General features: G+C 38.8%; 2 protein-coding genes across 7 annotated transcripts; both read left to right on the top strand.

The window, feature by feature from the left end:
* The first annotated feature begins 4,295 nt into the window (after nt 1–4,295).
* On the top strand, nt 4,296–72,080 carry LOC133562304 (myelin basic protein-like). Of its 2 annotated transcripts, none has more exons than XM_061916348.1 (4): nt 4,296–4,539; nt 27,882–27,940; nt 42,035–42,134; nt 71,782–72,080. In XM_061916348.1, the coding sequence occupies exons 2-4, from the start codon at nt 27,896–27,898 to the stop codon at nt 72,078–72,080; spliced, it is 444 nt and encodes a 147-aa protein (XP_061772332.1). In that variant the 5' UTR covers nt 4,296–4,539; nt 27,882–27,895. The 2 variants fall into 2 exon arrangements, with proteins under 2 accessions (XP_061772332.1, XP_061772331.1); XM_061916347.1 differs by having other exon boundaries at nt 4,297–4,539; nt 71,779–72,080.
* LOC133562305 (myelin basic protein-like) lies at nt 72,068–120,847 on the top strand. Of its 5 annotated transcripts, XM_061916350.1 has the most exons (7): nt 72,068–72,330; nt 91,545–91,649; nt 91,791–91,817; nt 96,453–96,482; nt 108,299–108,382; nt 109,607–109,625; nt 119,772–120,847. In XM_061916350.1, exons 1-6 carry the CDS (start codon nt 72,211–72,213, stop codon nt 109,607–109,609), a joined length of 369 nt encoding a protein of 122 aa, XP_061772334.1. In that variant the 5' UTR covers nt 72,068–72,210; the 3' UTR covers nt 109,610–109,625; nt 119,772–120,847. The 5 variants fall into 5 exon arrangements, with proteins under 5 accessions (XP_061772334.1, XP_061772333.1, XP_061772337.1 ...); XM_061916349.1 differs by lacking the exon at nt 109,607–109,625; XM_061916353.1 differs by lacking the exon at nt 96,453–96,482 and having other exon boundaries at nt 72,190–72,330.
* Nucleotides 120,848–122,457: the final 1,610 nt, after the last annotated feature.

The raw sequence follows: 122,457 nt of genomic DNA, 5'->3' as shown, positions 1-122,457 counted from the left end.
TCAAAGAAGAAAGCTGTAGGTGGGAAGCGGTTTATCGTGGTTGCCTTTAGCAACACAAACACAGCCGGTGTTTCATTGTTTTGCATTCCCGAAAGATGACGGTGAAGCTTTACTATGGAACACAGCGGTCAAGCAAACACGGTTGGATTGGATTGGATTATGCAAAGATCATTTCGAAAGATCGTGTTTCGAAGAGGATCCCTTGCGAAGGGCAAAGATGGGCATCGGCACCACCCGTCGACAGGTGCTGAAGAAAGGTGCGGGGCCGACCTTCAGGTTGTACAGGTAAGACCATATAATCTCATTAAAACACTAGCAACACAATAAACAGATAAGGGATTTTACAGAATTATCCTAGTAACTTTGTCTAATAACATCTGAATCGCTCCCACTGTACAGTCTTTTTTTTTCTCTAGTCCTTCACTCTCACTTTCCTCATCCACAAATCTTTCATCCTCGCTCAAATTAATGGGGAAATCGTCACTTTTCTCGGTCTGAATCGCTCTCGGCCATGATTGTAAACAATGTGTGGATGTGAGGAGCTCCACAACCCGTGACGTCACGCGCACATCGTCTGCTACTTCCAGTACAGGCAAGGCTTTTTATCAGCAACAAAAGTTGCGAACTTTATCTCCGATGTTCTCTACTAAATCCTTTCAGCAAAAATATGGCAATATCGCGAAATTATCAAGTATGACACATAGAATGGACCTGCTATCCCCGTTTAAATCAGACAATCTCAATTCAGTAGGCTTTTAATGCAGTATGAAGAAGAATGTTTTAATGTAGACCAGGGGTCACCAACCTTTTTGAAACCAAGAGCTACTTCTTGGGTACTGATTAATGCGAAGGGCTACCAGTTTGATACACACTTAAATTTGCTATCCCCGTTTAAATAAGAAAATCTCATTTTAGTAGGCCTTTAATGTGCATTTTCCTATGTACTATAACTACATCAGTAAAAAAGGTTATTGGTGTATTTTGTGGGACAGGCAAAAGTTAAGTTTGAGAAAATTCCGTAGTTTATAAATTCATTGTTGTTTCTGTGCAGCCCGGTAGAAAATTTCGTCACCGACCGGTACCAGGCCTGGGACCGGTGGTTGGGGGACCATGGTGTAACCAGAGTCTTATCCAACACATCCATCCGTCCATCTTCTACCGCTTGTCACGTTTGGGATCGCGGGGGATGTTAGAGCCTATTTTAGCTGCATTCGGGCGGAAGGCGGTGTACAACCTGGACAAGTCGCCACCTTATCTTATGACCAACACAGATAGATGGACAACTTGCCCTGAGGTCGGTAGCTTGGGAGTTCAAACCTCGGCCGAGTCATACCAAAGACTATAAAAAAAATGATACCCATTTCCTCCCTGCTTGGCACTCAGCATCAAGGGTTGGAATTGGGGGTCATATTACCATAAATAATTCCCGGGCGCGGCACCGCTGCTGTCCACTGCTCCCCTCACTTCCCAGGGGGTGATCAAGGGGATGGGTCAAATGCAGAGGACACAATTCACCGCACCTTGTGTGTGTGTGTGTGACAATCATTGGTACTTTAACTTAATTTAACTTAACTTTCAATTAAATAATCCCATGCAAGAAAGGGCGCGGCCAAATTGGGGCGTGGCTCCCAGAGAGTACAGGAAGTCCATCAAATCCATCTTCTTCCGCTTATCCGAGGTCGGGTCGCAGGGGCAGCAGCCTAAGCAGGGAAGCCCAGACTTCCCTCTCCCCAGCCACTTCGTCTAGCTCTTCCCGGGGGATCCCGAGGCGTTCCCAAGCCAGCCGGGAGACATAGTCTTCCCGTGTCCTGGGTCTTCCCGGTGGCCTCCTACAGGTTGGACGTGCCCTACACACCTCCCTAGGGAGGCGTTCGGGTGGCATCCTGACCAGATGCCCGAACCACTTCATCTGGCTCCTTTTGATGTGGAGGAGCAGCGGCTTTACTTTGAGCTCCTCTCGGTTGGCAGAGCTTCTCACCCTATCTCTAAGGGAGAGCCCCGCCACTCGGTGGAGGAAACTAATTTCGGCCGCTTGTACCCGTGATCTTATCCTTTCGGTCATGACCCAAAGCTCTTGACCATAGGTGAGGATGGGAACGTAGATCGACCGGTAAATTGAGAGCTTTGCCTTCCGTCTCAGCTCCTTCACCACAACAGATCGATACAGCGTCCACATTACTAAAGACGCCGCACCGATCCACCTGTCGATCTCACGATCAACTCTTCCCCCACTCGTGAACAAAACTCCTAGGTACTTGAACTCCTCCACTTGGAGCAGGGTCTCCTCCCCAACCCGAAGATGGCACTCCACCCTTTTCCGGGCGAGAACCATGGACTCGGACTTGGAGGTGCTGATTCTCATTCCGGTCGCTTCACACTCGGCTGCGAACCGAACCAGTGTGAGCCATCAGGACCACATCATCTGCAAAAAGCAGAGACCTAATCCTGCGGCAACCAAACCGGAACCCCTCAACGCCTTGACTGCGCCTAGAAATTCTGTCCGTAAAAGTTATGAACAGAATCTGTGACAAAGGACAGCCTTGGTGGAGTCCAACCCTCACTGGAAACGTGTCCGACTTACTGCCGGCAATGCGGACCAAGCTCTGGCACTGATCATACAGGGATTGGACTGCCACAATAAGACAGTCCGATACCCCATACTCTCTGAGCACTCCCCACAGGACTTCCCGAGGGACACGGTCGAATGCCTTCTCTAAGTCCACAAAGCACATGTATACTGGTCTGGCAAACTCCCATGCACCCTCAAGAAACCTGCAGAGAGTATAGAGCTAGTCCACAGTTCCACCACCAGGACGAAAACCACTGTTCCTCCAGTACAGGAAGTGAAGCAGAAAACATGTCAGTTTCACTTCAATCCTTTTCTGACTGTCAGTGTTGTTTTGCGAGTAATGGACAAACCGCAATCTTATTAATTAAAGTAATTTTAAGGAAGTATTTATGAGGAATGAAAACAATTACTTGTAGGTATAATACAATTTAAAGTGTGCTGCAAAAGTAATTTTGTGCCTGCTTAAAGGCCTACTTAAATGAGATTTTCTTATTTAAACGGGGATAGCAGGTCCATTCTATGTGTCATACTTGATTATTTAGCGATATTGCCATATTTTTGCTGAAAGGATTTAGTAGAGAACATCCACGATAAAGATCGCAACTTTCGGTGCTAAGAGAAATGCTCTGCCTCTACCGGAAGTCGCAGACGATGACGTCACATGTTTGGGGGCTCCTCACATATTCACATACGCATAGATTTTAATGGGAGCCTCCAACAAAAAGTGCTTTTCGGACCGAAAAAACGACAATTTCCCCATTAATTTGAGCGAGGATGAAAGATTCATGTTTGAGGACATTGATAGTGACGGACTATAAAAAATATAATAAAAAAAAAAACGCGATTGCATTGGGACAGATTCCGATGTTTTAAGAGACATTTACTATGATAATTCTGGGAAATCCCGTATCTTTCTATTGTGTTGCTAGTGTTTTAGCGAGTTTAATAGTACCTGATAGTCGGAGATGTACGTCCACGGGTGTCTTGACGGCAGTGTCTCAGGGGAGTCGACGGCAGCTTTATGGACGGCACAAGCTCAGTTTTTCTCCGGAAAGAAGCGACTTTTTACCACAATTTTCTCACCGAAACCTGCTGGTTGACTTTCCGTCGTGATTCATGTTTGCTTGACCGCGCTCTGATCCATAGTAAAGTTTCACCTCCGGGAATTTTAAACAAGGAATCACCGTGTGTTTGTGTGGCTAAAGGCTAAAGCTTCCCAACTCCATCTTTTTACTGTGACTTCTCCAATATTAATTGAAAAAATTGCAAAAGATTCAGCAACACAGATGTCCAAAATTCTGTGTAATTATGTCGTTAAAGCAGACGACTTTTAGCTGTGTGTGTGCGCAGCGCTCATACTTCCTAAAAACCTGTGACGTCTTGTGTACACTACGTTTTCAAGACGAAACTCCCGGGAAATTTAAAATTGTAATTTAGTAAACTAAAAAGGCCGTATTGGCATGTGTTGCAATGTTAATATTTCATCATTGATATATAAACTATCAGACTGCGTGGTGGGTAGTAGTGGGTTTCAGTAGGCCTTTAAGTAAGTATTTTTGAGGAATGAAAACAATTACTTGTAGATATAATACAATTTAAAGTGTGCTGCAAAAGTAATTTTGTGCCTGGTTAAGCGATTATTTAATTCCCTCCCCGCGACTTACAAGGATCCATTCAAAAAAAAAGAACATGCACAAACGTGTTCTTAGCCTTCATTTTCCCCTGCTCGCTGCATTCCGCCCCACCCCTCGCAAACATCATCATTACACCAGCGTACCTAAAATCAGGAAGCGCCGACCCACGCCGTTGTTTTTTCTTTTCCTCATTTTGTTTCCCGACACCTTTTTTTTTTTTAAACAACAGCGTCGAGACAAAAGGGAGAAAGGTGGACGTATTTCATGCTGACGACCACCGACTAAAAATTGACAGCGAGACGCAGCTGTGGATGCAGTTGATGGTGTAACAGAAGGGTACGTGCTCACATTCACTCATTCACCAACTATGATGACCAAAACGCTTGGTAAAGACACACAAATATGATGTCAGGGTGTCATGTCCATATGCTTCGATTGCGACATGACTGCAAGTTGGTGTTGGACGGCATTAAACACGTCATCCACCGTCGCCTTGTTTACCACGCCAGCCATACGTCGCCTTTTTGCAACAACACCAACAACAACAAAAAGACGTATTTGGACGGTTTAATCATGTTGTAGTTTATACAAATTACTTTACTTCTTAATAATGTGTCCTCCTACTATTACTACAACTAGGTGGGCGATACTATAATTTCTGGTATCAAACTGATACCAAGGAAATACAAACCCCGTTTCCATATGAGTTGGGAAATTGTGTTAGATGTAAATATAAACGGCATACAATGATTTGCAAATCCTTTTCAACCCATATTCAATTGAATGCACTACAAAGACAAGATATTTGATGTTCAAACTCATAAACTTTATATTTTTTTTGCGAATAATATTTAACTTAGAATTTCACGACTGCAACACGTGCCAAAGTAGTTGGGAAAGGGCATGTTCACCACTGTGTTACATCACCTTTTCTTTTAACAACACTCAATAAACGTTTGGGAACTGAGGAAACTAATTGTTGAAGCTTTGAAAGTGGAATTCTTTACCATTCTTACTTGATATACAGCTTTAGCGGTTCAACAGTCCGGGGGCTTATTGTCGTATTTTAAGCTTCATAATGCGCCACACGTGTTCGATGGGAGACAGGTCTGGACTGCAGGCCGGCCAGGAAAGTACAAACCCTTTTTCCATATGAGTTGGGAAATTGTGTTAGATGTAAATATAAACGGAATACAATGATTTACAAATCATTTTCAACCCGTATTCAATTGAATGCACTACAAAGACAAGATATTTGATTTTGAAACTCATAAACTTCATATATATATTTTTTGCAAATACTAATTAACTTAGAATTTCATGGCTGCAACATGTGCCAAAGTAGTTGGGAAAGGGCATGTTCACCACTGTGTTACATCACCTTTTCTTTTAACAACACTCAATAAACGTTTGGGAACTGAGGAAACTAATTGTTGAAGCTTTGAAAGTGGAATTCTTTACCATTCTTACTTGATATACAGCTTTAGCTGTTCAACAGTCCGGGGGCTTGTTGTCGTATTTTAAGCTTCATAATGCGCCACACGTTTTCGATGGGAGACAGGTCTGGACTGCAGGCCGGCAAGGAAAGTACAAACCCTTTTTCCATATGAGTTGGGAAATTGTGTTAGATGTAAATATAAACGGAATACAATGATTTACAAATCATTTTCAACCCGTATTCAATTGAATGCACTACAAAGACAAGATATTTGATTTTGAAACTCATAAACTTCATATATATATTTTTTGCAAATACTAATTAACTTAGAATTTCATGGCTGCAACATGTGCCAAAGTAGTTGGGAAAGGGCATGTTCACCACTGTGTTACATCACCTTTTCTTTTAACAACACTCAATAAACGTTTGGGAACTGATGAAACTAATTGTTGAAGCTTTGAAAGTGGAATTCTTTACCATTCTTACTTGATGTATAGCTTAAGTTGTTCAACAGTCCGGGGTCTTGTTGTCGTATTTTACGCTTCATAATGCGCCACACATTTTCGATGGGAGACATGTCTGGACTGCAGGCAGGCCAGGAAAGTACCCGCACTCTTTTACTATGAAGCCACACTGTTGTAACACGTGGCTTGGCATTGTTTTGCTGAAATAAGCAGGGGCGTCCATGATAACGTTGCTTGGATGACAACATATGTTGCTCCAAAACCTGTATGGACCATTCAGCATTAATGGTGCCTTCACAGATGTGTAAGTTACCCATGCCTTGGGCACTAATACACCCCCATACCATCACAGATGCTGGCTTTTCAACTTTGAGCCTATAACAATCCGGATGGTTATTTTCCTCTTTGTTCTGGAGGACACCACGTCCACAGTTTCCAAATATAATTTGAAATGTGGACTCGTCAGACCACAGAACACTTTTCCACTTTACATCAGTCCATCATAGATGAGCTCGGGCCCAGCGAAGCCGGCGGCGTTCCTGTGTGTTGTTGATAAATGGCTTCGGCTTTGCATAGTATAGTTTTAACTTGCACTTACAGATGTAGCGACCAACTGTAGTTACTGACGATGGTTTTACGAAGTGTTCCTGAGCCCATGTGGTGATATCCCTTACACACTGATGTCGGTTTTTGATGCAGTACCGCCTGAGGGATCAAAGGTCCATAATATCATCGCTTACGTGCAGTGATTTCTCCAGATTCTCTGAACCTTTTAAAGATGGTATGGACCGTAGATGGTAAAATCCCTAAATTCCTTGCAATAGCTTGTTGAGAAATGTTGTTCTAAAACTGTTCGACAAGTTTAAAAACGTTTATCAGTTTTAACATCAAATATATTGTCTTTGTAGCATATTCAACTGAATATGGATTGAAAAGGATTTGCAAATCATTGTATTCCGTTTAATATTTACATCTAACACAATTTCCCAACTCATATGGAAACGGCGTTTGTACTATGTACAGTATCGCCGATGCCGATAACAATATCCGTCCATCCATTTTTTACCGCTTATTCCCTTTGGGGTCGCGGGGGGCGTTGGTGCCTATCTCAGCTACAATCGGGTGGAAGGCGGAGTACACCCTGGACAAGTCGCCACCCCATCGCAGGGCCAACACAGATAGACAGACAACATTCACACACTAGGGCCAATTTAGTGTTGCCAATCAACTAATCCCCAGGTGCATGTCTTTGGAAGTCGGAGGAAGTCGGAGTACCCGGAGGGAACCCACGTATTCACGGGGAAGACATGCAAGCTCCCGAGCCCGGGATTGAACCCAGGACTACTCAGGACCTTTGTATTGTGAGGCAGACACACTAACCCCTGTCGCACCGTTCTGCCCTGTAACAGAACAGTAAACACATAATACATAAAAAAAATACCATAGTAAGGATACAAATATTAAATACATAATCTTTGTCTTTTAAAAAAAAAGGGTTGAAGATTTTCATCATAATTCTTGTTTTGTGTATTTTGTGAACACTTTTAGTTTGAACTGTCCCTGAAACTGAATCATATTGGTGCTTTGTTAGATTTCTTTGGGTAATCCGTTCCATAATTGAATTCCACATACTGATATACTAAAGGTTTTAAGTGTTGTATGAGCATACAAATGTTTAAATAAATTGTTCCTCTAAGGCAGGCCTTGGCAATTATTTTGACAAATGGATGGACATACATTTTGCTTGAGTGAAAAATCAAAAGATCAAAATATGTCAACAACAGTAAAAACTAATACTGGGCCTAAGAAAACATTCTCTGAATTTGTTAATGTAGCAATACAGTTGTCATCGACTTACCGGCTTAACTGTAACTTAACTCCGTGACACAGCTTTTGACTGAACACGCTTCTATCTCAAATCCACCAACCATCAAAATTAATTCATTCAATTCATTCCATGCTTGGCCCCTAAAACATCACATTTTTAACATGCCTTTTTAAAAAACAACAATAACTTTTTAGATTAAAAAAATAAGGTATGGAACACAATCCAAAAAAGTGTTCTGCTAACAACTAAGGTAGTTTTAATAATAATAATGTATATAATTTACTTTTGAAAGTGGACTATTAGAGTATCTCTTTTGAGCTGCTTCTTTGCCAAACACACCATCAGCAGCCCTTCCATATTTTCATGGATACATGCTTGTTTATTTCTTGGCTGTCGTTAGACTCATTGTGCTTCAGTATGTTGTGGAGTAACAGGGATACCGCTCAAACTATTTTGCCAAGTCAACTAAACCTGTGATTCCCAGATTCTTGGCTCAATCTAACGGTACGTCAAAGAATAATTAAATTAAATATTGTGATGCCGTGACTCGAGCCGTTGTCAAAGGTTTATCGGCCTTCAGTGGACTACTGCAGGCCGCGGTCGACGCCAACAACACAAACAGTACCGTCTTACTTTGTTATTTAAATCCCTCCCAGCCAATCAACACGTAGAACGCATGTAAACAAAGACAAACATTATCCTCATCCTCATATTCAAACAGTTATACTGTTCAAACTGTGTGTAACACTACAGCGGGCATAACTATTAAATATACTTAAGGATTGCTTATTATTTTTATTGGATAGTAGTTTATTTCAATTGTTAGTTTTTCCTTTATTATATCTCTTGTGTTATTTATTTCACCCCATATTTGTTCCCACTACCGCACCTTAAGTTGGAGTCTTTAATCTTGTTATATGCAAATATAATGACAATAAAGTCCATTCTATTCTATTGTTAAGTGATGTCTATTTGCGTTGGCCCTGCGATAAGGTGGCGACTTGTCCAGGATGTACCCCGCCTTCCGCCCGAATGCAGCTGAGATAGACTCCAGCACCCCCCTTGACCCTGAAAGGGACAAGCGGTAGAAAATGGATGGATGGAAGTAAAACCTCTGCCATGTTTTAATGAATGCTTAGGCCTACTACTTTAATGTTGGTCGTTATGGTGGTACTATTAGAGCCAAGTTTTTTCTGAAATTAATTTTTGGTGAAAAAGTTGGAGAACTACTGGACTACACGGTCTGTCATGTTTTTGCTGATTTCTTTCTTTAATTTAATGAATATCATCCGCTTCTTCTTAGCACTGTGCTTCACACTGACTTCCTTCCTTCCTGTGCTTAGAAAACAAGAGTCATGTCAATCTCTATCTATAAGGTAATGCTATCGAGTAAGACGCAATGTTTTGGGTAGATCTAGTGGGGTTCACTGTGACATTTGATATGCCAATTAATGGCGGGAATGATTGCAACTCAAATGTTTACTTGCGTCTTACAGCAACACAATTAGCAAAGTGACAGCTCCTATCTTGAAACACTTTTAATTTGGGACACTCTTAAATTGAAAATAAAATGAAATGAAAATAAAAATTGAAGAGAACTTCACACTAGTGTTGAGACTGATGTGGTGTTGATAATACCGACATTTGTATTGATCTGCCCACCTCTACAACAGTATTAGTACAGCACTATAAAAAACTACTCATGGTGAAAAATGTATGCATTAATTGGGCACATACGAATACCACAAATAAAAACTAATGTTATTGTCGACAGTTATTTTTTATTGTATTGAACGTTATTAAATTACAGTACCAGTGTATTTGAAATGTATCAATGTTTTGCTGATTATCTTGATATCCTGTATCATGGTACACACTTGATAATTGAGTGATCTTAAAACTTTCTCAATTGTTTCTAATCTTTAGTTTAACTTTTCTGTTAATTGGAGCCGTTATTTAGTCATTGTAAAATGCATTTCCATCCATCCATTTTCTACCGCTTATTCCCTTTTGGGGTCGCTGGTGCCTATCTCAGCTACAATCGGGCGGAAGGCGGCTTACACCCTGGACAAGTCGCCACCTCATCGCAGGGCCAACACAGATAGACAGACATCATTCACACTCACATTCACACACTAGGGCCAATTTTAGTGTTGCCAATCAACCTATCCCCAGGTGCATGCACATTTATTTTTTAAATTGAAATGGATATAAAAAAAAAAAACTAAGCTGGTGTTGCATCACAAGTACATGTGAAAGTATCTCTCTATGGTGTGATATCTCACACTCCACTGAAAATATGATTATACACTTTTGGTTTGGCCAGTGTATTGACACAGTAATAATCTACCCTCTGTTTATGATATAGCAATGTGTATTTGGTACAGAATGTGAAACCAAAAACCAAAGAACATTCATGAGTTGTAAAAATAAATTTTTGGAAGTTTTACTACTTTTTCTCAAAAACAGAGTTTTTGATAGGTTTATTCTAACAGAGAGAGAGAGAATGTCAACCAAAACTACGGACAAAAATAATGTAATGTAGGTTTCTGAAAAAAATTGCATTAGATTTAGTGAAACATGTCACAAGCCAAGTGTACTTGGTAAAGTACCTTGTTAGTATAGCTCAGATATTTCTTCTAGTTGGTCACCAGGGGCCATATTCCTAAAGATTTTTTAGTGCAAAGAGTTGCACCTCATGGCCAAATTTTAAGAAAATTCATGATGTTTCGGCCCTGTGATGAGGTGGCCACTTGTCCGGGGTGTACCCCGCCTTCCGCCCGAATTCAGCACCCCCCACAACCCCAAAAGGGACAAGTGGTAGAAAATGGATGGATGGATGATGTTTTCTTAGAATTTCCCCTAAAAGTGAAGAGTAGATCCTTCTAAAGATAGAAGCTATGACTAAAGAATTATGTCTCTTAAGTAAATTTCCAGGGTGAGATCTGTGAAGAGGACTCTTAAGTGGCTTCGGAGTTCCCTAAACAGACAATATGGCGGATGAAACAGGCAGGAGAGATATTCTCCAAACACTGGATGACAGTGAATTAATGAAACGCTATAGATTGGATGGTGCAGGAATCATGTTTGTGGTTGATCTCATTAGAGATGCCTTTACTGTATTTTTCATACTTATCCTTACCAAATACAATTGTTTTGAGGTCAGTATTCACAACCAGAGTTGAGGCGCATTAAAGGGGTCAAATGATTTTTTTTTTCTACATTTAAAACACTTCGTTGTGGTCTACCGTCTACATATGTGATTGTGGTTATCTGTTTGCATAGATTATGTTTATAGACCGTCTTCAAGACGCTTTCAGACTGTTTCTTTAGGATGTGTCGTTTAGTGGGCGGTCTTATTTACGTGGCTCCATCTGGATAGCGTCTTCTCCCTGTCATCTTTCTTGTATTTGTAGTTTTTAGTGTCTCCATAGTGAGTCTACTGACAGACAAGTTGGAACTGTACGCTATTTTACATAAAAAAATGGCAACAGTGGTGGCTGAATACCCCACAACAAGAGGATAAAAAAGAAGGAGCTTATTGACTACAGTGTCGGGGTGGGCTACAGTGGCGGACTCGCGCAAATTTTCGTGATTAAGCACATCCCAAAAAAGGCATCAGCAGGAACCAACAAGTAAGAAAAGTTGGTGTGCATGATATACTGTATAAGCTATGGTGCGGTTTTGTAGCTTACCAAAGTCGTACTAAAACATTTAAACAGATTTTTTTGAGCGCCTTGTGTAATGTTCAATATTCTCAATGAAACATCAAAGTTTTGGGCTTGCTTTGTCAGTGTCATTTTTTGAACAGGCGTCAAAACTTAGGTTAACTCTTCTGTGTGATTGGTCACACTTATGATTACACCATGTACCAAATACAATTATTTTGAGGTCAGTATTCACAACCAGAGTTAATCCGTACTTTAAGTACAATGGGTTATAAGGCACACTGTTGGTTTTTGAGACAATGAAAGGCTTTAAAGTGCGCATTTAGTTAGAAAAATACGGTATTTTTCCAACACAACTCCACATTGGAATGCCACCCGAAATGAAAACCAAACAATGCCACATACACATGGACAACATGTATTTAATCTGATCATCATTCTGATTAAAAAAAAAAAACTGATTATGACGTGCACTTTCATGCATCACAGTACTTTAACTTTTAGTTCGTTTGCAAATTACTTTCCCCCAAAAGTAATTGCGTTAGTCACTCAGTTACCTCATTGTATGAGTAAATAGTTACTCAGCAACATAACTGTGATGTTATTTTTCATTTTCTTATTTTATACACTACTGCGTTCAATATCGTCAAATATGTTTGTATCAACTGTTTAAAGGCATAGAAATAAAAATTAATAAAAAAAACAAAAATCTTCTGTAAAGTAACAAAGTTAAAGGGGACTCTGCACTTCGCTAGACAAATGCCACCGAGCATCGACTAAGTTTTTGGTCAAAAGTTTGCGTTTTTGATAGGTGAATGAATGTTTAATTGTAGTCAGAAAAGTTGCATGTTTTCCAGCAACTAGATTTTCTCTGTCATTATATTGTACAGGTGAAAATCATAAAATTAGAATGTGGTGTAGAAGTCTATTTAGGTCATTAACTTCAAATGTGAAACTCATCTGTGTTATTAACTCATTACATGCAAAGTGAAATGTCAAGTGTCAAGGCTTTGTTTGTTACACTTTTGAACATCATGTTCTGAAATTTTCCAAATTTTCACAAACTATAAGCCATAATCATCAAAACTATAACCAATAAAGGCTCAACTTATCTCACTTTACATGTAATAAGTTAATATATGCTACTAAACGTTACATTATTGTGTGATTTGCACATGATTAAATTCTTCTGAAAAATACACATTTCTTATATATATGAACAAAAAAATTTGTTTTTTCTATTTGCCTCTTGAGACCTCACTGTAGGCTGTCTGTCATGTTACCACTAAACTAAACTAAATTGATCACCATTTCTAATCTGTTTTTTCCTTTTTTTCCAAAATAAGAATTGATAAGAGAACCTTTTAAGGAACCAAATATTTAAGCAAAATCTAAAATGGGATCGGAAACTAAGACATCTTATTCATTTCCATTCCGAATGATCAGTTCAATTTCAAAAATGTGATGAATCTGACTTAAAAAATGGTTGCATTTGCCTTTGGTTTGCAACAGCAACAAGTGTTATGTTGATGTGAGGTGCAATTTGAGTTGAGTGAGGCAACGCGGTTTTCCTGGACATAGCGTGCATAGTACATAAACATTCTTGCCTTTAATTACAATGAGCAAGTAGTTTGCAGTTTGAGAACGCTCACTTTAAATTGACATAGCTACAGCTCATCACAATTATCATGGTCTTGTTGTGTCTGTCAGAGCATGCAGTGAGACAGCATAAGCAGGGCATGACCCGCCCATCCATTCAATCATTTTTAACCTTTAAAAGACCCTTGCCTTTTTCAGAACTATACACCACAATTTGAGCTCTTCCAATCACCTCCATTGTGAGTGGATTGACTTTTATCCTGTATTTGTTCCTCTTTCAAACTGCCAGAAGTGGTTTCTTTTTCACCAAACTTTTTGCTAAAGTGACTTTGTGTGCTTTATGGCCACATAACTTGTCTTTCTATTCATCCATTTTCTACCGTTTGTCCCTTTTGGGGTCGCAGGGGGATGCTGGGGCCTATCTCAGCTGCATTTGGGCGGAAGGCAGGTTACACTCTGGACAAGTCTCCATCTCATCACAGGGCCAACACAGACTGACAGACAACATTTACACTCACATTCACACACTATGGCCAATTTATTGTTGCCAATCACCCTATTTTTTTTGCAACATAATTATTGACTAGAAGAATACTTCACTCATTCAAAACCAAACTAATTAAAAATCTTGTATTTAATGTTTTTTTCTTTGAAATTGTTGTTTTTATTATTGCTATTAAAATAAACAATAATCCCAGAGATGTAAACTATTGACTAATCAGTAGGTAAATAATGCTTTCCCTCACTGTATAATTTTTTCCAGATTGTGTTATGGGTAGGAATGTGCCAATATATCGGCCACCAATCACTAACGGACAATTAATTCTCTATGTGATTGCCATTGCCGATTATTTTGCCATCACCTTTAACTCCTTTATGACTAAAGTACTGTATTTTTAAATTGTATTTTACTATGCAAGTGCAAGGTTCCATCCATCCATCCATTTCCTACCGCTTATTCCCTTATGGGATCGCGGGGGGCGCTAGCGCCTATCTCAGCTTCAATCGGGCGGAAGGCGGGGTACACCCTGGACAAGTCGCCACCTCATCGCAGGGCCAACACAGATAGACAGACAACATTCACACTCACATTCAAACACTAGGGCCAATTTAGTGTTCATGATGATTAATATTCTGATTGGGGTATAAGCACCCCAAAAGTTCACATTTTATATTTTTCCCAAAGTGGACCCATTTTGGAATTTCATATTACTTACTCTACAGACAACTGCAATTCAGTCCAAACCAATATTTTCAATAGTCCAAATTCACGTCTTTTATTTTCCAGATAAAGTCTGAAGTTTGAATGAAAATGAAAACAAATTTAGGGTAAAAGATCCAAGGGTAATGTGGTAGCTTGCCATCGAAAACCCAAATTAGCATACAAATACGCAAATACTCGCAGTTAATATTTTGCTACTGTCATTATAATAAATAAATCAATTCATATACATCAACCAATCAAAGCCACATTTCCTACAGCACTATAAATACATTATCATTTTTAATAATCATTCAATAGATTACTCATAACCTCATGGTAAGGTTACTTTAAATATACATGAATCTAATTCCATTAGCGTTGAGGTTTTTTTTTTATTGAATGTTAACGACTGGGAAATAAATATGACCAGTTTTCCATCAGAGGAGCAGTGGTCACCAGCAAGTTGCAATGATGTGTAGCATACTCTGCTGGCTGACAGAATTGAAGAGAAGTGGTGTGCTTAGAGGGAAGTATTTTTTGCATGTAGTGATTGTTGTTTCTATGCATGGTCTAAAAATAAGTATTTTACATGCACTTGGCTGCTGATATGGCTCCAGCCCAGAATGTCCTTTTGCCAGGCAACGCTCAGCAAATGCTTGGCTTTGATACAACCTACTGGACTTGTAATCCTCACCTTTTTAGTAAATGAGGGATTTTCATTTTTGAAGACATTAAATGCTGTGCTGCATGGCGCATGATAAACACACGGTCATTCACAACTTTTAATATCCTGTGTTTGATTTAAAAACAAATTGTCTCCCACAGAGAGATTTTGTGGAATTATATTGGATTACTGACAAACAAGGACGGCTGCCAGAAGTTGCAGCTTAACCTTCACGTAGTTTTAGGCCAAGGCTCTGTTTTGCAGTGACGACTTAGCTGTAAAACTGCAGGAATGCATTCCTTTGAAATTCACAGGATTTGTCTCAACACACTCTGGGCGATTACATGCTTTGGCATTCCGTTCGCTTTATGAACTTGCAGATTTATACTAATTGATAGACTTCATATTATTTCTCAAAGTTACCAAAATTACGTTTGAATGTGAGCATGCCGCATAGGTTATACATTGCGCATGAGTCAACTTTCATCATTTCTTCCTCCCCCACGTGTGCCGCTTCTTGGTCAACAGGTTGAGTCACATTACCTGCAGTATGAACAGCCCCAGTGCAACTACGCTATTGTTGTTTTTTTGACTGGTGCTGCCAAGCACACTACATCCTGTTTAGCACACCTTGAAATGTGGCAGATACCCTAAGCAGATGGCAACAATTCAGTGTTTTCCCTCCAGATCCATTTGAAGAGGTTGTAACTTGACTTATTAGACACCAAACCCCATGTGAAATGCTTTTGCATCTCTATTGGAGAGTGTTATGCTTGTTCCTCGCACATGAACCACAAGGGCACCCTTGGGAGAATTGTGAGGTGCTCATGCATGAAAAAAAACAAAACAAATAAATGCTTGAATTAACAGCACATATGTGCCACTGGAAGTGGAGTTCTTAAGATGTATAGAGTCATGTTTGCTTATACAGTGGGGGAAACAATCATTTGTTCTCATGTTGAGTTTGCACATGTACCCTCGTACAAAGATAAGAACAATTTGACACAAGTTTCATTTTATTTTTTGTTTTATTTTATTTATTTATTTTTTTGTTGAGATTTTAACAAATGTAAAGTGTGTTACAAATTAATTATTATTATTATTATTATTAAGTGTAATAAAGGAGGGAAACAGTACATTTTTTTTACCAATTGATGATGCATATTGCTGTTTTCTGCGAGTAAATGTTGCGTTTTGTCATTTCTAATTTAGAATACAACATTTACATGTAAATAAGTATGTTAAAAGAGAGCAGGAAGAGGAGCAACTCTGAACATTTTTGAGCATTTGTGGAGGACAACCTGTGCTGGGCGGTACAGCTCGGTTGGTAGAGCGGCTGTGCCAGCAACTTGAGGGTTCCAGGTTCAATCCCCGCTTCTGCCATCCTAATCACTGCTGGTGTGTCCCTGGGCAAGACACTTTACCCACCTGCTCCCAGTGCCACTAACACTGGTTTAAATGTAACTTAGATATTGGGTTTCACTATGAAAAGCGCTTTGAGTCACTAGAGAAATGCGCTACATAAATATAATTAACTTCACTTCATTTAACTTCTCACCAGACTATCACTGAGATGACAACATCTGCTTGTTGGCTTCCGCTCAAATTGTATTCACCAAACCCACACTGCAAATGTGTTTAATCAAATGCTAATAATGTTCACATGGCTTCAATGACGGAAAACAAGTTTTTAAAATTTGATTTGTTGAGTTGAAACAGTGTCTGCAGGACTGTTTGTCATAGACAGTGTCTTTGGACAACAACTCTGTCAGGCTTGTTTGGTGTGATTTTATTTTCATCACTTCTTGGTTTTGAAGTAACATCAGTATATTGTCGCGTTTTAACACAGTTTTTGTACTGTTTGTGCCGTGTCTTCGAGTGAAAGAAAAGAATAGACGTGTTCACATTTCTAGCAACAATTCGTTGGCAGCACGTTTTGCAAATTACCGTTGTGCGGTGTTACTTTTCTACCAAAACGCTGCTTGTTTGTGCATGACTTCTTGTCCCGCACAAACTCAAAATAAATGTACTTTAAAAATAAAACACTCAGTGTTCAAGACAGATCATATTTTTACAGTTTGAAATGTCCTAATGGGCGGGGCACTTGCCATGTTTTTCAGATAGAATTTCTAGATCTGACACTAGGGTGAGAGAAGCAGTAGAGTGGTCAGCGAGAGTTGACTGAGAAGTGTGTGTGGTCGCACACCAGGGATCTTGTTACAGCTATGTGTTTACTTGCTACAAATACAAAAATATAGTAATTGTTTAGCAAAGCAAAAAAAGTACTCTCACAGACTTGGAGATGTTCCGCAGCATTGCCGTTCAGCAGCCGTTATGTATTTTGTGGAAATCTAGAGTCGCAAATTCTACGACGGAGCTTCTGCGACGCCAAGTGTTGTGATATTCGACTGTTTTACAATATTTTTGTATGAAAATAAAATCTTACATTATAGGAAAATGAAACAGTTGTATGAAAATGAACTAGTGGTTGTTTAATTTTTGATAAACAATAGAGAATTAAATTATACGATAGACATTCTTATGTCATTCCCAATATATTTCGTTATATCTCACTTCACTATAACAAACTTGCTCAACATGTCTGTTAGTAAGGCAAATGTGACACATTCTGGAGTCACACATTTTTGTGTATTAGCATTTTACTGTATGATAAAGATGGGATGCAATTCACTGAAGTGCGGAAACATTAAACGTGGTGTCAATAAAAATGGAAACAAAGATCGAGGGCTAGCATACTTTTTTGACAGACTGCGATGTTGTGAGTGGCAGTTTCTACCATTAGCAACATGGCTTTTGACAAAACTGTCACAGTGGTTAGAATATGTATCTCACGGTCATAAGATCCAAGTTAAAATACTTATTTTGACTGAAATTTTAATTGTGAGAAATAGTCTATTATTTAAACTTGTATCTTATGAATTAATTTTCCGTTCGTTGTATTAAAAAAATTAAAATAATCTGTCTAGGGTACACTTATTATTAACAAAAAAAGTAAATCTTTCTGCGATTATAATGATTACTTTTTGAGTTAACTACAAACTTAAGCGATTAGTCGTGATTAAATATTGTAATCGTTTGACAGCCCTAAAGATAAATACTATGTTTTCCTCACTAATTCTCTAACTCTACATGCCCCTAAAGCTGACCAACACGCCGGATTGTAGTCAGCTGGAGGCGTGTCTTAATGAAATTAAACAATGGATGTCCGCTAACTTTTTGCAACTCAACGCCAAAAAAACGGAAATGATGACTATCGGTCCTGCTAGACACAGACCTCTATTTAATAATACAACTCTAACATTTGACAACCAAACAATTAAACAAGGCGACTCGGTAAAGAATCTGGGTGTTATCTTTGACCCAACTCTCTCCTTTGAGTCACACATTAAAAGCGTTACTAAAACGGCCTTCTTTCATCTCCGTAATATCTCTAAAATTCGCTCCATTCTTTCCACTAAAGACGCTGAGATCATTATCCATGCGTTTGTTACGTCTCGCCTCGACTACTGTAACGTATTATTTTCGGGTCTCCCCATGTCTAGCATTAAAAGATTACAGTTGGTACAAAATGCGGCTGCTAGACTTTTGACAAGAACAAGAAAGTTAGATCACATTACGCCTGTACTGGCTCACCTGCACTGGCTTCCTGTGCACTTAAGATGTGACTTTAAGGTTTTACTACTTACGTATAAAATACTACACGGTCTAGCTCCATCCTATCTTGCCGATTGTATTGTACCATATGTCCCGGCAAGAAATCTGCGTTCAAAGGACTCTGGCTTATTAGTGATTCCCAAAGCCCAAAAAAAGTCTGCGGGCTATAGAGCGTTTTCATTTCGGGCTCCAGTACTCTGGAATGCCCTCCCGGGAACAGTTCGAGATGCCACCACAGTAGAAGCATTTAAGTCTCACCTTAAAACTCATTTGTATACTCTAGCCTTTAAATAGACTCCCTTTTTAGACCAGTTGATCTGCCGTTTCTTTTCTTTTTCTCCCATGTCCCACTCTCCCTTGTGGAGGGGGTCCGGTCCGATCCGGTGGCCATGTACTGCTCGCCTGTGTATCGGCTGGGGACATCTCTGCGCTGCTGATCCGCCTCCGCTTGGGATGGTTTCCTGCTGGCTCCGCTGTGAACGGGACTCTCGCTGCTGTGTTGGATCCGCTTTGGACTGGACTCTTGCGACTGTGTTGGATCCATTATGGATTGAACTTTCACAGTATCATGTTAGACCCGCTCGACATCCATTGCTTTCCTCCTCTCCAAGGTTCTCATAGTCATCATTGTCACCGACGTCCCACTGGGTGTGAGTTTTCCTTGCCCTTATGTGGGCCTACCAAGGATGTCGTAGTAGTTTGTGTTGTGGTTTGTGCAGCCCTTTGAGACACTAGTGATTTAGGGCTATGTAAGTAAACATTGATTGATTGATATCTAGTACACATGCGTCATTTGCATATGTGTGTTTTAAGGGGGTGACAAGTCGACTTGGGGTCTATTACCAAGGGAAATTTGTGTAGAAAAAAACAAACTACCTACTAGTGTAGTTTGCTTTATTGTGGGGAGAGAAAGGCAAGCCCTAATAAGAAACCACACATTCCTAATCGACAGAAGCACACTGTGGGAAATTTGGTGTTTACCTGCTTTGTTGCATCAAGTAAGAGGTAGTGTCCTGGGATATCACACTATGATTGCTGAATACAGATACAGACAAACAACAAAGATTACATTATTTAGAACTAAGTAAAACACCAACCCTAATCCTAGAAATGTGGCCATTATGTCCTTGGGCTTGTAAGGGCTTTTGACACCACTGACCTCAAGCTCTTTGACACATGTTTGTGCTTTTGGAAACATTGAAGACAAGCTATTCTGTGAGAACATTTTGTTGTCCAAATGTTCTATGGGGGAAAAAGTAGTACATTGTTTACTTTGCACCTCACATCTATCTGTGGGAGTGAACAAAATAAAATACAATAAAAACGGCAATTTGATGGAGTTTCATGTGTTTTTGTGGAAAAATACATCAAACAAGTTCTTGTTTCTTTAAAATAAAACCTTAAGGCTGCAGTGTGATAAAGCGAACTTTGTTGTTCACAGTGATTGATGTTTTAATTTCTAGGTGTCCTTTGTAGTGCTGTCTGGCAATCCATACATCCATTTTTACCGCTTGTCCCTCATCGCAGGGCCAACACAGATAGACGGACAACATTCACACTCACATTCACACACTAGGGCCAATGTAGTCCTTTTTTCCTTTTGTCAACATTATTAAACCTCATCTACTTGTGAAGAGGACATTTATGTTGTTCATCACTTGTTCTGCTTTGATAGGCAGATGGATTTGCTCAAGTCGTTTTGTACTTAAAACTGATTCGCTCGTGGTAATTGAAGTGGAACAATCAGATTCCTTAAGTTAGGTGTAGTTGTCCATCTCTGCGATATTCTGATACCAGAACATTTAACAAATTAACGGTTTTTCATGTTTTGTATCCGTGTTATGTCTGTCACTTATAATATTACAACAAAGGTGGTGATAGTTTATGAAATAATTTAAACTCCTGGTCTCTTATAACCGTATATGTGCAGTTAATCTAAACAGAAAGAGGAGATAACACTGACACTGTGGTAGCAGCATCTATTTTTGATGACCTAAGTTGCATCGATCAAGTAGATAGTGATGAAATGTGAGAGCTTGCAGAAAAGGAAACCAAAACAGGCGATGGACATGTAATGTAGATTTGATGATTTACAATCAAATGGGTATTTATAACCAACATTTCATCATGTCAAAATTAAAAGTGTTTCTAAAACTGGATTTTAATCACAGATTGTACAATGTATAACAGTAAAGGGTAAACAAGATCAAATACGTCTCTTGAGCTACATTTTAACACTTCCTCTTTAGCTTTGTAAATTACAGGACGCTGTGTGTGGGAGAGGAACAGGGGACACTTTGTTCGCGCATGTGTTTGCTCATTTGGGAAGTAATGTTGCAAAATTGTAATGGTTGGCTTTTATGACACATGCCTGCTGATCTACACCTCTTTCTGCTTTTCTCACTTCATTATGCAACTGTCTTTTCTTGCAAGTCTTTGCAGGATTGAAGCTCTTATTGTGTAACATCCGGGATTGAAACTGGAATGTAAGGAATAATGTTTATTCACACAGAGTCCCTGTATTGTCTATCAATGCCCAACACACCATTTTTGGTCTGCAATACATTTCAGTACGCCACTAAACTGAACACCTCCAAGCCTCGGGCAATTAGAGTTTTCACCCCTTGTATAATCAGCAGGAAGTCTCAAGTTTTAATTTGGGGGCGGCTTGCTGGTACTTTCTCCGAGTGTTTCTGTTCTATCACCAGCCCACTCATACATTTTTTCAAGTGCATAACAACTGCTTGATACATTTTTTTTGTTGTAAAGGGTTGTGCTTTTTGAACAGCCATAATGCTGCAGAAGTTACTCTTATCTAATGTTTTGTACTAGTATTTAACTGATATCAGTGATTTATCAGACAATCTTTGATGTCTTCATCCTTGATAGAATTGTTTATTTTATACCCAAGTCTTCAGCACTTTAGTAGTTCACACATTTGGATATTTAATGCTAACTGAGGGTAGGATAACTATTTCTCTTACGCATATTTGTTTAATCTCTAATAAAGGTCACAGAGTTGACAATTTTCAGTTTCGCCACCTTAGATTTTTTTTTACAGTTGTTTGAAGCAAATCAATACAATTCCCTCAATGCCACATGTAGGAAAAGGGAGATTTCCTGCTTCCTCTGGTTTCTCGAAATGTCCGTCTTCTCCATCTCTACAAAGTCTGACAAACTGTTCAATTTACAGTAATACTTAATGATATATTATTGTAAAAATGTTGTAGTTAGCATGCAGAAATATAATGGGAAGATTGATATACTCAATTCATGAGGTGTATGTGTGTGCTGGCAAGTTAGCTCAAAAATATACAAACATTTCATAACCCCATATTGGCACAAAAGTCATGATCCTGAAAAATCTTGATGCATTTACTCTTTTTGTGTATGAATAAAAGCTCCAGCATTTGCTCATTTTATGGGACGGTGTGGCGCGGTGCAGTTGAGAGAGTGGCCGTGCCAGCAACCTGAAGGTTCCTGGTTCAATCCCCACTTTCTACCAACCTTGTCATGTCCGTTGTGTCCTTCAGCAAGACACTTCACCCTTGCTCCTGATGGGTCGTGATTAGGGCCTTGTATGGCAGCTCCCGCCATCAGTGTGTGAATGGGTGAATGTGGAAATAGCGTAAAAGCGCTTTGAGTACCTTGAAGGTAGAAAAGCGCTATACAAGTATAACCCATTTACCATTTTACCTTCATCATGGTTGAAGGTGTCATAATGGGATTTTTTTTAATATCAATCTATCAATATCCTTTATTTAACCAGGTAAAAACTCATTGAGATTAAAATTTATTTTCCAAGAGTGACCTGGCCAAGAGAGCAGCAGGACAAAGTTACAGAAATACATATACAGACTACAAAAACAGCAGCAGTCACACCACAAGCCATGTTGTAGTTTTCAGCGCTACCATATGGAGTCTAATGACTGATATGTTAGAACTATACGCTACTTGTTTGTTATAAATGGCAACAGCGGAACATTTTAGTATTTATGTACATTAACGAGCCAGTCTGCCTCACAGTAGGGGAATAGAGAAAGTCAAGGAACTTCTTTGACTTTGGAGTACAACTGAATAAAAATGCTGGACTCGCAAAGCTCTTTGGGTAAACTTCTACCATGTATGGTGATATCTACTAACATAACTAATCAGGGTTTCCGCAAGGCATTAAAAGTCATTAAATTGATTTTGCGAAAATTAAGTTACACATCTGTCTGACCTTTAATTTGAACCCAAGTTTCAGAGTTGTGATTAACTTACTAAAAGCTATTGGGTTTTGTTTATGCAGAAGTCTATATCACGCTTGCAGACTGTCTGCTTGCAGTTATGAGCAGTCATTCTTGTACTTTGAATTTTACTATAAACATGTTAACAATTACAAAAAAGGATCTTCATAGTCATAAAAAATACAAATGTTCACACAATTTATTTCACCGCACATTCTTCTTTATTTAACCATGAATGTTTACCTGAAAAGTGGTGCTGGTTGTTATAAGGTCAGTGATTAGGTCAAGGCAAATTTTGCTTCAGGATACACCCTGACTTGACTTTAGATAAAACTTTACATTGTTTTAAGCAAGCAAATGATGTGCGTTTAAGTAAAGCATTTAAAATATGTAGCACAGTACCTTTGTGTGAGCCATTGGTATCATGCGTGTGAGTGTGTAAGTTTAGAGGAAGTTGATTTATTTATTCTCCTGAAGAAGTAGAGTGTCAGTGGAAACTGAATATTTCAGTTGATCTTCTGCATTGATGAGCAACTTCCATTTTAGCAAACCTTGTATGACTTTTTTTTTGTTTGCTGCCACTAAGCCCATTTTTTTTTAAACTACAGCATTGCGCTGAAATGTTGCAAATGGAAGTTCAATTAAGACACAAGCAAAATTATAGTAAGGTTTGTAAGGAACATATTGATAAATATCCCAACTGAAACGTTGCAATATCAGGAGACTTGCATTAGCTTTCAAATGAACGACAATCCATCAATCTACTCAAATCTCAGATCGATGGGAAGAAGAAAGGGCTCACAGATCATTGGAAGTATATCAAAAGAAAATAGGCTTGCAGGGACCATTTTGTCAGTATCCAACAGGTGAAATAGAAAAAATAAATGTAATTGTATAAAATTGAAGCACGGTGGAACAGGGGTGAGTGGGTGTGCTTCACAATACGAAGGTCTTTGGTTCGATCCTGGGCTCGGGATCTATTACTCCGGTTTCCTCCCACTTCCAAAGACATGCACCTGGAGATAGGTTGATTAGCCCTAGTGTGTGAATGTGAATGTGTCCGTCTATCTGTGTTGGCCCTTCAATGAGGTGGCGACTTGTCCAGGGTGTACCCCGCCTACCGCCCGAATGCAGCTGAGGTAGACTCCAGCACCACCCGCCACCCCGAAAGGGACAACCAGTAGAAAATGTATGGATGGATGGAAAATTGCAGTAATTGCATTGACCAGCAGGGAGGGTAAATATTATCAGTTCCTTCTTTAAGTTTTAGAAATACTGTATGTCTTAGCTTACTAATATGTTCGACTTTTGTGGAAGCACTTAAATAAACCATGCATACATTGTCCATACTGCTTGTTGTAATGGTGAACTAGATCTTTGTAGACGTCGACAAGAGAGAGTAACAATGGAAACTCGACTGTTAGTCAGTAGAGATCGAAAGCTTGATAAAAAAAAATCTGAACTGTCGTTTGGTTGAGCTGACATATTGTTGAGTCGTGGTGTTCATCATGTGATTTATTTTTTGTTTGTGTTAGCAATCAGTTTGTTTTTTTATTAAACACAAATGTTTGGATGTGACTTGATGTTGATCCGACAACTTGTGGATGCGTTTTGTATTTTTCAGCCCAACAAACAAACTTAACACAAACATTCCTAGGCTTAAGAGTGTGCAATTTAAAAAAAAATCTAATTTCACCCAAAAGTGCCGAACAGTTCCCAGATGACATCAACGTTTGTGGATATGTTTTTATTTCTTTTTATTTATTTATTTTTTTTGACAAATTTTCTGACTACTACAAAGCCGATTGAAAAGCACATCACACTGTGTTTTTGCTTATGTTAGCCAGCTGTTGTTTTCGTTGGTGCAACTACTGATGGCAGTGATTGTTGCATCTTATTCATCTTATTTGCCACACGAACGTTTTGCAGCTCAATCCGTCAAAGACCAAGGAGCTGGTCATTGACTTTGGGAGGTCGAGTCCACGGTCACAACCTATTGTGATCGAGGGAGTTGAGGTACAGACCGTGGACTCATTCAAGTACCTCGGGGTTTGGGTGGACAATAAGCTGGACTGGACTGTTAACACGGACCACCAGTACAAGAAAGGACAGAGCAGGCTGTACTTCCTCAGGAGACTGCACTCATTCAACATTTGTAGAAAACTCCTGTGGATGTACTACCAGTCTGTGGTTGACAGTGTTCTGTTCTACATGGTAGTGTGCTGGGGGGGGGGGCAGTTCATCCAAGAAGGACAGCTCCAGACTTGAGAAACTGATCAGGCGGGCCGGTTCTACAATCGGAATGAAACTGGACTCACTGGTGACGGTGGCAGAGAAGAGGACTGTGGACAAACTAGTGAGCATCCTGGATGATGCCAGTCACCCTCTGCATAGCCTTATCAGTAGCCGGAGGAGCCTGTTCAGTTTAAGACTGCTTCATCCCAAGTGCAGGACTAATAGACTCAAGAACTCCTTTGTCCCACACGCCATTAGACTGTACAACTCCTCTCTGGGACGGGGGGCGGGGGGTATTAGGATGACAGGGGATGCAAAACATTAACAGTGCAATACGTTTTCATAACATGGTCATTACTGCCTACTTTGTCTTGTTATATTCTTATTTTACTGTTATATTGTTATTCCCATTGTTTTTATTATTTTTGCAATATTTCTCTATTTTGTTTCCTTTTAAACTCCCATTATTTACCTTTTTTTTTTATTTTTATTTTATTTATTTTATTTATTTTTTTTTTTTTTTTTTTAAATTGATCTCAACTCTGTACACTGCTGCTGGAATTTTAATTTTCCTGAAGGAACTCTCCTGAAGGAATCATTAAAGTACTATCTATCTATCTATCTATCTATTTATCTTCATTTCTGAGTTAATGATAACTTAAAACCAAGTATTAGAAGTTATCAGGGCATTATTTTTTTTATTTCAAAACATCCTTGAGTCTTCTCCACATTCTAAAACATAGCAATCGTCAAACATCCGAAAGAACAGCAACATATAGTACTTCCAGCCTTCACAATAACAATGCTGTGCCAACAAACTGACTGCGCTAACAAAATAAAGATTTCAACATAGAAAACTATACACAAGCACTTTGTACTTAAGCACTCATCGGTACTTTGATGTTACAAAATTATTATGCTTTGACCTAAATAATGGGTAAAAAATTGTCCAATCATATATTACTCCAATAAATGTAAGGATCTTTGTATTTAATTAACAGACATGTATTAAATATGATTTACTATACAATAAGCACACACTATATAGTGTTAAAACAAGTAAAAAACAAAATTCTAAAAAATTACAACGGAAAAAAACAATTTAGGGAAAAGAGTAAACAGATTTCATAGGGCCCTAAGCATGTTACCTTAAAGCAATCACTTTTCCATTATTATATTACAACATTTTAGGGGTGTAACGACAAAAAAAGTATTATTTTTATAACCGCGGTAAAACTCCCAACAGTATGTCCACATTTAACAAAATCTTTTGAAAAACCGTGATTGATAAGTGCACTTTGATAAACTCACAGACTGACTGGCGCCAACTCGCCAGCTTAAATGCCAAGATGAAAACAAAAGACAATAACGTCTTTCCCAATTAAGAAACAACATACCCCAACCTAAACGTACATAAAAACATTGATGTATGAACAACTAAGATATTTAATTGTTCCCTTTGAGCCTACAAGCTTTGCTCTCTTAAAACAGAGGTGTTTTTACGATGCGTTCAAGTACCGCTGAACAGAATTGGATGCCACAAGGCCAGCCAGAAATACCAAATAATAATAAAATATTTTATTCTCGTGCACTTTTCATTATTATCAGTTTATCATTATATTATCATTATTATAGTTCTACAGTACATGCTAATATTTAAAACCGTGTGTCTATTTTATTTATATAAAAATAATACTTTGTCAAACGATTTTAGTGTGTATTGTGTATAAGTACTTTTTTAAACACTTTCAACAATACCGCGATAATAATAACCGTGAATTTTGGTCACAATAACCGTGATATTACATTTTCATATTGTTACACATCCCTACAACATTATTTGACATTGATTTGAAATACTGTATCAGTAAATGTAAGGATTTTTGCATTTAATTCAAGGGCCAGAGCCTTTAGGAACCATTTTTAAGTTTTATTTTATGAGATATTTTTGTAAGAACCACAACTGACAAATTGTAATAGTGGATTTACTGGGATATTTGTATTCTTGTGTGTTAAAAAGAACAATAATGTGCACAGAACAGAACTGATAACTGTGTCACAAAACCATCATAAGATCCGAACAGTGAATTTTGTGAACCGTTTCACCCCTAGTCGCCTGTCAATCACAGGGCACGTTCACACATTAAAAGTAGAGTCCAAAATTATTCATATACGTTTGTTTTAGAAATGTGGGAGGAAGCCAGAGTGCTTGGAGAAAACCCATGCACACTTTGTGAGAAGATGCAGACTTCGCAGAGACAGAGCAACAATTTCATTTAGACATAACCAGTAATTTTAGTGAAACTGCAATTTTAAGACAATGTAATCAAGCATCATCTACTACAGCAAGCCTAATCAGAATCAAAGAGATGGATTCTGGGGAAAAAAGTGATTATTCCTTTGCATTCAGTATTTTACAGTGCATCATTACAGAATAATAAGAATATGTGCAATCACCAAAAAAAGGGTTTTTCAATTACATTTGCATGTTTTTGTCCTTGATGGTAAATTATGCAATGTTATGGGAATATACACTTGTCCTCAAGGCTAACCTGGAGAACCTATTGAACACATTGACGCTTGTGATTTAGGGCTACATTGATTGATTGATTGACATAAAATACCGTTTTTGAATTCCTGGTTTTAACTTGTCATTCATTTTATCTCCCTGCAGCCTCTGTGAGCAGCATGGGCCAGCCTCTAGTAAAGAGAGAGTCACCGATGGAACACAAGGTACAAGTCTCTCCAGGTGCTTTAATGCCTTTGTGTGTTTGAGAGGGTTTTTTATGGGTGTGAACATTACCTTTTATTATTTGGAGTTTGGACTGACTGTAGACAAGCAGTCAGGTTTTTTTCACTCCTACTCATTTACTACTGTAGTGAACTTATCAAGTGTCTCGAATAAAAACACGCCCAGTTATATAAACAGAACAGGGTGTAAAAAACAGGCTCCACGTTAAACTTTTTATTTTTGCTCATAACTGATAATTATCTCAAATGATTATTAAAGTATGTACAGTGTCTAATGTATCTCACTAAAATGTTACCATTTTATTACAATTCTGTATATACTTATTTGAAATGAAATTAAGTTCATTATAATAATATAGCGCTTTTTCTCTCATGACTCAAACCGCTTTAGATTGAGAAACTTATTATCGATCCACAACTGGTGGTGGTAAGCTACATTTACTCAAGTGTGGGTAGCACTCGAAGCAAGGTGGGTCAAGTGTCTTGCCCAAAGACACATCGGCAGTGACTCAGAGGGCGAAAAATGGATTTGACCCAGGAACCCTCAAGTTTCAGGATGGCTGCTCAACCATCTGAGCCATGCTGCCCCATTAAATGAACCTTGGATAGACTTTAGAGTAGTTTTTGTGTAGCTTGTTGTAAGCATATGTTAATAACTATGCTATCAGAGGTCTTGCTCATGATTGGTTAAAAAGTTATCTTGGTGGCAGAGAACAGTATGTGCATATGAACAATGTAGGTTTAGATAAAAAGATTATAACACTTGGAGTACCCCAAGGTTCCGTACAGGGACCAAAATAGTTTTTATTGTATATTAATGATATCTGTAAAATCTTTAAAAAACACCCAACTGTATTCTCTTTGCTGATGACTCAAGTCTGTACTGTTCTGGACAAGACCTGGGCCAACTCCTAGAGACTGTCGTGAGTGAACTCCACATACTAAAGCAATGGTTTGATGCCAATAAACTATCAATCAACCTAAATAAAACAAAATACCGTATTTCTTGAATTGCCACCGGGCATATAGTATGTGCCTGCCTTGAATTACTGCCGGGTCAAACTCGCTTCCCAAAATAATTAGCGCATGCTTAGTATTACCGCCTGGTCAAACTCGTCACGTCACGAGTGACACTTCCCCTGTCATAATTTTCAAAATGGAAGCGGCTGATTTCAATACCTGTTATTTGAAATTGCATAAAAGGAAGAAGATTAAGAGCTATTCAGTAGGATTTAAGGTCCAAGCTTACATCACACTCAAATTTTTACTGCATACCTTTGCTAAGTGCTGGAGTGAGAAGAGGTTTTAAAATAATTAGCGCATGCTTACTTTTACCGCATGCCTTTGGTAAGCGCAGGAGTAAGAAGAGGTTTTAAATTAATTAGCGCCCCTGCGGCAATTCAAGGAAATACGGTATATCATTTTTGGAAATAGGAAAAATAACATACAGAGTCATATAAGAATTGACGATATGGAGATAGAAAGGGTGTATTCAACAACATTTTCGGGAATCCATATAGATGATAAACTAAATTGGAAACTGTACATAAATATACTCAAGAGAAGTATGGCAAAAATCATTGCTATGTTATATAAAATTAAAAACTCTGTAAATCAAAAGCCTCTTAACATGTTGTATAATTCATTTGTACTCCTATATCTTAATCATTGTGTTGAAATCTGGGGCAACAATTACAAATCAAACATCAATTCTATGTTCTTACTTCAAACGAAAGTGATTAGAATTGTAAATTTAGCGGATTATCATGACCATATTGACCATGCTCTGTTAAATTAAAAACATTAAAACTGCACGATCTTGTTGACCTCAACACTGCTCTTGTGACGTACAAAGCTCATAAGCACATGTTGCTTGGTTGTCTACAGGAGAGGTTCAAACCTAGGGAGAGTCCCTGTGACCTCAGAGGTTCAGCTGTCTTCCAGAAAGCAAACATAAGAACGAACTTAAAAAGTAGATGTGTTTTTGTCAGGAGGGTTCATCCGTGGAACAGCTTGGATGATTCCTTAAAATGTTCCAGTTCCATTCACACATTTAAAAATAACTTTAAGACCGATGTGTTGGAAAAATATATCACTCTTGAATCAACACAGTAGTCAATACTATGATCAATTTTAATTAAAAACTAAATGTGGGATATAATTATAATGGAAGTATAATTGTTCGTATATCGTAAGTAATTGGTTCAAAGGTTTAACATGTGTACAATGATATTTCACATGTCTTTACTGTGTATGTAATTGAACAGTATTTATGTTGTGTACAATGTGTATTTATAATATGTTGTGAAAAGGAAATGTAATATTTTTTGGAAGTTCATCTTCTACTTGACTTTGTTTATAGGGTCAGGCGCAAGAGTGTGTGTGACAATCATTAGTACTTTAACTTTTTAATAAGTGTTCAACTTCTGCCTAAACCCTTTCGGTCTGCAACATTTCTTCTTCTTTTTTACATTTGTGAATGTACAACTGTTTGTTTATGAATGTACATCTGTTTGTTTATGTTTAACTTTTTGTTTGTTTTGTTGACCATTGACCGAAGAAATAATAAATAGAAAATAGAAATAACTACCCACTGAAAATGACATACAGCCATTACTGCCTAAATCAGGGGAGCCCACACTTTTTCTGCAGGCGAGCTACTTTTCAATTGACCAACTCGAGGGGATCTACCTCATTTATATATATCATTTATATTTATTTATTTATGAAAGAGACATTTTTGTAAACAAGTTAAATGTGTTTAATGATAATACAAGCATGTGTAACACATATAGATGTCTTTCTTTCACAAAGACAAGAATATAACTTGGTGTATTACCTGATCCTGATGACTTGCATTGATTGGAATCAGACAGTAATGATGATAACGCCCACATTTTCAAATGGAGGAAAAAAAAAGTTGTCCTTTCTGTACAATACCACATGAAAGTGGTTGGTTTTTGGCATCCAATTCATCCAGCTTCCATACACTTTACAAGAAAAACATTGGCGGCAAATTCCGTAGCTTGCTTGATTGACATTCACGGCACCCGAGGGTCTTGTGAGATGACGCTGGCTGCTGCCAGTTCATTATTATGAAAAAATGACAGAGAGGAAGTCGAGAAACACTTTTTATTTCAACAGACTTTCGCGCCGTCCCTTCCGTCAAAACTCTAAAGGCCGACTGCACATTTCCTATCTTCACAATAAAAGCCCTGCTTCATGCTGCCTGTGCTAACAAAATAAGAGTCTCGGAAAGCTGGCGTGCACAAGTGATGTGCACGCCAGCTTTCTGAGGGATCGCAAACATGATGGTGGTAGCTTCATGGTTTTGAGCAGCATGAGTTTACTAAGGAGCTTTGGTTCATTGAGGGGATATTATAGTTGGACATTCTTGGTTCATTGAGGGGATATTATAGTTGGACATTCTGAAGCAGATGATGCTCTCCAATTTTTCGATTTTGTCATAGCAGCAATGCCAGCACACATGAGATGTAATACCCGAGGTCCTAAATTTAGCCCAATAAGTAGTACAAGAACCATGGTATGTAGGGGAGAGTGGGGTAAGATGAGTCAGTGGGTAAGTTGAACCACCCCTTGTATCTAAGTAACTTTACACATGATTTTTCATGCGACCATACATTTAGTAAACATTTATGATTTCTATCTTGCGTTCAGAGAAAAATATAGCATAAGAGATAAGTATCTTTTTACACAAAAACTGATTTTTGCTTGTCAAAGTAAGTTCTCTGCATAACAGGTAAAATTACTGTTGAGCCAAAGCAAAATGATCAATTTCTAAAAGTATATATTGTATTTTTTGGTCATTTACTAATGTCTAAAATTATTTGAATCACTTCACGAAAGATTAGCCTAAATTTCAAAGCTAGCCTTTTTTTTCCCAAACAGGGTGGTTATGGGGCAAAGTGACCCAGAGGCTACGGGGTAAATTGAGGCAGTGATTCAACCTATACACATTCATAAAGCACTGAAATTCAGTTAAGTCTGTGGAATATACTGTAATATGGTATTTCAATTGAGTACTGAACTTGTTTAGTGTTTTTGCCATATGTTAACATTGTAGAAAAGGTATCATGCTGAGAACCTACAAGAGAAAAACAGTCGAGGCTTAGGATCCCTGGAAGACATAGAGAGAGCAGCTTTCCAGGGTCCACCTGAACAATGGCAAAATATAGACAAATTGGCAGGTCAACATTGAAGAGATTCATGAAAAAGAGGGAAGCATATGAAGTAAAAACAGTAGAGCCCGTGGAACAGCAGAAGCAAAAATATTCTTCTCAGAAGAGGTGGAAGAAGGAGATCAAGTAACACTGAAGAGGAAACAAACCCAGAAGAATAATTATGTGGAAAGCATCAATGAGAAGCGTGAAGCATATTTGCCAACCTTGAGACCTCCGAAATCAGGAGATCGTGTGTGTGCGTGCGTGTGTGTGCGTGTGTGTGTGTGTGTGTGTGTGTGTGTGTGTGTGTGTGTGTGTGTGTGTGTGTGTGTGTGGGAGGGGGGGTATATTTACAGCTAGAATTCGAGTATTTCATTTACTGTACATATATATATATATATATATATATATATATATATATATATATATATATATATATATATATCTATATATATATATATATCTATCTATGTATGTATGTATGTATATGAAATACTTGAATTTCAGTGTTCATTTATTTACACATATACACACACATAACACTCCTACTTATTGTTGTATTTGAAAATGCAATGCTTTGCAGCCAGTAGCACAGCCTTTGAAGGAGCATAGGTATGGTCAGCATTTGTGAAATTTTATTCGCAGGAAAGGAGTGAGTTAAGGGCTGAATTGTCCATCCTCGTTCTATTCTCTGTCAACCATGTTCAACACCCTGTCTGATGACTTGCAAGCGTATTTCTTCTTCTTACTCGTCGTCGTCATGACTGTCTCTTCTTCGTTCTTCTGCTTTGTCTCCTTCTTGTTGTGTGTGCAGTTGTGCACTTTCCAAAAGCCGTCGATGTTATAACATGACTGGGCCGGCACGCTGTTTATGTGGAGAAAAAGTGGACATGACGGAAGGCTGTCATCACTCAGGTCCGCATGGATCTGGAGGGGGCGTACCTTGTTGTCAGTTCATATTCCCACTGCAACGTTGACAGTTGTAATATTGATTAGTGTTAAATGTTTTTGAAACTAACAGGTGGTTTGTTCTCAGAAGTTCAAAACCATTTAGTTTGTTAGCACATAATGCTAACTTTACATTTTTAAACATAGTTCGTCAGTTTACCCCCCGATGGCTGACATTCATTTTGATAACTTCATTTGTTAGGAGACATCCTGAAATACACGAATATGTTTTCACTGTAGTTGTGTGTCATTTTCCCTGACCTCCAGGTCAACATAAGGAAAAAGTGACCCATCTTACCCAACTATCCCCGATATAATTTGAATGGAATACGACATAAATAGACAGAGTAGATTGTGATCCTGTTGTGCAAATTAAATGTAAAAACAATGAACGTTTATTAGTTTTGAGTTCTCTTTAGTAAGATCCTAGTTTTGCTGTCACACTGGTTAGTAAAGCCAGGAGTGGATAACATTGCCTATCACTACTAACGCTGACTATTTGACAGAAAAAAAAACTATAATCGCTTGTTTCCTATACGTTATCTTTCCATTTTGGTACAGACAAGATGTGACAGTGCAAGGGTTATGTTTGGAGTGTGTGAGGGTCAGGATTAAATTGGATTCTATACCATTTAATGATATTATGCAATTAACCCGAACCTTGCCTAAGTCTTTACGGGTTATGTTTGGAGTGTGTGAGGGTCAGGATTAAATTGGATTCTATACCATTTAATGATATTATGCAATTAACCCGAACCTTGCCTAAGTCTTTACTGTCACAAAATTATAGCAGCGGTAATGTGTGGTAATTATATGTGAGGCAGCTTTCAGCTTTGCAAAGATTGCAGGCTTGTTTTGAAAAGGCTATTGTGAGCAAGGGGAGAGGGGGGCAAGTAAGATGTAGAGGGCGGCTAAAAGCATTTTCCAGTGACAAATATTATGGGCTGTTGTGTTCTGCTTATGTTTGACCAGCCTGGTTGCACCCTTAATGGGCAGAGAGATTGTGTCAGCAAATTAGGGGAAAGAAGGGAGCCCTAACCTGTGGATGTATCAGCTGACTCATGATCAGGAAAACCATGGTTTAAATAAAAATGTGTCAAAATCCAACCTGCTTGGAGATACATTGTGGTAACTGGAGATGTATTATTATATCACATATTCCACTACATAAGTTGTCTAAGTTGTTTTTTTTTAATTTTCCTAAAGGAACTCTCCTGAAGGAATCAATAAAGTACTATCTATGTCTATGGTGGAATCGGAGTCATTTAAGTGTCCTGCAAAACAACAAGTCCCCATAGTGACAATTAGACCGAAAGAGAGCATGGCAGATGGACACTGGTCGTGTTTAAGTGTTAGTTAGGTGTGGATCGATTTTAGCACAAAAAAGGTGTGTAGTGCCAGGCCCTTTTATCACACCAGAATTTGGTGGTGTTGAAACCGTAATGGTTTAGGTGTCCAAAAATGATGTCCTAAATTCCCACTAGATTGTATTCATAATACATTCTCTTTTAAAGTATTAATAGTTTCTTCAGTGTCTAAATGTTTTTTAACATTTTTAACTTGTTTGTGACACAACACAAAGATACAGTATATCCTGCTGATTTGCTGTAAACAGTTGTGGTTTTCCTCTGTCTCAGCATCAACATGACTTCAGGATGTGGTAGTGGGGGCATGGTTCCACAGTGCACTTAGAACTGTGTTCATACTCCACCCACTAGTCCCCTCAAGGTCAATCAAAGAGATGAGTGTGTATCTCAAGTATCAGATGGCAGGTCACATTTTTATGAATCAGTTTTTGTTTAAATAAATATGTGAGTTACATATGCATGAGGTAATGCTGTGTAGCTTTTCATATTGTAATGACTGTAGGCCTAATATTTTTTTCTGGACAAAGTATTGTCAGAAAAATATTGCCAAAAACCATTATTTTGGTACTGCATTATTTTGAAACCGAATTAAGTACTTGAACTTTAGTTTCCCTTTTTTTTTTTGTTGAGTTTTTTTTTTTTATCTTTGAAAGGTCAATAACTTTATCTTTTATCATTTCAATTATCCAAAATAAGCAAACAAAACAACTGTCAATCTCTGTTATGAAAACATTGTGTGCTCTATAAAATATTGAACATTTTCAAGTGCAGTTATTTCCCCAGTTGGAAAAACTGGGTTGGTTGTTGGGTTTATCATTTCGCTATCACTTAACAACTAATTGGGCATTCCTGCTCTTTTGTCCCTGTTGATGGGCTCATCTTGCTCACCCATTTAAAGCCGTAGTATTTCCACACAGGGACATTTGACTTTGCATCATCTTTTTTCCTCTTAAATGTTGTTACCTTTTGGTGCATTTTACTAGCGAATAGCCACTAGGGAGGCTATGTCCATTCATTCTGTGTGTGTAAGCGAGTGGTCCTACCTCCACCCACCAAGACAAAGTATGGATATGACTGACAAAGGTTCATTCCATTGATTTATTTCTACTATTTTAAAAACATGCTTAAATGCTGAGAACGATGCACAGAGTGAACCCTCTTGCACCTCGTTTCGAGAGATGAAGGAAACTTACACACAGAAACATAGCAATTTATCGATGACAGCAAAGTTATCAAGCTCATTTATCGTTCAATTAATGAATTAATGTATTTTTATTATTTAATTGGCTGTTGCACAAAATTAGGACAAATGAAAATTGATGTTCTGAATGGGAAATCCTTGTTTATCATGTTTATGTTTTGTGAAATGTGGTATACCTTAAAGAGGAACTGCACTGTTTCGAAAGAGTTATAACATGAGGATGTTTTTGTTTTTGTTTTGCATTCTAAATCGTACTGTAAATACAAGTTAGAATAATTCAGCTAACATTGGATTCAATTGGAGTCACTCTTTTCCACTTATACAGCACTCTAAAAACACATCCAAATACCTTGATGTTTCATATACACACACTGTAAGTATATATGTAATGTAGTAACAGGCACATTCATAATAACATGTAATATTTTCCTATTTTTTTATTTTGGTATACTTACCACAATTCACATTTTTGTTTCAACAACAACAACACTGAGTACTAGACTTAACGAGCGATAACAAACATAATTAAACAATCATCTAGTGTACAAGGTCTGCTCTCACTGGGATGACAACTCATGAGATGTTCATATTTTCTCGTTCAGATGAAGAATACACATAATGCTTGCAAAGGATTAAAAAAAGCTGGGTGCATTATATATCTTCTTTTTGTGTCTTTCTCGCCATCCCCGGTTCTAAGTTGGCTGTCAAAGTATACAAACGTTTCAGTTCATGGCCCCATCCTTCAACTATCCAGGTGATAAGATTGAGTGATTTATAATCTAGAATGAACTTTCACTAGCTCTGAGGCGAGAGAGCAGCTCCCAAGCCCTTGATGTCAAGTTAAGCTAATAAGCTCCTGAACATCAGCACTTATAATAACAATATCACTTACACTTGGTTAATGTTCAGGTTACAAAATATAAACAAAGTATATTTGGCCCTTTTAGGTTGCTGTCTAGAGAGCTTTGCGGGCGGAATAGAGGAACTCCCATTGACTCCATTAATAGCTGAATTTTGTTCATGTTTATTTATTATTCAGAATGCATAAAAAAGCAAAAACATGTGTTCTTGTCGTAAATGATAGATTACATTTTAAAAAAGTGCAGTTCCCCTTGAGAAGGTACGCATACGACTGTAAACCACTAATATGGTGAACATCACTTTTCAAACAGTGCTGTACTGTACATACCTCCTTTTTGCACTTAGATACAAAGTGCATTTCAATTCAGGAGCCATGTCTTTCAAATAGTTGATTTGAAAAGAATAGAATAGAAAGTACTTTATTGATCCCTGGGGGAAATTCAGCACCGCAGTTCGCTCACAATAAACACTTAGGTATTTTTTTTACATGTGAATAATATGAATACAGTCTATTATACAGCATTGTTCACATGTGAATAATATGAATACAGTCTATTATACATTCAAGTACAGTCAAAAAGGAAAACACTAGGGGTGTAACGGCATGTGTATTTGTATTGAACCGTTTCGGTACGGGGGGTTCGGTTTGGTACGAGGGTGTATCGAACGAGTTTGTAACCTAAAGTCTTAACAAGCTGCATTGTAACTGCCTCTGAGCAGTGAGCACCCAGCATTGCCCCGCCCACACAGCAATCTGATTGGTTACATACAAAGCCAATCAGCAGTGCGTATTCAGAGTGATGTAACTGCCAATCAGCAGTGCGTATTCAGATCGCATGTTGTCAGTGCTCCGGCGTCAAGATGAGCAGATATGTGTTTAGCAGGTGAGCAGCTGACATCGTACACTCCCCAAATTATAAAAAACACTTCCCAGTCACAACTATTACAAACATCACTATGAGCCCGTTGACCTAAAAACTTAAACTGCAGCTCAGCTCTCTCATAGTTCTGGGTTGAGGTGAATGCTAATTAGCTTTTAGCGTTATGTTAGCTCATTTTGCTGTGTGTGCGTGCGTGTGTGTGTGTGCGTGCGTGTGTGTATAATAAAAGTCAACTACAGGCTTCTCAAATGCTGTAATAAATTAAGCATGATGAGTTGACTTGAAACTGTTTAATGTTGCACTTTTTATATGTAGAAGAAAGGTTTTGTCCTTTTATTTAATCAAAGCAACAACTTGAGGCAGTTTAATGTTGATTAACGTGGGTAGAATTATTATAGTGTTCCCAATGTTAAAAGGATAAAGCCGTTGTTTACAAATTTGGTAGATAAATAACCAAAAAATTGATATTTTGTCGTTTTCTTACTGTACCGAAAATGAACCGAACCGTGACCTCTAAACCGAGGTACGTACCAAACCGAAATTTTCGTGTACCGTTACACCCCTAAAACACATGCATTATAAAGTCTGATGACTATCGGTATGAAGGACTTCCTGTTGCATTTTGGGAGTCTGAGCCTTCCACTGAACGTGCTCATTCTGAGCCAGGTTCGAGTGTAGTGGGTGGGAGGTGTTGTCCATAATGGCTAGGAGCTTTGCTAGACTTCTCCTCTCTAACACCACCGCCAGAGAGTCTAGCTCCACTCCCACCACGTTACTGGGCCTTCCTTACCAGCTTGTCCAGTCTGTTTCCATCCCTCGCTCTCAGCCCGCTGCCCCAGCAAGCCACGGCATACAAGAAGGCACCCGCCACCACAGACTCGTAGAACATCTTCAACATCTTTGTACAGAAGGGGAAGGATCGTAGCCTCCTGTCCCTTCTTGTTGAGTGCCTCTGCGTGTTTTGACCCCTTCAGCTTGTTGTCGATGTGTACTCTGAGGTATCTATAATCCTCAACCATGTCCACATCGACCCCCCTGATGGAAAAAATGGGTCACCGGAGTACTCCTCCTCCTTCCCAGGGCTATAACCAGCTCCTTGGTCTTCGTCACATTGAGCTGGAGGTGGTCCTTTCCACACCATGTGACAAAGTCCTCCACCAGTTTCCTGTATTCCTTCTCATCACCATCTTTAATACACCCCACTATAGCAGAGTGGAATGAGTATGAAATGAGAACATGCTCCTTCGTATGCTCCTTCAATAGCAGTTTTTTTTTCTGAATTTGAGTGGGTCCTTTGCAACCCAGGCTATCCTCAAGATCTATTGCACTTTTATAATTGGAATTTTTCCTTCAAAAACCAGGAGCAACGGGTACAATGGGATCCCAGCAAAATACAGCAACAGTGGGAGATTCATCTTTCTTCTTTATTCATATTAACATTTAGCAGCGTGAGGAAGGTCACTTAAACTACACACAACGGCTTTTAATGAGAAATACAGAAATAGACAAATTGGTCATTATACACATCCAAAGGTTATTGTATTTAAATCTTTACAGTTGTTACACTTATGCATTGTTATATACAGGCACAAATGAGCACAATGGCACTGCTCGGAGATCGCAAAATAAAGGCAGAGCCTATAAGAGTCACTTACGGTATGATGGCAGGCATAATTGGTTAGCATAATTGTAATGGCGTCATAAATGTCTTGTCTGTTCTGCTCGACATGTGTCGGAGTCAAATGGTGCTTCAGTTTCTCCAGTGCACAAGTTCATGTTAACTCTGCTCAACAGCAGCTGAATGTAATTGTCAGTAAGGTGTAATATGATGTTCTAAGCCAAAGGATGTGTCTGCCCTCGGTAAAAAATTGCCCACCTCGAGTGCTCTTCTATCGACATTCAGAATCATCAGTGTGTAATGTTGTAGAGAGGATTCAAGTAAAGTCACATCACTTGAAAGGCATTGTCTCTAAATTACCCTAAAAGTACTATCCCCAACTTAGTGTTTTGTTTTGATTGATTGATTAAAACTTTTATTAGTAGATTGCACAGTACAGTACATATTCCGTACAATCGACCACTAAATGGTAACACCCGAATAAGTTTTTCAACTTGTTTAAGTTGGGGTCCACGTAAATCAATTCAAGGTAGGGAAATTGTATAGAATGGAGCAATTTTCAGTTTGTGTCATAAGAAATGTGCAATATTACCTCATGCATTTAGTGTTGGTTACATTTGTTGCACAGGTAGACACTCATGCGTGCGTGTTATAACCATTGGTGGGTAGAATACCCAAATGTAGTTTGTGTGTGCGTGTGTAAAACATAAAAATTATACACAATTTGTTGCAACATGTTTTGTCAAGTTAGAAGTGCAATTCTTGTAGGCTGAAATGTGAACATTTCTACTAACCCAGATGACAGCACATGACACAATTGAAAATGTTCTCCTTACTAATTTTGAAGTACTTATTGTGCTCCCTTGTCTGTCGTTATGTCCCGTTTTACAGTCAGTACGTTTCTATGCTCTGAATTAGTCTAATGTTTCAAATAATTCATTTTCTCACAACTACACGTGAAGTTAGTTTTCATGCTCTTATCTCTAATGTGACTGATGGCTATACAGTGTGCCTCTCATACACAAGGGGCAATTGTGGTCATTTCATCTTGATTAGCTATGTTGAAACGTAAATACAGTAGAAGAAGAGAGTGCTACATGCTAATAAGCAGCGCTGGTAACTTTCAAACTCCGGACCTAGCAGATAACTCCACATTTCCTCCATTTATAGTTTTTGTAATGTTTTAATGCGTTTAAAATGCCACTTGCGGTTATTAGAATCATCAGAGTCATACAATAAGATCGCTATTTTAGTCAACTGTTTTAGGAAGTTTCTGCTTACCAGTTGCGTCAAACAGCTATGATGTGCTGATTTCATGTCACATAATTAAATTGTCTTATTTGGAAACATTGTTACACTTGTAACAATGTTTCCAAAAAAAACAAGTAGGTTTCTATTTTATCATACCACAAGCCTGTGTTAATTTTGGCAGTAGTTTTTTTTATTCCGTTTTAATCTTAGTCTTGTGGCAAAAATTTATTTTAGTTTCAGACGAATTTCAGCCGACTAAATTCCTCAACATTTCTGTCGACTAAAATTACAGTTAATGTTGACTAAAATATAAAGTACAACAGAAAACGCATCTTTGTAGTTGTCTTGAAAGCACTTTTATTATTTATTATTGCAAAGCATCTCAAAAATGTAATTCACATAACACCTGCATTCCTTGAATATTTCATTAAGTACATTTTACATGTGCAAACCTTATTGTGTGTTAATATAGCTGAAATTTTTTTTCCAAATGTTGAATAATATAGGAATAAATTGGTCACAAACTTGCCCATGGGTAGTACAAAAGTAGTGATTGAGTAAGTAGTCTTGCTTCTTGTTTCCTGTCTTAAATAGTAACAGTAATTCAGTACAGTATGAGTCATTGGGAAATAGCATGGAAGCTGCTTTTATACCCAATCATGGCATCCACCTGTGCCCAACTAGCCTGTTCACCTGTGGGATGTTCCAAATAAGTGTTTGATGAGCATTCCTCAACGTTCTCAGTCTTTTTTGCCACTTGTGCCAGCTTTTTTGAAGCATGTTGCAGGCATCAAATTCCAGATGAGCTAATATTTGCAAAAAATAACAAAAGTTTTCCAGTTCGAACGCTAACTACCTTGTCATTGCAGTCTATTCAATTGAATATAAGTTGAAAAGAATTTGCAAATAATTGTATTAGTTTTATTTAAGAATTACACAACGTGCCAACTTCACTGGTTTTGGGTTTTGTTTATCGTTCTCACAAAAGGCTGAAATTGCAATATTTACATATTTTTTAAAAATTGCAATATAGATTTATTGCCATATAGCCCATCCATAATTGATGTGTACTGTATGTTTGCGGACAACAAAAAGCTAACGGTTGCTCTAATAATGTTACATTTTTACAATCTGTGTGTGCATCATGGATCAGGAGTTTATCATACGTGTAATATATGTACCGGTACTCATCTTTACGTGTAGTCCACTTCAATAACACAGAATATTTTGTGAGTCTTTCGTGAAAATATGACACTTACACTACAGACCAAAAAATGTTATGTACGTCAATTGTATACAACTGTTCAATGGAGAGCTGCAGATAAAAAAAAGGATATATTAATAATACTGATAGAAATTGATAAATTACAAAAGTCTAGCCGAAATTAATTGCAAGTTAATTGCACATTAAACAAACCATGTCCTAAATGTCTGTTATTTAATGTTATGAATATTTTGAGACAATTGTGTAGTATTAATGTGAAATGCTCAAAATGCTTGCAGCTGGGATAGACACTAGCTTTCATATGACCGTGTTGGTGGTACTGAAGAAAACCATACATATCTGAATTATTCCTATAGTTAACGTGCATCGATTATAAATGTATTAAGGTTAACTTGTGACTTCATTACACAAGAACATAATTAAAGGTTTATCTATTTAAAAAAGCTAAGCAAGTAAATGGGCATCACTTTGTAACAGTCGATCTGGCTCTGCTCTGTTCCCATAGAAACTCACTTTCCCATCCTGTTTTTGATTCCGTTTAAGGCTTTATCACCTGAAACCGAAGAGGAGACGGATTTAGCAGCAGCAGCAGCAGCAATAGCAGCAGCAGCAGCAGAACCTGAAACACAAGACGAAGTCTTTGGTAAGAGGTTAAACAACACTTGTTTGCATTTCCAGCCAAAAAAAGTCATGCAGCAAATAGTAAGTTGTATTATTTACAATTGTAGTGAAAATATTGCTATGAGTAACAGTAAGCACACTCACTTAGACTGACTTTGATTTAAACAAAATATACAATGTTCGAATTAGTAATGGCTACAATAGCTTTTGCAGTTCTGATGATTCATGTTTATTTTTTGGGATCAAATAAGTAAGGACTTTGTTTTTATTTTTTTTATGTGATGTTTTTCTGTTTATTTGTCTGACAATATATTAGATAATGCAGTATTTTGGGTAAATTGGGGTTAAAAAAAGTTGCACAATATTGCATTTGGAAAAAATTTTATGAATCAGTTTGTTAAACCTGGAGTCCGAAAGTTCAAGTATATGCCCAAATCAATGTTTATGACCCTTAAAATATTGGGTACAACAAATTGAAAGAAACATGCTTGTACTTTTCAAAGGTACTGTACATACAATCCATTAAAACCATGCATAGTAAAAGTTCTTGAATATCTAATAATACAACGTCATTGTTCAGTGGAGGCCAACTGCTGATTAGTAATGAAGGACTTTTGTAATGCTGCAACCCGGCAGATGAGGGCAGAGTTTGTTGCACAACACATTGAGCACACATTTCAGAGGGGTGTCCAAACCTTTTCTACCAAGGGCCACATACTGAAAAGTCACAGCATGCGGGGGACATTGATATTTTTTTTAAATCTGTAAAAAATGCTAAAAACAAATTAAATATCTTAAGTAAAATTTTTTGTCAACTTTGTCTTATAGGTGGCAATATTATTCATTTATGATACAGAGATTTACCTCATACGATATCAGCACAAATGATAAATACTTGTTTTATTTTGTAGTGTGGAATGTTAGAAAAGGTTTAATCAAGGGAAATAAGTCAAACAGAGAACAATATTAGGTATGAAAAACACTATATTATTTATTATAAACCGTCTGGAATGGACTTACACTGTCTTTGAGTTGAAGTAGAGTGGTCACACAATAATTTATTAAGCTCATGATGTAGTAAGTGTAGGGATGCTGACACCTTTGTTACTGTATATAATTTTAAATATGCTGCTGTCTTGGAGATTTTTAATTGGTATTTATAATTTGATATTTGTTTGTATTTACAAATGTTTAAAACTGCAATATTGCTCAATTAAGGACATTTATGCACAGTATGTCAAGCTTGTGTCCTTAGCTGTTGTCAATTATGTATATCTAGCGTGTGCCAATCTGATACTCATTATTTTGCTTGCAGATTGATATCAATATCATATCGGGACATCTCTAGTTATTAGTGTCAAAATGTAAGTTTTTTCCCAGTACATTATTTATTTTTGCTCTTGCATTGTTACTTGTTTTGTTTTTTTTGTATTTCAATAATATACTGCAGGCCAACCAAACTCGAACTGCGGAGGTCGCACTTTGGACATTTCTCGTGTAGAGAATGGAATATCGGAGCAGGGTATCCCCAATAAAAAACAAATTGAATGTCCCTGTGAAGACCCATTTAAATATATTAAGATTATCACGTGCCGGGGGATTGCAAGGTAATGTGGTTTAAGACAACCTTTTTTAACCAACATTGGGCAGGCTCTCGGGCCGACAAAAAGTATCTATTTATTAGTTGTGGTCCATATGGGCCGCAGTGGGGTTTTTTTTTGTTTTTTTTTATCCCTATACCATTATTACCGCTGGTTCTTTGTATACAATGCAATTGCCAGAAATAATACACGCAAATGCACATCATTGGAATGAAGACTGAAGTGAAGATTTGGCGCATTTAGCCATAGTTGCCTGAAAATGACACTACAGAATTTTGATTCCAAACACTCTTTGCGGTGGAAAATAACTCCTAACTGATTTTAGTTAATTCTGTATTGTACTGTAAGTGTACAGATCTGGACAAATTGCTGTGTAACCTTTGTGTCCATTCAGGTTCTCCAGTTAATAATGCATCAACTGATTATAACACACAAACTCAGTCAGTGCAGATAAGAGTGGTGATTTTACCAATGTGGTTTTTAAAACTGGTCAACATCTTGGTATGGTTAAATTTCTCCACGATCCAGAGAGTGTGTAAGCTTGTTTTAGTTGGTGATGAGGCCTCTACTGCAGGTCTATTTAACTGGTGGCCAGAGGGCCAAATCTGCTATGTGAATGATACCAACCCCCAAAATATGTTAAAACTTAGGAGACATTTTTGCAGCAAATTCCTAAAACACTTGAGTTCTCCTGTTGTATCAAGGAATTTGGAGCACTGTAAAAACATTGGCAGATTTTTCCATTGACATTTTAACCTTGCTGACAGACATAAAAGAGTGGGGTCTAAAATGGAGTCCAAACATCTGTGAGGAGTTCTTTAAAGGCCTACTGAAACCCACTACTGCCACCCACGCAGTCTGATAGTTTATATATCAATGATGAAATATTAACATTGCAACATATGCCAATACGGCTTTTTTAGTTTACTAAATTGCAATTTTAAATTTCCCACGAAGTGTCGTATTGACAACGTCGCGGTACGGTGACACGTATGATGACGCGTGCGTTTGACGTCTCGGGTTGTAGCGGACATTATTTTCCAGCCCGATTCAAGCTTTAAGTAGTCTGCTTTAATCACATAATTACACAGTATTCTGAACATCTGTGTTGCTGAATCTTTTGCAATTAATAATGTATAAGTCAAAGTAGAAAGATGGAGGTGGGAAGCTTTAGCCTCCAGCCACACAAACACAGCCGGTGTTTCCTTGTTTAAAATTCCCGGAGGTGAAGCTTTACTATGGATCAGAGCCGTCAAGCGAACATGGATCCCGACTACATGTCTACCGGCAGTTTTCTGTGAGAAAATGGTGGTATAAAGTCGCCTCTTACCGGAGATCAGCGGAGCTTGCTCCGTCCATCCAGCTGCGTGACTTCCCTCAGAGACTCTGGTGTCAAGACAACCGTGGCCACACCCCTCCGACTTCAGGTACTAATTAATTTCACTAAAACACTAGCAACACAATAGCAGATAAGGGATGTTCCAGAATTATCCTAGTAAATGTGTCTAAAAATATCTGAATCGCTCTCACTTGCCCTCGCCTGTTTATTTTTTATTTATAGTTTTTTTCCTTTTTTTTTTCCTTCTTCTTTCTAGTCCTTCACTATCAATATCCTCATCCACGAATCTTTCATCTTCGCTCAAATTAATGGGGAAATTGTCGCTTTCTCGGTCCGAATTGCTCTTACTGCTAGTGGCTCACATTGTACACAATGTGAGGAGCCCTACAACCAGTGACGTCACGCGCACATCGTCTGCGACTTCCGGTAAAGGCAAGACTTTTTTTTTAGCGACCAAAAGTTGCAAACTTTATCATCGATGTTCTCTACTAAATCCTTTCAGCAAAAATATGGCAATATCGCGAAATGATCAAGTATGACACATAGAATGGACCTGCTATCCCCGTTTAAATAAGAAAATCTTATTTCAGTAGGCCTTTAAGGCACCCCTTTAGGTCTTTTCCTTTTTGGTAGTTGAATATTTTTTTTTTGTAATGTGATTTATGTAACTAAAGTGTTGCTGTAGCTTGTTTATTTCAGATGCAGTCATTAGTCATTTCAATTCATTAGTTATAGTAGTAATGTTCCTCAATTTTCTATTTTCGGTCCTTGCTTTTTCATCATTTCGGCTTTTCAATTGGTGGCCTGCGAGTTAATTTCAAAAGACTTCTGAGAATTAAATTTGTGCAGCAGATTCTTAAAGACACCAAAGGGTTTTTGCATAATGTCCTTACAAACAGCAGAGTGTTTCTGTAATTTAATCCTTAAAGCTGCTACTAAAACACATTGTATTACATTATTTTGCCACTGTCTATAATTTAAGTTCCTGAAATGTGAATAGGCGTGTTCGAGACAAACCACACTTTTTTTATTTTGTCTATCATGCACAATCCCTGTGTAAGACAAGAACACATGTTTTTTCTTTTTTTAATGCATTCTAAATCGAAAAAGAAAGGTTAGAAAAAGTCAGCTAACAATTATGTCAATTAGAGTAAGTTTATTTCGCCTACAAGGCGCTCTAAAAAAACATCCAAACACCTCCATCAACCTTTTTATATGTACGCTGTAAGCATATATGTAATGTAGTAACATACATATTCATAATATGTAATATTTGCAAATGTTGCTCATTTTAAGGATACAAACAGTGCATTAATTTCATAGACTCATCATAACCTTTGCTTTTTCCTTCAACAACAACACTGAGTACTACTCATGCAGACTTCACGAGAGACAACAAATATAATAAAACAAACACTTTACAATGTCTGCTCTCACTCGCATTGAAGACTAATGGGATGTTATTATCTTTGCTTTTAAATGAAGAATAAACATCATTGTAATGACGGGTTAAAATTTCGCAGTCTACGTTGTCTGTCAAAGTTGACCATTTTTTTTTCATTTATGGTCACAACCTCCTACTATCCATGTGAGAGACATGATTTATAATTTAGAATTTACTTGCACTAGCTCTGAGGCAAGAGAGCAGCCCCCAAGCACAATACAGCAGTATAAGCGTGTTACCACTTTGTGATCAATGAGCCGCTAAAAATAGGGCTTTAACGTTAGTGCTTATGATAATGATATTACTAAGGCTTGGTTAATATTCAGGTCACAAAATATAATTTAATTATTGTTGGTGATTTTTGGAAAGGTTTTTAGAGCACTTTATGGGCAGAATAGAGGAGGTCCCATTGACAGAGTTTTTTTTTTTTTGCTAACTCTTATTTATGATATGGAATGCATAAAAAAAGAAAAACATATGTGTTCTACTCTTACATAGGCATTGTGAATGATAGGAAAAATGACATAAAAAAAGTGCAGTTCCCCTTTAGGGATTTAATAATTTAGCCTTTGACTATTGGTCTGCCGTCACTTGTCACTCAGTTTTAATACCACAGAACATGCAAACTGGTCTCACTGCTTTCAAGTGTATTTCAGTTTGTTATTTTGTTCCAAGGTACAATCACAATTGTCAACAACAAAAAAGATATATATTTTACAAAAAAGAACACAGTTTTTCTGGCTATAAATATATTTCAGGGAATCACAGCATTCGTACATTGCGGTTTGATGCCTAATGTTTAACTAGTGCATGGCCAGATGATGTAAAAACCCAATTTACTTATCATTTTGTGACCTATTTTAGGGCTCATAACTGAACTATGTTCAAAACCATGCTCTTATGATTGCATCTACGTCAAACTCATTTTCTTCCATTAGGACAATGTAGAAGCAAGAAAAAGAAACATAAAATGAATTTGAACTCAAATTGGCCTTTGTCCAGTGTTTTATGACAGGTGAATTAGTCCAACCTTATTGGAAACTCTCTTGGCTGCGCTGTGATCCGCAGGCGTCATTGCTTGTCCCCAGACTGTTAAGTGTCTGGGGAATGCCTTCTTGCTGTACTTCCTATTTGGCCTGCTTTACCACTGAAAGGTAAACATCGACATGAGATGTGTGGCTTTTAAAAGCCCATTATGGCTCCATTACCTTGTTCAGCATGCAACAGGTATCCACTCAGCGAAGCAGACCTGCTCTGTCCGCCTGTTCCAGCCTGACTTAGTACAGATCACCATTTTTACATTAAATCAGGTAAAAGTGACGAGGAAAGACACAATAATAAAATAGGGATGGAACATCAGTCATGCTTGAACAAACAAAACAGAGAGTAATGTATAATTAGTCTCAGCTGAAATATTATAATATTACCATCATATCTCATTAATTTTTCTGGTCATCAGATTACAGTTTTTGCCCCCGAAGCTGTAATTTGCCACCATCGGTCACCCTATATTTTTTAGAGGTGCGAAGAGTAGTATTGGATGGATGTTTGTCAGGGAATTGTGACGTAATACAGATAAATCCGGTAACATTTAGAAATAGCTCAGATTGAACATTTAAAAGATAAAGTCTTAATTGAGCCGAAATTATGTATACTGTTGTGTCAGCAAATGAAGCGCTACTTTTCTCCAACCTCAGGTTGCTAAGCTAAACTTGCTTGTCGTAAACTTTTCCTGAGCTCACTGAAAAACAAACCGATCGTTTGGGTCTTCTTCACTGCTTCAGAAGACATTTTGCATGCTATTTGCACCAAATGTTCTGCAAACATTCTGTGATGAGAGAAAAAAAAACGATTGGGTTTAATTACATCAAACCTTAACAGCCACCTGAACCGCCTGCATCGCTGTGATGGTGTTTCGAAAGCATACAAAGACCCCTGCACTGCAAAAGAAGCTGCCCCACAGCAAGCCGCAGAGAAATGTGTGCACAAACTACAGTTAAAATAAGTATAAAAAATAATAGCTATAAATAAGTTATTGGCATTGGTCTTGAGAAGCAGAAGGTTTGTTCTGTACCGACTTAAAACAAAAATAATCTGCATCCCTATATTTTTTGGTCTATGAATGTTCTCATTCATCCAGGTCATTATCATCTCAGGGTATTCAATTGATTGCAACTGGACTGTTTGGTTTGTCTTAGAAGACGTTGCGTCTTTCTTTCGAGTAGGTTTCATCAATTCGTGCTTATAGACTTAGATTAGTCCGATCTATTTTGTTTGTATTTTTGTAGTGATATTATTATGCCTGAACGGCATGTGGGTGTGAAGAACAGGTTAGGTACAGAGGTCACATTATATAGACAATAGTCAGTACGTGTCCATGCACTATATTAGTCCAATATTTCAAATAGTTCAATCAATCAATCAATGTTTACTTATATAGCCCTAAATCACTAGTGTCTCAAAGGGCTGCACAAACCACTACGACATCCTCGGTAGGCCCACATAAGGGCAAGGAAAACTCACACCCAGTGGGACATCGGTGGCAATAATGACCCAGTGGGACGTCGGTGACAATGATGACTATGAGAACCTTGGAGAGGAGGAAAGCAATGGATGTCGAGCGGGTCTAACATGATACTGTGAAAGTTCAATCCATAATGGATCCAACACAGTCGCGAGAGTCCAGTCCAAAGCGGATCCAACACAGCAGCGAGAGTCCCGTTCACAGCGGAGCCAGCAGGAAACCATCCCAAGCGGAGGCGGGTCAGCAGCGCAGAGATGGGCTCTGAATAAGCCTCCTACAACCCATGAAAAAACCCTTATCCGATCGTGTTCGGTTTTTGAAAAGTCCGACTAACACACCTTATGCGATTGAAAACCAGGTCTCGAGAGAGGGTGTGTGCGGCCACAGAGGACCCTTTGTATCGCGCATGCGCCAGTCTCAACGGGCGGGATGTAGCCCGGAAGTGAATACCATTCAATAATATCATAAGCAACAATTGGAATAAAGAGGAGAAGGTTTATTTGCTTCACAAATTAAAACAACGGAACATTTTGAAGTGCCTCGATGGTAGGAAAAAAAGAAGCAAATATTTATTTGAGAAGGTAGCTAAAGAAATGTAAAATGCCGGCTTAATTCGGACTCCTGAACAAAATACGAATGAGATTAAAGAGAATGAAGCAGGTATATTAAATGCAAATAATAAAGCGTAGGCAAACATCTGCATGCTGCATTTATGCACTCCAAACTGATTAACATAAACTATGTATTCCACACAACTGGCAAGATAGTCCAGAACAATAGCAAGCTTAATCTGGAACCGAATCAGTCGGGGTACAAATGGTCTTCTCCTACGGATTGAAAACTCCTATTAATCCACAGAGCCTTTTGACTAAACTCCAAGACATTCAAAAGTTTTGTTTCCAAGATCTCTGTCCGAAAATTCCTTAAAAAAAACTCTTCCGTCTGTCTTTCTTTGCTTCGGACCTGCATCCGCTCCAAAACATTCTTGCTAGTCGAGTCATGTTCACAGCACAATTCAAAATAATTTCTTGATGTTTTCTGCTATTTAACATCAGCATAGCAATTAGTGTTGCGATATTTTTCACCTCTTCCAATAATACAGCAGACATTACTTAAAACAAGTTGTAAGTATCCGGAATGCCTAGTGTGTGCCACACTACGCCCTGACCCACCATTGAAATTTTAGGAAGATTGGTGCATGTGTAAGGTAGTTATAACAGCGTCACTGCAATAATGGCGCCCTAGTGATACAGTTGCATCTCACCCATTACCGTGACCCACCGGCAAAAATTACAGGAAGATCGAAGCATATGGAAGTAAGTTATGACAGTTCTAATTTTTCACCACGGGGGCTGATAATTGTGGCACAGTCTTAATGCAGTTGCATTCCACCCAACACCCCGACCCACCATCAAAAATTCCAGGAAGATCAGGACATATGACAGTTATAGTTTTCCACCACAAGAGGGTGATAATGGCGCCACTGCAGAATGCAGTTGCGTCCCACCCAATACTTCGACCTACCATCAAAAAATTCAGGAAGATCGGAGCATCTGTAAAGAAGTTAATACTGTTATAGTTGTTCACCACAAGGGGGAAATAGTGGCAGCACAGTCGTCTAGCAGTAGCGTCCCACCCAACACCCCAACCCGCCATCAAAAATTTCAAGATGATCAGAGGATGTGTAAGTAAGTTGAATCTTTTATCATTTTCCATCACAAGGGGTTGACATATGTGTAAAAAATAACGTCCAGGCATGATCAGGCCCGGGCCTTAAAGCTTCATATTCAGTTAGGAAGAAGATCCGATCATCTGAAGTGCAGTAATGACAGTTTGATTGGTGATGGCGTGGAGCGGATTTTGCGAGCCATCAGATCAATGTTTGGAGTCATGCCACACCCACATCTTATGGCGTAGGTCAAATGTGTTTGCAATTTATCATCGCCTATAGGTGTGGTATCTGTAATTTTAACCGTGACTCATTTGATCAAAGTACCTAGGAGGAGTTAGTTAAAGTATGACCTCTTTATTTTGCCGAAAAATGGAAGACGTCTGTGTCCCATCATAATAGATATCTTTGCGATTTTTGTGTCGATACGTGAAACTGTAGCTAATTTTGATCAATTTTAAAGGTGGCACTGGAGAGCCAATTTTGAAATTTCATTTTTGGGACCCCAAAAATACAACATTTTTCATCATACCTGTAGTGCCTGCAGAACGTGGGGACTTTTCATTTATGTTAAGGGCCTCGAAAAGGCGTCCGAACATGTAAAAGAAAAAACACAGCAATTTTATCAGAGCCCTTGCGGGGCTCTACATTGCCCTTGCATGGCTTGCACCGCTGCTCGGGCCCTAACAAGAGGGAAACATCAAGAACACAAAGGAGGACACAAAAGAGCAGAGAGCAGCCAAGACAGCGGCGCCATCTTGGGAAAAAGAAAGCATACAATAATAACCCAGGACCTGCTTGAGTCTGCCCTGATTACAAGTTATGCCAAACAGGAAAGTCTACTCATGAAAAGAAAGATGTTTTTTGCCCCTGAACCCTCTGGGTCTGGTGAGCACTCATGTAGCAGCATGTTAGAACACCTTGCTTAGGCAACCTATAGTAGAGAATCGCAATCAGGTCACAAAAGCATACACATTTTTTTTTCTTTGGCATCAGTTATTATTAGAAAATGTTTTGCAACCCTTGTAGACAACCACAGAAGCCATTAACGCTAATTTGTTTGAACTCTAATTACTTGTAGTTGTAATTGATCTGACACCACACCTGAAAACTAAAATAAAACATCGGTTCAGATAAATACTTGACAAAATCAAAAGCCATATATTTGAGACTATTTCAAGAATAACTGTGAATATTTAGCATCTTCTGTTTTCATCCACATGGTATTTACGCTATAAGCACGTGTGAGTCAGTGCTCTTGAATCGTGAAGAGTGAGGCATTGATTAAGTTAGCGCTGACTGCAGGTTTGCATCCAAGCTTCCCCACCTCTCCCTTTGCACCCATTACCAACGACATAATGAAAGCAATGAAAAAAGTTCAAAAGTAATTAAAACAGGGCACTCTTTTTGAAATGAGATTTCCTCTCATCAGTGTCTGTCTAGACCTCAGTACTTTAGAATGAAAAGCTGATGGTGTTGCTCTTGATTTCACACAATTGTAATTGTTGCCATTTGTTTTCTGTAAAACCTCTTTGTTGGATTCCATTTCAATCACTACAAAATTTAAGAAACCAAAACTTTAGAGCTTCCATTGTACTTGTGCCTTGGACTGTGGATCATCTGTGTTGTCTTACTCTAGCACCTCTGAAAGTCTATGTAGGACAGTGTGTTGTGCATTTGTCTCACAAACGTGTCATGGTTGAGTTATTTGTCTCCATGGTCGAGTTAGACACAGGCTGACACGAGCCCCATCACCACCATCATGAAGCTCCTCTTTCCTTGTCAAAGACACTGATTGTTAGGGGGAAGCATTCATCACTGGACCAGTGTTCTTGGTTTTGACACCATTGTTCACATTCGCTCCTTTCTCTCTCCTCCCTTGCCTCTGATCTCTCTGACTCACTGTGAGATATTTCACTTTCACTCACAAAAGGATGATAACGACTGCAGAATGGGAATTTTTTTCTTTTTTTTTTCTTTTCCCTCGTTCTCCCCAAATGTGCCTCTGATTATGTGGATGTGCTCATTCCTCGCTGCCAGCAGCTTTTCCGGATTACAATTTATGTGGCAACACGCAGTCCGTTCATGCATTCTGTGCCCTGTTGCTTGTGCAGCACACTGTAAGATGGCGTGTGTCTGTGCCACCCTGAGTTCAAGAGGGACTTGAGCATCTGACAACACGATCATCCCAAGTCTGTGTGTTTGTGTGTCAGTTGTGTGTTGCCAGTAACTTCAAAAGAAGAGGAAAAAAAAAAGATATTTGAGAAAACAATGTAAGAAAACTTTATCTTCGCAACTACATCCCAATAATTAAACTCAATTGACCGAATCGTCAAATGGGGGGGAGTGTTTTCGTGCAGTTTCTATGGTGTTACCATTTTTCAAGAAATGGGTTATGTTGTGTAACGACATTAACACATTACTTCCACATCTCACAGTCACATATTATGTTGATTAGCAATAAGTCAACCTCTCTGCATTAACATTTGAATAACACAAACATTCAGAGACCTCGGTTCTATATTTTATCTTCATCTGTGATGCAACACTTGTGCTTTCATGAGCTGAACATGATGATGTCATACCTTTCCAATGTACACAAAAGACGGATTTTCTCCAATATTGTTTACAAATCGCTCTAAAGTCATGTCAATGAGCACAATAATCATGCTGATTAGACAGTATGATTATTTCAAGGCTGTGATTTAAGCTGGCTACAATAAAAGGCCAGGACAAAAGCAGGCCTCAGCCCATAACAATTTTTTCTGGAACATATATTGTCCCACAAAAAAAAAAAAATATTCTCGGAATTGTTTTAAGACCAAATTAAGCACTAATGTAATCAATCATATGTAATAATCATAATTTCAGTAAATCACAATTAACTTTTTTCTAATTAATAATATTTGCGATTGTAATTGGAAAGTCAATAAGTTTTAATTATCCTAAATAAGTACATAAAATGTACTCTCAATCTCAGCTAGCAAAAATTGCACTTCTATAAATATTAAACATTTTAGAAGTACAGTTTTTGTCCTCACTTGGACGAACTGGTTTGGGTGGTTTGTTTTTTTGTCTTTTTTTGTTGCTATCCCTTTCCAACAAATCCGGCGGCCTGGTTTGTTCGTCTGTTGATGGGCTCATCTTGCTCATTCGGTTTTTAGTCGAAACATTCCCGTGGCTTTACAATCATAATGTTTTCTCTTAATTTTTGTTTACTTTGCAATTTTGGTCTCACGAGCAAGTCGCAATTAGCGGGGCGCTGTCCGTGCATTCTGTGTATGTAAGCTAGCGGTACCACTTCCACCAAGATCTACATTGTACATGACTTACAAAAAGGTTTACTCTGTATATTTAATTCTGCTATCAAGTGAACATGCTCAGTTGCTGAGAACAATGCACAGAGTGAACCCACTTGTACTCTGTTAGTAAGCCAGACACATAAAAATCTATGTGGAGGTCGTTGAATACTGTGGTTAGTGATCTGCAATTGTGAGGCCGGTTGAATGCATTGCCAAATTCTTTGAATTGCCCGTTTTGGAGATGGCTTAAATGAGACAAATTAACCTTCAATTCACAGGCAACAGTTCCGGTAGACATTGCTGCATTTAGCAAGCCCATTGTATGCTCCCCAGACATTTGCGACTCTTGTAATAAAATTGCTTATTTTGTGGTGGCCTTTTATTGTGGCAGTCTTAACGCTTTCTAATCAGCATATGTCACACATGTGAGATGAATGGATTATACGGCAATGGGAGAAGTGCTTACTAATACAGAGAAATATGCCCATTGTATACATAGAAATGGTTTAAATCTTTGAGTTCAGCTCATGAAAGATAGGTGCAAACGTGTTTTATATTTGTTATATATCTTTTTTTTATCTTTTTCCACTACAGCGTGTCATTTCTGTCTCAACATGGTTGCATGTTTATAGTTTCCTATTGACTCTGTTTTGCGTGTATAACATTATTTAAAATAATCTAATTAATTAAAATAATTAGTTAATTAAATGGCAGGAAATTATGTCTTGATTTAGTCTTTATGTAGTAGTTTTTACTTACTTGTCCCAATCTATGCATTTAGAGCTGGTTGCATGTGTTTGTGTCAATCACACATGCTCACTCACTACCCAAGCACACTAAACTTCAGGTATCAAGCGTGCTCAAGATGAAGATAGATTCCTTATACCATTAATATTAATTTATCATCCAACTATATCAATGTGAATAGCATTGTGTTCACCTTAAAGTCACAACCTTCAATGCCTGAAATCACAATTCAAATGGAAGGTCAGAAGTCATTGATGCAGCCCAGGCCAGCAGAATAGCGCTGTCGATCTTATCGCTGGTTGTCTCACGTCCTGAATGCGGAATGGGCTTGCAGACACACTGAGGTCCCTTCTCTTGCATTGTGGGTGCTCCGGTTTCACCATGAATGCAGCAGCACAGCGATTTTGCTGCTTGGTAGGAGGTTTTGGTCTAAAGCCACATACTGCAGTTTTGGGTGTTTGTTGTAAGGAATGCTTCCCGGTCCTCAGTTCCACAACAGTCCTTGTTGTTCTCCCTGATGCTTGGCTACACATCCCCTCACAGTGAGGAAGAGGAGGACATCAGATGAGATTTGGGGCCTACTCTCTGCATACTTATCAGATGTTGATCATTCTTCTTTTGTTCACTAAATATTGTACTTGAACTGATCAGAGAGGCTGTTTGTGGTCTCTTAACGTAAGCATTTTGAGTGATATGTGAATGTACAGTATGTATTGCAGGCATGTCTGATAATGGCATATTGGATTGTTTTTAGTCATGATTATTATAAATAACAAATCAACTTAAAGAAGATTGTTTTTTTGTTTATTACTAGAGTTGGGCAAATCAGTTCATTTTAGGAGGCAAAAACTACTATGAATTTCTCGCAGAGTTATTGTCAAACAGTATATAAATATCAATACTTAAGAAAAGGGGGCGAGAGTAGAGTCTGCTCTCTTGGCTGCATTGTTGGGTCTACTCCTGTCTCTAGCCATGCTCCCTCCACCCCAGCGGACGATGGCGTGGAACACCTCAGAGGCCACCACAGTGTATATGTTTCTTTTAGTTTTTATTCATAGCTGTATGTAGAAGTGGCTGCTTGTATCCGCTGCTTTAATGTCTTTAATGTCCTTTGTGTTCTTTGATGTTTTATGTTTCCCTCTTACACACATGTGAGAGGGATGTGTACTATGACTATGAGTTGTTGTTGTTTTTTTCCCTTGGTGTCAGTCTGGACCCCCTCTCCAGGGCCCAGGCTTAGACCGATTATTTTATTTTTTCATTTTAATCTTCTATTCCCCCCCCCCCCTGTTTACCTGTATCTCATCTTTTTTGTAAGGGGCGCTGGAAGCCGGCAGACCCGTCAGCGATACTGTTGTGTCTCCCTGTAATGTTTGTCTGATTTTGAATGGGATTGTGCTGAAAATTAAAATTTTCCTGAAGGAATGAATAAAGTACTATCTAATCTAATCTAACCTAATCCAAAATGTGGCTCGATGGCCATTTGCGGCCTACAGCTTGATTTTTCTGTTGTTGTTGTTGGCCCGCACCATATTGTTAAAATAAAATCAAACAAAACAATTAACAGTGCAAGAAAAAAGACAATGTAGTGCAAAAAAGATGAAATGTCGATACTCCTTGATAACTTGGGTTGTCCCATTACGAGATAAGCAAAATAACAAGTCTCAGAAAGCGCAAGCTAGATATATACATAAGTGTCTTTAATTGAAAAATACTGGGTGGAAAATGTGATATATAAACAAATATGAAATTCAGATACAAAGTCTCCAAAGTGTATTAAAAAGTATACAGTAACAAACATGTCTGCATCACTCAACTTAATGCATCATGAGCTTAAAAAATTCCAATCAAATGATAAAAAATATGTTACTGTTTTTCATTGTTCACTGTTTGTGCAATTTAATTTGATCAAACCTTTTCTAACATTCCAGACTACAAAACAATAAAAGTAGGTGTTGATATCATATTGGATTAATATCCATATCGGCCAATACTCAAGGCTCCAATGTCGGTATCGTATATGAATAATAAAGTCACCTATTACACAAAGCTAACACAAAGTTATATCTTTAATAACATATAATTTCTGTCTTAGCATTTTTTTTTTAAGAAAAAACAAACATATTTTTTAAAACCTTGACTGTTTTGACTTTTCTGTATGCGGCCCTTGGTGGAAAACGTTGGACACCCCTGTTTTAGAACTTGAAAATAATGTTATGACTTTATTTTTGGAAACGTCTAACAATCTGTAAAAAAACCCTCAAAATTCCATGCTTGTATGGTATGTCAAAGATAGGGATATTTCCCGTTCAGAGAGGTGCAACGCTACGGTCCATACTCTGTTTTATATTTGAGACAGTACCGCCATAAGGGTATTTTGTGTTGTGCCTTTGTTAAGGCCGTGTGCTCTTCTCTGCGCCTGACGGGCAAAGCATAGGACATTCAATACATTTTGTGGGGAAATCAAAAAAAGGATCTTATCACTCAATATCAATCATAAACTGATACTATCCCTGGTATCTGTTACGGTTTGTAGAGGGGAAGAAGGAAGAAGAAGGGACGTTGTTTAACTGTATATTTTGATTTATATGCAATAATATGAAGTATGAACTAATCCAAATATGTGTATGGTGTGCGACTATGTGTGGGAAATAAATGTTATGTTACCAGTAAATAAGTGTTACCAGTAGTGTTGAGCGAGAGGCGGAAGTCCAAAGAGGGGCAAGGCTGGCTCAGAGGTCCGTGAGCAGGCAGGAAGTTGGGGGCAATAGAGAGGCATCAAAGTCGGCGTCCAGGCAGAGGTCGAGATCCAAAAGGGGCAGCCAGAGAACCAGAGGGGAACACAGGGAGACCAGACACAGCCCCCGTAACGCGGTAACAGAGTTAGGCTGCTGGAAGACGACAAAGGGGACACGAGACCAATCAACACGGAGGGGGAGAAACACAGAGAGAAAGTATGCTGATAGCTTGTAGAATTTCGGCTTACTGTAGAGGAACAGGTAGCTAGGTTTTAGCACAGGATAGCAGGTTGCGCTGACTTAAGAAGGCAGGTCTTCTCATCAGCGACAGGTGCATTGATTGCTGATTATTGAATGCAGCCTCCTGGTGCAGCCGGAGTGGCGCGCTCTACGAGGTGCACCCAGTGCTGCGCACAAATGGACGCGCACTGGGGTAAGCTCAGGCCGTGACAGTATTAACACTACCGATTTATCAGTTTGTCTTCCTTTTCTTGTATGCCTGTCAGTGGCCGGTAAACAGTAACAGGAGAGCCCAACATTTGTGTCATAATATCTTCTAAGTCAGTGATTCTCAACCTTTTTTCAGTGATTTGCCCCCAGTGAACATTTTTTTAATTCCAGTACCCCCTAATCAGAGCAAAGCATTTTTGGTTGAAAAAAAGATAAATAAGTAAAATACAGCACTATTTCATCAGTTTCTGATTTATTAAATTGTATAACAGTGCAAAATATTGCTAATTTTTAGTGGTCTTTCTTGAACTATTTGGAAAAAAAAGGTATAATAATAACTAAAAACTTGTTGAAAAATAAACAAGTGATTCAATTATAAATAAAGATTTCTACACATAGAAGTAATCATCAACTTAAAGTGCCCTCTTTGGGGATTGTAATAGAGATCCATCTGGATTCATCAACTTAATTGTAAGCATTTCTTCACAAAAAAAGAAATCTTTAACATCAATATTTATGGAACACGTCCACAAAGAACTCTCGCTGTCAACACTGAGTATTGCATTGTTGCATTTCTTTTCACAGTTTATTAAATTACATTCATATTTTGTTGAATTATTATTCAATAAATATATTTATAAAGGATTTTTTAATTGTTGCCATTTTTAGAATATTTATTAAAAATCTCACGTACCCCTTGGCATACCTTCAAGTACCCCCATTTGAGAACCACTATTCTAAATCTTATTATTCCACTTGTTAATTACCTGTTAATAGCTGTGTACTTTCTGCTTTAACGGGCTTCTATCTACACTTCTAGAAGTTTACTAAGCACATATTTCTTGTTATTTCAAACTATTTTCGCGCCTTGCTTAGCAATTAGCTGGCCTGCTCCTCTTTGCTGTGTGTAACATGGTTAGCTTAGTTCTCCAGTGATAATAATACTTTTCAGAAATGTACAGTAGTTAATTTCACACAATTATTAAATTAGGGGAGTGGCTCCACACAGTGTATGGCGAACAGTTAGCCGCTTAGCCGCTTCTGTGACAGCTATTTCTTACGGGAAATGGAAATCAGCGGTTTAAAAATGTGGATTGTTCCGGGAGAATCAGATCATAAGACCCGCTTCCCATCGATGCCCGATGCTCAACTCTGTTTATTACAGAACCTCATATTTCACTTCTGAATTCCTGCTCATTCTTGTACTTGCACTCGACTTGACTTTTACAACCAAACACACATCCACACTTGGTATATTTGTACAATGCTTGGCAGATGATTGTGAAAAGTCCTGCATGCTATGGAGATGATTCAGTCCAAACGTATGAGTGTGCATGGCGTGTTGCATAAAGTCATGAATAGCTGTAAACAAGTCGCTCAAACAGCGGTGGAAGAAGGCCTTGGCAATTATTTAATCGTCATCGTGATTAATTTGAGTTCGAACACAATGATCTACTGTTAGCATATTCCTAGATCAAACTTGGCAGAAATTTCTGTTGCAAGTTAAAATCCAAGATGGCGCCAGTATGTGCTGTGGCTTGCCGTCTCTCGCTGTCAGCTCTGTTTGTTTTTGTGCTGTTCACGTTTTTTGTTGTCCCTGTCAACTCACTGTTTGTGTATGATCGCCAAACGCTGTTGGATTTGTGTCCCTCTCACACGGTCATGATCAACCCCGACGTTGGTTTTTCGACGTCCAAGTCAGCGTTTTCACCTGGCTGGATTCCTGCTTTTCTTTTTCGCCCACTGGCTCCTGCCCCCCGGCGAAAGCGCCACTAGCGCCGCGGCAAACGTGGCAGCCAGCTGGTGAGAGTTAGGGCACTCCTGGCCCGGCTTTCCGTGGCTTCCCGAAGGAGGTATGGTGCAGTACCTGGTACCTGGTTTCTTCCTGCACCCGCGTTCGCTGGATCCCGCCGGGTCCTGGATTATTCCCGTCGTCGGTCTGCAGGGTTAAGCTCGCCCGCCTCGCTCTTGCTGTCCCCGCCCTCAGAGGCCCGGGGTGAATTCCCGCCACCTGCGTGCTGTGTGTCGGGCCCCATCTGGATTAGCAGATGGGGCAGATTAAGTTCGGTCTCATTAACGCAAGATCCTTGACAAACAAAACATTTATCCTGAAGAATTTATTCGTCTCCCACGGACTGGACTTCCTCTGTGTGACGGAGACATGGCTGAGAGCCGGTGAGTCCGCCGCTCTTAATGAACTTTCATCACCGGAATGCCCGTATTTTAATTCTCCGCGGTCGTCCGGCCGAAAAGGAGGAGGATTAGCAGTCGTTTTTAAATTGACTTTAAATGCCGTCAGATCAGCCTGCAATCCTCTTTTTCAAGCTTCGAACTATGCATGTTTGAACTGGGTCTTTCTGATGTCGTCCTGTGTGCCGTCATATATCGACGACCCAAGTACCATAAAGACTTTATAAATGACTTTTCTGAATTTCTGTCCGAAATCATCCCCAAATATGATCGTGTCCTAATTGTTGGTGATTTTAATATTCTCACCTGCTGCCCAGATTAACCTTTATCCAGGAGCTTCCTGAATGTAATTGACTCATTTAACTTTGTACAGTCTGTGTGTGGTTCCACAAACGAACGCGGGCATACACTCGATTTAGTGCTCTCGTATGGTTTGTGTGTTTTTAATTTGGACATTTGCGACACTGTGTTTTCTGATCATATGCCGATCCTGTTTGATATTACCACTCAGTGTCCGGTTGAATTGTGCGCTCCGCCTCAACGCTCTTGCATGTTTAATTCGTTGTCTCCTGCTCTGTTCTCCTCCACTTTTTTAACTCTTTATGATGATAATTCTGCAGCCTCTGTATGTCCGAATACTGAAGAGTTGGTTTCTGGGTTCAACTCTATTTGTTTCCAAACACTGGACATGATCGCTCCTTTCAAGTGCCGCCATTCTAAAGCCATGCCTCAGCCCTGGCTGAAAGACGTCACTCGTACAGCCAGGCGCGAATGTAGGAGAGCAGAGAGAAGATAGTAAAAGGACAAGCTGCATGTGTCCTTTACCATTTTTAAAGAAAGTCTGCTTTCCTTTCAGATGACTGTAAAAGCAGAGATGAAAATATATCTATCTCAGATTATATCTTTTAACTGTAACAACCCCAGAGTTCTGTTCAAAACTATTAACAATGTCATTGATGCTCCCAAATCTGTTGGTTTTGATGCTTCTGTGAAAATTGTCTCCATTTTTTCACTGACAAAATTGTGCCAACTAGAGCCAGTTTATCCCAGCCTTCATATGACCCTTTTGTTCCTCTGCATTTCTCTTCTGTTTTCCATCAGTTTTTTAAATGACACAGTTAGTCATATGAAGCCCTCTGGTTCTCCTGCAGATGCCCTCCCACCTCGCTTGTTTAAGGAGGTATTTGCTACTATTGGATCAAGTGTCCTTAGCATTATCAATAGTAGCCTCTCTTCTGGAATAGTTCCAGTAGAGTTTAAAACATGCAGTGGTACGACCTCTAATTAAAAAACCAAGCCTCGACCACTCTCTCCTCTCTAACCTTAGACCTATCTCTAATCTTCCATATATTTCCAAAATATTAGAGAAGGTTGTCTACAGTCAGTTGTTACCCTTCTTAGAGGATAATGGTATCACTGAGCTGTTCCAGTCCGGTTTTAAAGCCCTCCACAGCACAGAGTCAGCGCTTCTAAAAGTTTTTAAAGATATCCTCCTGTCAACTGATTCTGGTAAATATGTCGTTCTGCTGCTTTTAGATCTGTCTGCTGCGTTCAACACCGTCAACAACGCCACCTTAATCACTCGTCTTGAGAACTGTGTGGGTATTGGAGGTGCGACCCTCAACTGGTTCCGGTCGTACATAGCCGACAGGAGTTTCTGTGTAAAAATAGACAGTTTTATGTCTTCCACAGCTCCTCTACCAAACGGGGTCCCCCAGGGCTCAATCCTTGCCCCAATCTTATTTGCGCTTTACCTTCTCCCCCTTGGTTCTATTTTTAGGAAGTATGGTATTGCATTTCATTTTTATGCCGATGATTGCCAGATCTATTTTCCCATGGCACAAAATAACACGGTTCAACGTCTCATTGACTGCCTGCACGACATCAAAGCCTGGTTTTCAGCTAACTTCCTGAGCCTAAACGAAGACAAAACAGAAGTTATGTTGTTCGGTCCAAGTCGCTTTCCCTCCCCCAACGTTGACCTCGGCACTCTCAGCGACTGTGTCACAAACCTGGGGGTAAAGTTCGACTCAGATTTTAAATTCTAAAAACAAATCAGCAGCGTCGTTCAAAAAAGCTTTTATCAATTACACCAAATAGCAAAAGTGAAACCGCTTCTATCACATGATCTCTAGAAATTAATCCACACCTTTAAACCTCGAATCGTTTAGACTACTGCAATGCCCTGTATGTAGGCATTAGCCAGGCCTCCCTCGCCCGCCTGCAGCTGGCGCAGAACTCTGCTGCTCGTGTGCTAACACAGACCCGCAGACGTGAGCACATCACCGCTATATTAGCGTCCCTTCACTGGCTCCCTGTGCGTTATCGAATCAATTTTAAACTCCTTCTATTTGTTTTTAAATGTCTGAACAACCTTGCGCCAACATATCTCTCTGACCTCTTTCAGCCTTACTGCCCCACCCGATCGCTAAAATCAGCCGATCAGCTGCTACTTACGGTCCCTGACACAAGGCTGAAGTTTAGAGGTGACAGAGCTTTCGCCGCTGCTGCTCCCAAGCTCTAGAACGACCTACCTCTGAGTGTTAGACAAGCCTCCTCTCTTCCTGTTTTTAAATCTCTCTTAAAAATATACTTTTATTTCTTGGCTTTTAACACTGAGTGATATCCGTCCTGCAATGGCGCCCACATTGTACACCTGCTGTGAACCTGTTTTTATGTTTTATTTATTGATTTTTTATTATGTTCTGTTTGTGTTTTGTTGTTTGCTCAGTTCTCGTATTATCTTTTAACCTGCCCATTGTACAGCACTTTGGCTACCACTGTGGTAAATTTTAAATGTGCTTTATAAATAAAGTTAATTTGATTTGATTTATCGTAGTAGTAAACAGTAGGGAAGCAATGAATGTTCGGTATAATCCTGCAAGGAACAATCCACCTTATTGATCCTTTGTGTGTCTGTGAATGTGTGTGAGTTTGTGTACATTTGCGTGTGTTTGTGTGAGTGTGTTTGTGTCAGTGTGTGTGCGACCGCCCGTTCCACCGTCACGAAAGGCAGGCTCCTCACGACGTAATTTATGTTCAATGAGCATTGTGCCACTTCCCCTTACACAGCTGGAAGTCCAGCCCAGAACAACAAAATAAATAAATATGACTAATACTATCATAGAAGTTGTAACAAAATATGTAAAAGGAGCTACAACTTTACTCTTACTATCTGCTTTAGCTCGCCAGTAATCCTGCCCTGATTTCAGACTCCCGACTGAGAAAATCAACACACCCAGTAATTTAATCAAAAAAGGCATTTTTTTACATCAATATTTTTTAACCCGGTTTATGTGTCTGCAAAGATTACACTCCTCTAATACAACATGTATTAAAAATTATGCAGACACTTTTTGTTCAAATCACATTTTAGTTTGTGGATAAAAAACCTTTTGTTCCGGAAATACCGGTAATCATTAAACTTGATGTACGTATTTGTTGATTGGTGCAAATTATTTTACAGTAGTTAAAATTCAAACTGCACTTTAATGTATTTTTATTCATTAAAATATACAATGTGTTTGTTTTAAAAACTCCACAATCTGATTCACAGCTGGCCAAAGCACTGGTGATAAGCACTGGTGTATACAAGTAATTAAAAAATACAAGTAATAATATACCATTTGAAAGTGTTGTTTAAAGGGGAACATTATCACAATTTCTGAAGGGTTAAAACCACAAAAAATCAGTTCCCAATGGTTTATTTTATTTTTTGAAGTTTTTCTCAAAATTTTACCCATTACGCAATATCCCGAAAAACGGCTTCAAAGTGCCTGATTTACACCATCGCTATATCCACCCGTCTATTGTCCTGTGACGTCACTGCGTGAAGCCACCAGAAGCAAACATGGCGGATAGTACAGAAAGGTACAGCATAGTAGCTCGGATTCAGACTCGGATCTCAGCGGTGCAAGCGATTAAACAGATTACGCATGTATTGAAACGGAAGGTTGGAGTGTGGAGGCAGGTACCGAAAAAGAAATTAAAGAAGAAACAGAAGCTTTTGAGCCATATCACGACAGACAGCGGGACGGGAGGAAGCGCGGACGAATTCGGCGATCGCCTTCTAACCAACGATTGGTATGTGTTTGTTTGGCATTAAATGTGGGGGAAGGGAAAGGCTGGATGCAAATATAGCTACAAATGAGGCATAATGATGCAATATGTACATACAGCTAGCCTAAATAAGCATGTTAGCATCCATTAGCTTGCAGTCATGCCGTGACCAAATATATCTGATTAACACACTCCACCTAAATCAATAACATCAACAAAACTCACCTTTGTCATTTCTTTGACTTTATCGTTGGAAATGCATCTGCTTTGAGTGTCGCAGGATATCCACACATTCTTGCCATCTCTGTCGTGGCATAGCTGTCGTTGGTACAGTGTGCAAAAAAAATTAGGTACTTTCGCATCTTTTGACCACTGGTGCAACTTGAAACCGTCTCTGTTCGTGTTTTTACACCCTCCGACAACACACCGACAAGGCATGATGTCTCCAAGGTTCCAGAAAACAGTCAAAAAAACGGAAAATAACAGAGCTGATTTGACTTGGTGTGTGTAATGTGTTTGAGAAAATGGCGGGTAGCTTCAAGACGTGACGTCACGAGTGAAAGGTCATTGCTCCGACAGGCGAACAATTGAAAGGCGATTAAATCGCCAAATTTTACCCTTTTAGAGTTCGGAAATCGGTTAAAAAAACATATGGTCTTTTTTCTGCAACATCAAGGTATATATTGACACTTACATAGGTCTGGTGATAATGTTCCCCTTTAATAAATGTTAACTTGAAATAAAAGTGTTAAGGTATTCACTACAACACTGATACTTTGTTTACTGCAGAATGTTTGTGATGACAAGCAAAAACAAAAAATAACTTTGAGGAAAAAAAGTTGTTCTGTTTACCCTGACAAAAAGTAACCAAAAAGAAGCATAATTGGTTGCCCTAAAACAGTGTGCGAACTGTAGTGTGGACTGTTCTGTTGTATCTATCGTAAACACAATCATAGATATAAATAAAATGACAGGTATCAGCTGTTAGCATATACTGTATTACTTCAATCAAACATGGTGGAAATGTTTGTTTCAAGAAACTGCAGTAGTAAACAGTAAGAATGCGGTACTCTGTAAAATCCTGCATGGGACAATCCGCTTTAAGAAAAGAAAACAAAAAAGTGATATTAATCGAGGTCGGATGACATGAAAAAAATTCCTCGGTACGCCCAGCCCTAGATGTAAGCATGTTTTCTGCATCTAACATGATCAATATACCCAATGCAAGGAACACTTCTTACATGTCTGTCTAGGTTTTTTCACCAAATCATTCTGCATGAATAAATATTTGTGTATGTCCTTTATCATGTCACCCTGCCGTTACTCCATCGGGGTGTTGCCTATATACATTGATTTGTTGGAAGCACAGCAATTACGTCACAGTAGCTATCATTACTTCGGGTGGGCCATATTTACTGCTTGATTAATCTGTATTGCGCTGCCAAAACCGGTTTATTCCTGGAAATATTTTTATTTTCAACAGATGACGATTTCATAGTCTTGTGGTAATGACGAGAACATTGATGGTTTATCTTTATCACTTTGTGTCACAGATTTGATAACGTCTGTTGCATACCCATCCCACCTTCTTCTTTTATATACTACTTTCCATCTTATGGGCGTTATATATTATTGACTGTTATTTAATATTGGAAGGACTCAACAGTCTTTCAGACACCTGCTCCTCCTATGAGACTAGTGGATAATTGGCACTTAATGCTTGCATGAAAAGCTTCCTCTGCTTTTTTAAACCATGCAGCTGGAGAAAGATGATTGAGTTGTAATAGAAGCACAGCGTCACATTTGGTTTGTAATTAAACCTGCTTTCTCTACCTCTTTTCACAGCATCTTAATGTAGGGGGAAAAAGGTGAACGATTAAAAAAAATAAAAAGCAGTTTTGCTTGCTATTTAATTTTTCATGGTGAAGAACGTTCATTGTAAAACATGAGAAGCATGTCTCCAGCTGCCTGCTTGATTTCAATTCATGCTCGCAGTACTTCAACTGGAGTTATTATATTGATACTGAAGGCGAGTCACAAAATTATTTTATGCGATGGTCTGTTTGACTTGTTTTGCTGCAGCTGGTCCATCCCTTCATTTTCCAGAGGTAAGCTGGAGCCTTTTTTAAATGACTTTGGGCATTTTTAGGTATAGCTTGGACCGGCCACAGTGCTCATAGAAACAGATAAAGTGTGCACCTATGAGTCATTTATCATCTCCAATTAGCCTGATATGGAAATTGACTTTTATGTAAAGCTATCAAGAAACTGACATTTTGGGGAACGATTGTACACAGACTAAACATTAAGTTTAAACAAAAATAAGTTGCTGCGCAATTCGTAGATTTTAATAACATTTTTATGAATGAATTTTTTTTTGTTTCACATGTATTAAAATATGTAACGTTAATACAGGGATGGGAATTTTCAGCGAATCCGCAGAATTCCGCCGATTTTGGCGCCGCCAGGGTAATTTCTGTGAATCGTTTAAATCGGGGGAGAAAATTATAGGGGGGGTTAGGTACTCGTGGTTTTTGTCTCTGCGTTGACCTAGTTATCAGTACAAGGCAGAGAATTCCCGCGAAAAATATAATGCCAATGTGTGAAGGCACCAGATTGGCTAGCTCTACTATCAGCTGACAACATCAACCAATAACATTGCCCGTTATAGGCGTCTGCACGGGTCGTTTGCCTACAATATCTAGTCCCTGATCCTCAATTATTGTGAGTGTTTCTGAACCCGTATTCTGTTTATATTTGTTGTGTTTATTGGCGACTAATCTGGAAGGAAAACACAGTAGCTGTCAATTAACACGTTTCTTTATTGACAAAACAGTTTCAGACATGGTTAAGCTTAGGAATACTTAGTTAGCGAAAGATATCAAAGAGGGCGTGAGAAACAAGTGGAACTGGGCATGGCTCGATATATCCATCAAACTGAAGGTGAAGATTAACAACAATATCGTAGAAGTAGACGAACTGATCAGCGATTTCATTGCAAAGTGCGATGAACCGAAATGTGCTCAGTGCTTATGTTGCAATGACATTGTGAACTATGGATCTCGGGGAAAGGTGGAACTCTTTGACCACGCTAAATCGGCAAGGCATCTAAGTAAAGTGAGTTTACGGAGAGGAATTCTGGTTAATCCATTTGTAGGCCTATTTTTGGCTATAATCCAAAAGTGTGCAATAATTTGATATATACTTGTATACATAAATTTCATCACATGATACATTTTTATGAAAATATTTGCTAAGAAATGTGACATTTTGGCCAGGAGAATATTGTTAGATTTTGGCTCAAAATAGCAGGAAATGCTTGCTAAACTAACATAGATTTCAAAATTTTTCTGGGGGGGCATGCCCCCAGATCCCCCTAGCAGGCGAGTGCACTCGGGTGTTTTAGGATTAAAAAATGTTCAGCTGATTTTGTAAATCTTCATTCCAATCCCTGTTAATACTATATGTAATTTAATCAAATTATCTAAAAGCTTTTCACAACCATGTTAACTAAATATCTCACTTGCTTTTATAATTACCTTAACTGTTTTTATTATGAAATTCTATCAGCATATTTTTGGGGTGAAAGGAGAGCAACCAGAGCTTTGCATTGTTGTATTGACTGGGGCATAACCTGATTTTTTTTTTCTTTATAAATAAATGCAGTTAAGTTCACTGTAGAATAAGTTTAATGACCTGTCACAACTCACGTCTTATTTTGACTGTGTTGGCCTTTTCCTGTGTTTGGTGTTTAGTTCCTGTTTTGCTCTCTTTCTTGGGTTGTATTCCTGTCGGAGCAATGGCTCTCCACACCTGCCTGAAATTAAAAATTAAGTATTTATATTGAGCCGTTCCTGCATTCTGTTGTCGGGACATTGTGTTTGGAATTCGCACTTCTTCCAAGAGGTAAACTGTTACTTTACAGCCTGTTTTAGTTATTGCTTCAGCTGCACTCGTCTAGGTTTTTTTTTGTCTAGGATAAAAATCCTTTTTTTCCCTGCACGTCGTCTCCTGTTACCTTCTGCATATTGGGATCACAACTACCACCGCTACAATGCGACCCGAACATCACAAAGATGCTTAATTTTTAGCCTCTAAGCCCCACTACTTTTTTGTGATAACACATAAGAGGGGAGAAAGAGAGAGCGCATGTAGCAAGGTTAAAATGAAGAATTTACACATCATAATCACATAATCCCATAAGAATTTCCTCCCGGAATTGCACAGCCAGTCTTCGTGGCCTTGTAGCACTTTGGTCCCAAATCAGATAGGTGTCACCGTGCAACATTTGGAAAATCCATATTTATGGGAGTCATTTTAGTGACACAAAGCCCTTTGTCTCATTGTAATAACCGATCAGCACTGACAAGGGACCGTTGTGTCGGTCAATTTTAGCATGCATATTGTCTGGTGTAGCGCTACACCATTCCTCCCCAGTACAGTGTGTATATTGTTTAGGGGGGTTGGAATGCACTGGATGTCCTGTGTCGTAGGAGACGCCTAGCAAAGTTCCACTTTCATCTGATGGAAAGAAAGAAGCAGCTTTTATTGTAATCTTGAGGAGAACATCTAATTGGTTTGAGTACATGCATAGTATGCACAAAAAAATAAAAAGTAAAAGAAAATCCATCTTTTGAAAGAGTCGCTGTTACCTTGCTCTTTTATGTGTGGACCTTGCAAGTCCTCTCTGTGGTTGCTTGTTTTTTTTTTTTTCTTCTGTTCAAACTTGCCTCCCAAAAACCTTGTTCCAGTGAACAACACATTGCTTGCAGGTGTAAAAAATGTTATATGCGTCAGCCCTCCGGTACTTCACTTGGGATAGGTTCAGCTATCTTTGTGACCATAACACGATAAACACAAAAATACATACAAATCATTTATTGATGGATGGATGATAAAACTGAAAGGAAAAAAAATAGGTGGGATAAGAGGTGACTTATTGGGGCCCTTGCAGGGTTTACTTCAGTAGAAAGGAGTTGCAGTTGTACATAGCATTCAATGTACACATGCATTCAATGTTATAAGGTAGGCTCGGTGCCATTTTTTTTTTTTTTTGTATTTTACAATTTATACTGAGGATGTGAAGATAAACCAGTTATCATCAAACCGTGGACATGCGTATGAGGGATACAGATGTATCAGTAGAGCAGCTGGAAAGGGGAACCGCACTGTTTTTGCAATTTTGAACATCATTACCAATCCTCAAGGACACGCATCTTTCTCTTTTCTGTGAATTCGAAATGGTAATAAACTGCTAGCAAGAGGCGGCTAACAGTGTTCTGTTATACAAGTACGAGACATGATTTATAATCCATCTTAACTTTTCCAAACTCAGGTGCGATTTGGCAGCAGCTGAGTACTGAGCTTACCTTTCTGTGAGCGAAGAAACTGTTAAAGTAGTTCATTAGTGTTAGCGCTTACAGTAACAATGTCGCAATAGCTTGTTTAATATATAGGTTATTTGCATGTACAAAACCAGTGAAGTTGGCATGTTGTGTAAAGCGTAAATAAAAAGAGAATACAATGAATTGCATATACTTTTCAACCTACATTCAATTGAATAGACTGCAAAGACAAGATATTTAATGTTTAAACTGGAAAACTTTGTTGTTTTTTGCAAGTATTAGCTCATTTGGAATTTGATGCCTGCAACGTTTTTCAAAAAAGCTGGCACAAGTGGGAAAAAAGACTAAGAAAGTTGAGGAATGCTCATCAAGCACTTAATTGGAACATCCCACAGGTGAACAGGCTAATTGGGAACAGGTGGGTGCCATGATTGGGTATAAAAGCAGCTTCCATGAAATACTCAGTCATTCAAAAACAAGGATTGGGCGAAGGTCACCACTTTGTGAACAAATGCGTAAGCAAATTGTCCGACAGTTTAAGAACAACTTTTCTCAACAGCCTACTGCAAGGAATTTAGGGATTTCACCATCTGCGGTCCATAATATCATTAAAAGTTTCAGATAATCTGGAGAAATCACTGCACGTAAGTGATGATATTACGGACCTTTGATCCCTCAGACGGTACTGCATCAAAAAGCGACATCTGTGTGTAAAGGATATCACCACCCCTGTCAGTAACTACAGTTCATTGCTACATCTGTAAGTGCAAGTTAAAACTCTATTATGCAAAGTGAAAGCCATTTATTAACAACACCCAGAAACACCAGCACGGTGGACACAGGGGTTAGTGCGTGTGCCTCAAAATACAAAGGTCTTGGATTCAATCCTGGGCTCGGAATCCTTCTGTGTGGAATTTGTATGTTCTCGCTGTGACTGCGTGGGTTCCCTCCGGGTACTCCGGCTTCCTCCCACTTCCAAAGACATGCACCTGAGGATAGGTTGATTGGCAACACTAGATGGTCCCTAGTGTGTGAATGTGAGTGTGAATGTTGTCTGTCTATCCGTGTTGGCCCTGCGATGAGGTGGTGAATTATCCAGGGTGTACCCACCTTCCGCCTGAATGCAGATGAGATAGGTTCCAGCACCCCCTGTGACCCCGAAAGGGACAAGCGGTAGAAAATGGATGGATGGACCCAGAAACGCCGTCTGCTTCACTGGGTCCAAGCTCATCTAAGATGGACTGATGCAAAGTGTAAAAGTTTTCTGTGGTCTGACGAGTCTACCTTTCAAATTTATTTTTGGAAACTGTAGTCGTCATGTCCTCTGGAACAAAGAGGAAAATAACCATCCAGATTGTTCTAGGCGTAAAGTTCAAAAGCCAGCATCTGTGATGGTATGGGGGTGTATTAGTGTCCAAGACATGGGTAACTTACACATCTGTGAAGGCACCATTAAAGCTGAAAGGTCCATACAGTTTTGGAGCAACATATGTTGCCATCGAGGCAACGTCTTTTTCATGGACACCCCTGCTTATTTCAGCAAGACAATGCCAAGCCACATGCTACAACAGCGTGGCTTCATGGTAAATCAATGCAGGTACTAGAGTGGCCTGCCTGTAGTCCAGACCTGTCTCTCATTGAAAATGTGTGGTGCAATATGAAACTTAAGCTGTACGTCAACCAAGAATGGGAAATAATTCCACCTAAAAAGGTCTCCTCAGTTCCCAAACGTTTACTGAGCGTTGTTAAAAGGAAAGGCCATGTAACACAGTGGTAAAAATGCCTCTGTGCCAACTTTTTGAAATGTGTTTCTGCCATTAAATTCTAAGTTAGTGATTATTTGCAAAAAAAAATGTGTTTCTCAGTTCGAACATTAAAGATCTTGTCTTTGCAGTCTATTCAATTGAATAGAAGTTGAAAAGGATTTTCAAATGATTGTAGTCTGTTTATTTATGAATTATACAACCTGCCAACTGTTTTTTAGAGACTCCCATTACATGCTTAGTTAGCCGCCTCTTACCAGCAGTTTTCCACTATCTAGAATGCACATGAAAGGTCAAGATGTGTGTTCTTTTCTTGGCAGTAATTGCCTCACCCTATGGTGTCTTGTTGCTCAGTAAAGGTTCATTCTGGTTCAAATGTTGTTATTTTCAGGATCCTGAACGCAACATCAGAAAGGGCGCTGGTTCGTCAAAGGCACTCATTGTGTTGTGTGCCATGCAGGCCCAAGCCCATACATGACCCTGTTGTTTCTCCAGCAGGAACGGGTGAGACAGATACGAACCAGAACAATGGCTGCATCTCGGAGAAGCCAGCGGTGACTGACTCCACGGGCGCTGAGGGCCCCCCCTCGTCATGGACCCCCGCCAGCACAGCTGACCCTGACGCCGCCACGCCGCGCCCCCACCTGGTCCGCCTCTTCTCCCGAGATGCCCCGGGCCGGGAGGACAACACCTTCAAAGACCGACCCTCCGAATCGGACGAGCTGCAGACTATCCAGGAGCACAGCGGAGCGGCTTCAGAGTGCGGGTCGGAGAGCGCCGAACAGGACCTAGACTAGGCTAGCCTTTCCTCCCTCCCTCTCCTCCGTGGGCTTGCTTCTATCCTGCGCCATCTATTCTCTCTGGCTCCAAAGAGAGACGCCATCCCCACTTCTAACTAATATACCGCCGAACACGACTACCACAAGCATGGCATCCGCAAGCAGCTCTGCACAGGCCGCCTTTGGTCTGGGCCGCAGGAAGAAGAACCCCGGTGTTCTGGATCAGATTGGAAAATTCTTTGGCGGGGACAAGAAGAAGAAAAGCAAGGTGAGGAAGCAGAGAGCGTTCAGGTGAAAAGTATTCGTTCTTTCTACGTATTCGCTTCCAGAACCAGTTTTCACTTCCAACGCTTTAACAAATCTTGAAATAGTTGAATGCGACACACAAAAAAGTTATTCTAGTCTATCGTATTTTGGTTCGTTAGTTTTGATTGTGAATTTTCTGAAAAGCTTTTTTTTTTGCTGGGGTTGTTTTGCTTTCACTGTATTACGTGTTTACAATGATTCTGAATCAATTAAGAATATGTTTGTATATTGTGTTTTTGTTAAAATGGTACTGAAATTAGGGTGTTCATTTTTATTTAAACATCTGTTGAACTGGAATTAAGAACCGACATATTTCAGGTTTGGGACTTCCCAATGTATTTAAATGTTTTGCCAATATTATCATGAATCTGTTTTTTTTCGTCTCTGTCTTTGAGCTGATTCTCGACATTTGCAATAGTCTTACAAAGCAAGTTAAAACACATGTAAGATCAAGAATAAATAATAATAGTAGAGCAGAAGCACTTGTATCATTGCCAATTGAGGAGCATATTGTTGCAGTCCAACAAATTGCTGAAATTATGTTTTTTTGGGATAATTAAACAATCTAGCAAGCTTATTATTGAACAATTCAACTGTACTAATTATGTATTGGACGTTTATGGACAATGATTTTGCCGTTATACACCACCATAATGCTTTTTTGACATTTTAAAGTACAAACTTTTGCCTTTTAGTTCAAGAGGTTCCACAGAGATATTTCAGTTGGGTCGGACATAAAAGCATTTAGTTGTCAGTTTGATGTAAAAGGCGTCAAACCAGGAGTTGCCGTTTGTCTCAGTTAGGCGGCTCACCCGAAATAACAAGTTGCAAGCAATCCAACCTGACCTGCAAGTCCCGCTAAAACACACGCACGCAACAAAATGATAATATAACAGTTACAAAAGAAGTGTGTGTAAAAAACGTATGATATAGAAACCATTCTATAGGTTTTTCAATATTTTGTTTTTCAAATATTTAATGTGCATATGTGACAGCAATGATTGACCATCGCTAAATGTGCAATTTATACCCATTTTAACTTCTGATTGTAAAAAGTAGAGGCATTTATTTGTTCACTCAATTCTCCTAAACCACTATTTGTAAGATGTTTTGGCCAAGAATTTGTTCTTATTTTTTTGGTCTAAGTAGTGGTGTTAAACAAAAAATGTTTAAAACTCAGATTAAGCGATTGTTTTTATTTTAATACATCATGATTAATCACAGTAAATTACATGCATATTTTAATTAACTTAAAAAAGGCCCTCATATTTTTACACAAATGCAATTTTATTATCAAAATGACATACATAAAAACATTTTTAAATGTTCTACTTGAATGCACAACATTTATTTGCTCAAATCTTGCTAAGAGTTTTATCTGAAGTCCCCGTCAGGGTGTATTTTGAGGCTAAGTTTGCCTCCGAGCACACCGCCACTCCTCTTTGAGCTGGCGTGTGCATTGACCTAATCACTGGCCGTATAAAAATATGTATTTTTTATGATTAATCATTAACTTTGGAGATGAATAAAGTATCAAACGTTTTACCTTTAAATTAAATCTGGTGACAAACAGCAGCTTCAAGGAAGTAATTTACATCAAATTATTCAAGCATTACAGCCGTTTTTTTCAGACTAGAGTGCACCTACTAAATTTGTTTTCATATATTTGCCGCATCTGATTATAAGCCGCAGATGTATACGTTGCGAAATGAGTTATATTTTGTAAATCTTTATTTACATACCTTAACTGTTTCCAAACTGTGCTTGTAGCACAAGAGTAAATTGGCTGATAAGAAAAAAACAGAAGTCATCGTCCTAAACCCACTAGCTGCGGAAGCTAGCGCTCTAATCAGCTAAACAAACTCAATAACTCCACGGTGACGTTTTGGTGAATTCATGAAACTGAAACTGAAACAATGCCATTTTAAATTAATACTGCTTTAAGCACTCGTAAAGGTGTTAGTATAATAGCGAATGCTAACGATGCTAGCTTCATTACAGTATGATAGAACGCACAAATATGCATGAAAACACTCCAACGACATCACACATGGGGCGGTTTTAGTAAGCAAGAATTGTTTTAGTTATTTTGTAAAACTTACAAACGTTGGTTGGAGTGTAGATGAAGAATCCAGCGTTGTGGACGGCAAGAAGACCGAACGGCAATTGTACTTCCGGTTCATAGCTCGGTCTAAACACGGGCAATGCATCATCTGCAGGGGGCAAACTCGTCCAAAAGATGGCACAGTCGCACAAAAAGCAACTCACCTATCCAGTGTGTTTGCTAAGTCTATTTACATTGAAAATCCATAAAGTAACCACACCCTTTTAAAAGCTGCAGGAATCAAAGCCTAGGATAAAAGGCCAATTAACATCTAAACGTCCTATAATAAATAAGCACACAATCTGTCATAAGTTAATCATACCTGTAATTATTCTCTTGATCAAGCTTTTTATAACATTCCATGAGTCGTGCTGATATCGGATTAATATCTGTATCGGCCAAAACTCAAAATCCAGTACCGATATGTGTTAGAAGTGAAAAAAATCAATACTATTCAAATACTACTGAACCCTTGCAATTGTAGTCTGCATAAAAATTATAACTTTTATGGACATAATTTTTAGGCGCAGTCAAGGCATTGAGGGGTTCCGGTTTGGTGGCCGCGGGATTAGGTCTCTGCTTTTTGCAGACGATGTGGTCCTGTTGGCTTCATCTGGCCGGGATCTTCAGCTCTCACTGGATCGGTTCGCAGCTGAGTGTGAAGCGGCCGGAATGAGAATCAGCACCTCCAAATCCGAGTCCATGGTTCTATCCCGGAAAAGGGTGGAGTGCCATCTCCGGGTTGGGGAGGAGACCCTGCCCCAAGTGGAGGAGTTCAAGTACCTAGGAGTGTTGTTCACGAGTGGGGGAAGAGTGGATCGTGAGATCGACAGGCGGATCGGTGCGGCGTCTTCAGTAATGCGGACGTTGTACCGATCCGTTGTGGTGAAGAAGGAGCTGAGCCGGGAGGCAAAGCTCTCAATTTACCGGTCGATCTACGTTCCCATCCTCACCTATGGTCATGAGCTTTGGGTCATGACCGAAAGGATAAGATCACGGGTACAAGTGACCGAAATGAGTTTCCTCCGCCGTGTGGCGGGTCTCTCCCTTAGAGATAGGGTGAGAAGCTCTGCCATCCGGGAGGAACTCAAAGTAAAGCCGCTGCTCCTCCACATCGAGAGGAGCCAGATGAGGTGGTTCGGGCATCTGGTCAGGATGCCACCCGAACGCCTCCCTAGGGAGGTGTTTAGGGCACGTCCAACCGGTTGGAGGCCACGGGGAAGACCCAGGACACGGTGGGAAGACTATGTCTCCCGGTTGGCCTGGGAACGCCTCAGGATCCCCCGGGAAGAGCGAGACGAAGTGGCTGGGGAGAGGGAAGTCTGGGCTTCCCTGCTTAGGCTGCTGCCCCCGTGACCCGACCTCGGATAAGCGGAAGATGATGGATGGATAAAAATTATATTTTTGTGAAACCTTTTAATGCTCATAGTCAAAACTTGAATCTCATTTTGAATATTTTAACTTAAATCCGTTGTGGTGGTGCATACGTGATATATATATATATATATATATATATATATATATATATATATATAATATTAAGTTAAGTTAAAGTACCAATGATTGTCACACACATACTAGATGTGGCGAAATTATTCTCTGCATTTGACCCATCACCCTTGATCACCCCCTGGGAGGTGAGAGGAGCAGTGGGCAGCAGCGGTGCCACGCCCGGGAATCATTTATGGTGATTTAACCCCTAATCCCAACCCTTTTATTTATATATAACATTTTGGATATAAAGTATATTGTTATTCCGCGTTTCCAATTACGCTGCAAAGAAGTAGGCCTTTTTCACACAGTTTTACTTGATAAAACATGACAAAAAATATATCATACCTCTTTTTTCCTAATGGACAAACGTATTGTTTTAAATGAATTGTCGCTGCAGAGCACCAGTCAGAGTGCTGTCGAAAGATGAACGTGAGGAAATGCCTAAAAATCGTGAAAATATGCATTTTCTCCGCACCTAATGTCCATTTGGAAAAGGTGTTCTGAGATAAAATCAGGAGAACTTAACATTTTTATTTAGGTTAAGCAGATGTTTTGTTTTGGATTGTAACTCCAGAAAAAAAATTTGCTGCAGTATTTAATTTTCTCATTTTGTAATACAGTCGTCCCTCGCCACATTGTGCTTTGATGTTTGCAACTTTAAAAAAAAAAAAAAACGTATTTAAGTATTTTCATGCATAAAAATGGCTTAATGAATTGAAAAAATATATAAATACTACAGTAGTATTGGGCACGAGATGAGACTAAGTCTTCATTTCCATTATTATGTCTACTATATTGGATTAAATGAGTCTAGGAGTGACTATGTTGGTGGTATTTCATGTCTAATGTTAAAAACTATTTAGGTTGGAAACAGTTTGAGCTATGACAGTATTTTATTTACTATTACAAATTAATTACTTCACAGGTAGTCATTTACCACAATTGAAAGTGATTAAATGAGGGACGACTGTGCATGTACTGTATAAAAAAATCTAATATATATATATATATATATATATATATATATATATATATATATATATATACGGTGTGGCAAAAAAGTATTTAGTCAGCCACCGATTGTGCAAGTTCTCCCACTTAAAATGATGACAGAGGTCTGTAATTTTCATCATAGGTACACTTCAACTGTGAGAGACAGAATGTAAAAAAAAAATCCAGGAATTCACATTGTAGGAATTTTAAAGAATGTATTTGTAAATTATAGTGGAAAATAAGTATTTGGTCAACCATTCAAAGCTCTCATTGATGGAAGGAGGTTTTGGCTCAAAATCTCATGATAAATGGCCCCATTCATTCTTTCCTTAACACGGATCAATCGTCCTGTCCCCTTAGCAGAAAAATAGCCCCAAAGCATGATGTTTCCACCCCCATGCTTCACAGTAGGTGTGGTGTTCTTGGGATGCAACTCAGTATTCTTCTTCCTCCCATTTAAGTGGGAGAACTTGCACAATCAGTGGCTGACTAAATACTTTTTTGCCCCACTGTATGTATATATATATAATATATATATAAACATATATATATATATATATATATATATATATATATATATATATATATATATATATATATATACACACACAAAGGTATGTATTCACCAGTGTGTTTGCCTTGGAAGAATTATTGTTCTCATAAATAACTTAACAATGCAGTTGCTCCACCTCTGTGGCCTCAAGTGAAAAGCAGCAGCACTTCTTGCAGAACCCTTTCAATTCCATCAAGAATTGACTATAAAAATATATATACATCCATTTTTGCTCTGTAATAATAACTTACCCTGTACACAGTTCCTCAGCAGTGAAAGAAAGTTGAACACTTCTCCACGCCTGCAAACTCTTGTTTAAAATAACTTGCAATCACAGCCTGAGTGTATGTACATGGAAAAGGAAGATTGTATGACTATTAGACTGATTCATACTGCTTATGTCCATGAATCAGGCTTTAAGCAAAAAGAGCTGCCATCAGACCAAAAGAGACTGTACTCTAACCCGATAGTGTCTTGGATGGAGGGGGTGGAGGGCGCTCCTGCTCCCTCACATCAGTCGCTCGCCTCAGGTACACGTCTTTGACCTCCGAGTGTCAACTTTACTGTGGATACTTGTCTTTGTTTGCTTTGAACTCTTGCGAGCTGTTCTTTATCTGACCTTGTTCTCAGCGTATGAATGAATGCTTGATTAAAACTCTCTAACAAAACCCCCAGCTCTCGTTATTTGTGTTTCTTGTACTTATTCTACAGTACAGTAAGAGCATCCTTGTTTTAACATCTAACACCTCGTAATAAATACCATTGATGTTTTACCCTGTTTTTATATTACAGTGCTACCTATGCTTTGAGTTACAAGCGAAAATTTGAGTTACAAGCATCCCCGCCATTAGTTGTTGTAGCAAATGTCACAGTGAACCCCGTAAGATACGACCCAAAAAAATCTGGCTCGCATTAGCTTATACCTAGAGAGGGACATTTTTATTTATTTTTTCTAACCGTGGGACGGAAGAGTTTGAGTGTGACGCGCTGTGCTGAGAGGAAGTGGATGATATTTATTGAACTAAAGAAACACCGTAGTTTCCCAGAGTATATAAGCCACGGATATGTGAAAATATTTATTTACACTGAAAGATTTGGTAAGTTGTTACCTACGTTTTCAAACGGTGCCTGTAACAAGGCAGTAAAACGGTTACTCAAACTAAACAGAAGTCATCGTCAAGAACCCACGAGCTGCGGGAGCTTGCTCACCAGTCAGTGACGTTTTGGTGAATTTACTGAGGAATTTATGAAAACTGAAACCGTACAAAAAATAATGCAGTTGTAAGTTAATAATACTAACAAAGATACTGGTAAACGTGTCAGTGTAATAGCTAATGCTAACACGTACAAATATGCATGAGAACACTCATACAGAAATCATACGTATTGATTTAGTAAAACTTGCAAATGTTGCCTGGAGTGATGAATGAAAAATCCATTTGAGTAGAAGCTTTATGGACGGATAGAAGACCGAACGGCAATTGTACTTCCGGTTCATAGCTCAGTCTAAACACGGGCAATGCGGCACCTGCAAGGAGCAAACTCGTCCAAAAAATGGCACCATAGCAAAAACAACAACCCACCTGTTCAGTGTGTTTGCTAAGTCTATTTGCATATGTAGAAACGCTATGGACGACTCGACGACGGGACAGCACTTGTACTTCCGGTTCTTGCCTTGAACCAAGTACAAATTGAAGTGGGCGGACTTGTACTAAACTTGGCACCACAGCACAAACAACACCTTTTAAAAAATATTAGTTGAATACAAATCTCCGTAGTGTAGGGAAAAAAAAGGAACGGCTAATAGTCTAGAATTTACGGGACATCATCAACATTGTGACCAAGCGTGTAACCAACAAGGGGACGCAATTTGATCGTATCATCACCATCCTGAAGCAGAATGTCAAAATAATATCCAAACCACAGACATTTATCCATAACGAAATAGAGAAACTTCTAATGGTCTTTTTGAAGAAGTAGCTGGAAGGAGATATCGTAAAAGTCCACTCTCCAAGGTAAATACTCTACAATTGTCTCATCATAAAACTACTGTAGTTGTTTGCGGTACATTTGGCCGCATTGGTTTCATACAATATTCCCCGCGACCCCCAAAAGGGAATAAGCGGTAGAAAATGGATGGATGGATGGAAATTGTGCTATATTGGTATATTTTCTGTCATGCCTCTCCTAGGGGACAAATTTTTTTTTTTACAAAATAAAGATGGTATTTTAGGGCTGTCAAAATTAATATGTTAATGTTTCAGCCTGACTAAAGAACATAGAACAATTACCCTTGTGGATCAACTTTCAGTTTGGTTGATTAAGTGGACCAAAGCGTCAAACTGACACGGTAATACCACAATGATTCAGTTCTACTGATCTTCCCACAGGAGCAGCCTCTATATTTTAATAAAAATGTATATTTGCGGTTTGCAGTCATCGCATTGTTTTTTCTTTATTCAGTACTTTTGAGTTTGTTGTGTGGCTGTTGGTGTCAGTGTGGACTGCCAACTATTATTGCAAGCATGCAATTTTCTGGTAGCTAGCAGTAACATTAGCATTTTGAGATGAGCATCGAAAGTTTCTTACTAGTTTAGCAGGAACAGAGCTAAGGCAGCATCAATCTAGAATCCCTCTCCCTTTCTTTTTTTGTCTCCCCAGACAAAACATTTTGTTTATTTAGTTGTTTTCCAGCTTCGGTAGCATGATAGCAGTAATTGCATGTGTGTGAGTATATATATATATATATATATATATATATATACATATATATATATACATATTTAGACATATACATATATATATATATATATATATATACACATATACATATATATACATATTTATACATATATATATATACATGTATACATATATATGCATATATATTAGGGGTGTGGGGAAAAATTGATTCGAATACGAATCGAATCGTTTATGTCAATCCTAATTTTTACAAAATCGATTTTTTTTTGATAATTTAAATTGTTTTTTGTTTTTAAATCAATCCAACAAACCACTACACAGCAATACCATAACAATGCAATCCAATTCCAAAACCAAACCTGCCCCGGCAAAACACTCAGAACTGCAATAAACAGAGCAATTGAGAGGAGACACAAACACGACACAGAACAAACCAAAAGTAGTGAAACAAAAATTAATATCATCAACAACAGTATCAATATTAGTTATTATTTCAGCATAGCAGTGATTAAAAATCCCTCATTGACATTATCATTAGACATTTATAAAAATAAAAAAAAAGAACAATCGTGTCACAGTGGCTTACACTTGCATCGCATCTCATAAGCTTGACAACACACTGTGTCCAATGTTTTCACAAAGATAAAAGAAGTCATATTTTTGGTTCGTTTAATAGTTAAAACAAATTTACATTATTGTAATCAGTTGATAAAACATTGTCCTTTACAATTAGAAAAGCTTTTTACAAAAAATCTACTACTCTGCTAGCATGTCAGCAGACTGGGGTAGATCCTGCTGAAATCCTATGTATTGAATGAATACAGAACCCTTTTAAATCGGGAAAAAATCGTTTTTGAATCGAGAATCGAATCAAATCGAAAAAATCGATATATTATCGAATCGTGACCCCAAGAATCGTTATTGAATCGAATCGTGGGACACCCAAAGATTCACAGCCCTAATATATATATATATATATATATATATATATATATATATATATATATATATATATATATATATATATATATATATATATACACGTATACATATATATACACACATATAGACAGACTTCCTTTTTATTGTCATTCAAATTTGAACTTTACAGTACAAATAAGAATGAAATTTCGTTGCATTAGCTCTTGGTAGTGCAGGATTAAAAAAAGCAATAAGGTGCAGATATAAATAAATAGATTACTGTACAGGTAAATACATTGCACTTTTTCACATGCGTCCATGTGTATGGATGTATGTTATATTGTCTTTTTTATTCTAGCGAGTTAATCCATTTTGGGGGGAGTTGAGGGGATAATTTAATGATGATGCGTTCAAGAGTCTTACGGCCTGAGGGAAGAAGCTGTTACAGAACCTGGAGGTTCTGCTCCGGAGGCTGCGGAACCTCTTCCTAGAGTCCAGCAGTGAAAACAGTCCTTGGTGGGGGTGGGAGGAGTCTTTGCAGATTTTCTGAGCCCTGGTCAGGCAGCGGCTTTTTGCGATCTCCTGGATGAGAGGAAGAGGAGTCCTGATCATCTTTTCCGCCATCCTCACCACTCTCCGGAGAGACTTCCAGTCTGAGGCATTGCAGGCTCCAGTCCAGACAGAGATGCTGTTGGTCAGCAGGCTCTCTATAGTGCCCCTGTAGAATGTGGTGAGAATGGGGGGAGGGAGCTGTGTTCTTTTTCTCCGACGCAAAAAGTGCATGCGCTGCTGAGCTCTTTTTACAAGAGCTCCGGTGTGTAGGGACCAGGATATATTGTCAGTGATCTGCACCCCCAGGAACTTGGTGCTGCTTACACACTGTATATATACACATATATACATAAATATCTATATATATATATATATATATGTGTGTGTCCTGACACAAGCATTCTTAATATACTCAATTGATTATCAAAATGTATAATTATTAAAATAATCTGAGATAATATCTGCAACAATTTATCATTACCTTATGGAATATGATACCGGACAAGACAGATATCTGAGCTCACTGGATTATGTTATTATATCACAAAATACCATTCCAGACTATTTTAAATAGCATTTTTGTGGTATAGTGTTTATTATTTTTTATTAGTACTATTATTAATATTCTTATTTTAGTTTTATTTCAAGAAACATTCCAAAATTACCTCCAGAACTGGCGCATTAAAATCTCAAATTGCTTGTTTTTTTGTTTTGGTAGTGCAACTCATTGCTCTTTATATATTATTAGTATAATGATAATGATTATAATAGCCTGCAAGATTAGAATCCCTCTCTCTGGTGATGAAGCACAAAACACACTTCAACTTGCGCAGGACTACTTGATATAAATCTTTCATTATGAGGTGAATGTGTGGTGACCTTTAACCTCAGAGGAGTGACCTGTGATCATTAGGCTGCCCTTACCACTGTGCTACAAGACACAGCTTGACTCTTAACCTGAATGCTAAATATGTCATAGAATAATCAGACCCATCATTTACAGTGGGGCAAAAAAGTATTTATTCAGCCACCAATTGTATAAGTTCTCCCACTTAAAATGATGACGGAGGTCTGTAATTTTCATCATAGGTACACTTCAACTGTGAGAGACAGAATGTGGGGGGGGAAATCCAGGAATTCACATTGTAGGAATTTTAAATAATTTATTTGGACAAAATATTTGTGCAAAATGGATACATGGATGATACAGCAGAGGATTGGGAGAATGTCATGTGTTCAGATGAAAGCAAAATAGAACTTTTTGGTATAAACTCAACTCGTCCTGTTTGGAGGACGAAGAATACTGAGTTGCATCCCAAGAACACCATACCTACTGTGAAGCATGGGGGTGGAAACATCATGCTTTGGGGCTGTTTTCCTGCTAAGGGGACAGGACGATTGATCCGTGTTAAGGAAAGAATGAATGGGGCCATGTATCGTGAGATTTTGAGCCAAAACCTCCTTCCATCAGTGAGAGCTTTGAATGGTTGACCAAATACTTATTTTCCACTATGATTTACAAATAAATTCTTTAAAATTCCTACAATGTGAATTCACATTCTGTCTCTCACAGTTGAAAATTACAGACCTCTGTCATCATTTTAAGTGGGAGAACTTGCACAATCGGTGGCTGACTAAATACATTTTGCCCCACTGTATGTGCCACAAGAGAATTGTGATGGTCGGGTTGAAATATAAATAATCTATATATACCTTCACAAAAAGGGAAACTAAGAGATGTGCGTACATTTTGCATCTCTTAGGAAGCCTAACGTTTTGTTTTGACCATTTCACTTGCTATGTTCATACATTACATGCACCATCTTATGGCTGCTACAGTACATACACACATATATTACATGTACACTGTCATAGTCTTATTAGGGTGTGTGTTCACATTTTGTTGGTTTGAAACAATACTTGACATATTGATACAAGACAAAAAGGGTTTAGGACCCTTCAAACTTGAGTTATTAGTCAAAAGTTTAAAAATAACACTATTAGGGATGGGCAGTATAGGAGAGGATAGACTAGACCAGGGTTGTCAAAACTCATTTTCTCCACATGGAGAAAAATCTACTCCCAAGTGGGCCAGACGTGTAAAATCACTGCACGATAACTTAAAAATAAAGACAACATCAGATTGTTTTCTACCAACATGGATACATGGATGATACAGCAGAAGATTGGGAGAATGTCATGTTTGTCAGACGAAACCAAAATAGAACTTTCTGGTATAAACTCAACTCGTCGTGTTTGGAGGAAGAAGAATACTGAGTTTCATCTCAATAACACCATACCTACTGTGAAGCATGGGGGTGGAAACATCATGCTTTGGGGCTGTTTTTCTGCTAAGGGGACAGGACGACTGATCCGTGTTAAGGAAAGAATGAATGGGGCCATGTATCGTGAGATTTTGAGCCAAAACCTCCTTCCATCAGTGAGAGCTTTGAATGGTTGACCAAATACTTATTTTCCACCATAATTTACAAATAAATTCTTTAAAATTCCTACAATGTGAATTCCTTGGGGGTTTTTTTCACAGTTTTTCTCTCACAGTTGAAGTGTACCTATGATGAAAATTACAGACCTCTGTCATCATTTTAAGTGGGAGAACTTGCACAATCGGTGGCTGACTAAATACTTTTTTGCCCCACTGTATATTAAAGTCAATGGTGCAAAATATCGAGAGGAGCCAGATGAGGTGGTTCGGGCATCTGGTCAGGATGCCACCTGATCACCTCCCTAGGGAGGTGTTTCGGGCACGTCCGACCGGTAGGCGGTCACGGGGAAGACCCAGGACACGTTGGGAAGACTATGTCTCATCCTGATACAATACTTGGTATCGTTGCTGTCTATACTTTTTTTTCGATCCGCCCACCCCTGGGCGGATCAAGAACTCTAGTTAGCTATACTTTTTATATCCTTCAATTGGTGTGTAATTTCGCATGTTTAGCTATTCATTGTCATCCAGTGATAACGCTACTTGAAATTGAGTTTGTTTTCCTCCATGGAGGCGAAGTTTATTGATTTAGAAGTTGCAATGTGGAGGGACATTAGCCACAAGCTTGTTAGATTGCGTTGAGGAAGCGTTGGTGTGCTTGTGGCTGTCAGGTTTGCAGGATAAAGCAAGAAACGTGCATTTTATTAAACATGTATATCATTTATATCATTTATATATTGTCTATATCAGACAACAATACACTGTTCGAACAGTCGGGAATGGATTCATATGGCCCCATTCCTGGGTGCATCTCGTCGAGAGGAAGGTGGGGAGTGTGAGGGGGGTAATCATTTTGCAATGCAGTGTGCTGAAAATGGCGGAAAGCGCCACTCTACTTAGCAGATGAGATTGTGGTTAAAGTTGGAATTGCCATAAAAGAAATTTTAAAATATTCAACACTCTACTGCTGTCCGGCGGTTAAAGGGAATAGTGCATTCCCCTGACCCTCAATTTGTCATGTTTCCTGTGTCAGGTAAACCGCGACAAATGGGGCCATTTGAAGAAGGTATGTAGGAAGTCAGTTAGAATTAGAGCTTATGTTCATGTAAATGAGGATCCTGATTTTGTCAGCCTTCAAATCTCTAGAACATTGAAATGATTGAAACCATAAATCATCAAATAATATGATGTGCTATATTATATTTACATGTGAATAAATGACGTATTAAAACATCTAATGTTTACGTTTCAAGGCACCCTTTTCATTATGCTATAATAACACATTCGCAAATAGGTGTTTTGCTTTTCTTCCTTTGTATAAAAAGTGGCCTAAATAAGTTGTTATTATTTGAGAAGAAGAGGGCAGGTAAACATCAAAGGGTCCACAGACTGACAAGATGCCAGCAGAATTTACTTTCTGTCACTCTACTTTCTTCTTGGCCGTACCGCAACAAAGTCCAAGGTGCACGCAGATTATTGTCCTATTCCTTTGATTCCATTCTGTCTTCCTCTGTTACACACACACAACAACAACAAAAAAAAAAAAACAGCCACGAAGATACAAACAGGAAGTTTTTCTTTTTGTTATTGGACGCAGCAGACGTTACAGGTGAGGCTTCTACGGGTTGCACTATTGAAATAACTGAATTTTCCAAGAATTGTTGCTGAATTGTTGCCGTGGACCCCGACTCAAAAAAGTTGAAAAACTTATTGGGGTGTTACCATTTAGTGGTCAATTGTGCGGAATATGTACTGAACTGTGCAATCTACTAATACAAGTCTCAATTAATCAATCAATCTTTAATATCTACAGGATTGTGTCTCTTAAATGAGCTAAATAGCGAGTGCAATCCATTTAGCGTGCCTGTGCACATGAATATGCAGAATATATGTGAATTATTAGAACAAGCACAATACTGGGAGGAGGAGATGCAAATATTATCATTTCAATCAATCAATGTTTATTTATATAGCCCTAAATCACAAGTGTCTCAAAGGGCTGCACAAACCACGACATCCTCGGTACAGAGCCCACATAAGGGCAAGGAAAAACTCACCCAGTGGGACGTCGTGACAGTGACTATGAGAAACCTTGGAGAGGACCGCATATGTGGGAAATCCCCAACCCCTAGGGGAGATCGAAAGCATTGGATGTCGAGCGGGTCTAACATGATATTGTGAAAGTCCAGTCCATAGTGGTTCCAACATAACGGTGAGAGTCCAGTCCAAAGTGGATCCAATATAATAGCGAGAGCATTTGCATTGTGATTTATCAAGACTGAAACTGTTCTGCGCCTGCTGTTTTGCGTCTATATTTAGCATGTTCAGAGTATGCGTGCAAACTGGAACAGTTTTGCACGAATGGCCTTGCCGTGTTCTGGAAGAGGTTCTCTTCTGTGATCGTGTAGACAATCTACATCAGGGGTGCCCATTACGTCGATCGCGATCGACTGGTCGCTCTCGGAGGGTGTGTCAGTCGATCTCAAGCCAGGCATTAAAAAATAGACATAAAAATGAGCAATCATCAATCATACCAAGACTTCACTTTCGTCAGTTGTTTGACATTCTCGGCACCCGAGGATCTTGTGAGATGACGCTGGCTGCTGCGAGCTCATATTTAAGAAAAAAATCACTAACAGGGCGGACGCAGAGAAACACATTTTATTTCTAGAGACTCCGTACCTACTGTCAAAACTCTAAAGACCGACTGCACAGTTCCTGTCTTCACCATAAAAGACCTGTTTCATCCTGCCTGTGCTAACAAAATAAGAGTCTCAGAAAGCTAGCGTGCACAAGCTAGCAAGCTACGGAGTTTGATGCCAATGTATTTCTCCCCCGCCCTCAGCGACCGCTTTCTCACTTGCTTGCCCACCCGCACTCTCACTGACGTCACTCACCTGCTGCCAGACATTAAAGGGCCACACACATATGCTACTCTCATAACAAAGTGTTTAAAAACGAGTATGCAAGTTGGACAAATGAGATGCCAAATCCAACCACTTTCAAGTGGTATTGGACAGAAAGGAGGACTTTTTTTTTCCTCCATTTGAAAATGCGGACGTTATCAGCACCACTGTCTGATTCCAATCAATGCAAGTCATCAGAATCAAATACACCAACTTATATTCTTGTCTTCATGAAAGAAAGGAATCTATGTGTGTTAAACATGCTTGTATTATCATTAAACACCATTAACTTGTTAACAAAAATGTCTCTTTCATAAATAAATAAATATAAATTATAAATAGGAATGAGGTAGATCTCCTCGACTTGGTCAATTGAAAAGTAGCTCGCCTGCAGAAAAAGTGTGAGCGCCCCTGATCTACATATTTCTGTCAGAAATAAAAATATCAGACGTATCATCTGTCCAGCAATTCCATCTTTGCGCTGATGAATGACTTACTGTTTGTTTTGGAGACAAACAAACAACAAAACTATGTCTGCTAGACATTTTTTCTTTATGTTGTTGTTGTTTTTTTACCCCGGAGAAATAATATTCAGGGGGTGTTGGAGCTTATCTCAGGTGCATTCGGGCGGAAGGCGGAGTACACCCTGGACAAGTCGCCAACTCATCGCAGGGCCAACACAGATAGACAGACAACATTCACACTCACATTCACACAGTAGGGCCTATTTAGTGTTGCCAATCAACCTATCCTCTTGTGCATGTCTTTGGAAGTGGGAGGAAGCCCACGCAGTCACGGGGAGAACATGCTAACTCCACACAGAAAGATCCCGAGCTCGGGATTGAACTCAGGACTACTCAGGACCTTCGTATTGTGAGGCAGACGCACTAAGCCCTGTTCCACCGTGCTGCTCGAGAAATAATATTAATATATGAAAACACTTCATGCAACATGCATTTTCTTGCCTCTGGATCAGTCCAGTTGCACCATTGCAGGCTTTGTTGTGTTCTGGCAAAAACACAGGATGCACGTCTGGCCTGCTAAAACATAGGTTCTATTGTCCAGATTGTGATTTATTATGCAGAAAAGGTGGTAGACATGATTGATGTGCGCTGCTGTTTTGCACGCACTAATACTCCATCACTCTTGGCGTTAGGATGGGGTCCCAGGCACTCCATCAAGTCATAAAAATGGTCCTTCAGTTAATTTTTGGGGTCCCACAATATTTGTTTCGTCTGACATCACATGGACAAAGATAAGACCTTCTGGAGGAAAGTTCTGTGGTCAGATGAAACAAAAAGTGAGCTGTTTGGCCACAATACCCAGCAATGTGTTTGGAGGGGAAAAGGTGAGGCCTTTAATCCCAGGAACACCAAACCTACCGTCAAGCATGGTGGTGGTAGTATTACGCTCTGGGCCTGTTTTGCTGCCAATGGAACTGGTTCTTTACAGAGAGTCAATGGGACAATGTAAAAGGAAAATGACCTCCAAATTCGTCAGGACAACCTAAAATCATCAGCCCGGAGGTTGGGTCTTGGGCGCAGTTGGGTGTTCCCATAGGACAGTGGTTCTTAACCTTGTTGGAGGTACCGAACCCCACCAGTTTCATATGAACATTCATCAAACCCTTCTTTAGTGAATAATTAAACATTTTTTTTTTTCAAATTCAATACAAAGTTATATGTTTTGTTTTCTGCGATGAGGTGGCGACTTGTCCACGGTGTACAACGCCTTCCACCCGATTGTAGCTGAGATAGGCACCAGCGCCCCCCGCGACCCCAAAGGGAATAAGCGGTAGGAAATGGATGGATGTTTTGTTTTTTTACAAGTGCACAACATGAACATCACCTGGTTCAAAGAACGAAACCAACACGGTGCATGAACTCACAACAAATTACACACTTGCAAAATAGATGGAAAATTGGAGGGAACATTATTTGGGGGGGTCGCCATAATACTTAGACTTAGACTTCCTTTTTATTGTCATTCAAATGTTAACTTCACAGTACAGATACGCCGATTGGGAGATGTTTTTATTTACACGATCGATTGAATGAAACTGGCTTCACGGTGGCAGAGGGGTTAGTGCGTCTGCCTCCCAATACGAAGTTCCTGCAGTCCTGGGTTCAAATCCAGGCTCGGGATCTTTCTGTGTGGAGTTTGCATGTTCTCCCCGTGAATGCGTGGGTTCCCTCCGGGTACTCCGGCTTCCTCCCACTTCCAAAGACATGCACCTGGGGTTTAGGTTGATTGGCAACACTAAATTGGCCCTAGTGTGTGAATGTGAGTGTGAATGTTGTCTGTCTATTTGTGTTGGCCCTGCGATGAGGTGGCGACTTGTCCAGGGTGTACCCCGCCTTCCGCCCGATTGTAGCTGAGATAGGCGCCAGCGCCCCCCGCGACCCCAAAAGGGAATAAGCAGTAGAAAATGGATGGATGGATGGATGGATTGAATGAAACTGTTATTAGTAGATTGCACAGTACAGTACATATTCCGTACCATTGACCACTAAATGGTAACACCCGAATACGTTTTTGAACTTCTTTAATTAAGTCGGGGTCCACGTCAATCAATTCATGAGTCTGGTGTGTCTTGACCGCTGCGCTCTGCCGAACCCCTGAGGCAGACTCACCGAACCCTTAGGGTTCGATCGAACCCAGGTTAAGAACCACTGCCATAGGACAATGACCCCAAACATGTCAAAAGTGGTAAAGAAATGGCTAAATCAGGCTAGAATTAACGTTTTAGAATGACCTTCCCACAGTCCTGCCTTAAATGTTTGGACAATGCTGAAGAAACAAGTCCATGTCAGAAAACCAACACATTTAGCTGAACTGTACCAATTTTGTCAAGAGGAGTGGTCACAAATTCAACCAGAAGCTTGTGGATGGCTACCAAAAGTGCCTTATTGCAGTGAAACTTGCCAATGGACATGTATCGTATTTTTCGGACTATAAGTCACATTTTTTTTTTATATAGTTTGGCCGGGTGTGCAACTTATACTCAAGAGTGACTTATGTGTGAAATTATTAACACATTACCGTAAAATATCAAATAATATTATTTTGCTCATTCACGTAAGACAGTGGTTCTCAAATGGGGGTATGCGTACCCCTGGGGGTACTTGAGATTTTTGAAAAATATTCTAAAAATAGCAACAATTCAAATATTCTTTATATATATATTTATTGAATGATACTTCAACAAAATATGAATGTAAGTTCATAAACTGTGAAAAAAAAATGCAACAATGCAATATTCAGTGTTGACAGCTAGATTTTTTGTGGACATGTTCCATAAATATTGATGTTAAATATTTCTTTTTTTGTGGAGAAATGTTTAGAATTAAGTTCATGAATCCAGATGGATCTCTATTACAATCCCCAAAGAGGGCACTTTAAGTTGATGATTACTTCTATGTGTAGAAATATTATTTATAATTGAATCACTTGTTTATTTTTCAACAAGTTTTTAGTTATTGTTATAGCTATTTTTCCCAAATAGTTCAAGAAAGACCACTACAAATGAGCAACATTTTGCACTGTTGTACAATTATATAAATCAGAAACTGATGACATAATGCTGTATTTTACTTCTTTATCTCTTTTCGTCAACCAAAAATGCTTTTCTCTGATTAGGGGGTACTTGAATTAAAAAAAATGTTCACAGGGGGTACATCACTGAAAAAAGGTTGAGAACCACTGACGTAAGAGACTAGACGTATAAGATTTCATGGGATTTATCGATTAGGAGTGACAGATAGTTTGGTAAACGTATAGCATGTTCTATATGTTATAGTTATTTGAATGACTTTTACCATAATATGTTACGTTAACATACCAGGCATCTTCTCAGTTGGTTATTTATGCCTCATATAACGTACACTTATTCAGCCTGTTCACTATTATTCATTTATTTTAAATTGCCTTTCAAATGTCTATTCTTGGTGTTGGGTTTATCAAATAAATTTCCCCCAAAAATGCGACTTATACTCCAGTGCGACTTATATATGTTATTTTCCTTCTTTATTATGCATTTTCGGCAGGTGCGACTTATACTCCGAAAAATACGGTAACCAAACATCAACATTGCTGTCTGTATCCTTTTGACCCAGCAGATTTTGTCACACTTTCAGTAGATTCATAATAAATTCATAAAAGAACCAAACTTCATTAAACAGTTTTGTGACAAACAAATATTTGTTCCGATCACTCCATCACAAAAAAACAAGAGTTGTAGAAAGTATCGGAAACTCAAGTGTATGTAAACTTTTGACCATGACTGTATATGCAATATCATTCTCCCAAAACCTGATTATAAAATGCACAAAGTTGACTGAGCGGCATTCCTTTAACAAAATGTTTATTATTGTGGAAGTAGTTGGCTGTTACATTTAATGACGGAAAATACGATAGTTTTACTGAGAGTTATTATGATGGCCAGGGCTACCAGATAAAGGGTCTTTCCACACTCAATAACGCTGTTTTGTTATGTGTCTCCACTCAGGGGTCCTTCCGTGGCGCCCTCTCTCCCGCCCCCCAGAAAGCCTCTGCAACATCTCCCCGTAAGCGAGGGCCCGACAACGCCGTGGTCCACTTCTTCCGTACCATCGTGAGTGAAACGGCGTCGCTTACGTGAACAACCTTGAGGAGATTCTGTCTTTGTCGCCATGTTTGTCTCTTTGCTCCTTTTGTCTGCCGTCTGACTAACTCTGTCCAAACACTTCACTTTCTCCGCCGGCGTCCTCCCCAGGTGTCCCCTGCGCCCCCAAAGTCTAGGGTGAGTTCTCCACGTGACACACGACCAATGCCTTTTGCACGCAAATAACACAGAAATTAAACGTTTATCAGTCGAGGAAGGTCCGTTTTTCAGATTGATCCAAAAGTCTGCCTTTTTCAAAAAAAAAAAAAAAAAAGATTATAAAGGTATTAATTTAACTATATTTATGTCATTTTTTTAGTCCCACCAGGGATTCACAACCTCACCAGAGCGCCAATTAACCCAAATTTAACTAATCCCAGCAAATTATTCACAACCTTGCAACTTCGTCCAATGCCCGCAACTTTTCCGCATATTTTTGCTCGATGAGATAACTCTGATTAAATAAAAATACACAAGCGAGATGTATCCATTCTTCCGTTTTCTTTTCCCCCTCAATAGGGGACAAAGGTGAGCTGGAGCCAATCACAGATCACATAAAGACAAACTAGTATATGAGCCACTACTTTTTTTTCCCCATGCTTTAAACTCTGCGGCTTATAAAAATGTATGGATTTTTCTTTGTGTACGGCTAAATCATGGAATGGATTAAGCAAAGTAATCAAACCATGTACTAAAATTTTACACTTTAAAAAACTGTTCTAAGTCAAAGTGTTTGGAAAGTACAAGAAAGAAGAATCCTGACTCCACTAACTGCACTTCAATCACTAACTTTGTTACAAAAAAGATCGATTAGAATAATACATAATGTTGGATATAGAGAACATACAAAACCTTTATTTATTAAATCACCATCCATCCAGCCATCCATTTCCTACCGCTTGGCCGTTACCACAATTCAACGATTTGGTGCATTTGCAAACAGCTAAATCGATGTACAAAGCAAACTATAACCTGCTACCAAAGAATGTACAATAATTCTTGTTAACAAAAGCGGAGAAATATAACATTAGAGGAAAATCTAATTTAAAACATTTGTATGCTTGTACAACACTTAAAACCTTTAAGCATATCAGTATGTTGAATTAAATTATGGGATGGATTAACCAAAGAAATCAAACAAGGCACCAATATGATTCAGTTTAAGAGACTGTTCAAACTACAAGTGTGCAGAAAGTACACAGAACAAGAATTATGATGAACATCTTCAACCCTTTTTTTAATAAAATAAAGATTATTTATGTATTAATATTTGTATGCTTACAATGGTATATTTATTTATTATTTATTTGTTCACTGTTCTGTTACAGAGAACAAGGACATTGGATAAAATTGCTATGTTACTAAAAGGGGTAGGATTAAATAAACTCTGCTTCTTCCTACTCCTTTTTGGACGTGTTGTAATGAAACAACTGGAATTGTGTGATGCATTAAATTGTATCGTATGCATGTTCCAAATAAACTGAAACTGAACTGAATTGAACTGAACTGGTAAACATCTTTGAACTTATTTAAAAAGAAGAATGATTCACCTCTTAAAGAATGGATAAATACATCAATGGCTTTTCTGTTATGTTTGATCAGCTGTTTTAGGGTCGTGATACAGACATGAAATATTTGCAATGTGTGAACAAACATTTACAACATCGTTCCATGTAAATCAGGGGTGTCAAACCTACGGCCCATGGGCCGGATCAGGCCCGCCAACAGGTTTTATCCGGAACGCCTGATGAGTTTGCCAAGTATTAAAATGAGTTGCATTTTTTTTTTTTTTTTTGAATGAAATAAACCGCTGTTCTGAATGTGTCCACTGGATGTCACAATAGCAATTCTGTTAGGACCAGCAAGAGGTACTAAGTAAAGCGTGGAATCTTAAAAACCTGCCGTTTTGTGTCTTCCGCTTCAAACACATCGTTATTTTGCACCCTTACTCCCGAATAATGTCTTTGTGTGGGTTTTAAGAATAGACGGTAGTATCTTGTATATTCTGATAATCAACTTTTACCTTGAAAATAATTTTTTGTCTTGAAAATCAACTTTTACCATTGCAAGATGCCTCGTTGTCGTCCTTTTTCCATAATAATGACATTAATAATACTAATAGATGGATACAATTATTTTGTATACACCCAAAATGCTTCGTAATATCAGAGCCAGTAGAGGCGGCACATTGACCAAACCGGTGAAATAAGGTCTTCTACCAACGGGTTCTAGGATTACCGCCACGACAGCCGCCAACTAAGGTATGAAAATATAGTGAGAAAACGTAACCCTTTCGAATAGTTTTACCTCCGATTCTCACGGTTTGTTGAGTTAAATCTGGGTTGATACGTGGACATGACAAAGCAGGTGTTTGATACCTCGAAGAGTTTACATGTTGTGTTTTTTTGTTCAATACCAGAAAGACTGCGACTTAAAGTTTAATCCTGGCTTTGTAGATAAACTGAGACCAAGTCTAAACTCATTGTGTTGTTGAAACCGCACCACTTTCCTCAGAATTTTCAACAAAATTGAAGTGTTTTTTTTTCCAGTGGATTATTTGTGATTTGTACGTTTTCACAATGTCCATCCATCCATTGTCTACCGCTTATTCCCTTGTCGGGTCGCTGGCGCCTATCTCAGCTACAATCGGGCGGAAGGTGGGGTACACCCTGGACAAGTCGCCACCTCATCGCAGGGCCAACACAGATAGACAGACAACAGTCACACTCACATTCACACACTAGGGCCAATTTAGTGTTGCCCATCAACCTATCCCCAGGTGCATGTCTTTGGAGGTGGGAGGAATCCGGAGTACCCGGAGGGAACCCACGCGTTCACGGGGAGAACATGCAAACTCCACACAGAAAGGTCCCGAGCCTGGAATTGAACCCAGGACTGCAGGACCTTCGTATTGTGAGGCAGACGCACTAACCCCTCTTCCACCCCTCTGCCAATGTGCTTGTTCTAATTTTGGCCAAAGTAAAACAAAGTAAACAACCTGGAGTTGTCTTTATTTTGTAGTTATCATGCCAGGATTTTACCATTCCGGCCTACTTGGGAATGGATTTTCCTCCATGCGGCCCCTGAGCTAAAATTAGTTTGACACCCCTTATGTAAATATCTCATTCCACAACCTATTGGTATATATCTGCACCTTGTCCAGTGCGACTAATGCGTGAAAAGAAATTGAGTGGGTGCGTCTTATATACATGTGCGCTCTATAGATCGGAAAATACGGTATTCACATTCAAACTTAAAGGGGAACATTATCACAATTTCAAAAGGGTTAAAAACAATAAAAATCCGTTCCCAGTAGCTTGTTTTATTTTTCAAAGTTTTTTTCAAAATGTTACCGGTCCCGGAATATCCCTAAAAAAAGCTTTAAAGTGCCTTATTTTCGCTATCTTCGAAACCACTATCCATTTCCCTGAGACGTCATACAGGGCTGCCAATACAAACAACATGGCGGTTACCACAGCAACATATAGCGACATTAGCTCGGATTCACACTCGGATTTCAGCGGCTTAAGCGATTCAACAGATTATGCATGTATTGAAACAGATGGTCGGAGTATGGAGGCAGATAGCGAAAACGAAATTGAAGGAGAAATTGAAGCTATTGAGCGAATAGCTATTGACGCTATTCGGCCATAGCATTGGTGTACCTAATGAAGTGGCCCATAGCATGGCTGCCTTATTAGCATCGCCGGTGAAATGTGCGGACCAAACGATCAGGACTTTCGCATCTTGTGACACTGGAGCAACTTAAATCTGTCGATTGGTAAGTGTTTGTTTTGCATTAAATGTGGGTATCTAGTTTCAAATGTACATACAGCTAGCGTAAATGGCATGTCAGCATTGATTAGCATAGCATATTAGCATCGATTAGCTGGCAGTCATGCCGTGACCAAATATGTCTGATTAGCACATAAGTCAACAACATCAACAAAACTCACCTTTGTGATTTCGTTGACTTAATTGTAGCAAATTTATCTGCAGGTTATCAATACATCTCTGTGCCATGTCTGTCTTAGCATCGCCGGTAAAATGTGCAGACACTCTGGCAAATTCAATGGGGGTCTGGCGGCAGATTTCTTGCCAGTGGTGCAACTTGAATCCCTCCCTGTTAGCGTTGTTACACCCTCCGACAACACACCGACGAGGCATGATGTCGCCAAGGTTCCAAAAAATAGTCGAAAAAACGGAAAATAACAGATCTGAGACCCGGTGTTTGTAATGTTTTGAAAATGAAAATGGCGGGTGTGTTACCTCGGTGACGTCACGTTCTGACATCATCGCTAAAAGACCGATAAACAGAAAGGCGTTTAATATGCCAATATTCACCCATTTAGAGTTCGGAAATCGGTTAAAAAAACATATGGTCTTTTTTCTGCAACATCAAGGTATATATTGACGCATGCATAGGTTTGGTGATAATGTTCCCCTTTAAGGGCAATTCAGTGTCTTCCTTTAACTTGCAGTAAACCAAAACATGCACAAGGAGAACATGTAACTGAGCACAAAAGCCGCATTTATCTAAATTATCTCCAAAAAGGCAGACTTTTGGATACAGCACTTGAATATTTTCTCCTCTCCTTCTTTTGGTATTTCTGCTCAATGTTTCCAACCTCTTCATCCCCCCTTCTCCCACTGTCTTGTCTCCTCTGTGTCCCCATGACTACCTCCCTCCCTCCCCCAACACCTGGTATTTCTGACCGTCCCGTCTTCCTTTTTACTGCCTGTCCCTGTCTCTTATGTGTTCCACATGTCCAGTGGAGAGAAGTAGCAGCCAAGATAGGTCTGGTAGGTGTCCAAGAAGCGCAGAGGTTTCATGGCTCATTAACCAAGCGGGGCAGACAAGGTTGTCCTGTCGAGCTTTTACGCGTGAGGCTGCGCCTCCTTTTTTCATTTAGTCTCCATCGTCCACCGCAGCTCCTCTGACTCGCTCACTTTGCGCCTAGCTTTCAATGTTTTTTTTCACATTGTCGAGCTTTGCAGGCTGACATACAGTTCCGCTTAGAGGGTTGGTTGGATGTCAGGTTCATTTTGAACCGTTGTTTTTTTGTCAATTATTTTCCAAAACTAAAATTTTGCAATAATTTTGTGTATTTTAAACGTGATTAATATTATACATATAGTACATGGACGCACCAAATTATTTGAATCTATGCTGAGGGACGTTTCACAATGTTGTGAAATTAGACAAAACAAAGCCCTTTTTAAAGCCTACTGAAATGAGATTTTGTTATGCAAACGGGAATAGCAGTTCCATTCTATGTGTCATATTTTTGCTGAAAGGATTTAGTAGAGAACATCCACGATAAAGTTCCCAACTTTTGGTCGCTAATAGAAAAGCCCTGCCTGAGTATGTGCGCGTGACGTCAGGAGTTGCGGGGCTCCACACATATTCTCATTGTTTTTAATGGGAGCCACCAGCGGTAACAGCAATTCGGACAGAGAAAGCGACAATTTCCCCATTAATTTGAGCGAGGATGAAAGATTTGTGAATTAGGATATTGATAGTGAAGGACTAGAAAAAAGAAAGAAGAAAAAAAAGCGGCGGCACTGGGCGGCGGCAGTGTGAGCGTTTCAGATGCAATTAAACACATTTACTAGGATAATTCTGGAAGAACCCGTATCTGCTTATTGTTTTAATAGTATTTTAGTGAGATTTTAAAGATTGTAAAGACATAACTCGAGGTCGGATGGCTGCGGTGAACACGAAGTGTCTCAGAGAGAAGCCGAGGAGCCAAGCTCACAGCTGCCTTTTAAACCGCTGCTGCAGGATGACGAATAATCCAATGATGTCTCCGGTAAGATATATATCACAATTTCCCCATCCAAAAACATGCTGGTTGACGTAGAGAAAACATGTTCGCTTGACCGCTCCGCTTCACAACAAATAAGAAACACCGGCTGTGTCTCGGTGCTAAAGACAGCTGCAATCCACCGCTCTCCACCAACAGCATTGTTCTTCATAGTCTCCATTATTAAATGAACAAATTGCAAAAGATTCCAGATGTCCCAAATACTGTGTAATTACGCCATGAACAGAGACGACTTTTAGCCATGTTTGGTGCAGCCCTGATATTTCCTTACAGTCCGTGACGTCACGCGTACACGTCATCATTGCGCGACGTTTTCAACAAGAAACTTCCGGGAAATGTAAAATTGCAATTTAGTAAACTAAAAAGGCCGTATTGGCATGTGTTGCAATGTTAATATTTCATCATTGATGTATAAACTATCAGACTGCGTGGTCGGTAGTAGTGGGTTTCAGTAGGTCTTTAAAGATTGACTGTTTCATAAAGAATGGGGGACGTCTAAAAATCCTGGCGGCGCTCACTTCCTTCCCATGGCCACCCTGTCAAAACCAAACATTAGACATAAAACCTTTTTAAACAGGGTTGAAGCAGGCACGTATGTCAACAAAATGATATATTAAGCACCGAGCTATGTGAAAGTACGGCTGAGCTACAAACCCCGTTTCCATATGAGTTGGGAAATTGTGATAGATGTAAATATAAACAGAATACAATGATTTGCAAATCCTTTTCAACCCATATTCAGTTGAATGCACTACAAAGACAACATATTTGATGTTCAAACTCATAACATTTATTTTTTTTTGCAAAAAATATTTAACTTAGAATTTCACGGCTGCAACCCGTTCCAAAGTAGTTGGGAAAGGGCATGTCCACCACTGTGTTACATCACCTTTTCTTTTAACAACACTCAATAAACGTTTGGGAACTGAGGAAACTAATTGTTGAAGCTTTGAAAGTGGAAGTCTTTCCCATTCTTGGTTTATGTAGAGCTTCAGTTGTTCAACAGTCCGAGGTCTCCGCTGTCGTATTTTATGCTTCATAATGCACCACACATTTTCGATGGGAGACACGTCTGGACTGCAGGCGGGCCAGGAAAGTACCCGCACTCTTTTTTTTACGAAGCCACGCCGTTGTAACACTTGTCTTGCTGAAATAAGCATGATAACGTTGCTTGGATGACAACATATGTTACTCCAAAACCTGTATGGACCTTTCAGCATTAATGGTGCCTTCACAGATGTGTAAGTTACCCATGCCTTGGGCAGTAATACACCCCCATACCATCACAGATGCTGGCTTTTGAACTTTGCGCCTATAACAATCCAAATGGTTATTTTCTTCTTTGTTCTGAAAGACACCACGTCCTCTGTTTCCAAATATAATTTGAAATGTGTACTCATCAGACCACAGAACACCTTTCCACTTTGCATCAATCCATCATAGATGAGTTAGAGCCCAGCCAAGCTGGCGGCATTTCAGGATATTGTTGATAAATGGGTTTGGCTTTGCATTGTAGAGTTTGAACTTGCATTTACAGATGTAGCGACCAACTGTAGTTACTGACAGTGGTTTTATGAAGTGTTCATGAGCCCATGTGGTGATATCCTTTACACACTGATGTCGGTTTTTGATGCAGTACCGCCTAAGGGATCAAAAGTCTGTAATATCATCGCTTACGTGCAGTGATTTCTCCAGATTCTCTGAACCTTTTGATGATTTTACGGACCGTAGATGGTAAAATCCCAAAATTCCTTGCAATAGCTCGTTGAGAAATGTTGTTCTAAAACTATTCGACAATTTGCTTACAAAGTGGTGACCCTCGCCCCATTTTTGTTTGTGAATTACTTAACATTTAATGGAAGCTGCTTTTATACCCAATCATGGCACCCACCTGTTCCCAATTAGCCTGCACACCTGTGGGATGTTCCATATAAGTGTTTGATGAGCATTCCACAACTTTATCAGCATTCATTGCCACCTTTTCCAACTTCTTTGTCACATGTTGCTGGCATCAAATTTTAAAGTTAATGATTATTTGCAAAAAAAAAAAAAAATGTTTATGAGTTTGAACATCAAATATGTTGTCTTTGTAGCATATTCAACTGAATATGGGTTGAAAATGATTTGCAAATCATTGTATTCCGTTTATATTTACATCTAACACAATTTCCCAACTCCTATGGAAGCGGGGTTCGTACAAGAGGAGGTAATCTTGACTTTTTTTTGCAATCCTCCATTATAAGGATATGCACCAATTAAATTGGTCCAATTTGGGTTTGTTTCTGGAATAGCGTTGCCACGGTAACAAGAAATGTTCCCAGCTACAAATCGCGCTGTTGGGGTGAGCGAAATCTTTCCGACGGTCTAAGATATGTAGGGTTTTGTTGTCCGGTTCGTCCCATCAGCCGGTTAAGATAGATGGACAGGTCATTGAAGTGGTCCAGTCGTACAAGTACCCGGGAGTCCACCTGAACCACAAACTGGACTGGTCAACACAGGCAAATGCTGTGTACAAGAAAGGCCAGAGCAGACTTTACATATATTTTATCAGTCTGGTGTAGCCAGTGCCATTTTCTTTGGAATTGTGGGTTCAGGGTGGTAGCATGATCTCAAGAGACAGTAACCGGTTGGATAGGCTGATTGGGAAATGTGTCTCAGTGATGGTGAAAAATGTGGACTCTGTGGGAGCTGTGCTTGAGAGAAGGATGAGGACTCTCATGCAGGGCATCCTGAGTAACCACAGACATCATTCGCCTGGCACTAAGGCCGCTCACAGGAGTAACCGTAGCAACAGGCTCCTCTCATTACACTGCAGAACGGAACGGTTTAAGGGATCTTTTGTTCCTTTGGCTGTTAGACTGTAGAAAAGATCCGTCTGAATAATACATGTGCATTTTATTACTGTTGCCAGTATCTTTGAGAAGTATTTATTATTGTTGTTGGTATAAGTGGATATGTTTTTATGCAACTGGACATCTGAATTTCCCCTATGGGGAATCAAAGTTTTTATCTGTCTATCTATATATCTAGTACATGGGTGTCAAACTCTGGCCCGCGGGCCAAATTTGGCCCGCCTGGTAATTTAATTTGACCCTTGAGGCAATATCAAATCAACATTAGAGCTGGCCCGCCGGTATTATACAGCGGCGGTGCTGCTAATACTCATACTTGCCAACCCTCAGGATTTTCCCGGCAGACTACCGAATTTCAGTGCCCCTCCCAAAAATCTCCTGGTGCAATCATTCTCCTGAATTTCTCCCGATTCGCACCCGGACAACAATATTGGAAACGTGCCTCAAAGGTACTCCTTTTAACATCCTCTACAACCTGTCATCACATCTGCTTTTCCTCTTTACAAACAGCGTGCCTGCCCAGTCACGTAATATATGCGGCTACTACACTCACATAAGTGAATGCAAGGCATACTTTATCAACATCCATACAGGTCACACTTAGGGTGGCCCAATAAACAACTTTAACACTGTTACAAATATGCGCCACACTGTGAACCCGCACCAAACAAGAATAACAGACACATTTCAGGAGAACATCTGCACCGTAACACAACATAAACACAACAGAAAAAATACCCAGAACCCCTTGCAGCACTAACTCTTCCAGGATGCTACAATACACCCCCCCACCCCGCTACCAACAACACCCCCCCCCCCCAAATGTATTAGCCTGTGGAAAAAGTTAATGTTGATATTTACCCCAGAAGGCTGCAAATAGAAAAGAGGCATTACATTTTTTATTTACATTTTATTTAATATACCATTGATGTTTTTTAATTTGTTTTTTGAAAGTTGATTTTGTACTATTAAGTTATATAAGCGTTGCTTGTTCCATTGTCAGTGTTCAAGCAAATCAGTGTAGCAAACTGAGCAATAATTAACATTTTATTCATGCACTTTATCTTGCTACTTCAAGGCTTGAATGTTTGATTCATTCATTATTGTTATTTTATTTTCAAATGTATAGTTAGCCAGTGGAAAAAGTTTATTTCGATATTTACCTCAGAAGGCTGCAAATAGAAAAGAGGCATTCAATTTTTATTAAAATTGTATTTGATATGCCATTGATATATTTTTTTATTATTAATATTATTATTTGAAACTCGATTTTGCATGTCACTATAAAGATATATAAGCCTTGCTTGTTCAATATTCAATGCAAAACTTGTTCTGGGTCCCTATTAAAAGGTTCATTTGTTCAACTTTGGCCCGCGACTTTGTTCAGTTTTAAATTTTGGCCCACTCTGTATTTGAGTTTGACACCCCTGTTTTAGGTGGTAGCGTGGATTGTAGTGTCCCGGAAGAGTTAGTGCTGCAAGGGATTCTGGGTATTTGTTCTGTTGTGTTACGGTACAGATGTTCTCCCGAAATGTGTTTGTCATTCTTGTTTGGTGTGGGTTCACAGTGTGGCACATATTTGTAACAGTGTTAAAGTTGTTTATAGGGCCACCCTCAGTGTCACCTGTATGGCTGTTGCATTCACTTGCGAGTGTGTATAAGCCGCTTACATTATGAAGCTGTTTGTATGGAGGATAAGTGGACGTGACGACAGGTTTTAGAGAACGTTAAAGGCAGTGCCTTTAAGGCACGGCCCCCACTATTGTTGTACGGGTGGAAATCGGGAGATATTAGGGAGAATGGTTGCCCAGGGAGATTTTCGGGAGGGGCACTGAACTTCGGAAGTCTCCCGGGAAAATCGGGAGGGTTGGCAAGTATGAATATTAGCTGTGAATGCGGTGTTACGGCGGCACAGCCACTGTATAATACTGGTGGGCCAGCTCTAATGTTGATTTGATATTGCCAAAAAGGGCCAAATGAAATTACATGGCGGGCCAAATTTAGCCCGCGGGCCAGAGTTTGACACCCATGACTTAGGGTGATCAGAAACAACAAACTACTGGAACGTTAACCCAATTGAACAATTAAGGACTAAGCTTAAAAGCCTGGTTTTTGCCAGAAAATCAGCCAATTTAAACCAAATCCACCAATTGTTCCAAAAAAGTTTGGTCAGATATCCAGCCAGGACTATGGCAGATGTTTGTTGGTGGCTACAAAACCATGTAGTCCAAATAAAACTTTCAATGCAATGTCGAACCAAATATTAGTGGGAGTGTGTAAATATTTAAACTTGTTCGTAAAATTTTGGCTCGATGCAAATTACATAAATAGAACCAAAAATGATTAAAATCATTGAAGCTGTATGTTGCATAATCATCTCAACCTACAAAATTAATGTTTTCAATAAATAATTATTATTTTTATTTTTAAATACCATATTCTTCTGACCGGAACTGTATGTACTGCTATCACATGCATCTGCTGTCTTTGCCTGCACATAAACTCATGTGTGTGTGTGTGTGTGTGTGTGTGTGTGTGTTTCATGTGAATTCTGCAGCTGTAAAAGACAATATGAACGTTGGTGTCAATTGTGCAATACTAAATAACAGAATGGAGGAATGCTATTATTAGCAACAGCAAGATACTACAGATAATACATAGCAGGGATAACATCACAATAACTTGACAAAGCACTGTATTTTGACATTATCTGGAAATGTCATGTTATTCTTATCATATCATTTCTGTTCATTCATGATCCTCAGGCTTATTGCGTAAAAATCCCCATTACTTGTGTGTTTAAAAAACAGTGTACTACGAGCGTCATCTTACTTGTCCAAAGCAAAACAAAGGATGCGTAGTTTCCGCATTAGAATGTGTTTCGTAAACATTGCAGAGGAATGAAGCTGGAAACTTAGAAGTAGAAAATAACAAAATTCAGGAATGGACAAACAAAGGTGAAAATAATTGATCAGTTCTTTAAAACAGATAACGTACATTTTGTAAACGTTAAATAGGAATTAACAGTCGATGAACCTAACATAGGAGGCAATTTTTTAATAAAGATTTAAAAAATGATCGTGTTTTTTGACTCCGTGACATGTTCTTCAATGAAGTTAACACGTGTTTTGTAAACGGTAAAGACAAATTAGTTCTAAAATGACCTAAGCATATTTGTAAATAATCCAGTTATATACATACTAGGATCGGTACCGAATTCGGTACTTTTGAAGGTACCGACCAAATTCCGTTTATATTACAGAGTATCTATTTACATAAATTTAAACAGTACCATATTTTGATATCTTTGTTGCACTTGACGTTACGTCTGGTTGCAAACTCGATTACAACTCAATGTTGTATTTTTTCGTCACCAACAAACGTCATCACTGGTAAGGCTACGCTTTTCAAAAAACGCTATACCAATTGCTAATTTGCTACTGATTAGCATTAGCGATTTTACATGGCGATTTCAACGCTTCCAAATGTGTTAATGAAAACTACAAACGAGATGCAATCAAAGAGCTGGTGTGCAATTAGTACAAAACTTACAGTATAAGTATAAGTTGGTACAGTATAAGTTTCATTTAATGGCAAAGATTAATACTGTCAAAGCGCTTCGGGTACCTTGAAGGTAGAAAAGCGGTATACAAGAATAATTCATTATTATTATTATTATTGTTACAGAACCAAAACAGTTCCAATTTCCAGTACCCATTTTTGGTACTTTTTGTATTCATGTAGTAATAAACGTTAATTTGCATAATATTTTTTGTTTTCTAACATTTATCACAGAACTGATAATGATGACTCTGTTGGGTTTCATGTTATTGTCAACAAAAAACACGCTGTTATGTTGTAAAAACATAAAACAAATATTAATTATATTATACATTATTATAATTATTCCCAGTTTCAATCGTAAAGCATATCTTTATTTGGTGCCAGTCTTGTTTTTGTTGAGCCCTACAAAGTGTTCGCCTGGAAATATTGTACTTGTTTAGGGCTGTAACATTTCATCGATTAATCCGATTTAAAAACATTTTCATTTATTTTCTGTCATTTCGAACAATTGTTTGAGTAACTAAAAATTATAAAATCACATGGACTTCATGGAATGCCTGTAATTATATGTGTGGGCACAGTTTTTGCTAAAGGTCACTGTCTGCAGTTTGCGTGGCGGAAAATTTTTCAAGTGCAATTTCAATGCCGATGTACATTTATTAGGAAAAAAAAGAAGAATGAAGGTTATGGAAAGCAGAAAAATGTTGTTTATTTTAACTATTTTCCGTTAAATACGTATCAAGGCTATAGTGTGTTTTATGAGATTACTTGGTTATAGCAAAACAATATTTACTCGAATAGTCGATTACGAAAATAATAACTGCAACGCTATACTTTTATACTTTAACGTGCATCATAGTTGTATTTTTGATTACCATATTTGAAGGTGTTGAAATCGCCTTGCAAAACCGGTAATGCTAATAAATAACATGTACAGTGGGGCACAAAAGTATTTAGTCAGCCACCGATTGTGCAAGTTCTCCCACTTAAAATGATGACAGAGGTCTGTAATTTTCATCATAGGTACACTTCAACTGTGAGAGACAGATTGTGAAAAAAAAATCCAGGAATTCACATTGTAGGAATTTTAAATAATTTATTTGTAAATTATGGTGGAAAATAAGTATTTGGTCAACCATTCAAAGCTCTCACTGATGGAAGGAGGTTTTGGCTCAAAATCTCACGATACATGGCTCCATTCATTCTTTCCTTAAAACGGATCAATCGTCCTGTCCCCTTAGCAGAAAAACAGCCCCAAAGCATGATGTTTCCACCCCCGTGCTTCACAGTAGGTATGGTGTTCTTGGGATGCAACTCAGTATTCTTCTTCCTCCAAACACGACGAGTTGAGTTAATACCAATTTGAATACATGGATGATACAGCAGAGGATTGGGAGAATGTCATGTGGTCAGATGAAACAAAAATAGAACTTTTTGGTATAAACTCAACTCGTTGTGTTTGGAGGAAGAAGAATACTGAGTTGCATCCAAAGAACACCATACCTACTGTGAAGCATGGGGTTGGAAACATCATGCTTTGGGGCTGTTTTTCTGCTAAGGGGACAGGACGATTGATCCGTTTTAAGGAAAGAATGAATGGGGCCATGTATCGTGAGATTTTGAGCCAAAACCTCCTTCCATCAGTGAGAGCTTTGAATGGTTGACCAAATACTTTTTTCCACCATAATTTACCGATAAATTCTTTAAAATTCCTACAATGTGAATTCCTGGATTTTTTTTTCACATTCTGTCTCTCACAGTTGATGTGTACCTATGATGAAAATTACAGACCTCTGTCATCATTTTAAGTGGGAGAACTTGCACAATCGGTGGCTGACTAAATACTTTTTTGCCCCACTGTATATGGCAGGGGTCGTGAACCTTTTTGGCTGAGAAAGCCATGAAAGCCAAATATTTTAAAAAGTATTTCCATGAGAGCCATATAATATTTTTTTTAACACCGAATACAACAAAATACGTACATTAATAAGTAAGACCAACATTTTTAGAGTATATTAAGTCTTGCATCTTTTAATAACATTGTTATTTTTAAGCAAACCAATAATTAATAAAATACTTGTTGAACAGGTGCAGTAGGAAACGGATTAAAATGCATGAGAATGTTTTATATTTTGAACGTTATTTTTAACACTGTGATTACCAGCGGAATTATTCATTACTTATCGTGTTAAGTAATGTCAGCTAAGATTTATCTGAGAGCCAGATGCAGTCATCAAAAGAGCCACATCTGGCTCTAGAGCCATAGGTTCCCTACCCCTGGTATATGGCGTATCCAATGTAAGTTTGCATTGAGCTCGCGCATTTTTTTGAAAGCGGAGCCTTACTTTCGTACGCTTTCCAAAAGGCATACTTGCTTTGTTGGCACGGACATTTGCAACATTTCCAAGAGGCAGTTTGTTATGAATGAGCATGTTTGCCCGCCAGATGCTTGAGCCCAGTCTCCAAACGGATGTCACGTGTAGCCAAGGTATTGGAAATTGGTACCGTGGGATTTTATGGGTTTTAGTCAGACGAATCCGGTCAGTACCAATAAAAGCATCAAAGCACCTAAGAAAGACGCGTTTTGTTTTTAATTTTCTTTGATGTCAAAGCTTTTACATGTCACTGATTTTGAAAGAAAATGGGAAAAAAACCCACCCAGGATGTCAATATTTGTCGATTCCCATCATTCACACCTTTGATGGGAGCTCCATTGAACAAATAAGGACCATCCGCCACATGTTGTGTTCAATTTGCGTGACACACTGGAACTAAAGCGTTGCCAAAATAAAACCCAGTTTACTTGTGTTGGTTGCAAAGAAGGAAATGAACACAAAAGGCTGTCAGGGCAACAGAGAACAGACCCCTCATGAACTGATTAGTATTGTTTTTCTTGCCTCTGTTGGCGTGTTGCAGGTGTCAGCAAACGGTCAGCATATCCAAAAATTATGAATATGTTTTGAAGTCTTTCTATCAGCTTGCTCAGAGCTCACGAAGTAGCTGTTTTCTGCTTCAAATTTGGGATTTATTTAGAGTATTTATACTATATATAACTTTGAATGTCCAAAGGTTCAACATCTCATTGTTCCATTTGAAGCCTATATTGCAGTGGTGTCCAAAGTGCGGCCCGGGGGCTCATTTTTTAATGGCCCTTGGCCCATTTTGAAAATATTAATATAGAAAAAAACACAAAAATTAGAATTAAGAATAAAATAGGTGTAATATAACGAGAATATGTGGCAATGTTGACACCAATAACACAAAGCTGCGATGTAGGCCGTTTATGCTTCTTTAAAACTGTCTTTGCTCAAACAATAAAAATAACTTATAATAATAAACTTAAAGATCTGAAGTTGATATAGAGATTCAAGCGGTGAAAGTCAAAATAAAATCAATTGATATATGACTTGTTTTTAAGCCTTTTATTAGTGCAGGCCTTTTGGATCTCAGAGACATTTAGTGTGTTTTATTTTAAACTGTCATTGTTAAAAAAAATAATACCGAATTAAAAGCAATGTTGGAATTAATTATTTACCTAATCAAGACTCCAGTTATGTCATATTAAAGGTTCCATTTTGAAAAATATTTTGGGGAAGATTTTGCACAGTTTGTGTTTCTGCCATTAAAAAAGGGTCTTTTTTGAGAAAAAAATTCACAAAACATAAATAAGTAAAAAACCTTTTATGGAAAAATATAGATCTGAAGTTGATTTATAGATATGTAGGTGTTGAAAGTAATATATATATATATATATATATATATATATATATGTGTGTGTCTTAAATAGATTATCCAGAGAATAGTGCTCGATACCGTGGTAGAGCGCAATATGTGTGTGGGAAAAATCACAAGACTACTTCATCCCCACAGAACTGTTTCATGAGGGGTTCCCTCAATCTCCTGACAATTGAGGGAACCCCTCATAAAACAGTTCTGTAGAGATGAAGTAGTCTTGTGATTTTTCCCACACACATACATACATATATATATACATATATATATATATACATACATACATACATACATATATATTATATATATATAAAACTTATTTTTAACATTTTGGGTTCACAGGACCTTTAACATTCACCAAAATTAAGGAAAGCCATGAGGGTTGCAACATATTCTATTGGTTTTGAAAATTAAAAATCTCAAAATGGCCGCCGCATGCTTTCATTTTTCAGTGTGCTCTCAGTGGAAAAAGTGTGGACGCCCCTGTTATGGTGGCAGAAGGTTTCCTCGATAGCTTATCCATTTGTTTTCTTTGCACTGCTTCAAACGTTCCATTCCCACATATCCTGGCATTGAAATTAATAGGTGGACAAAACTTCCACATTCTCTGCCAAGCAACTGAATATCTGTCGTCTTCTTCCAGGGTGACCAGAAGTCCCAGTCTGCAAGAGCCAAGAAGTCCACCGGAGGTGACGGCAAAGGCTCCCTGACTAGGATCTTCAAAATGGTAAAAAAAAAAAGAATAAAAGCGCAATTTTCATTACTACGCCTTAAAATCTTCTACATAAGTGATTCTCAAACTGTAGTATGCATGCTCCATCTAGTGCAGTGGTTCTTAACCTTGGTTCGATCGAACCCCAGGGGTTCGGTGAGTCGGCCTCAGGGGTTCGGCGAAGCCAGTCAAGACACACCCATACTTGCCAGCCTTGGGACCTCAGAATTTGGGAGATGGGAGGAGTGGGGGTTGAAGTGCAGGGGGGGGCAGGCGTGGTTGAGGTGGGCAGGGGTGTATATTGTAGGTCCCGGAATAGTTAGTGCTGCCAGGGATTCTGGGTATTTGTTATGTTATGTTACGGTGCGGATCCTCTCCCCAAATGTGTTTGTCATTCTTGTTTAGTGTGGGTTCACAGTGTGGTGCGTATTTGTAACAGTGTTAAAGTTGTTTATATGGCCACCCTCAGTGTGACCTGTATGGCTGTTGAACAAGTATGCATTGCATTCACTTATGTGTGTGTAAAAAGCCACATAAATGATGTGAATGTGCCGACACGCCGATTGTATGGAGGAAAATCGGAAGTGAAGACAGGTTGTAGAGGACGCTTAAGGAGAATGGTTGCCCCGCGAGATACACTGGAATTCGGGATTCTCCCGGAAAAATGGGGAGGGTTGGCAAGTATTGACTCATCGTGCAAATAAAAACTTCTCTACATCGGTGCATCATGGATACGGCAACAGCAGAAGTCACACTGATTTGCAGGTGTGTCATTTGTTGTGAGTTCATCATGCATGGTTCATTTTGTACACCAGGAAAAAAAAACATAACGTTGTCTTGAATTCGAAAAAAATAAAAATACAATTTTCACAAATGAAGGGTTCGGTGAATGCGCGTATGAAACTGGTGGGGTTTGGAACCTCCATCAAGGTTAAGAACCACTGATCTAGTGGTACACCAAATAATATTTTCCAATATTCAAACTCAGAGTTACTGTTTAAACTGTGTGTAATGTTATAATGGCCAAATCTGTCAGATAAAACCTCTGCCTTGTTTTTAATTAATACTCAGGCCTACTATGCTGCTGTATTTTCACGTTGGTCATAATAGTGGGACTTGGGAGTGCCAAATGTTTTCTGAGGTGGTACTTGGTGGAAATAGTTTGAGAACCACTGATCTCCATCCTGTCTGAAATTGCATGAGCAATGATGGCGGTCTTGTCTTTTCTTCCCACCTCAGTGATGATAACAACAAAACAGTGAGTAACTAATCTGCTGCTCTTCGAAGTCAATAAACTCATTAGTCATTAAGTCCACAACTGATCCTCATGCATGCTATGCAAGCTTGATGCAAGTGCTGATCTAATCTTGCCGGAGATGCTGATCCACTTCTCATGGGATCATCTAACTGCCTGCATGGACAGTAATTTGATTATGCTGAGTCATCAACATGCATTTTTTGCTGCTTGGGGTTACATGTATAATACCCGTATCGATTTTATTAACTTGCCATGCACGTTTTTGGACTGTGGGACGAAACCGAAGTACCCAGAGGGAAACCACGTAAGCAGGAGTTGAACATGAAAAGAAATTTCACCACGATACTTTTCTTAAAGACAGAAAAGTACCATATCTTACTCTATTGCAACTTTATTTTTCTAAAACCATATTCTTGGCTTAAATGATGCATTTTCTAGCATAAAAATGGCTAAATGAAGTAAAAATATCAATACTACAGTAAAAATGGACACTAGAGGAGACCAAATCAATTAGAGCAGAGGTCACCAACATTTTTGAAGCCAAGAGCTACTTCTTGGGTACTGATTAATGTGAAGGGCTACCAGTTTGATACACACTTAAATAAATTGCCAGAAATAGCCAATTTGCCTTTAATAAATATATCTACATATATTAAAAAAATGGGTATTTCTGTCCGTCATTCCGTCGTCCTTTTTTTTTCCTTTTACGAAAGGTTTTTTGTAGTGAATAAATGATCAATTAAAATAAACACTTAATTGAACGGTTTAAAAGAGGAGAAAACAGGAAAAAAATGAAAATGTAATTTTGAAACATAGTTCAGGCGGATCTTCAGGAATGAGGACGTTGTACCGATCCATTGTGGTGAAGAAGGAGCTGAGCCGGAAGGCGAAGCTCTCAATTTACCGGTCAATCTACGTTCCCATCCTCACCTATGGTCATGAGCTTTGGGTCATGACCGAAAGGATAAGATCACGGGTACAAGCGGCCGAAATGAGTTTCCTCCGCCGTGTGGCGGGGCTCTCCCTTAGAGATAGGGTGAGAAGCTCTGTCATCCGGGAGGAACTCAAAGTAAAGCCGCTGCTCCTCCACATCGAGAGGAGCCAGATGAGGTGGTTCGGGCATCTGGTCAGGATGCCATCCGAACGCCTCCCTAGGGAGGTGTTTAGGGCACGTCCAACCGGTAGGAGGCCACGGGGAAGACCCAGGACACGTTGGGAAGACTATGTCTCCCGGCTGGCCTGGGAACGCCTCGGGATCCCCCGGGAAGAGCGAGACGAAGTGGCTGGGGAGAGGGAAGTCTGGGTTTCCCTGCTTAGGCTGCTGCCCCCGCGACCCGACCTCAGATAAGCGGAAGATGATGGATGGATGGATGGATGGATGGATGGGTATTTCTGTCCGTCGTTCCGTCGTACATTTTTTTTTCCTTTTACGGAAGATTTTTTGTAGAGAATAAATGATAAAAATAAAAAAAACACTTAATTGAACGGTTTAAAAGAGGGGAAAATACCCCAAAAAATGAAAATTTAATTTTGAAACGTAGTTTGTTTTCAATTTCGACTCTTTAAAATTAAAAATTCTACCGTAAAAAATGAAGAGAAAAACTAGCTAATTCGAATCTTTTTGAAAAAATTAAAAAAATAATTTATGGAACATCATTAGTAATTTTTTCTGATTAAGATTAATTTTAGAATTTTGATGACATGTTTTAAATAGGTTAAAATCCAATCTGCACTTTGTTAGAATATATAACAAATTGGACCAAACTATACAAAGACAAATCATTATTTCTTCTAGATTTTCCAGAACAAAATTTTTAAAAGAAATTCAAAAGACTTTGAAATAAGATTTAAATTGGATTCTACAAATTTTCTAGATTTGCCAGAATAATTTTATTTTTATTTTAATCATAATAAGTTTGAAAAAATATTTCACAAATATTCTTTGTCGAAAAAACAGAAGCTAAAATGAAGAATTAAATTAAAAGATATTTATTATTCTTTTCAATGAAAAAAAAAACTTGAACATTGATTTAAATTGTCAGGAAAGAAGGGGAAGGAATTTAAAAGGTAAAAATGTATATGTGTTCAAAAATCCTAAAATCATTTTTAAGGTTGTGTTTTTTTCTCTAAAATAGTTTTTCTGAAAGTTATAAGAAGCAAAGTAAAAAAAATAAATGAATTTATTTAAATAAGTGACGACCAAGTCTATAAAATATTTTCTTGGATTTTCAAATTCTATTTGAGTTTTGTTTCTCTTAGAATTAAAAATGTCATGCAAAGCGAGACTAGCTTGCTAGTAAAAAAACACAATTTGAAAAATAGAGGCAGCTCACTGGTAAGTGCTGCTATTTGAGCTATTTTTAAACAGGCCAGCGGGCGACTCATCTGGTCCTTACGGGCTACCTGGTCCCCGCGGGCACTGCGTTGGTGACCCCTGGGTTAGAGTATCTGTTCAGTAAAATGACTACTGATTGGCTCAGCCTTAGACAAATTGATTAAATAAACTGCCCCAAAGAGTGCAAATGTAGCTAAAGGGTGTTATTTCACTTTTAGCGGGTGCTAATATGGTAATGCTTTAAAAAAACAAAAAACAGGGATTACTTTGTATAAGAAATGTGTCAAAAAGTCTACTAAACCTGACATGAAATATGGGCAATTTTTTCGGCAAAATTAGGAAAATGGGGAATACACGATCAAAATTACGAGAAACACTTTCAAACTTATTGAAAATAAGATATTCTTCATCTCAGTATGTTAATAATGACTGAATTAATTAAGTACATATTACAAAACTGTTGTGTTACTCATTCACGGATGTCATTTCGCTATTTTGATATTTTGCTGTAAAGAAGGTCAGTGAATGAATGTATATATTTGTGGGAAAGGTGTAGGATTAAATAAGCTTTGCTTCTTCCTACTCCTTTTCGGACATGATGTATTGTGTATTGTGAAATGATGAAATTGCCTGATGTATAATGTAGTAGGTATGTCATGTTAGAAATAAACTAAGAAAAGAAAAGAAAAGAAAAATGATAATCATTTAACTGACAATAGAGCTTTTAGTGCTATCGTTATATCGTAATAACTTATGTTCACGACACATTCTCGAGGTGTAGTGTACCCTCCTCACTATAATGCTAGCGCCTATTGATTACATTCATGGATGCCAGCAGATCGAGCGATTCTGACCGAGAAAGCGACAATTTCCCCATTATTTGGCGCGAGGATCAAAGATTTGTGTTTGAGGATATTGATAGCGACGGACTAGAAAAAATAAGATTAAAAAAAAAAAAGCGACAGCTCCGGGCAACGGCAGTGTGAGCGTTTCAGATGTAACTAGGATAATTCTGGAAAATCCCTTATCTGCTCATTGTTTTAATGGTGTTTTAGTGAGATTTTAAAGATTGTAAATTAAAGATTGTAAAGACATACCTCGAGGTTGGATGGCTGCGTTGAACACACTGTGTCTCAGAGAGAAGCCAATTAACCAAGCTCACAGCTGCTTTAGAACGACGAATAATCCACGGATGTCTCCGGTAAGATATATATCACAATTTCCCCATCCAAAAACATGCTGGTTGACGTCGAGAAAACATTTTCGCTTGACCGCTCTGTGTTAAAAACAAAGAAACGCCGGCTGTGTTTGGGTGCTAAAGACAGCTGGAATCCACCGCTTTACAGCATTTTTCTTTATAGTCTCCATCATTAAATGAACAAATTGCAAAAGATTCAGCAACACAGATGTCCAAAATACTGTGTAATTATGCGGTTAAAGCAGACGACTTTTAGCTGTGTGTGTGTGCGCAGCTCTAATATTTCCTGACAGTCCGTGACGTCACGCGTATAAGTCATCGTTCCGCGACGTTTTCAACAAGAAACTCGTGGTAAATTTAAAATTGCAATTTAGTAAACTAAAAAGGCCGTATCGGCATGTGTTGCAATGTTAATATTTCATCATTGATATATAAACTATCAGACTGCGTGGCGGGTAGGAGTGGGTTTCAGTAGGTCTTTAACATGCGATTTGATTTCCAAAAGACGACGATTAAAAACCGCCACAAACAGACCAGATGCTACCGTTTCACTGAAGGACAACACTTCCATGTCCAGGACATTCATCAGCTGACAGGAGAAGCCATCGCGTTAATGAACTGACTTTTTTCTACATGTCTTTATTACATGCATTCAATTATTGTGACGTAATTTTGACCCTGAAAGGGACAAGCAGTAGAAAATGCATTGATTTTGGCGTGTTGGGTTATTTGTAGTCTTTTAGTCTATTTCCTTCAATAATAAAATCGACCGTGTAATGTGGCTTTTGTACTGTTACATTTCCAATGTCAAATGTTAATTACTCAGCCAATCATTCTACTCAAATTACTTTAGTGCTCGCTAAAAGTGGAGTTAAATTTCCCCGAGGGTTGCTCATCTGGAGATACTAAATTGTTGTTGCTAAGATACCAGAAGGCACGACAAACTTATGCAATGTGTCTAATTAGCGTCGAGTCGCTAACATCACACTATCAATTAGGTCTGAGTTTTATTCAGACTTCATTGTCCAAACGGGACTATGCCAACTTTTAATTACCACTTAAATATGTTTTGATGCATTTTCTTTGTTCTATTTATAGTCAAAAGTAGTTTTTTTCCCTTTTCCAGCCAATCAAAATATGGATTATCTCTACAAGCAATCCATACAAAGTGGTTTCCTCATTTGCATAATCCTTAGAGACACAATCCTCTACACTGTCAAACCTTTTAATCCAAATGAAAAAAACAAAACGTGTGGAGAAAAGAATATTCCAAGAGACTTATTTGTGATAAAAACTGAAGCTGAAACAACCAGAAAGTGTGATATTTTGGCATGTGTGGATAATGAAATAAATACAGTTAGAATTACAAGGGCTTTATAAAAACGTTTTCTTTGGATTGGTTAATTAAAAAAAAAAATTCTGTCTGATCTGATGCACTTCTTGTTGGAAAGCTTTAAAATCAAATCAATGTGTTTGGTGAAAATGAAGGCAAATTATTTTGTAAAAAAATTAATATTATGTCTTTCATTTATATCAAATATGCCTGCTGTAAAAAAAAGAAAAAGGCTACATCACATATTTCCATGTCTGAAAATGAGTGGGAAGAAGCAGAACATTTATAGAATTTTACAATACTTTTATTTTAGCTGATATGAAGTCAAGTTTATTGTTATATTACATGTATTACATTTTTCTCTTTCCATCCCCTCCTACTCCGACCCGACTGCACCAAATGGTAATTTAAATGCATTTAATAGCTCAAATACAAATAAGGCAACAATAGAATAGAATAGAATTGACTTTATTGTCATTATATTTGCATATAACGAGATTAAAGACTCCAACTTAAGGTGCAGTTGTGGGAACAAACATGGAAATATGTGATGTAGCCTTTTTTTTTTTTTACAGCAGGCATATTTGAAATAAATGAAAGACATAATATTACATTTTTTACAAAATAATTTGCCTTCATTTTCACCAAACACATTGATTTGATTTTAAAGCTTTCCAACAAGAAGTGCATCCGATCAGACTGAACAGTTTTTTTTTAATTAACCAATCCAAAGAAAACATTTTTACAAAGCCCTGGTTATTCGAATTGTCGTATTTATTTCATTATCCACACATGCCAAAAATATCACAATAAATAGTAATAAAGGAAAAACTAAAAATTGAAATAAACAGACTACTATCCAATAAAAATAAGAAGCAATCCAGTACAAAACACTATAGAAATACAAAATACAAAAAAGGTTTCCTACACTTTTCTTTTGTAAAGTAAATCTGAACAGCCGATACGGGCATCTAAATTAAATATATGATTTGCCTGAAAAACAGGACAGGACAAAAAAACAAACAAAAAAGAAATAATATTACATTTATTTCCAAATATGGCATCGGTATTTCAAAATAATCGTTTTTTGTTCAACTTAAAATGTGACATTTTGATTTGATTTCTTGTTTGTCAGGGATATGCGGCTCTTCAACCACTATTGGCTGTTAGGAGCATTCTTATGTGGTTTGGCTTGAATTGTTTCACATTTTGTTCAAACAGCTTTAATTTTTCATATTTAACTTTCATCAAGATTTTTTTTTATTTTCCAGCAATTTTCAGCCGTGATAGCCATCCTGCAACAAATACATGCAGAATAATGCGGAATAATTTGAGTGGTTTTATTTTGTTATTTCACATTAGGCCTACTTAGACAAGAAAATAAGAATAACATGTTGTTTTTTGTTAAATTGCACTTAGTCACAGAGTGCGTCAGCAGTGTGTTAGCAGGACACTTTCTGGCGCATTGAGGTTTACATAAGATGTGATGGTACCAAAGGAAATGGGGAGTCTTCATTTGTGCTTGTTTGTTAGTACATTACTACAGCATCTAGTAATGGATGCATAATACAGACAAACATTAAAAATCCACATTTTCACCGGAATGTTTTTTTATTGGATCCTATTAGACTATTAAAAGGCGAGTTAAACACATATACTTCCTTCCTTTTTCTACCTTTGAATTATTGTTTGGCCTTAATTGTTTTTATTTCCAACTAAAACTAGTTATGTTTCTTTCAGACGCAACGTATTCGCTAATATAACACATTCAAACAGTTGTTCTGTGTAAGGGTATTGTCATTTAGCTAACTTGTTTAGTTTTACAGCAGACAAAGCTATCATATCTGTATAACTTTCACCAAGTTACGTTTGGCTGTGTTTTCAAGCGAGTCTCATGTTCCTTTACTCGCTGTAAATCAACTGTGGTTTAATGACTGTTGTCTTTCATGATAGCAGAATCGATTCGGTGCTAGCCGTATATTATGTTACGCGATTTCGTACTTATATATTGCGTAGGGTATTTCGTTTTTATAGTCTAGATTACATGTATGTAAACAATCCTATTCGCATATTACAAAGAGAATAAATCCATACAATTATTGGAAACAAATCAATGTGTATATATGGTACATGTTTTGGGACGGCGTGGCGCAGTGGGAGAGTGGCCGTGCGCAACTCGATTGTGCCTGGTTCAAATCCCACCTAGTACCAACCTCGTCACGTCCGTTGTGTCCTGAGCAAGACACTTCACCCTTGCTCCTGATGGGTGCTGGGTGGCGCCTTGCATGGCAGCTCCCTCCATCAGTGTGTGAATGTGTGTGTGAATGGGTAAATGTGGAAGTAGTGTCAAAGCGCTTTGAGTACCTTGAAGGTAGAAAAGCGCTATACAAGTACAACCCATTTATCATTTAGACCAATGGTTCCCAAACTTTTGCAGGCTGGCGCCCCCTTGGCTCCTCTTTCTTGATATTTGGTATGCTGCAATTTGAAAAGAGAAAGGTTAAACACAAATGTGTATTTCACAAATAAAACCCAATTTAGTACACCAATTTATTTTTTAGCAGTTTTAACTGTTTCAGCAACATAGAATGGTAAATAAACATTCCACCAGTAACCTTCATCGTCTCACACTTAATATTAATGGGATGGATGTGCTTGGTGCAGGGACATAAGCTTCTCAACATCAGGCTGGAACTCACTAAGAAGAAGTCGTAGATCCCCGCGGTCAGTAATTTTCAGTCGGTTTCTTTGCTTGGAAAGAAGCAAGGCGACTGCACTGAAGCCCCGTTCTACTAAATATGATGTTGGCGTGTGGTAACCGGACCCTGATGCGTCGTCCACTGACTCGTCCTGCTGCACGTGTTGTGTACAAATCGTCAAACAAACGTTCGAACTTCTGACTTCGACTTCGGACTGCCGCCCCCCTACCGCCCCCTTCTTCCTCACCGCCCCCCCGGATCTTTCCACCGCCCCCCTGTACCGCCCACTTTGGGAACCACTGATTTAGACTATGCAGGCGTACCCCATGTTGCGCCTTATTCAGTATGTAGCTCCTTTCAGCCTCCAACGCTCTCACAACCTCGCTAGCCAGCAGCCACAACAATAACTCAGTGGCCTAGTGGTTAGAGCGTCCGCCCTGAGATCGGTAGGTTGGGAGTTCAAACCCCAGCCGAGTCATACCAAAGACTATAAAAAAAATGGGATTTAGTACCTCCCTGCTTGGCACTTAGCATCAAGGGTTGGAATTGGGGGTTAAATCACCATAAATGATTCCCGGGCGCGGCACCGCTGCTGCCCACTGCCCCCCTCACTTCCCAGGGGGTGAACAAGGGGATGGGTCAAATGCAGAGGACAAATTTCACCACACCTAGTGTGTGAACCAATCATTGGTACTTTAACTTTAACTTAACTTTAACAACACAACACTTCTTCTTCATGCAACAATAGCATTCATAAACAATAGAATTAGACATGTTTTGCATGTTCTACTATGCTCTATTTCTGCAATAAGAAATGTTTTTGTGTATTTTCTTCATTTTGAATGTGTTACTAACTTAATGTATGATATTGAAAATAGAAATAACTACTTCTTCCAACTTGAATGTGGCAACATTCCATAAGTATTTAAAAAGGTATTGTTTTTTTTTTGTTTCGTTTTTTACACACATCTTTTTTTATATTTTCCTGTTTTTGAGTATACAGTGGGGCAAAAAAGTATTTAGTCAGCAGGTTCTCCCACTTAAAATGATGACAGAGGTCTGTAATTTTCATCATAGGTACACTTCAACTGTGAGAGACAGAATGTAAAAAAAAATAATCCAGGAATTCACATTGTAGGAATTTTAAAGAATTTATCTGTAAAAGCTCTCACTGATGGAAGGAGGTTTTGGCTCAAAATCTCACGATACATGGCCCCATTCATTCTTTCCTTAACTCAGATTAATCGTCCTGTCCCCTTAGCAGAAAAACAGCCCCAAAGCATGATGTTTCCACCCCCATGCTTCACAGTAGGTATGGTGTTCTTGGGATGCAACTCAGTATTATTCTTCCTCCAAAGACGACGAGTTGAGTTTATACCAAAAAGTTCTATTTTGGTTTCATCTGACCACATGACATTCTCCCAATCCTCGGCTGTATCATCCATGTATCCATTTTGGTATAAACCCAACCTCAGCAGACCCCGACCATGCCCCATCCCCCACCCCCCACCTCCCGAAATTGGAGGTCTCGAGGTTGGCAAGTATGTATTATGGTAAGAGTCATTCAAATAACTATAACATATAAAACATGTTATATGTTTACCAAACAATCTGTCACTCGTAATCGCTAAATCCCATGAAATCCTATACGTCTAGTCTCTTACGTGAATGATCTAAATAATATTATTTGATATTTTAAGGTAATCCGTTAATAATTTCACACACAAGTCGCTCCTTAGTATAAGCCGCACCCCCGGCCAAACTATGAAAAAAAACAGCGACTTATAGTCCGAAAAATACGGTACCACATAAATATGCATTTGAATGTGAGGAAAGTAGTACCGTTTTCAATGAGCAGGTACTGGGAATGGTACTCTGGAATGCCCTCCCGGTAACAGTTCGAGATGCCACCTCAGTAGAAGCATTTAAGTCTCACCTTAAAACTCATTTGTATACTCTAGCCTTTAAATAGACTCCCTTTTTAGACCAGTTGATCTGCCGTTTCTTTTCTTTTTCTTCTATGTCCCACTCTCCCCTGTGGAGGGGGTCCGGTTCGATCCGGTGGCCATGTACTGCTTGCCTGTGTATCGGCTGGGGACATCTCTGCGCTGCTGATCCGCCTCCGCTTGGGATGGTTTCCTGCTGGCTCCGCTGTGAACGGGACTCTCGCTGCTGTGTTGGATCCGCTTTGGACTGGACTCTCGCGACTGTGTTGGATCCATTGTGGATTGAACTTTCACAGTATCATGTTAGACCCGCTCGACATCCATTGCTTTCCTCCTCTCTAAGGTTCTCATAGTCATCATTGTCACCGACGTCCCACTGGGTGTGAGTTTTCCTTGCCCTTATGTGGGCCTACCGAGGATGTCGTGGTGGTTTGTGCAGCCCTTTGAGACACTAGTGATTTAGGGCTATATAAGTAAACATTGATTGATTGATTGATACTGTGTGAAAGGTACTCACCCTTAGTGCTGACTACTAGGCCAGATGCATCATTCTAACACTGCAGTGCCGAAGCACATCCATTATTGCTTGCATCTACTCACCAAATTGAATTTTTGTTTTGTTTTCTTGTACGCAGGGAAGCCGCAGCTCTTCTCCAGCCAGACGCTGACGTTCCAAACATCGCTTTTAGAAAAAAAAACAACAACAAAAAAAACATTGACGAAGTAAAGTGTGAAAGAAAAACAAGCAAAACTTGCCACCATTAAAACTCACCTTTGACCTCGCTGCTGATAACACATCCTTTTTGCTAAAATCCCTTCCCGTGTTGTCCGTGGGTCCCCACAAAGCGACACAACCCGTGCCGGCTCTATGTGCTTACCTGTATGTCCTCGTCTCTAAATCCTCTAAACCTGAAAAAAACACAAAGGTGGCTGAGCAGAATCAGACCTGGATTGTGAAAAGTAAAAGCCCAGAGCAATAATTTCTCATTAAATTGCCTGTCGTTGCTGTTTGTGGAGTGTGTGAACAGACCAGGCTGGTTCTGTTTGTACCGAGAGATTATTTGTCTCGTCACAAAGTCTGCGTCCTGTCCCCAAACTCCTCTTTGGCAAACATCCATTTTTGTTTGGATACTCTGCTAATAATACTTTGAGTTATCTCCTGCATGTGTCCTTTAAGTGTGGCGTCATACGTGTGTTTGTCTCCACGGCGTAAAGCGGGAGTGGTTATGGACTGAAGTGTTCCACATCTTTTTAAAGAGTTTGCTGCAAACAACACTAAGATGAGTCATTTCTAATAGATTATTCAATTGTTTTGTCCCGTGAGATGACATGTTCTAATTTTCTTCCTGATGCGCTTCACTTGTCAGTATTTTCCGCCTTGTCAGCACCTTTATCTGTCACTGTTCCCTTCGTGCCTGCCCCCCCAAAGCAAGTGCTGTTTCTTTTTCTTATGGATAACTGAAACACAATTTCAAAAAAAGGTGCTATTTGACTAACACTGAAACGGTGTACGGTGCTTTTGTCACAATTGGTCAAAGCAAAACAGAACATATTTCTTCCACATGTAATAAAACGTGTCAGTAGCAGCTACGAGTGCGTCTCTCAGTCCACTTCCAAAGCACCCTTTGAATGAATGTAAGGATCTTCCTCGTTCTTATATGTGTAATAAAAGTGAGCTGCCACTTACCTGAAAATAAACAATTTGAAAGCCGTACCCTTGCGTGATGTGTCATTGTCCACATGAAGACTTTTCTGGGAATTCTATGAATGCAATGTTTTTCTCCTATCGGTTGCAATCCCACATTCACACGCTCATTTTAGGCATGGACGCCTTATTATCTGAATCACCGTCATCTGCAATCCCTTTGTGAGACAACAACACGTCTTTCTCTTTTTTTGTGCGTTCTAAATAGTAAAAGACTGCCAGTAAGAGGCGGCTAATAATGCATTTAATGGGGACGTGCAACAGAATGTCTGTAATGTAAGCACAGTCATATTTATGGAATTTGCAGTATTTTGGTCATTTTAAAGGCCTACTGAAATGAGATTTTCTTATTTAAACGGAGATAGCAGGTCCATTCTATGTGTCATACTTGATCATTTCGCGATATTTTTGCTGAAAGGATTTAGTAGAGAACATCGACGATAAAGTTCGCAACTTTTGGTCGCTAATAAAAAAGCCTTGCCTTTACCGGAAGTCGCAGACGATGACGTCACAAGGGTGAGGGCTCCTCACGTCCTCACATTGTTTATTATGGGAGCTGCCAGCAGCAAGAGCTATTCGGACTGAGAAAACAACAATTTTTCCATTAATTTGAGCGAGGATGAAAGATTTGTGGATGAGGATATTGATAGCGAAGGACTAGAAAAAAAAAAAAAAGGCAATTGCATTGGGACGGACTCCGATGTTTTTAGACACATTTACTAGGATAATTCTGGAAAATCCCTTATCTTTCGATTGTGTTGCTAGTGTTTTAGTGAGATTAAATAGTACCTGATAGTCGAGGGGTGTGTCCACGGGTGTCTCGACGCCAGTCTCTGAGGGAAGTCGACGGCAGCTGCATGGACGGCACAAGCTCAGCTGATCTCCGGTAAGAGGCGACTTTATACCACAATTTTCTCACCAAAACCTGCTGGTTGAGATGTGGTAGAGAACCATGCTCGCTTGACCGCTCTGATCCATAGTAAGGCTTCACCTCTGGGAATTTTAAACAAGGAATCACCATGTGTTTGCGTGGCTAAAGGCTAAAGCTTCCCAACTCCATCTTTCTACTTTGACTTCTCCATTATTAATTGAACAAATTGCAAAAGATTCAGCAACACATATGTCGAGAATACTGTTTAATTGCGCGATGAAAAGAGACGACTTTTAGCCGCAAATGGTGCTGCGCTAATATGTCCTCTATAGTCCGTGACGTCACGCGCTCGCGTCATCTTTCCGTGACGAATTTCCGCGGGAAATTTAAAATTGTTATTTAGTAAACTAAAAAGGCCGTATTGGCATGTGTTGCAATGTTAATATTTCATCATTGATATATAAACTATCAGACTGCGTGGTGGGTAGTAGTGGGTTTCATTAGGCCTTTAAACATTTTCAAAACATTTCCTGGCAACACTGATTTCACAGAGCACAGATCGCTATTTCCATCAACAACAACAACTATTACTAATCATGGCAGAGTTTGTGAGAGCTAACAACTACAAATGATGATCCAGAACCTTATATTTTTGAGCCTGAGCATAAGGAGGATGAGCCACAATTTAATAAGCCGAGTGCTAAGCAGATACAGCAAGTAGCACAACTGCTAAGTGCTACAAAAA

Source organism: Nerophis ophidion, linkage group LG11, assembly GCF_033978795.1.
Source record: "Nerophis ophidion isolate RoL-2023_Sa linkage group LG11, RoL_Noph_v1.0, whole genome shotgun sequence".
NCBI classification, from domain to species: Eukaryota; Metazoa; Chordata; class Actinopteri; order Syngnathiformes; family Syngnathidae; genus Nerophis; species Nerophis ophidion.
The sequence above is the reverse complement of the archived record's forward strand: the minus strand, read 5'-3'. Positions and strand labels throughout refer to the sequence as shown.

What these genes read in the sequence shown, in the direction of transcription:
- LOC133562304 (XM_061916347.1), top strand. Translation starts at nt 27,896, where the DNA reads ATGGGCCAGCCTCTAGTAAAGAGAGAGTCACCGATGGAACACAAG. An exon ending in AGTCACCGATGGAACACAAG is followed by an intron (nt 27,941 to 42,034) that starts GTACAAGTCTCT and finishes ATTCCGTTTAAG; the next exon opens with GCTTTATCACCTGAAACCGA. An exon ending in AACACAAGACGAAGTCTTTG is followed by an intron (nt 42,135 to 71,778) that starts GTAAGAGGTTAA and finishes TTGTTTCTCCAG; the next exon opens with CAGGAACGGGTGAGACAGAT.
- LOC133562305 (XM_061916349.1), top strand. Translation starts at nt 72,211, where the DNA reads ATGGCATCCGCAAGCAGCTCTGCACAGGCCGCCTTTGGTCTGGGCCGC. An exon ending in TCCACTTCTTCCGTACCATC is followed by an intron (nt 91,650 to 91,790) that starts GTGAGTGAAACG and finishes CGTCCTCCCCAG; the next exon opens with GTGTCCCCTGCGCCCCCAAA. An exon ending in TGACTAGGATCTTCAAAATG is followed by an intron (nt 108,383 to 119,771) that starts GTAAAAAAAAAA and finishes TCTTGTACGCAG; the next exon opens with GGAAGCCGCAGCTCTTCTCC.